Source organism: Acomys russatus, chromosome 13 (assembly GCF_903995435.1).
Source record: "Acomys russatus chromosome 13, mAcoRus1.1, whole genome shotgun sequence".
Lineage (NCBI taxonomy): Eukaryota > Metazoa > Chordata > Mammalia > Rodentia > Muridae > Acomys > Acomys russatus.
The window spans coordinates 31,721,523-31,865,701 of NC_067149.1; the positions used below are offsets into that span (position 1 = coordinate 31,721,523).

General features: G+C 37.4%; 1 protein-coding gene across 3 annotated transcripts; it reads left to right on the plus strand.

The window, feature by feature from the left end:
- The first annotated feature begins 18,944 nt into the window (after positions 1–18,944).
- On the plus strand, positions 18,945–100,291 carry Chl1 (cell adhesion molecule L1 like). Of its 3 annotated transcripts, XM_051155003.1 has the most exons (26): positions 18,945–19,115; positions 25,204–25,309; positions 26,239–26,426; positions 37,656–37,778; positions 38,806–38,976; positions 39,982–40,029; positions 41,802–41,922; positions 47,154–47,338; positions 53,695–53,826; positions 59,628–59,768; positions 60,893–61,004; positions 62,306–62,472; positions 63,623–63,788; positions 68,000–68,124; positions 72,759–72,860; positions 74,024–74,221; positions 76,800–76,870; positions 80,782–81,004; positions 82,973–83,088; positions 83,247–83,451; positions 83,654–83,776; positions 90,013–90,192; positions 93,183–93,344; positions 93,979–94,110; positions 96,607–96,679; positions 99,409–100,291. In XM_051155003.1, the coding sequence occupies exons 1-26, from the start codon at positions 19,028–19,030 to the stop codon at positions 99,623–99,625; spliced, it is 3,675 nt and encodes a 1,224-aa protein (XP_051010960.1). In that variant the 5' UTR covers positions 18,945–19,027; the 3' UTR covers positions 99,626–100,291. The 3 variants fall into 3 exon arrangements, with proteins under 3 accessions (XP_051010960.1, XP_051010962.1, XP_051010961.1); XM_051155005.1 differs by lacking the exon at positions 93,183–93,344; XM_051155004.1 differs by lacking the exon at positions 39,982–40,029.
- Positions 100,292–144,179: the final 43,888 nt, after the last annotated feature.

The following is a 144,179-nucleotide window of genomic DNA, read 5'->3' on the forward strand; positions in this document are numbered from 1 at the left end:
AATTTTAGGACACTTAATACTTCAAATGGTAGGTAACACATCTGTGGGGGGAAAAACTAGATAGCTCTGTCCCCAGTGAAGGGGGAAAATGAATAAAATAGAAAGCACAACAACAACCACACCATTCTTTTCTGCTTAATACAATTCCCTGCCAAAGCCCCAGACAACCCATGGGGATTTGTTTGAGTAGCAGCTCCTATTCAAACAACGTTAGCCTTCACTTAATAAATGAACACTTCAGTGAAAATGACTTTTGGTTGTTGAGAAAATGAAGTCCTTTTACAATTATGTGCACCCTTGCTGAGATTCAACACTGTCCAGCTGGAAGTGTAAGGACAAATGTAGAGTTCTTGCTGTGAGAATCACCTTTCGTCAAAAGGTGCTCTATCGTGGTTTCGTTGTCATTATTGTGCAATTGCTGCATGGAAACAGCCTCCTTGTATATAGCTCCTCCTTCAAAAAAGAAGTTGTTCTTTAAGTGACCAAGAGCTTTTCTTTTGTCAATTACCCCTTAATAAATTATACTGTAGCCTGGTGTGATCATGGATAAAATTTATTCCTTTTTCTGTATTAGCTTCGTTGAATTTAAATTACATGACACACCACAGTCCTCATGAAAACATCAGCTCTCTAGTACTATAATTTATTAGTGCTAATGGCATGTAAGTAGCAAAGAATGATAATTTCAGTCCTTCTATTCAAGGGGAAGGTCCCAATTTCAGGGCCAAAATTGCCTGGGTGAAAGTTATTTTATTTCACCACAGGTCTCATCAAAGATTTCTGGAGCACTTTGGACTCTGTCACTGTAATCTCTGAGGGTATTTTAGTGGCTGCAGTATTCTCTTCCTAGTCACAAAGATAAGAGAAAAATCTACCAACAATGTTGAATGCTCTTTGTTCTTAAACATCAAATGAGTGAATTAATTTTAGCAACTGTAGATAAACTTAAGGGATATCACACTATTTCAGTGACCCCTGCATTAATTATATTATAGTTACAGAAGTTTTATAATGATACAACTAAGATTGTTGACAGTATTTTTCTGACTGATTCTTTTAAAAACATTTAGAATAAGAAATTACTGTTAATTTCCTGAGAGAAATCCCTTAATCATTATTTGCTTGATGTATATTCTACACACTGGATTTTTATCACTTAGTAAAAGACCATAGGTACCTGTAATTTACTATAAAATACACTAGCACACAATATCTATAATATATGCACTATCTAAACAAATACTACTGTTTGTCACTTTTTGCATGTTTCCTGTTAGAAATGTGAAGAACAAAGATGCATTTTATTTCATTTTCTTGCTTTATAATGTTCTTTGACATGATTTGCTTTTACAATATTCTGTTTTAATTATGAAATAAAAATAGATTAAAATGACACATGATACAAAAGCAATATTATTATTGTCAGAATCAAAAGCCAGTGTTCATTAGAGATAAGTAATTTTGGAAACTGTATAGTTCTAGCCCAGAATGTTGTATTATTATCACTCAAATAAAAGAAGGTATTGCGTTTAAAATGGCATATAAGCTGATATTGCTTTCCAGTTCTTATTTGATATTCATGGGAAGAGGGCACGAGATATAGATGGTTTGAGGATCTAGGTCATTGGCCCAGGATTCTGCATTAATTCGTCTCATAAAAGACCTCAGGATGATCAATCAAGTTTGTCAGCTTTAATGTCATCAACTGAGCAGAAGATGAGCCAACGGAAATGATATGGTCTTTATAAATTTCTCATAAGTGCCTGAAAATCATACTTTCTACCATGCGGCTTGAGCAGGATGGCTGCCTTTTACTATTTGTAGAATGACAGGATCAAAACCACTTGAAACATATCTTAGCATTTGGAAAATGAGTAAAGTATTGAAATAAAAAACTTATAGCTTCTGTATGAATTTGCATAAATAAATCCTATTTAGACACCTCTGGCATGCGGCTATGCATAAATATTATTTATATAATGTGCCCTAAATCAATTTAATCCCAGTTGATTTACTGCTCCATGAGTCTCCTGAAGGTTTTGAATTGACCAGAGGGATATATTTATAGATTAAGACTTTTAAATTTTAATTAGCTTATGTTTAAATTGATAAGTAGTAACTGTACATATTTCTGGAGTGGATTGTGGTATGTGGGTAAGTGATCACGTGGCATGATGAGCAACTGATGTTGTTGGTCATCATGTCAAATGTTGATCATTCATTATCTCATTGTAATGCAAAAATTTAAAATCTTCCTTTCTGGTTATTTTTATGTATATGAAACAACATTGCTAATTGCAGTCACCCTTTAATATAACAGAACACTAAAACTTATTCCTGGGCTATTTCTTTTTACTCATAAACACACCTGTCCATACTTCTCTCTGCTCCACCATTTTAAATAAACATCAGTCAGCTCTCTGAACATGGTGTTATTTTAATAAGAGTAAATTGTAACATGTCTGACAACTGAAGATATTCTAAAGAAACTCTTGTATCCTTCAATCTGACTATCAGACTATTGAAACAACTGACCCCAAAGAAATGGAAGTTTTCCCAGGAATCTCATTCTGAAGTAAGGAGAAGACACCGGGGCTAGAGCAAACTATCTCTCCTGGAAAGAGACCTGACATAGTTTTAATAACTTGTCAGATCACTGTATAGGATGAGGCCAAAGCTCAGACAACAATGAATCAGTAGTGAACAAGACCTTGTGGGATTGCTTAGTTGTATGTGGCCTGGCCTCCGAGTTAAACTTTGATTTCACTTTATGCATCTTAAGGCAGACATGAGGCATTTACTGGATCTCTTTGTCCATCTTTGTAATGTGGCCACATCGAGCAAACACCCTGGCCCTGCTTTTCACCTTCGCTTTGACTCCTTTAATTAGTTTATTGAGGATGAGTGGCCAGACATGACTTGGTGCACAGACTGTAATCCCTAAATTTTACAACAAAATCACACAGTATTTATTTTTGTTGTGCCTAATTTGTGACAGCATTTTAAAGACTTATTTACTGAGGAGTAATGGTCCATTGTGAATGCATACCACATATTTTATTCAATTATCTGTTGGTGAGCATTTAAGTTGGTTACATATCAGTCTCCTGTGAATAATACTGTAGTGAACATGAGAGAGCACATGTATTTTTTCTTACTTTTTTTGTCTCATACAACTGAAGCTCATCTTGACCTTCCATTCAGTGTCCCTAGGTAGTCGTGAAATTCTGACTCTTCTGTGTCTACCTCTTGAATACTTTTATGTGCCACCACACCTTATTTGTGAGGTCATCGGTACCAAAGCCAGGGCTCTGTCCATGTTAGGCAAGACCTCTACCAAGTCAGCAAGCCACTGAAGGCATCCTTTGTAACTTCTGACTTCTTATTTTTGAATGTGTACTGAGGAGGCAAATTGCTTGCTTACTGGTTGTAGATGTATTTTTCATTTCTTGTTGCAAACCCAAACTATTTCCCTTAGCTATTACACTACTTGTCATCCCAAAAATAGCATCTAAGAGTGTCCTTTCTGTAAATTTTTATCACAATTTTATTTTTGTTATTGTTTTTGTTGCTTGCAATATTGATTGGTATGGGAAAATATTTCATAAATACTTGGTGTGGTTTTGCTTTCATCTTTCTAGTGATTACTGCTATCAAGTATTTCTCAGTATGTTTGTTAGCCACTTAACATATGACTTGTTGCTTATCTTTCTTACTTTCTTCTTTAAGTTACTTTACAATGGGATTGTTGAACTGATAAACTACAAGATATAGGGAGAAAATAACTCTAAAAGCTTTTATATTTCCCAATGGCCTTCAGATGCTTAAAACATAGATGTCTTTGACTTTCACACAATCTCTGGTGCCCCATATTTGGCCATGTCCTCCTGTTGGGGAGGCCCAATGGACTCGGAGGAAGGATAGCAGACTACCAAGAAGAGACTTGATACCCTAGCATCATATTCAGGGGGAGGAGATTCCCCTCAGTCACAGTCATAGGGAAGGGGAATGGGGTGAAAGTGGGAGGGAGGGAAGAGTGGGAGGATGCATGGGATGGGATAGCAATTGAGATGTAATATGAATGATTTTATTTTTCAATAAAAAAATGTGTTTAAGAAAATAAATCTAGTTACCATGAGAAAAAACAAAAACAACAACAAAAAACATAGATGGCCTCTGAAAGAGTACACTCAGCAAGGAATCAAAGTAGAAGCTGAGTCTCACAGCCAAACTTTGGGCAGAATGCAGGGAGTCCTATGGAAGAGTAGGGAGACAGAAAGACCTGGAGGGGGCAGGAACTCCACAAGACCAATGAAGCCAACAAATCTGATTCTAGAGGGGCCTGCAGACACTGATGCACCAAACAAGGACCATTCATGGAGAGGACATAGGACCCTCACTCAGATGTAGCCAATAGGCAGCTCAGTCTCCATATGGGTCCCTATTATGGAGAGCAGGGTCTGTCTTTGCCACGGGCTCCATTGCCTGGTCTTTGATCACTTCTTGCTAGTAAGGTACTTTATCAGGCCACAGAGGAAGAGGATGCAGGCAGTCCTCGTGAGACTTACTTGGCTGGGGTCAATTGGTAGGAAAGAAGGGCTCCCCGTGTCTGAGAACTAGGGAAGAGGAGTAGAGGGAAAGAGGATAGAAGGGTGGGACCAGGAAAAGATGAAAGAGAACTACAATTGAAATGTAAAGTGAAAAAAATTTAAAATAGGATAAATTGCTATGGGTACTTTTGCTTTGGAGAAAGCAAGAAGTGTGAATTCAAAACAAAAAATGATTGCAACAACACACTGCCTATAAAATATCATAGACATGGGAGAACAGAAGTTAGAGATGCCCACCCATATATTATTATTGTAATGCTGACTTGAACTTACTAACATTACACTGTAGTATTTAATGTTTTCTAGCAGTTGATAGTTGTGTCCATCTGGTTACTGGAAGATCCGTAAATACTTTTCAATTGTTGGAAAAAATATTCAATACTTAGGTTGGAATTCATGTGCTTAAACTCTGTGAACAACCTTAGGTTAAGATTTATGTCTGTGATGGTTTGAATGATAATATTCTCCATAGACTCATGTTTGAATGCCTGATGTGTGATCGGTGCAACTGCTTGAGAAGGATTAGTATATGTCCCTATGCTGGAGAAGGTGTATAATTTAAGGTTTCAAAAACCCACGCCGTTCCTAATTAGTTTCACATTTCTTTCCCCTCCTGCACTGCACCCACCCTCCCTCTCTCTTTCCCTCTCCCTCTTTTTCTACTCCTCCCTCCCTCCTTATCTCTCTCCTTCCTTTCCTCACTCCCTCCTTCCCCCTGCTTCCCCCTCTCCTACACACACACACACACACACACACACACACACACACACACACGAGCTCTCTGCTACTACTCCAGCTCCATTCCTACCTGCTGCCATGCTATACGCCAGGATGTTGATGAACTCACTCACTGAATCTATAAGCCCTAATAAACTCTTTCTTCTTTAAGTTGCATTGTACACTGTGTCTCTTCATTGCAGCAGAGAAGTAACTAAGACAATGTTTATAGCTTTTGCATTTTTGTAAATTTTGCTTTCCATACTGCTTCTTCCACACAGATATTACAGCTAATCATGATTTATTTATGTGTATCTTGACCTAATATGACTTCTTTATTTTTCCTGTTAAGTTCTTTTTGTAGTTGTTAGCCATTCCTATGTCTTAAAAGTGATGCTAATTTATCTTATCGACTGGCTATCAGGTTTTGTGTGGCAAGCCTTAACTTGAGGTTTCCCAGACATTGAAACCTATATTAGAAATGAATGTATATATGTGCCTGTATACACATATATATTTTGGGGGATACAAATACCCATCAAACTACATATCTCATAGCTCAGTGGACATCAGCTATTAAATCTTTGTGTCATTGTGACAGAGCCTTGCACAGCCAGTTCCTTTGATGTAGACAAGATGATGGTTTTAATCAACTATTTTCTAATCAGACTTAGAAAGTAAATTGCTCATTGAAGGATTGAGTAGCATTAGAAGTAGAACTAAACTATCTTCAGTCTGTAGGTTTTTTGTGGTTCTGTAAATATTTAGCATTTTATTTGTGCCCCAAACTCTCTTCTAAAACTTATTATGATAACTAACCAGCCACCTAGGACATTTAAAAATAAGTCAGCTACCTAAACTAAATATAATAGCTGATTTTTCTATAATTGAGATCTTATCAAAGTTTTAACTAACTCCTTTCAGATTTCATATAGTCCTACTTATGAGATAGATTAAAGTGCCGTACCACTCACATAAGTATTGCATCTATGTCCAAATATTTGAAAAGCAAACCTAAGAAAATTCAATGCTTTGAGCTTGTTGGCACTTGTCAGAACCACTAAATTCTATGAATAGAGTTACCTTAACCAAATACTGATAAAATTAATGAGATTCACTAACTCTTCTATTTTCGATGGCCTTTATAAAACTATCTCTGCAAACCAAGCAATGTGTAGCTGAAATGTTTTAAACATTCAAAACTGTATTTACTTTAACAGATATTTTAGGAAACATATTTTTAAAGTTATCTTTGTGTGAGTGCAAAAAAAATATTTAAAATTTAATTGATGTTCTATATGTAGAATATATTTTTGTGAGATATGTATTAAATTTATTCATTTTTTTCCCTGGGAGCGCTATTGAGTGTCACTCTATGTCAGGCACAATAACGATGGATAGAACATGACACCAACCTCAGAAAATGTGCTGTTTTTTTTTAAATGTGTAAATTAATTCAATGAGAATATATCATTGAGATTGTGCTTAAGTTGAATCTTTTCACTTATTATTTTCTAGTGCTTGGAATTGACTCAGAATCTTGCACCTAGTAGGCCAGAATTCTCTCACTGAGCTACACTTTCATCTAAATTTTAGTTTTATGAGTATTGTGTGCTCACTACAAATATTTGACTAACACAGAGACATGGAAAAACATTAAAAATGTTCATAACTTAAATGTATTTTTTTCTAATTACCCTGCTATTATTATATGTGATATTTAGTTACACCCAATCATTGTATATACTTTATCATCTTTTTCAAGTTTAAAAGTTCTTGATTGTGGCTAGTTTTATATTATTAGTTTTTAGAGAATATAAAATATTTTGATATTTATCACTAATGAAAACAATTTCCATCTTATATTTTTAATGTTTTTACATGGTACTTGGCAAAGTTCAAAAGGAAGGAAAGAGGGGGAAATAAAACAGAGAGAGTAGAGAAGAATAGATGGTGACAAAATAAAAGAAATTACTAGACATCAAAGATTTTTGAATTGCCAGATGGGTACCAAGATTCATGTGTGAAGAGGTGACTGTAGTCTTCTGTGATTTTTTTTTTTTTCATTTTTTGGCATGAGCCTAGATAGAGAACACTGTAGAAGAGATTGCAAGGATCCTTTCTTTAATTTAAAATTTTATTTACTGAAGTTGCCTTATATGTGACATGTTAGATATCTGATGTAATTGTTATTATTGCCTTTTCCTATATATTGCGGAGATTTTGATATAGATTTCAGGTTAGAAAACCTTTTGAATTCACAGCAAAATTGAATAAGAGGTATAAAGAGATTTCTCGGCACCCACACATACACAGCACCACATTACTGATGGCCTTACCAGAGTGATACATATATTGTGGTTGAAGAACTTACCTTAACCATCATAATTGTCTCCCATATACAGGCAGGCTGAGATGTGCTCTTGGTGACCTTGATATGTGTTTGCCCCTGTACTTCACACAGTGTTTTCTCTGCTCTTCTTCTCTTTCCTCTTTAACTCCTAATCTCTGCAATCATTGATGACATGACTGTCTTCCACACAATTAAAAGAGTGAAGTTGGTGGACCCCTTCCCTCAAATTGGTTTCTTTAACTAAACAAAACACACTTATGTTTTTTTTTTTCATATTTGGATTTTTTCACAGCTTGATCATTTAATTATTTACAGCAAAAATATTCTACACAACAGATGCACCACAGTGTGTTTATGTATTACCTACTGCACTCATTAGTTTTTGTCAACTTCACACTAACTAGAGTCATCTAGTCATCTTGAATTGAGAAAAAAGAAGTGCTGCAGTCAGATTGGTCTATAGTCGTTTCTGTCGATAGTTTCTTGACAAATGATTGATGTGGGACAACCCACTGTGGAGGTTGTTATCTCTGGCTTGATAGTAGTGTGTCACACCAAAGAAGCAAGCAGAGGGAGCATGAAGAGCAAGCTAGTTAGCAGCACCTGTCCATAGTTCCTGCCTTTGTTCCTGCTTCAGTTCCTGCCCTGATTGGCCTTAGATACCAGCTGTGATTAGGACTTGGATGCTAGGGCTGGAGAGATGGGTCAGCAATTAAGAGCACTGACTGCTTTTCCAGAGGTCCTGAGTTCAATTCCCAGCAACCATATGTTGGTTCACCATCTGTAATGTGACCTAAAGCACTCTTCTGGCCTATAGGGTACAAACAGGTAGAGCACTATATGCATGATAAATAAATAAATCTTTAAAACAAAAAGGGACTTGAATGCTAAATAAACCCTTTCTTCCCCAAAGTGCTTTGGGTCATGGTATTTGTTATAGTAACATAAAACAACTAAGAACACCTACACCCATTCCTTACTAGTGATAAGTTTTATGCATAAGGCTGCAGTAGACATGAACGCCCAGGGCTTTATGTGGGTTTGATGTTTTCTAGCTCCTTTAGTGAAAACTAAGAACTCTAACGTCTAGATTGTGTAGTCAGAGCTGAGTTTTGTAGGAATCCCCAAATGCCTATTTCAATATCAATGCAGTGCAGTACAACATCATTGCTTACTACACAACTATTTACTAAGAAAATTAGAGCCTCAGTGTGTCTAACACTAGGGTGATCATTTACAGGAGCTGTACACTATAAACTTATTAAGCTCCTTAGTTCTTTCCCACTACATAAACAGTAGGACACTCCAGTCATGGTGTGTGATAAAATGGTCCATGCATAAAGCAAATATCAATTGGAGGAGAGACACTACCTTGCTTGTGATGAAGTAGGAAGTAAATCAAGACTGGGGGACACTGTGAGATTTATTCTCTTGTAAAGTGGACCCTGTTATGGGATAAAATCTACCTGGAGTCTGCTACAGAAGAAGCTAATGCTATGCTTTAGCTAGGAGATATGAGAAATTACCTAGATTTGTGCATATGGAAACATTTGCTAGCTATACACTTATGATCTATGCAGTTTTATATGTCTACAAAAATACCCCATAGGTGATAGTCAACACTATATAAAATATTTTGTGAAAAATACACAGAAGATAAGTTTCATATAGGAAAGTAAGATAATTTTCTCTATGTCTGCATGACTTTGGTTTGCAGTAGTTTTCTTGCCAATATCCCATCAAATAAAGTACAATTAGCTTTACAGAATACTGTTTGTTAGATGTGTAGACTAGCAAAGAGAAAAACTAGTGTGTATCAATTTTGCATATTATATTCAACAGTATGGCTATCAATGTTAAACCACATTATTTTGCTATTTAAATATATTAATGGATCTCATATAATTACTAACTGAAACTGACATTTTTTTCAATGAAATCACTTGGTTTGTAATAGAACCCACACTTTTTCATCCATTGTATGAAAATATGCCACCTCTGCAGGAAGGATGAATTAACACTTCAAGCAATTCCTTTGTCTTGTCACTTCAGTGACATGAAACACAGCCTAAATGGAGATGGCTATAACGCATAGTATTTCCTTTGTTTTCAGAGTGAAAAGCCATTAACACTTATTTCCAGATTACTCTGTTTATGGCATGTGTAAATTGATTCATGATATGAGCCAAGAAGGTGATTGGACAAAAGCCTTTTAATTTTCCGTGTGTTTAGCCTTCCTCACTTTCAAGGTGTTGAATGATTCCAATCACACGTCAGGCTTATGGAAATTGCTGGACCTCCTACCCCAACTATGACCTGATTTCAAATAAGGGGAATCTTTTACTACAGACTGACAATTGCATAAAAAGGGATTTCATAAAGGAGCATTTGAGGTCAGAGGGAAGTGAAGGTGACTTCCCTTCCATCATTAAAGTGTCAAATGGTTTTTGTCTAAGACACCTTTCTGGATGCAGCTTGGTGATTTTAAAGTCCTTTTCATGTGCAGAGATGAGAAAATTCACACAATTTCAAGTTATAGCAGCGGTTCCTACTGTTATATAAACCCATCCTGTTCTTTATTTGGATACCAGTGCCATATTATGCTTGTTCCTGTTGGCTTAGAAAAAATGTTGTTGTATTTCAAACATCCTGAGTAGAAAATATTTAATGATTTAGAGTATACAACATTATTTGGAATTCATAGTAGCTGTGATAACTTGGTGCTGCTCCTTGAAGAAAAGGACCATCACATAGTCTTTTTTTTTTTTTTTTTTTTTTTCTTTTAGGTCTTTTTAGTTGCATATATTCTATGCGATAAAGGGCAGATGGAGTGTAATTGACGTTTCTGCTTTGTGTTTCAGCCCTTTTAGCGGTAGCCACACATCTCCTTTTCAAAGACTGATCATAATAGTTTTTTATTTCTTTTGATATGCCATATTCTATTCTCTTTAGAAATTTGTCCTGAATAGGTTTGTGAATAATTGCAAATAGAAAATTCCAAGGAGATAAATAAAGTATCACGGAAGCAACATGTATTGTCCTGGATTTGCTTCTGTTCTAATGCGGCTGGTAATTCTCCATACTGCTCAGATTTCTCCCCTCTTTATGATGAAGCACAGACCTCTGGTCTTTTAAATTCCAGCAACAAATTTCAATAGGGTTTATTTTCTAAACAGAAAATGAATGTATTTACAATTCATGAGGAACATTAGAGAACTCTCAGGTCAAGGGTTCTTAGTAAACATGACACTGTTATTGTTAAGTGAAGAAAAACAGTGATTATTAGGGACTGGTCATTATTCAGAATTGGGCAGCAGCAGCCAGAGACAGAACTAGTCTTGAAAGTCCTTTCCTTATGTTCGATTTATAAGGATGAAATCTGTGTGTTTATACACAATGAAAATTCGGAACTTTTAAAATTCATCTTATATTTTGTTATAGACCTCAAAGCAGTGTCCAATAAAAATTACTGCTGAATGAATAAACAAAATACAAACTAAAGATGAAAATGTATCATGAGTGTATTCAAAGCTGTCAGGATTTAAACGATTACTGTGAATTGGACTTATATTTTTATTTACTCTGGCTTTATAACATCTTAAACCAATAAAAAAAATGCATTGACTCATAGTATTTACCAGGTGCATAGATAATACTGATTTTGTGCCTTTATGTCCAAAGGGATTAAATAAGATGTGGATTGCATGCCAGCCTTAGCAAGTCTGTCTTTCTGTTTTTGATTGTTTTCTTCTTCTTCTTCTTCTTCTTCTTCTTCTTCTTCTTCTTCTTCTTCTTCTTCTTCTTCTTCTTCTTTTTCTTCTTTCAAGTAAGTGTCGCTGGGCCTTAGAATTACAAATTTAGCTATTGGTCTGGCATGGTGGCCCACGCCTTTAATCCCAGCATTCAAGAGGCAGAAGCAAGCAGATCAATGTGAGTTTGAGGCTCGCCTCGGTCTACAAAGTGAGTCTAGGACTGCCAAGGCTACACAGAGAAACCCTTTCTCGAAAACACACACACACACACACACACACACACACACACACACAAAACAAAAACAAAAAAAAAACAAATCAACTACCTTCTGTCTAAGATTATTAACTTACTACTGCTGAAATATTTGGGCTGGTTTTGAATATGCAAGGAATGAGTGAATATTGAGAAATGATTATTATTAACTAAACTCAGAAATGGCAAAAATGACTTTGTAATGGAAACATAAAATGCATGCCCTAAAAGAGACAAAGTAATATATATTTCAGAGCTTTAACATGTATCAATAATACACTAATTATTTTGTGCTTGTCCATCTGGATAACATAATAGCTCTTGCAAGCTAGCCTAAAAAAACAACTGGACTGTCTGCAAGAATAGTATACAATTATTCCATAGTATATTGTTTCTTTGGGACCATCCCCTGTCCTTTGCTAGCTGTAACTGATATACACAGAGTTGCTTCTTAAATGTGTGTTCAGTTGACAAGTGGTTTTGACTTGGCTGCTTTAGGATGACTTTCTTTGCTAGTTGTCTGGGCTTTGCCTAGTGTACTAGTCAACGTTATCTAGAGTAACAAAGTTTATAGATTGATTCTCTCTCCATCTATAAAAAGAGCACTTATTAGACGACTTACAGACTGCAGACTAGCTAGTCTAACAATGGCTGGTGAATGGAAAGACCAAGAATCCAGTAATAGCTCAGTCTACAAGGCTGGTTGTCTCAGCTCCTCTTCAGTATATGCTGGAATCCAAAAAAGTAGGCTCCAATGCCAGGAAGACATGGATGTGCTAATAGACAAAGAACAAAAAGTTCCTCATTCGATGTTTTTATATAGGCTTCCAGGAGAAAGTGAGGCTCAGATGAAAGGTTGACCTTTAATCATCCCTTAAGATCCATATCAAAGGTGTGTGCCTTTATACCTCAAATGTCTGGACCAGAAGTGGATTCATCAACTTTAAACAGAATCTCTCTCACATACACCCCTTCCATTTCTGGATTGTAGGTCATTCCAGAGGCAGTCAAGTTGACAACCAAGAATAGCCCTTACAGCTAGGATTACAATAGGGATGCAAAATGCATCTGTTATTTTTCCATTTATTTATTTATTTATTTATTTATTTTTTATTTAATCACTCTACATCCCACTCTCAGTCCCCTCCCTCAAGTTCTCCCAGTCTCACACCCCACTCCCCTCCTCCCAACTTCCCCCCCTTTTTCCTCCTAGTGAAGGGGAGCCCCCAATTAGTATGAATCTCCCATGGTATCTCAAGTCCCCAAATAGGTGAAAGTGACCCAGTGGTAGGTAGCAGACTCAGAGACAGCCCTACTCCTAGTGTTAGGGGAAAACCCATGATAACCAAGCTGCATACTTGCTACATCTATATAGATGGTCTAGGTTCTGTCCATCCAAGCTCGTTGGTTGGTGCTTTAGTCCCTTTGAGCTCCCATGGGCCCAGGTTAGATTACACTGTAAGATTTTTGTGGTGTCCTTGAACTCTCCCTCTGCCACCTTCTATCCTTCTTTTCATTCTTCTACAGCACTCCCTGTGCTCAGCCCATTGCTTGGCTTTTGGTCTCTGCATCTGTCTCCATCAGCTGATGGACAAAGCCTGTCAGAAAACAGTTTTATTATGCTCCTATCTCCAAGCATAGTAGAGAACCATTAATAAAGGCAGTGGTCTGCCCTCTCCCATGGGGTACGTCTCAACCTGGGCCAGCCTTTGGTTTGCTATTCTCTCAATCTTTGTTCCATATTTGTCCCTGGGCTTCCTGTAGAAAAGACACATTTTGGGTGAAAGGTTTATGTTTGTGTTGGTGTACCCCTTCCTGGGTGTACCATCTGGCTCTAGAAAGTGCTGACTTAATGCTCCTTAACACTTGTTGCCTGGAGTCTCAGCTAGGGTCATCTCACCCCCACAGCCTCCCAGGAGCCTCTCCTGTCTCAGAGATGCACTCCCCTCAGATTTATGTTATCTCTGCTGGTTCTTCTCATCACTAACCTTCCTCTCTCCCCAACCACCTGATCTCCGCTTCCTTTATCCTTGATGCTCCATCTCCTACCTAGTTCCTCCCATCCATCTACTTAGGATGCCTATTTTTATTTCCTGTTTTGAGGAGACTCAAGCATCTTCCCTTGGGCCCTCCTTGGTTTCTTTGGATCAGTGGCTTGTAGTACTGTTACCCCATATTATCTGGCTAAGATCCACTTATAAGTGAGTACATACCAAGTGTGTCTTTCTAGCTCTGGTTTACCTCATTCAGGATGATTGCTATCCTGGTTGCTCAACAGGAATCAGTAATCCATCATTGTCTCAGGAGGCAAAATGGAATCAACAAAAGCTTATCCTCCCCTCTTTTCCTTTCTAAATGCATAAGATCAACTTAAGGGAGTAATTGTTGATAGATGTGTCTCCTTGGAATTCTTAACACATCAGAGAAAATTGAGAATATCGCTCAGTTGTAAGGCATTTGTCTGCCATGCAAGAGACCCTAGATTTAGTCTATAGCATTACAATGAAATAAAACATGTTCAGATGGATCTAGGAATTCTCATTGTAGTTGGCGCATTAAAAGCAGCACTTTGGGAAGTATCTGCTTGTCCCCATCTAAGCTAATGCCTCTAAAGTGACCTATTATTAATTCTTATCCAGCTAGTTGTCCAGAGAAGCTCAGCTAATCAGAAGGGTCAAATGTATGATGTGAGGTCTAGGTGTCTGTTTTCTTCTATTCTGTCATGTAACAAATAAATCTAATTCCAACAATGTGCTAAAACAATAAGAGAGCTTTATCCAATTTTGAGACTCATGAAATTAAATTGATTTCTCTTGCATTATAGTCAATGTCATAAATCTAAGCTATTAGAAATTGTCTCTATGCAACTGAACTTCAAAATAGCTTTTTATATCTTACAATTGTCTTATGTGTCAGCTCTACCCATGTGCTCCAATAATTGCTTTTATCTTGGAGCTCTGGCATGAGTCATGAAATTCAAATTCCTTTAAGGAAGATAAATAGAATTATAATTTTATTGCTGTTTTCTGTTTCAAAATAGAATTACCTAACAATGCATCCTTTATGTTTCTGACAATAAAATTAAGGCTTGCCTTCTTCCTCAGTCTGGGAGCTACTTGGAGCTTCTGACTTTATTATTGAAGCCTTGCTTAAAAGTAGTCTCATATTTTACCTTTTAATGATTTAATTTCAAATCTTATGAGCATGCACATTGCAGGTAAATTGAATGAAGCTTCTATAGAAGTTCAGAAGAATAAGCTGTATTCTGGAATTTGATATGCATCTAAGCATGTAACCTTTATTGTAAGGCTGAGATTCAGTGTAATATCATTTGTTTGTTTGTTTGTTTGTTTTGTGATGGTTTCTATGAAACGTTAGCTGGACTGGAACTTACTATGCATACCAAGTTGACCTATGATTCTCCTGCCTTTTCTTGCAGAGTGCAGGAATTACAAGCATAGAGTACCAGAACTCTACCATGTTCTCTTATGGGATAGTATGTCTTGGTTTACCATGCATTTACTTGGAACTATAACCATTAAACTTCCAAGTCAGATGGATGTTCCTGAGCAACAGGTTTCTGTGAGCTACTTTATTACATCAATTAGAGACCATTTGACTCATTAGTCTAAATCACAGGAAATAATAAATTAGTTCTGACTTAGTTGGTTGACCTTATTTCTGGTTATGATGATATATTAGATACTAACTTGGAAATGCAACCTCTTGACATCATCATGGTCTAAAAAGCTCTGCTCCTGACAAATAGAGAGCAATTCATTAGACACATATGTGAGATGCCATTGAAGCCATCACTATTAACTATTAATGTAATGAATATATTAAATAATATAGGCTAGTAGTGGCATAGGTCACTATAGGTAGTAAAATCAGATAATTATTACCAACTGTCTAAAAAGGAGAGGAAACAAAAATTCAAAGGGAAGATGTTAATATTTTCTTTGGACATTTCATTTGGACATTAACATTTTTTGGAGTGTCATGCAACTTTATGCTAATGTGTAACACTCAGATAAGGATGATGTATTTATGCATTTTTTTTGTTGATTAGAGTAAGTTATTTCCACAAGGAAAATGAGCTGTCAATTATCAAAGTGGTGAAATACATTAAATTAGTTATATTAGTTATCACATTTTAAAATATTCTTCAGCAAACAAGGATAACTTTGGTTTTGAAGTTCCTGTTTTCCAGATGAACAGTTAAGATCTGACAAATTTTTAAAAATGCACAAAATAAAATGTTTTCCTGGTTCATATCTTCTGAGAAGAGTGTAATAGAAAAGAGTCTTGTCCTTCATGGTCATTGCAAAATTTCTCAGAGTCAAAATACAAAAGGAATTGCTGTCAATGAATATTCCCCGAATCATTAAAAAATGTTGTTGTTTGCTGCTGTTTCTTTCTTTCTTTCTTTCTTTCTTTCTTTCTTTCTTTCTTTCTTTCTTTCTTTCTTGTGTGTGTGTGTGTGTGTGTTTACTTTAAATGTGACCTACTGGCACATGTATAGAGAAGCCAATGTAATGTCTATGGTTAATTGTCAAATTCACAGAGTCTAGCATCCTTTAGGAGATTGGTGTGGTGGCATTATCTTGGTTGTGATAGCTGAGGTGGGAGAGCCCATCTGTTGTGGGTGGCATCAATCCCTGGCTCGGTTCTTGGACTTTGTATGTGGCAAAATGGTCACAGGAACGCAGGTTCATGTTAGTTTCTGGATTAGAAAGCAATGTGACCAAGCTCTTTAAGGTCTTGCTGTCTTTATTTCCCCATCATACTACACTGTGCCTTGAAATCTGAGCTAAAATAAACATTTTATCCCTTAACTTGTCAGAATATTTTTACCATTGCAACAGGAAAAGAACCTGAGCCAGTAGGCTCTGCAGCCTCTTTCTTCTAGTTTTGCAGTGCTGACAATTGAATTCAAGGACCTGTAACTGAGCGGTCTGCTCAGCTCCTTTAATCTCTTGAGTTCCCATTTGAGGTGAAATTCAAAACCCTACATACTTGGAAATAAATTTAAATTTAATGATGTGTTCGTTTTTGTAATAATTAATGAGCAAATAAAATAATTTATTTTTATAGGAATAGTATTCTTGAAAACAGTCACGTTCTGCAGCAAATTACCCTCTCAGGATGATATTATGCATGATATGAAGATGATATCATAATATTTCATTGAGAAAAATGAAATAATAGTAGGAAGGAAAGAAACAAAAAAATTAATCCGTGTTTTATTTTCAACTGAAAATCAACTGATTACTTTTCTTCTGCTTGAAACAACAATATATTTGTGAATTATACTTAAAATATTTTGTCTTTCTCCACTTGTCTAGTCTGTGTGTACATGCGTGTGTACATGTGTGTGCACATGTGGAAGTGGAAGTTTGTATATGTCCATGAGTGATTGTACGTGTGTGTGTGTGTGTGTGTGTGTGTGTGTGTGTGTGTGTCTATGTGTGCATACAGAAGCCAAGAGTCAACACTGGATATCTCCCCTCATCACTTTCTCCCTTTAAAATTTTTACTTTTTATGCTTTGAGAGTTGCATACATGAATACATGAATCGTTCACCTATCTGGTGTTCCTAATCATGTCATTGTCACTTTTTGGGACAGGGCTTCTAATAGAAGAGATAGCTAACTAATCAGCCATAGTAGCTAGTCAATGAGCTCCAGGGAGCCTCTGGTGTCTGCTTTCCCAGAACTGGTTTTGTTTTATAGCCAAGCGCAACAACAACGGCCTTTTTATTTTTAACTTTAACTTAAAGAACTTAGAGACATTAGAGTTTTTGTTTTGTTTATATATTTATTTATTTTAGTTATTCTCTCTTTTTAAAAAATTTATTTATTCATGTTACATCCTGGTCACAGCCCCCTTTCTCTTCTCTGAATTCCACCCTTCCCTCCCTTTTCCTCCCTCAGGCCTCCCCTATTCCTCAGAAAAGCAAAGCTCTCTATTCACCCACCACAGCTCTTCAAATTGCATCAGGACTGAGCTTGTCAATCCCCTGCACCCCGGCCCTCCTGCGCTCCCCCCTCCACCCCCCCCCCACCCCGTGGCCTGGCAAGGTAGTCTTGCCAGGAGGAAGTGATCAAAAAGCAGACAACAGAGTCCATGTCAGACAGCTCCTGCTCCCCTTACTAGATGACCCACCTGAAACCTGAGCTGCCCATTGGCTGCATCTGTGCTGGTGGGTGGGGGTGGCGGTGGGGAGGGGGCTGAGGGGTGGGGGGTAGGGGCTAGGGTGGGGATGGGGGGATGGGGGGGTAAGGATTGGGGAGGAGGGGCTTGGTCCAGTCCATGCATGGTCCTTGGTTGGTGCTTCAGTCTCCACAATCCCTCTGGGCCCTGGATAGTTAGCTTTGTTGGTTTCTTGTGGAGTTTCTGTCATCGCCAGATCCTTTTCCCTCCCCACCCGCCACTTTTACACAGGACTCTGTATGTTTTGGCCAGTGTTTGGCAGTGAGTCTCAGCATCAGTTTTAAACCACTGCTGGGTGGAGCCTATCAGAGTTGTCTTCTTTTCCCTCCACTAGGAGTCTTGTCTAGTTAGAGGTGTCCTCCTCAGCTTCCATGGCCCCTCCTGCCAAGAGTCTCAGCTCCAGTCTCCACCACATCCTCCCAGAAACCTACCCTGACTTAGGTCTCCCTGTTGTCACAGAGAGACCCCCACCCAGTTTCTCTTTTTTCAGCAGGTCTTCTGTCCTCTCACCCCTACTCTCCCCTGGTCTTTTTGCTTTGCATTTCTGGATTCAAACTCAGTCCCTTACGCTTGCATGATTAGCGCTTTCCTAACTGATTCTATCTCCCTAAGCCCCTCCACTATTTCCTTACTGTTACCATCTTATGTTGTGAAATTTTGAATACGAGATGTACTTTACAAGGAGACCCCAGGATTTGTCTTTATAATCCTGAATATTAATATAAAGAATTGATTGAGAAATGATTACTTTCTGAATCAAATTAACGAAATCATTATCATAGCCACTGACTCGTTACAATGTAAGGAACAGCTTTCCATGTAAATCTTACTCTGACTTACAAATGGGATTCATTGGATTGGCTCATGGATTACAATATATCAAATATTAACTATCGTTTTTTTCTTGAACATGAAGAGTAAAATTCATGTTTTGTGGTATTATTAGATAATAGATTCATTAGGTTGGTGTTTAGTTTTTGCTGTGTTCACATTTTAAAGTACATTAACTAATATCCTGTTTCTCTGGGCTACTTTTCCAGGTTCCACACATTTTCCTCAGTCGTTAACAGAAAGAACAAGAAACATTTTTTTCAGTCTTTGTGTGTTGCCTCCTTTCCGAAGAGCGATGGGGTTGCCATTGTCTGGGAGAGGACTGTCCCTAAGTCTGATTCTCCTCCTGTTAAAACTGTCAACAGCTGAGATACCACTCTCAGGTAAAAGCACAAAGTCTGATCCCTGCTATGGAAGTTTATGTCTGTGTTTTAAGTAAAAGACATGTGGACTGAGAAGGTAACTTTTCGGTCCTATTTCTGAACTATCATGAAAATTCACGACTGTGCTTTCCAGGCTTGGCTTGGGATATTTAGCTGTTCTCATAACTTTTCAACTTAGTTGTTTTGCTTTTCATATAGTCATAGACTGTTAAAAGAAACATAACTCACACCTCTGGTAATATTTGTCATATGTCTAGGATGGAATATTATAAGAAGCTTTTACTTTTATATGCTTAGGTTAGTTATTTTAATGACAATTATGATTTATAAATTACTAACATTAAAACTATAACAAAAAGGGATTGGATAAATCTTTAAAAAAGGATTTAGTATCTTTTCAAATATTTATATGTGTATTCAGGTGTAAGTATGTGCATGTGAGTGAATGTGCATTCAGAGGCCAGAAGAGGGTGTCAGATCATCCTCAAGCTGGAGTAACTTGTTTGACACTGGAACTGGGAACCATAGCTAGGTCGTTTGCAATAGCAGTGTATTCTCTTAAACAGTTAGCCATATCTGCAGATCCAGAAGGCTCATATTCTTTCCTCAAACAATTTGCACTTAAAATGGAAATAGTGAATAATGAAAATAACCAAAAGTCATGTTAGAGCCCAAAGTCATATGACCCAATATTGTCTCCCAATCTAATATATTCTATAGTACGAATATATATATATATATATATATATATATATATATATATATATATATACATGTATATATAATAGTATACATAGTATACATAATATACTTGTACAATGTCTTTGAGTTGTGATTCAGGCATTTTAATATGTGTTTCCACTAGTATTCTTTATTTCTACTGTGTATTTTGTTGAAGATTGTAAGAAACATTTGTTGTTTATCAGAATCTCAACATTAAAAATTAACATTGCAAGCCTGGCGGTGGCACTGTTCATCTTTAATCACAGCACTTAAGCTGCAGAGGCAGGTGTTCTCTGTGAGTTCAAAGTCAGTCTGGTCTACAAAGCAATTTCCTGGACAGCCAACACTACACAGAAAAACACTATCTATAAAAAAGAGAAAAAAGAGTAAGAAAGAAAGAAAGAAAGAAAGAAAGAATACTATGAATCATGTGATTTTAAAAATTATTTTATTGTTTCTTTTTTAACTTATACATTTATATTATTACACATGAATAAAATAAACTACATACAGCAGGAAGAACCATGAGACACTCATGATTTATATAAATGTTACATTCATAGTGATTTGGCTATTTCTATTGGTCAAACTTGAAGTAAACATCTTTCCTACTTTGTTGGGTCTAAATTTCTGAATGAAAATCAATATCTATCATATCTCATATATGTTAACTTAAATTATTTATCTTGATCTAAAAAGATCTTATCCCCTAACCAACTGAACTTGATTGTAAGACTAAACTATCTGGTCATCAGCCCCCATCAGAGGCTTGAGGAGGAATAAAATTTAAATGCCTGAGTGAAGAGGTAGTGCAGGTTAGCAGCTTCCAAAATGAAAAAATGACTGAGACAATTTACTGCCTGAGCAGTCACCAAACACTCTATAACATTGAAGGATCATGTTTGGCCTTTGAGCCCAATATTTCTGCCAGACATATTTGCAAGGCAGGAAGCATTGAGGACTTGCTTACCCTGTCTTGGCTGAGTTCGGCCATCTACTCAGCCTGCCTCTATGTTTGCCCATTTTTAAGCAGAATTCTGTCTGTGGCAGAAATGAGGACATTTTTCCCAGTGGCTTGTTTGCCACATTGGAAGCCAACTCCATATGGAGGTTCTTTGATGCTTGCCATTTAGAAACTGGACCACAAATGCAACCCCTGGCTTACTTAAGCATTTTCCCCAATTTGGGGGAAGGATGCTTTATAAGGTATTATTCACCCCAAATGAGCCTGCAGAAACTTTAAGAGAACTACGTCCCAGTTCCTCTAAGGTGGGTTGGGTAGGATTCTGTTTGTTTTCTTGGTCTACAGATTTCATTGGGAGGTGGTTATAAGTTATCATTAGTCTTACACAGAGAGAAAACTAGGTTAGATTCAGGGATGTCTCTCTTTTCCTTTAATCTTTCTTTTATAGGTATGGAAATAGGAGCTGAAAAGAAAGAAAGATCATGTGAATTTTAAAGAAAGTCTTTACCCCAGACAATTTAATAAATATTTTAAAAGTATTAATATTAGGGCAAAATTTTCCTTTTGAAGTACTTAGACTTAATATGACTAGCCATCAAGAAAGCCATTTCTAATGTGTTTTAAAATTACCTCTGACTGTCACTCCTAATTACTTTAAAGAAGCTGTTTTACACCACCCAGTGTTCTGGTAGTCCAGTGCTGTCTTTGATTCCTCAAGTGAGAATCCTTCTCTTCTATTCTCACAGATGGTTGAGCCTCAGTTTGTGCATTCTCACCTGCTGAGGAAGTTCACTTCCTGTTCTACATACCTATATGTTTATGTACACATGTACATTTCTTTTCATAGGTAGCTTATATCTTACATCTAAGGCAAGAATATCAAAATTCATCAGCAACCATCTGAGAATATAATATAACCTGATATTTATTAGATTCTCAGTTTTAAAGAAATTATGTGTATTTTTGTGGTTTTAGTGTTTGTTTTATTTTGCCTGCATGTGTGTCTGCCTGTGCAGGCCTGGTGCCAAAGGAAGCCTAAAGATACCCTGGGACTGGAATTACAGATGGTTGTGTACCACCATATGTGTTCTGGGAAGCAAATGTAGGTCCCCTGGAAGGGCAGCAAGTGCTTTTCACTATGGAGCTAACTCTCCGACCCCTTAGACTTTCTTGTGTAAGAATGCAGGGCCAAGTTAGGGGCCATGGGGATGCATGTGCTATTGCCGATTCAAACCTCTGACCTTATTCTCTAATAAATACATTCTTTCTCCATGTTTTTCACTTATTCTTCAGTAATGAAGGATGTGAAATTTTGTACCAGCTCATGTCATTTATTATTATTCTGATAGTCTCATTTACTTATAAACGCTCATGCTGTAATGTCCTCAGACAATTGTTATGAAATATTAATAGCATGTTTTCAGAGCAACTGAATATTGCCCATTTATTTTGGCACTCTAGAGCACTCACTAGTAAATGCAACCAAGGCAGGTATCCAATTTGAATGTCAACGAGTCTGGTGTCTCTGTAATTGGCCTAATTATAGAGGAAAGGATTTGTAATGTGGAATATATATATTCATACAAACACCCAGAGGTGATTAGCTCCTTTCCCTGAATAATTAGCTATGGCAGAGCCTTTACAACCTTAGCAAATTTAAAAAAGAATAATGTTGTAATAAACAAGTTGTTCTCAAGTTATTAGCTGGTGTCTTTGGGACTGATGCTGTTGAGCCTCTCCCTCACCATTTGTAACTGCAATAGACTGAAACAGAGTGAACCTGCAAGAAGCTCAATACCACTCTATTTAGAAATTGCATTAATCATAAGTGAGACCACTGCCAAAGAGGATATGGATGCTTTTAGCAAATACTAAAGTGATGATTCATATCCACTGGATAAAGCCTGATTTTGAGTTATTATGTGCAACATAGTGACTTGTTCCATTCATTAGGCAAAAAAGAAATTGAATTCAATTTTAAAATTGAGAAGATCACTGGTTATTATATAAGCCGGCTATTGATGCTTTAAATAATGGTTCTGTGGATGCCCCAGGATCTCAGGGATACATTTAAATGGTCTATGATATCCAAGTGTTTTGAACATAATTCCCCAGTGAATATCCCTCTCCTAGTGCATGTCTTTCCCCATTTACTGTCATTTTCATCTGTACTGATTTTTTGAAATATGTTTGTAGTAGGAAATTTTCAGTTTCCCTAACACAAATGATGGCATGAGCACTGAGCTGTCCAACAGGCACTTATGTTCATATACATCTAAACCAAAACAATTCTGCCATTGTTAAAATGGTTGAGCCCATAGAACAGTATTAACTTGGGTGACTTTCTGCCTCTTAATACAGGGATACACTGTAATGGGTAGAAGTACTGTAATGTAGACATAAAATAATTCTGCTGCATTAAAGCAAAAGGATTTTCTGATTTCTTGATTATGTTGTTGCTTCTGCCCATACCCTATTTTTACTTGAAATCACAACTGGCAGATAAATTATGGTTTGGTCTAATGTTTATCTGCAGATATTTTTCCTCAAAATGCACCAGGTCAGTCTGACACATCAAGATAACCTGGCAATATAAATGGTAACTGTCAATGACCAAATTTGAGTGTTCAAGAAAAAATTAGACTTGTAGAAGACTTCTGTCTTTCAAACATCAGTGGCTTTCCTGATTAGATCAGTGGTGACATTAAGCCAAGTGAAAATTTGATTGTCTATGGCAAAATGTATGAATATTTGTCAAATCTACATAGCTCAGCAAACCCATAGTTTTTCTAAAGACTACTGTGTGTTGATACAAAACATTACACAGGTCAAAAATTTGGTAAATTTTTACAGTGATAGAATAAGAAGAAACATATTAGCTATGTTTTACATTTCATAGTGTAATATACATTTAAAAAAACAATAATCTGACACATCTGACTGTAAATATTTTCCCATTCTTTTTTTTATATGTTTACAGGAAGCTGACTTTGTACATGTTTAGTCACATCAGCCTATTACAGAAAGAATGCAGAAGCATACATGAAAATACCACTGCCATCTCTTTAGAAATGATAGCTCTGTGGTCATGTAATATAATGCAACTCTTCTGATGTTTAGTGTTTTCCAGAAAAGGATGCTTATTTTAACGTACTATGAAATTAATTTTAAAGACTCTATACGTAAATGCATTCAGTTTAAACTTTTGATGTAGTTAACGGTGTTACTTATAATCCAGTTGATCAGGAACACTTTAGGTACCTTGCAATTTTTAAGAAAGCAAAGAAGTCAAGACCTTGTCCAGTGTCACAAGGTTGATGGTCCTATCTGTACTTTTGCTATAGAAGAGTGGTAGGTAATCAGTCGCTAATCTACAAATTACATTCCTCAAAATATATAGTCCAAAGTCAATTCTCAGTACTTACTGCTTTGTATTTCCATATAAACCAATAATATAAAGTAATGGTTGTCATAATTGTAGTAAAGAGTGTCTCAACTTGGAAGTTATTGAGTGCTCACCTGAAGTATAGCATTATGTACGTCATTATCTGTGACCTGTTTCAGAATTTAATCCAAGAGTCTGTCTTCAGCATCCATACATTTTATGTACTCTTATTTTAAATTGACTTTAAAAGGAAGAGTAACAATTCAAGTGGGAAAGAGAGATAAAAAAAATAAATTCATAAATGAGAAGTATCGATATCAAGGAAGATTGTAGAAAGGATTTATCAAACAACAATAAACAGGCATCAAGAAAATTTTTTTGCAACAAATATGGATTTTTACCAGTTTTTAATGAGCTATTGGTCATTGGTTTCAGGCTATAAATAGTGCTGTAATCATGTATTGTTTTTAAAATGATTTTAGTACTTGTCTCCAGAGTCAGTTTCATGATAACCATATCTGTAAATTTATCATCCATTGATAATCCATTAATAGAAAAGTCTGAAATATCAAGGATATCTAATGAAACACATTATTAAGTGGAAAGACAGATGGAAAGCAAGCATACTCTATAATAGAAGAACTATCAAAAGAGATACAGGATATCAATAGGGTGAAATATGTTAAATACACCCATAGTCTGGAAGCAAAGAAGGATGAATGCTGTTCAGTTGGTTACTCCATCTTCCTCCATCCATATCTTCTGCCCATTGAATGGTGTTGCTCACATTTCATGTTCAGGATGTCTTCTCAATTAAACCTTTTTGGAAACTCCCAGCTAGATGCATGTTGTCATGTGTCTCCTGAGTGATTCCCATGTGCAGGCAAATTGGCAATGAATATAAATCATCAAACCACCAGAGTTATCGATATAGAAAGCACAAGTTGTCCTCTATGATTTAATCTTGTCCCATGTTTGAAAACCTCATTCTTAAACTATATTGCCTTGACATTCAGTTCAACAGGTTCCAACAATAATAAAGCAGTCATATATGCAAGTGGCCTTTCCCTTTGATGAGTATTTTCAAATTGAATGTGAAGCTAAAGGAAACCCAGAACCAAAGTAAGTGCCTATTAGTACTTGGATAGTATTGATTGTATGCTATCTTAATGCAACTATCATAAGGTAGAATACAAGTCTACATATGATTGAAGAATTGAATTTGTAAGTAAATGGTAGTTAAGTCTACAAAATTAAAATTTATTTATTTTATGTATGACACACAAGCCTGTTTACATTATAATTGATGAAATTATTCATACCTGAGTAGAGCTTAACTGTGACTATTTTACTCAAATAAAATTCTAGAATATTTTTCTAAAACTATAGACACCTTTTCCTACTTATCTGCTTTCTGCATTTATAAATAATTGCCCTACAGAAATAGAGGGAAATAAATAAATTTATCAAATGTAAATCTATAGAGATTCTTACCAATGAATTATTTATAAAGGGAAACACATTGAAGTGGGAAAATCTATGACAAACATGACATCATCATAAAATTATTTTTAATGCTATTGTAAAACTGAGAAATTTTAACTGGAAAAATTATATGCTCAACATGGATTTAAATATGCCAAACACTTGAAAATACCAGGTAAAAGGGAATTAATGGAATTTGCTTGTGTGTGTGTGTGCGTGCGCGCATGCACATTTTCTACACAGAAACCTACACATAGAGAAGCACATTCTATATTTGTCTTTACCTAATGTGCTAACGTATAGCAATGATCTGAATCATATCTCTAATGGGAAACATTTTAATATAACTTCAATTTAAAAGAGAATAAAACTTCCTCTCATCTCTTCTCTCACATTTTACTATATTTTCCTTGCTTGTAAGGTTTCTTGAAGTTGTCTTTATACACTGTTAAGCTCTTTTATGTATACCTAAAACTCATTAATTGTCTTTGTTTTACCATTTGTGCATTTCTTATTAAAATACTTTTTTAAAAAGCAAATGTCATCAACTTTACTTTATTTTCTAGATTTTCGTGGACTAAAGATGACAAGCCTTTTGATCTTTCTGACCCTCGGATAATTGTGTCGAACAATTCAGGCACATTCAAGATCCCAAATGAGGGACACATCTCTCATTTTCAAGGAAAATACCGCTGCTTTGCATCTAATAGACTCGGAACTGCCGTATCAGAAGAAATAGAGTTCATAGTACCAGGTAAGTGTTCAGGTAGAGATTTCATGGACAGCTGGTCTAGTAAAGTGTTAAGTAGATGAAGTGTCATCTAAAGAAATAAATCAGTAGGAGTTTAATCATGGAATGAAATGGAATGTATTTTATTCATTAGAAAAATTTTCTTCAGAATCTTGACACTTACAGTTAGATTTTTTTCTTCAGAAAGCAGCACAATCATGCTGTGTTTCAATAACTTACTATCTAACCTGGGGGAAAGTAATTACTTTCCATATGTTATGATGATTAAATTTATTATTAGCTAAATTTAGCTCAGTTTCAGTAACTGATGATCTCAAGATCTCTCCATCAACACAAAGACAGACTTTGGAATTACAATTTAGTCCCGTTCTTCCAGTGTTTCGGGGCCTGTATTCCTCATGTTGCCTTCTTGTGACTCCAGAAGCATGAAATATGCCACTTCAATCACAGAGTTCTAAGACAATAAGCATAAACACTTGTTTATAGGCCTTTAAATGCTTTGAGAAAGAGTGTCTAGGCACTGTCTTAGCCCACTGTCACATGGAGCAAAGCTAGATGGATACTTCAGTTAAACAAAGTCATTTCCCTGCAGAAGGGTACAACCAGCCACTGGCAATGTCATCAATAAGTAAAAATCGTGACAAACTGTCAGCCCTTTGCAGTTAAGACTGTCACTCCCTAAAATTATCACTGATTTTTGATTGTGTAACCATTAAAGTATTTTACCTATGTGTATGAAATAGCCACTCATTTGTTTTCCCTGATCTCAAGTTTCTAACTCCACAAAACAGTCAAAACTCACGTTAATTTTCTAGAAATTAAGTACCTCATTATATATCGTATTGAAGCAATAATGATAGATGACACTGAGGTTTTAACATTCTTCAATTTTTAAAAAGAAAATAAAAAGACCTCATTTTGTGGAGGTAAGAATTCACTATTCTGCGTCTAGTCAAGATCTCTGTTTTCAACTTCATTGCTTTAATAGATATATAGAGTAGGGTAGATTCGTTCCTTCCATCCTCCTTCCATCCTTCCTTCCATCTTTCCTTCCATCCTTCCTTTCATCCTTCCTTCCATCCTTCTCTCCATCCTTCTTTCCTTCTTCTCTTCTTTTCATCATTTAGCTGCAGTTTAGAGTTCTGTGTTCGTGTTAAACACAAGCTTAAAAGTGGAAAAAAAAGACAGTAGTGTAAAAGCCAAAGTAAAGGACACAAGTATCTATTTTAGTGTCTTCTCCTGTTAGGGTTTCATCTTAAGAAAGAAAGGCATATTTTCATCTCTCATATTTGGACGTTTTGTCTCCTCTTCCTTAAAGATAGTGTTCACTTAAGATGTTATGCTCTTCCCTGCCCAGGTGTTTGTGCCTTCCTACCACACACCAAGGATCTGGGGGCACCAACCTTTCTGTGTTTGTTTTATATGTGTTTACTTATTTGCACACATATAAGTGCACATACATGACAGATCTAATAATTCACTTATGGTGGAATATACTGTTGGAAAGACTTTGCTTTCACATCACAGGGAAAGATAATTTGTTCTAGAACCAGTAGCCTGACAACACATATCCAGGTTGCCCCAAATGTAACAGTCTACTCTGGCAAAAGCTCATGCCATTTTTATACTAATGGAACAAAGAAAGTAATAAATCAAAACATTTTAAAAATAGGTTGGTGGGCACATCCAGCAGATAGTTTATGGTGCAGTGAGGAAATCTCTGCTACAGGTAATGCTGTCTGATGACATTTATAGTTTGTTCTGAAGAGTGATAAAGATGTTTTTGTATATCTTATAAGAATTTTTATGAGGGTCATAAAGGTGATTGAGTGGCTATTAAGGAGAATAGATAATTTAGCTCTAGACTTGCAACATTCCACCTCTCCAAAGTCACTTACATTCTAGTTAGTGTGAAGTTCGGCCTCGTAGAATGTTTAACAGTAGTTTAGTTTTTTAGAGGAATATTCAGTGTGTATTATAAATAAATTTTCACATAATCATGCAGAAAATGTTTTCCAGTAGTATAGAAAATCAGGAATACTTGGAGCTATAAAAGCAAATCTTATATAAATACATATGGCATGATTTTACTTCAGTTTAAGGTTTGTAAACCCACATGAAATATGGATTAGAAATATAATTTTAATTGGGAAAATTTTAGTGAAAAACAAGAGAACACTAAACACAATATTGTGGATACTAATTACCACCAATGGAGATGGGAGGAGCTGGGGTCACCACCAGGTGAAAGATAGTAAAGTTCTTGGTAGAGTGGACAGTGTGTAAAAAAATTTCCATCCTACTCCTCTCTTCCTTTGTATCATCTAGTTAGTTTCACTAATAGTCTCTTTATGTATTCAAAACGAACCTGCATGTGACATGCTAATCCCTCTGAAGTGGCTGTCCTGGATTGAGATAATCTTAGTAAAATCTGTGGGCAGAGATGTGATGTGGAGACTTCCAAACCACATTTAAGGTGTTAAAATTTTAAATGGCATTCAGCTAGAAATGTCTATAAATTCTGGATCAAAAAGTAGTATTGCTATGAACATTGTGTCTGAGAGTCATGAACCAGCTAATACATAGTCAGCCCCCTCTAATCTCAGCTTCTGCTCCTATGGATCCAGCAAACCTCAGGGAGAATTTATTGAAATGAAAATTTAGATTTACATTTTTCCAGACATGTACTGATTTTTCTTTGCATGAAGACTGATTTGTGTCTGTGTTTTTATATCTATGTCTTTATTATACATATTTTAACTGAAATGGCATTAGAAATACAGGATGAAAGAGAGATTAAATGTGCATTGTAAAAGACAGGGTATTGTGGTGGTCCTTAACCTGAATTCCATTGGTTGCTATGGAGACAAAGGAAAAGGCAGTAGCTAGACCTGCTACAGGGAAAGAAATGGGGCAGTTACATATAAGATACAGCAATTAACAGGCTTTGAAAACATTTTTTCATTATGTAACTATTAAGAATGAAATGACGATAGTATGAGGATAATTTTGGCCAGATTATGACCTCGTTGCAGTTAAAAGTCGTGGATCAAAGATCAGGGCTTTAATATAGGTAATTGCTCTCTTTCTCTGCTGTTGTAGAAATGAGTAAAATGAATTAGATTTCTTAACATCTTTTCCAGGCTGTTCTGAAAATACTTCGTCATCTGACCCCACTCTAGTCCTTCAGAGTTCATGAATAAGACCATTTTAAGCTTCCTTATTTGACAATGGATTTTATCTTAAGCTGACTGGAATTTTTATTTTCATATTGGTGGGAAGTTGGTGATTCTAGTTTTAGGGTTTTTGATCTCTAGGTTGTCGTGTTGTTATTTAATTTAATGAAGACCTTTCTTCGCAATGTTTAGTTTTCTATTTTTATAGTATCATATTTGAGTTTGGTAGGGAAGGGATAAGAGAAAAAGCCCAACAAATAGATTGATCCCATCAGTTATGCACACATGACAAATCCATTAACTAAATGAAATATCTGTGGCATAGGGTCTTGTTCAGTGACTTAGTCAACAAATCATTTTTAGTCTCCCTTCCTGTGCTAGCTATTGTCCTGGTTGTATTCCTCAGCTTTCTACCACTATGGCAAAACCCCTGAGGTAATCAACTTATAAAGAAATGTAGGTTCATTTGATTTTTTGTTGTTGTTGTTTTTTGTTTTGTTTGGTTGTGGTTTTTTGTTTTTGTTTTGTTGTTGTTGTTGTTGTTGTTTTGTTTTGTTTTGTTGTTGTTTTGTTTTGTTTTGTTTTGTTTGTCTTGTCCAGTACATGACGGGGTTAATATTATTGTTTTGGGCTAGAATTATGGAAGCATGTTATGATGGGAACATGTGCAGGAGTAAAATCTTCCTACAGCATGATCTAGGGAGCAAAGAATATGAGAAAAGGCCACAGTCTCATATTTCCTTTCAAGATTACATTCTGAGTAACCCGAAGATTTACCATTTGGCCTCGTCTGTCAAAAGTCCTAGCATCTCCCAGCAGAGTCCATGAATACATAGCATTGAACACCTGGGCATTTTGGGAATGCTTACTTAAGCCTTAGTGTTAGTGATTTGACATACCATAGCAAAACAAGAACGGCCACATGCTGCAGCTGTGAGTAGAGAGTGTGGAGATGGATGCTCTTTTTCCTTTTTCATCATTGAAGTTTAAACTGATGACATGAATGCTTATATTTTGACTCTCTAATAATAAACATCCTTCAGGTTTCTGAATAACTTTCTCCATGTGCTTTCCTGATCTGTCATAACCTGCACTACATATTCTGCCTTTTTAAAATTTAAGCTATTATTCATAGCTTCAGTTATTATAAATGAAAACAATCATAATTTAATGTTAGAACAATTTCAATATTCCCCAGTTTATCCAAGAGGACCTTCTAGACCAGTGGTCCTCAATCTAATGATGCCACCCAGTTCCTCAGGCTGTGGTGGGCCCCAACCATAACATTTTTGTCACTACTTCATAACCGTAATTTTACTGTTGAGACCCAGTGCTCTAGACAGACAATCATTGTCAAATACTTTCTCTGCTAAGTAAGAAGAGGTGCTTTTTTTCCTGAATATTGAGAAAATTGAAGTGATGAGTTTTCAGACAGCATCTGAAGTTGTAAGGCTCCAACAGAGTTTCTGTTTGCAGTTTGGCTGTATCTTGAATGAAGTGGGTAAGTCAGTTCCAGGTCATCTTGTCTATGGGATAGCTTTTCCATACAAATTGTCTTGGCTTCAAGAAGCCAGCTGTGAATGCAGATATTAAAATGTAACTCACATTCATAAGTGAATACTAGATATGGGTGCACTGTGTTGAACAATGGACGTAAAGAGGGCTTATCGGAGTACCATGAACAACAGGAAGTTGTCGAGTCTTTCACGTGCTGGTACAAGTAAGTCTACAGTATCCTTGTGTAGTCAGGAGGTTGATTTCATTCAGGCTGGGTCATAATGGGATTTCTGAGCAAGTGTGAAGCCCTGCTTAAGTAAAAATGATGAGTAGGTGGATTCTGATCCCTTCGCAGGTAGACCAATCAGGGTCAGGTCTAGTCTGGATGATTATGTTTTTCTGTTTATGGAGTGCTCCCTTGGAATCTAAGAGCAAGCTAAAGGAGTGGAATTGCCTCGTGTGAGCACAGACTGTTGCCTAAGACTAAACATATTGTATCTGTCCTTGATAAACAATGCTATGGGTGTAACTAGTGAATTGCAATCAGTCAGTCACTTTCAGAGTAGTTTTCAAGGGAAGTCATTTCTTTATCTGAGTTAAATTTGTCTCTATGGCGGCCGCTGTGTTGTGTAATTCAATTTCACGTTGTCCTCATTAGTTTTCACAAGAAACTTGACACAACCTGGAATCATCTGGGAAGAAAGAGCCGCACCTGAGCAATTGCCCAGATCATATTGGCCCATGACCATGTCTATGAGGGATTGTTTTGAATGATGACAGTTATAGGGAGGTATAGCCTACTCTGGGCTGATCAAATCCTAGGCAGGTCTAGGCTGTAAAAGAAAGCTGTCTGAGCATGGGCCAGAGGTAAGCACAGCACCAGCATCCTGCCATGATTTTTGCTTCAGTTCCTACTTGGGTTCTTGTCCTCATTTCTCTCAATAATAGATTGTGACCTGCACGTATACGTCCAGTAAACCTCTCCTCCCCAAATTCCTATAGTTCATGATGCTCATTACAGCAACATAAAGCAAAAGAGAGCATTTATTATAAATGTTAAAATGTTCCTGATCTCCAATAGTGAAGACTAGAAGTTTCAAGGTCAGCAAATAATAATGAACCAGTCCAGATTAATTAATTTCTTCACCAATATCTCTTCTGAGACCTTAAAATTAGGCAATATATAATCTTCCCTGTTTTCTGGTACTAATTTTGTCTTTCATTGAAAGCTGTTCTGAAGATTTACAGTGTGTGTTTAAGGGCTTGGTAGACGTATAAATTGTCTTTTCTTTTCCTTTATATTATGGATGGAGTAGATGTCCACTCAACTAACTACATGTTTATAATTTGGGGACTGGAAGTTTCATGATCTAAACTTAATAAATGTAAGGTTTCTAGCACTTCACTGGCTGCATTATCTGTCTGAATTATTGGACTTTTCTGCATGCTGAGGGAGCAGGTAAATAAAATATAAAAATAAGAACAAGCAAGGCTATCGTATTGAAGTTGGCCACAGTAACACGGCAGGAGGAAAGAGCCCATGGAGCAGGCACAAGAGTCAGAGACCCATTTGTTCTCAAAGTCAGAAATTTCACAAAAAAAATAATAAGCTAATAGCACAGACGACCTGGTGAAGACCTGTGGAAGCCCTATTCTTTCTGCTGAAGTCTGTCTGAGCTTATATTAGCATTGATTACCTGATTTGAGGGCCTTGTTCTCCTGGTGTCCTTCATCACCTCTTGGTCCTTAGAATTTTTCTGCCTCCTCTTCCACAGGATTTCATGATATCTGAGGAGAGGGATTTGATGGAGACCTCCCATTAAAACTTTTTCTCCAAATAATGTCTGGCTATAGGTCTCTCTATCTGTTCCCATCTCCTGGTCGAGGAAGCCTTTCTGATAATAACTGGAAAGAGTACTGAACTATGAGTACAGCAGAATATCATTAAAAGTCGTTTTTATTGATATTTTGGGTTTACCCTAGATCTCTAGGATGTCTAGTCACTGGTTCTTGGCTACCCAAGTAATGTTGGCTGTGGGTTCCTTCTTGTGGATGAAGCCTTAAGTAAAATCAGACCGTGTTTGGCTACTCTCTCACAAGTTTTGTGCCACTATTTCCCTAGTGTATTTTTCAGGCAGGACATATTGTAAGTCAAAGGTTTTGTCACTGGGTTGGTGACCATATTTTTCTTTTGAGAGCCTGAAGAGTACCTTCCTGTACCAAAGAGACTAGAACATAGGTGTGAGTTCTCCATAGGGGCACCAGCTCATCATCTCCAAGTGAATTTAACTATGAAAATCTTGTTCTCAGCAATGGGACCTCACTGTCATTTTTCAGAGAGCAACATTATATCCTAACAACAGCCTGGGTTCTTTGGGATTTCCTTGGGAATCATTTGTCCAAGAACTCAATTGAATGCAACCAATCTCACCACTGGAAGCCTTGCCTGCCTATGAGAGATGGTCAGTTGAGAGTCTGTATCTGCCATTACTAAGAGTCCTTATTAGGACTCTAATAGTCCCTATTAGAATATAAGAGTTCTAGGAAGTTTCCACTGCACTATGTTTCCACACCAGCTCCCAAATGTTCCCCCAATTCCAGTTACCTCTCCCTGCACTCTCTCCTTCCACCCCATCTGGCCTTCACCTGATTTCCTATTCCAGTCCCCACACACTCCCAATTTACCCTTAAAATCTATTCTATTTCTCCTCCCAGGGAGATCCCTGCATCTCCCCTAGAGTCCTCCTTTTTTTTTTTTTTCCTTTTTTTTATTAATTAATTTATTCTTGTTACATCTCAATGGTTATCCCATCCCTTGTACCTTCCCATTCTTCCCTCCCTCCCATTTTCCCATTATTCCCCTCCCCTATGACTGTTCCTGAGGGGGATTACCTCCCCCTGTATATGCTCATAGGGTATCAAGTCTCTTCTTGGTAACCTGCTGTCCTTCCTCTGAGTGCCACCAGGTCTCCCCCTCCAGGGGAGATGGTCAAATGTGAGGCACCAGAGTACGTGAGAAAGTCATCTCCCACTCTCCACTCAACTGTGGAGAATGTTCTGACCATTGGCTAGATCTGGGTAGGGGTTTAAAGTTTACCATCTGTATTGTCCTTGGCTGGTGCCTTAGTTTGAGCGGGACTACTCAGCTATTAAAAACAAGGAATTCCCGGAATTTGTGGATAAATGGATTGAGCTAGAAATGATCATAATGAGTGAGTTAACCCAGAAGCAGAAAGACTCAAATGGTATATACTCACTTATATCTGCATACTAGCCCAAGGGCCATGTCCCACGAAAGCCTTCACTTACCAGGAAACTGGGACAGAGGGGAGGACATCCTATTGAGTCCTCCTCTGTAACTAACCTCTCTGGGTCTATGGATTGTATCTTGGTTATCATCAGTTTAACGTCCAAATATTTCCTTATTAATACATATCATATTTATCTTTCTGTGTCTGTTACCTCACTAACATGATTGAATTCTAGTTATTTTGCCTGCAACTTTCATGATGCCGGTTTTTTAATCAGCCGATTAATACTCCTACCTGTAAAGGGGCCACATTTTCCTTAGTCATTCTTCGGTTAAAGAACATCTGGGTTGCTTCCCCTTTCTGGATTATTATGAATAAAGCTGCAATGAATATGGTTGTGCAAGTGTTCCTGTGGTAGGATAGAGTATCTTATGGGTACATGCCCAAGAGTGGTATTGTTGGATCATGAGGTAGATTAATTTCCAATTTTCTGAAGAACTACCATATTGGTTTCCATAGTGGCTATACAAGTTTTCACTTCCACCAGCTATGCAGGAGTGTTCTCCTTGCTCAACGTTGTCACAAGCATGAGCTGTCGCTTGTGGTTTTGATCTTAGCCTTTGGATAGGTATAAGATGGACACTCAAAGTAGTTTTGATTTGAATCCCCTTGGTGGGTAAGGATGTTGAACATTTCTGTAAGCGCCTCTCAATCATTTAAGTTTATGCTATTGTGAATTCTTTGTTTAGATCTCTATGTCATTTTTTATCTGGAGTTTTTTCTTTTTTCTTTTTTTTTTTTTTTGATATCTAGTTTCTACAGTTCTTCAACGTTTTAGATGTTAGTTATCTTTTAGATGTGAAGTTCTGTGATGGTTTGAAAAAGAATGGCCCTCATAGACTCATGTTTTTTAATGTTTGGCCATAGAGAGTGGCACCTTTAAGAGGTGTGATCACTTTGGAGTAGGTATGGCCATGATGGAGAAGGGTGTCACTGTTGAGATGGGCTTTGAGTTCTCCTATGCTCAAGCTATGCCAAGTGTGGCACATAGTCTCCTTCTGCTGCCTGTGGACCAAGTTGTAGAACTCTTGGCTCCTCTAGTACCATGCCTACCTGCACTGTACCATGCTTCCCACCATGATGATAATGGACTAAACCTCTGAAACTCTAAGACAGCCCCAATTAAATGTTTCTTATAAGAGTTTCTGTGGTTATGGTGTTTCTTCACAGCAATGAAACCCTAAGACAAGTTGGTAAATATTCTCTCCCATTCTGTATGCTGCTGATTTATCTGAATGACAGTGTCCTTTATCTTACAGAAACTTTTCAGTTTCATGGGGTCCCATTTACTACTTGTCGATCTTAGTGCCTGTGCTGTTGGTAGTCTGTTCAGTCTCCTCCTGTTCCATTGAGTTTAAGGCTATACAACAATTTGTCTTCTATCAAGTTCAGCGTATCTGGTTTTATATTAAGGTCTTTCATGCACTTGGACATGAGTTTTGTGCACAGTGATGAGCATGGATTTATTTGCATTATTCTACATGCAGACATCCTGTTTGACCAGAACCATTTGTCAAAGATGCTGCCTTTTTTCCAGTGTGTATTTCAGGCATCATTATAAAAAGTCAGGTGTTTTTAGATATGTAAATTTATCTGTGCATCGTCAGTCCAATTTCATTGTTTAATGTGTCTGTTTTTATGTAAATACAATGCAGGTTTTATTACTATAGCTTGACAGGATGACCTCCAGCACTTCTTTTACTGTTCAGGAATGTTTTCACTATCCTGAGTTTTTTTGTTTTTCCATATGAAGTTATAAATTGTCCTTTCAAGGGCTCTGAAGAATTGCATTGAAATTTTGATGGGGTCTGTATTGAATCTGTTGATTGCTTTGGAGTAGGATGGCCATTTTACTATGTTAATCCTACGAAATCATGACCATGGGAGATCTTTCCGTCTTCAAAATCTTCTTCAGCTTCTTTCTTCAAAAAGTTGAAGTCTTTCACCTTCTTGGTTAGAGTTATCTTAAGTTATTTTATATTATTTGAGGCTATTATGAAAGGTATTATTTCCAATTTTCTTTCTGAGTCCATTTCCCATTTAAATAGAGGGCTGGCTACTGATTTTTGTGAATTAATATTGTATCCAGTAACTTTGCTGGAGGTGTTTATCAGCTGTAGAAATTCCCCAGTGGAATATAGGGTCACCTATGTATACTACCTTATCGTCTGTACATACCAATACTTTGACTTCTTTCTTTCTGATTTGTATACTCTTGATCTTCAGTTGTCTTATTGTTCTAGGTAAGACTTCAAGCAGTATGTTGAATAGCTATGTATTTTAGTTAAAATTATTTTTGCAGAATTGTTTTGAGTTTCTCTCCATTTAATCTGAGGTTGTGTATAAACTTGTTGTAAATGGCCTTTATTATGCTTAGGTACTTCCCTTGTATCCCTATTCACCCCCAAACTTTAATCATAAACGGATATTAAGTTTTGTCAAATTGTTTTTCTGCAGTGAATGAAATGATCATATGTTTTTTTCTTTTAGTTTGTCTATATAGTTGATTACATTATTTGATTTTTGTATATTGAATATCTCTGCATCTCTGGGATGAAGCCTATTTGATCATGGTGGACTATCTGTTTGATGTGTTCATGGATTCAGTTTTCTATTATGTTATTGAGAATTTTTGCATAGGACTGACTTCGCAAAGTTGGATTTAAGAGTACTATGTGAGGCTAATTTTTAGACCTTCTTTTATAGGAAAAAAGTATAAACAAAAGACTTTGTAACATAAACATTTTGCAAATGAATTTTATAGAAGCAAATAGCAGGTTTTCTTGGTAGAGCATCTCAAAGTGCCTTGACAGAACACCATATCATCTCAGAATAAAGTACATGTGAGTTAAACTTGAATTTTTTAACAAACAGAAACAATTTATTCTAACCTTATAATAAAAAAAAACAACTAAACAATTCAGTGCCCCATATCCTTTTTCTCACATTTACCCTACAAAGGTAAATATAATTAAGAATCTGGTGTGATGAGGCTTCCTGTAGAGCTTTCCTCTCTCTGTGCCTCTGTTTCAAGCACAGACAAGAGAAGGTCTGCAGGCAGACTCATCACAACAAATTCTTAATTATATTGACCTGTGTAGGGTAGATATGAGAATAAGATATGGGGCACTGAATTTCCTAGTTACTCTTGTTTTCATATAACAAAAGGAATATAATGAGTGATTAATAGCATAGAAAATACTGATGATATATTAAAAGTGAGTAGCTCATGGTGATCATTTTTCCAGGTGTTCCAAAATTCCCAAAAGAAAAAATTGAACCCATGGATGTAGAAGAAGGGGATTCCATTGTCCTACCTTGCAACCCACCCAAAGGCCTCCCACCTTTGCACATCTATTGGATGAATATTGGTAAGTAATGTTTTGTTCATTAACTGAGGTCACTTTAATTCCATGAATTATGTATATAACACAATGAAAGTAATTACTCATGTGTGGTTGGTTACGCTGTAGAAACAAATTAATTTCAAAAGTAGATACATTTGAAATTCCATTATTCCTCCTAAATATAAACTACAATATGAAGGCACTATAAGATCACTATGTCCCTTGATTTTACAGTATTAAAGGGGGTTATTCATATGCTAGGACATGCCAGTGAAAAAGCGTGCCTCCACAGTCCTTCTCTTTGGAATGTAGGCTAGGTCAGAATTGAAGCAACTTGGGTTGTGTTGTTGGTTTAGTTTTACAGTTTTAGCTAGTTCTACCTGCTAAAAACAATGACCTACAAAATTTTCAGTGTCAGCCTTTGTGTTTACTCTTCCAAAACACTTTGGTGATTCCTGACGTGAAACATCTACTTGCAAAGCCCGTTCTGTCACATGCTTCCGCACTGCCCTCTGGGTGTTTCCTCATTGTACTACATAGGCAAATCATATTTGTACTGCATTCAGAGGGGAAGTGAGTAAAGCAGCTCTTATATGCAGCCAAAGCATATAGCTTTCATGCATCCTAGAATTAGACAGCTGCATGCAGTGCAGGGTGATCAATGGTGCAGGCATCAGTTTTGAGGATCACAGTTTCAAAGAAATAGCATCCACAGAAAATAAAGATAGCAACTCTTTGTTATATGAACTGAACAGTTTTCAGCTAAGCCAAAGCAAAAGTAGAGGCCACTTGGTAAGTAGAGATGGAGCACCCAGGCTGGCAGTCTATCTGTGAGACACTTGGCCTTCCACGGATTTCACTGTTGCTTATTTTTTAGCTGTTTGCTTGCTCACTGCTCTTGTATTAAGACCAGACTGTCTAAAAATAGGAAAAGCAAACAAGAAACATCATAATACAAATCACAGGAAAGAAATAAAAATGAGAATGTCTGGTGCAACATTGTGTGGAGTGGCAGCCAATTTCAGTGACAAGGCTTTTCTTTTCCTTGCAGAATTAGAACACATTACTCAAAATGAACGAATGTATATGAGCCAAAAGGGAGATCTGTACTTTGCAAATGTGGAGGAAAAAGACAGTCGGAATGATTACTGTTGCTTCGCCGCATTTCCAAAATTAAGGACAATTGTACAAAAAATGCCAATGAAACTAACTGTGAACAGTTGTAAGTTCAGATAATTTATTCTTCCTTCACTCGTGCTGAATGCAAATATACATAATTTCATTCTTCTTGCCGAAGCCATTTAAAGCTGGTTGGTATTTCCCGCCATTGTTTTGTTTAACTCTAGAGACTTCATACAGATGATCTAGACATCTGCAGCTGCAGATCCACAGTAGCTCTGACTCTGGCAGCCAGAAAATCAAATCTCAATTCACAATACGAATGTGTTTCATTTGGTGTCTGCTGGATCTTCTCATTGTCAGTGAGCACAAAGCACATCTCAGGCACGGGCTCATCGTGACCTTGGATAAATTAGCAGGCTGGGAGGGAAGGAGACCAAAATTGAGTCAAAAGAAAAATCATATATATATATATATATATATATATATATATATATATATATATATATATATATATATATATATTCACATCAAGCTTCTTTTTTTTTTTTTTGTCTTTCCCAAATTGGCAAAGTTATCTGAATTGATTTTCGATTTCCTCCTTGCTTCTGTGAATGCATGTCTGCATTCCCTAAAGGGAAGCAGTAATTAGTGAGAGGCAAAGTGGGAAGATTCAAAGGCAAAGGATAATCGCAGCAGCTTTCTGGCTGAATAATTGGTCCTGGTAAAGCAGAAGGGTGGCATGACCATTTCATTGTCTGATGTGGTCCATGATTGGTCCATTATGTTGTGTGCATACAATGTGTGGGGTCATCCTTATGAAGCCTTTCAGTAGCTTGAAATCATTGTCATAATAGAGTCATCACTTGTCTCTTCATAACTTCAAGTTGAAGCTCCATATTTAATATATATGTACATATAAATCTGTGTATATATACATATATATGTATATAGTGTAAAATTGTATTGCCATAGACAGTACACAAATGGGCATGGCTGTACTTCATTTTGTAATTTTCCTCAAATAAATACATGACTTTATGTACTTTCTTGATGTCAGCATCTACCATTATGTTTGTATTGGTTTCTTCCATCTTTTTTGTTTCAGTAAAGCATGCTAATGGTTCAAGTTCATCCACAGAAAATAGTACCCATGGTAAGTTGGCCATATTGAGACTTTGGGCATCGGTTTTTACCTTTAGTCATTCATTGTCATCTCAGTTTGATTTTTTTCCTTTATGTATTATTCCAAGAGTTTATTAGAAAGAATGCCAATATTTCTTCTGTCAAGTAACCCTTTAACATATAAGGTTCTATTATCACAGTCCTTTAGAATTTATGCAAAGAGATATGTAAACATGTGTATGATCTTAACATGTGATATTTAATTATATCTGAGGAACATATATAATTGTAGTTTTCTAATAGGTCAGAAATGGCACAGAAGGTTGATAGAGGTTCAAGACAACTAGACAAACACTGGGTTTCAGAAAGTTAAGTGACTCATTTTTACTTGGAAGACTTGTCAGAACAGTTGATGAACTTCTATTCAATCTCACTGAAAAAGAAAGCAGTTTTCAAAAGATCTCCAATTTTCTTGCCTATAGAATCTTGGAAATTTTATTTATTTTTCCTATAAAACATCCATCAGAGCTTGCATTTTATCTAAGATGCTTGAATTAATATCTGAATTAAATAATGAAATAAATACCCTTTACATTATGTGGACTGGGGCCTTCATTAGTATTTCTAATATACTGCTGAGGCCATCACAAGTGGATGAGGGCTCCTTTTAGAGTACCATTTCTCATATGCTGACTCATCCCCAGCATCATTTTCTGTAAGATTAGTAATCTATGTATACATCTTCAAGTACTATAAAACAAACAAAACAACATTGCATAAGGTACATATTCAAAAGTCATCTCTACTATATAAATACATTCAAGGAAATGCAAAGCACACTGTACTACACTTCCTGCATCTTACACATTCTCTTTGGATAGAAGGATGTCAGCTATTTACTTTATTTCCACAAAAATTAAAGTCACATTGGCAGTGGATATTAAAACAAATTTAACTTTTGGAAAAGAAATCAAAATATAGTGTGAATGAAGTGTCCTAATTAGTCATCATATTTCAAAATTGCTGAGAAGAAATGGAACTTTCCAGTTTGTATCTAGTGGGGAGACTTATTATGAATCATTTCTTAAAACAGTATGTATCCTTAAGGATCTGAGACTAGAAGGAATTTACTGAAGAGCGAAATAAGTTTATGAATGCCTATTGTCTACTGTAAGTTTCCTCAGTCTGCATTCTCAAAGAAGTACCCCCAGAAGCTGTGTTTTTTGAAGAAATCCTGTCGAATACTTAGATCAATAAATTAAATAGACACATAAAATAAAAAATATCAAGATGTGGTCAAACTGTAGAATACAAAGTCAGACTATCAATTAACTTTTTGTCTGAAAAGGGACAGGTGGTATACCTTGTGACATTTGTAAAAGCTGGAAAAGAAACGGAAAAACACATGCTTCCTCCATTGAGAGAAGTCTATTTAAGAGGAAGTGCACCACAATATATATATATATATATATATATATATATATATATATATATATATATATATATATATATATACATAAAAGATGTGAAATTATGCTTTACAAATGACTTGGTAAGCAGGGTGCAGTGATCCATGCCTGTAATCCCAACACTCGGGGAGGCAGAGGCTGGCAGAGCTCTGTGAGTTCAAGACTGCCCTGGTCTCCAAAGTGAATTCAGGACAACCAAAGCTACATAACAGAGACAAGCTGTCTCAAAAAATCAAACCAAAGCAGCAACAACAACAACATCAAAAAAAATGGTACCATAGACTCTTGCAGTCATTAGAGGAGAGGGAAGTGACTCTTCTTTTTTGTGTTCCAGCAAATTCCATCAAGCAAAGGAAACCCAAACTTCTGTTGCCTCCTGCACAAAGTGGCAGCTCATCCTCAATGACTTTCCTCAAAGGGGATACCCTGTTGCTGGAGTGTTTTGCAGAGGGCCTGTGAGTACCCTGGCTTCTGGCCAGACCTTCCCCCATCTAGTGTTACAAAGACAGAGAAATCAAGACATTGCCACATGCATGCTCTTAAGTTATTACATTACATAGACAAATTCTGTCCATGTATCTCTGGAGAAACACATTTGTGCTTTCTTATATAGAATTAAGGCTGCAACTGAATTGACTTATAGATCAATTATCTTTATCATCTTTATCATGTTATCTATCGGGAATGCAGGAATAAAGGCAAACCTCAGCATGTGCATTAGTATTCACCCATCTTTTGTAAGCCATACTTTCTCTCTATTTTCTTGTCCCACCACATTTTATAAGGTACCAGCGCCAATGTGATTATACTATAGGAAGGCATGGCCTATCCTCCAAGCCAAGTCCAGCCACCTATTTTCAATAAGCTGATTAAAAGAATAAAGTTAATCAAGGAAAACAAACAAAAATATTTAAGCAACATTCCCGTATTGGACAGTGGGATAAAATGATCTGGAGACCCCTCTCAGGTCTGTGTTCTGATACTGAAGTGAGGTAAAGTTTAAATAGAGGTCCAAGGATGTGTACACGGAAGAAAACCCAGGTGTGGTCCAACATGCTGCTGACTCATCAACCATTGTCTAGATTTCAATCTCATCGTATTTGGTGGAATAACAGGTTGTTAGAACTCTAAAATCTCTTTCCAGAGGACACCAGTTCCCCCTCTGAATGGCCTATTTTCTTTCACCCTGCATAAGATTCCCAGGTAAATTTCCATTTCTTTGAGGTTTCTGTGGCCTGGCAGGCTCATGAGATTCTCTTCAGTTTTGCCAGCCCACTACACTACTCTCTTTTTAATTTCCAAGAGCCTTTATTTTTATTGCCCGTCCTTTGTTTTGTGCAAAAGCAGATCTGATCATGAAATTTCCTGGGAAACAGACATCAAAATCTGGTCCCTTGGGTTATCCTTACATATCCAACTGCAATGTCATGTTTTATTTCTTCCACCAAAGGCCCAAGGGTTGACATTTTTGTCATCTCCTAAAATTCTTGCCTTAGCTGAGTGACTATTGTACATTTATGTAACTGTGGCCAAGGTCATATGGGCACCCGTTTCTACAAGTATTCCCACTGACTTGACAGTCTCCTATCACAAATGCTCTGGAGAAAGGCATTCCATCTTCCAGTTTATTAATTTGAGATGCAATCATTTTGCAAATAATGGAAGTCTCTTTAATCAGCTAGGATTTGAAATGCATTAAATTTCATTACATTAAATAGTAATTAAGAGGAGAAATAAATAAAATAAAATTCACCTTTGTTCATAATTCAGGGAAACATTTGAATGATTTGCTTTAAATTAGATTGTGAAGAAAATTAATGGTTTAAAATTATTGTACAACTTCTATACTTTGCACATTTCTCTTTTCAGCCATGTTGCTCACAGCCTTAAATCACCAATGTTCAGTAATACTTTATTACAATATGTTGTCACATGACCTCTATAGAGATAGTTTGGTCTCTGTGTGTTTTTTAAAGACTTGTCTTTTTTATGTGCATGAGTATTTTGACTTATAGTATGTCTGTGCACTAGATGTGTACAGTGCTCACAGAGCCAGGAAGAGGCAATAGAGTCCCAGAGGGTTGTGAGGCACTGCGTGGATGCTGGCAATTACACAGGTCATCTGCCAGAACAGCCAGTGCTCTTACCGACTAAGCCTTCTCTGTAGTCCTGGTCTGTCTTTTCCATGAGAAGATCAAAGTCTTGCCATCTGCTGTTACTCGTGGGTAACCACCTGGTATTGGTGTCTATTTATAGTAGTGGAAATTAAATTCTTTCAGGCTTTGTCATTATTCGGCTTAAACCTTTGAGGGACTTTCCTCCTTCATTTCCTGCCAATGACATCATTTATTTCCTGAGGTGATTGGCATCTTTTCAGAATTGTGTTCCACTTCCAGAAATTCCCTCGTGTGGCCTTGTAGGGACTGGGATGTTGCGAGGCACAGAGGAGAAAGAAAATGGATGTCCATAAGAGTTGTTGCTCTTTGAAGAGGAAGAATCCTGAAGCTCTGTCAGAAGCACTTTCCCCTCATAATTGGTTTGAGTTGAGCTTTCCATTTTGTCTGTCTGGTCTTCCTTTGAATGAAGACAATCGTACCAAAACGAATTGCGAGAGGGCTTACCACCATGGTAGTTATTTGTCCTCTACACCCTTAATTCATGTGGTCTCCCAACATTCCATGGCTTAATTATTCCCACTTGCAGGTTAGACAAATATAGCACACAGTGAATCAATAGTGCTTCTCCAAGCTGAATGGAACCTGAAGCTCATGCAACCCACAAACTCCTCTAAGTATAACTCACACCAATATATTATTTTAACCAAATGAACCCTTTGGGTTGAAACAGGAAAACCAGTAAGAACCATTGCATCTACTCTGAGGTGTTTTCATAAATTACACATTTTAGTAAATAATAATAATTTAAAAATGTCTGGGCTGCTGGTTAAAATGCCTTCTGTGCAACCTTGAGGACCTGAGTTTGAGTTCTCCGCACTCTAAAAGTCAGACATGACCGCAACCTTGTATCCCTGGCAGTGGGGGAAAAGCAACTAAGGTGGCAAGTGAGAGAGCAGAACACCAGAAGTCTTCCTCTGGCCTGTGCTTTTATGCACATGTGTGTACAAACACACACACACCACTCCCCCCACACACACCACTCCCCCACACACATATTGATTATATTTATTAAGTCAGGGAATCTTCTGGAGAGATACGCGGGTTGGAAAGCGTAGAGTTTATAGATTTCCTGAGGATGGAGAAGAGTAAAATAATATTTTGACTCTTAATAGGAAAGAAAGGTGTTTACATCCCTGCCATCTTCCCATCTGTGAGAAGATGCTGTTTTAATAATTCACATTCACACTGTGTGAAATGAAAGCAGACTTATCATGAGTTTAAGGATATATGCTTTCTATGGATCCTGTATTTTTAATCAAGAATCAGAAGAAAAATTACCCACCTAAGAACTGAAGCAAATATTAGAAGTTACAAAGTAATGTGCTTATATGAAAAATAAAAGAAAACAAAACAAAACCAAAAAACTGTTAAACAACACATATTTCTTCAACCTGTCCTTGCTTTCATTCTGTTAGCAAGTGCTCCTTAAAACTAAAGCAAGCAAGCAAACAAAGCAGAACTGTCCAGAATATAATAGAAACTAGCCTAGCTTAATAAACCATGCCTACTTGTGATGCCATGTTAATTTAATGTAAATCATTTAATTTGATTATAAAAAGTGAGGAGAGTTAGAGAAATAATTTCTTTCAAGAACAGATGTAGAAGATGAATTTGAGGAAAGTGAGATGCTTGTGTTGCTAAAGTACAGACCAGTGAAAACCTTGTTGGGAGTGAATATGGTCCAGGGCAGCCTGTTACTTGGCAGATTGCCATTTTGACAGCCGGTATAAAAAGCAGCAGGTAGGAGATTTTTACTCTGAGTACTGTTTGTGGCATGCTCTCTAGAATTCAAACGCTAACGGTTATACTCCCACATGTGTCCATCTGACTGCAGTGACCCTTTCCTGAGGACATGTGCCACAGGATATGTGGTTGGTCAATAAAAAGGGTGTTGTTACAAATCTGTGCTGTTAATTCCTTCGGACTTGAGAGAAAATAGCAAGTATTTGTAAAAAGAACTCCATCTTCCCTTCAAATATAATTGTTTCCTAATAATTGAGCTATTTTTATCCATTTTATGTGTGAGCAAGTTATTTGAAATAACCTTAACAATCAATTTGAGACAGTTGAACTGTTGGAGCTGGACAGATACTCAGTGGATAACATGCACTGACTGCAGTCTTAGGGGATACAAAGCTTTTTCTGGCCACTAGTCATCAGACATGCATGTGGCGCACATATATACATGTAGACAAACCACTCATAAACATAAAATAATAACAAATACATTTTGAAAATGTATTTATTGCTGCCAAATGGAAAGATTGATCACAAGCGTAAGACCATGCAATAAGGATGGATTCTTATTTGTTTGTCTGTTTGTTTATTTATTTCACTTTATATCCCGAAGGCACCCTCTCCCACCTTTTCCCGCTTTCTCGCCTTCCCCTCTCCTCAGAAGAGAGAAGCTCCCCGTTACCAGCCCACCACTGCACATCCAGTTGAATCAGGACTAAGCACATCCAAGCAGAATCAAATAGAAGCCACTAAGAAAAAAATATAAATTTTTAAGTCTGATAAGTGTTATTTAATCATCTTCTTGGTACTTCTGTTATGATGCTGGTAAAATGAGGCCAGTAAGACCTCTCACCTTTAGAGCTTTCTCAGAGTATTAACTAGTAACCAGGAATGTGGTAATTCACTGAACAATGTGTTTTCCTGTCTCGTAGGAGGAAAAAGCCAAGTAGTCCCCAACTTATAGTTATTTACCAGTGACATTACCAAGTAACAGTAGTCATAGGTTGTCACTGCTCCACCCCCAATTTTGAGATGGGATTTTTCTTCAATCTGTTTGAATTGGCCCTCACTCCTAATTTCCCTTCATTGTGAGGCACGTGACAGAGGTTATCCTCACCTTTTGTTTTGCTTTCGATTGTTTTGATCTGGTGAGCCCATCTCCTAATGCTTGAGAATTAGGGAGATTCCAGGCTCTTCTCTCTTTCCCTCTGTTTCACACAGAGGAGGAAAGCAAGGTCTGTGCTGGGTGCTCCAAGCTGCCCCAGAATGAAAGAGCTGCTCCTACATCCAACCCACGCACCTGGCTCCACCCCTGAGCCACTTTAGCCAAAATTGGCTTCATTAGGATTCAACGGGAAATTGTTGCTTGCCTCTGCTGGCCTGTGGAGCCTACTGTGCCAAGTTGTTGAAAGTCACACAGGGAGAAGAGCTGTTGATCCCTGACCACGGGGAGAATTCCACACTTGACAAATATCTTTTAATATTATTTCTTTGGATTTCAATTATTCATCATGCGTAGAGCTTCATTGACTGGGCAGTCACGTGGAGTCAGCCCCTTTAATGTAGGGGACAAGATTCCTAGGGAGTAGACTATTAAAGGGGCTTATGATGGCTGTGCCTGTTCAACTCTGACACTTCCCATGCTGGTGTGTCCATTGGTAAGTCTGGTCAAACTCGGTGAGTATATAAAGTCAACATGGTAGTAGGTGCGCCATGAGAGATTATTTATAGTTGATGTTTATTTATCTATGCATTCATTATATTTCTTGCAGACCAACCCCAAAGGTCAAATGGGCCAAACTTGGTAGTGAACTACCAGCAGGAAATGAAACAGAAGTAACAGAAAAAAACATGATGAAGATAGAAAACATCTCCTACCAGGACGAAGGACATTATCGCTGTACAGCCAACAATTTGTTGGGAAAAGCCAGTCATGATTTCCATGTCATAGTAGAAGGTATATCCTCCATTTGGATTTTAATTTTCTACTTCAGAGAGAAAAATAAGTGCACATAACTCACAGACTTGGTCTCAGCTGTGTTTGTGTGTGTGTATGTGTGTGTGTGTGTGTGTGTGTGTGTGTGTGTGTTTGTGTATCAAAGTTGATCATTGGTTTGTGAGTTTTCTTGTAGTGAGGGCACTGAGTAACACTACATTTAATTAATCAGGCTTGTAATTTATTTCCTCAAACCATATGGAAGGCACAAATGCCAAGAAGAAAGCTCATGTTAGGGGAATGAACGTATACTATTTCCAGGGTCAGTTTAAACAGTCATTAAACCTACCCTCCTGTAAGGTTTTATTGCATGAAATGATTTTTATTATAGTGCACACATGATGCTTATAAATGAGGTCATGATCACAAAATCAAACATTATGCAAGGACCGTAGAAGGTGATTTGGAGTGCTTGATAATCGTGTCACTCAGCTGCTATGTTTATAGTGCTCAGCTTCTTTCTTCTACTCCTTGGGTTCTCTGTGAAAGAAATGAGAGTGTCAGATGATTGTCTTAGCTTTATCCTCATTCCAGCATTTTGTGTTCTGTACCTGGTATTCAATATATCACTTACACTGAAATACAAAGAGACCCATATTATACAAATATTAATTTTCTTATCAAACAGTACCAAAACACATTATGTTCATCTTTTCTCCCTGTAAAAACTGAACATTTCTAATTAACTGAGATTTTTCAATTCTTTTTCTTCTTTTCTTGTAATTGAGAAAGTCTGTGATGGTGACATTACTCTCATAAAGTAGCAGCCACAGAAATTAGATATCTGGGCTGTGGCTGTAGAGCAGAGGTTGGGAGGTTGCCTGATCCTGCTGTGAATTTGATTGGCAAAGACTGCTTCTTGTCGGTTGGGTCACACTTAGGCTTTCTCTCTGTGCTTTACTTAAACTGTATCACTCAGATGAGTGGAGTGGATGCTACCTTGTACCTTTGTGCTTATTTAGGGCTCTGTTGAGTTAGCTATGGAAGATGATCATCTCTTCCAGGCTGTTGGTTGATGAACTAGGGCTGTAGGGTCTCCGTTAATATTCTGATAAAATTCACTTTTAAAGCTTCAGCTTGTACAAGGGCACTTCAGTGATATTCTTTTTTTTTTTTTTTTTTTTTTTTACTTAGTGGGAAAGAAAAGATACCCAGACCAAATTTCATTCACAAGTAAATGTTATAATAATTGACTGAATCATGTCCTTATTGGACTAACAATCATAGCTTTTCTATACTATTTTCTTATTTGAAGAGAGAACAGGAAAACAGAAAAGGGAATTCAATTTTTGGATCAACAAAGCAAAACCTGTATAGGAGAGAACACAATGTTAGACATTAACATCAACATCTGGCAGTAGTAATATATTCCTCTGACAATAAATTATTCAAAAATACATTCGGAAGTTTGAGAGACATGTCTATAATTTTAGACATTATTTAACACTTCTCTATAATTTGACTAAATCTTCTGATGGGGATATTTTTCTTAGCCCTTGTGTTTCTCAAGTACACACACACACACACACACACACACAGACACACACATACACACATGCACACACACACAGACACACACACATACACACATGCACATACACACACATACACAAGCACACACACACACACACACACACACACACACACACACACACACACACACACACTGAACCAGACATGCATAATTATTAGCTGCTTCTCCTCCGAGTTGCTGACTGTTAGAAATCCTTCCAGATGGCTGCTGCTCTGCTACGGTAGCTGAATATTTTAACAATCTGGCCTCGGTTTTCTTGGCTATTAAGACCAAAGCTTTCAAAAGAATTGCAAATGTGGCAAAAAATATTATACAAGTAAAATTAATTATGCAACTTAAAATGTTGACTGTAGGATTCCAAAAGTATATAGGTTTCTTGAATAATTCTCTTCATATTTGTTAAAACAGCTATTAGTGATGCTGAGAAGTAAATATTGTTTTTATGAATATTATTGAATCATTTCGCTTTCGTGAGTAAATACTCAGAAGCATGATTCACCTTCTCCTCACACATGCATGCTTTCAAGAAATGTTTTCCTAACTAAAAGGAAAAAAACAGAACTTGAAAGGTCAATAGTCATCAGGAGACAGGAGTTGGTCTTGGTTACATTTTTTGTATCCTTGTATAGTCCTTTTTCTTTTCATCCTTTTATTTAGAAACCTGAATTAAATCAGAACTGTCGTGTGGGGAGAAAGCAGTTCTATCATGTATTCTGAGATCCTAGTCCATTGTGAAAATAACCTGTGCAGCTACGTTCAAGCCTAGTTTGCATCCTAATCTGTCTGTCATTTTTTCTTTTCTATTCTGAAGTTCAAATTCCAAGAACTTGTACTTTAAACTATAGCAGCCTAAATACGTAATCAGATTGCAAGTCAAATACCATGTTTTGCATGAGAAAAACAGTGGTGGTGTCTTCAATAGACAGAATCATACTTTCTGGATACCTACAATGTGGATTATTACGTATACTATAACAAGAGGTGTAGTGAGGATTTAGGGAAAGCTCGGTGGGGGAAAGAAGCTTTCTGCAACACTGAATTGTAGCTCTAGAGTCTACATGAAGATAAAAGAAGAAAACTGATTCTCTAAAGTTGCCTGCCACAGGTGCACTGTGGTGGCACACACTCAGATGATAATAATAAAGACAAAAGATACGTAAAAATATCACATGAAACATAATTCCTGACATCAGAATATCAGCTACACTTAAATTGATAATATAAAAAGAAAATCCCCCGCCAACAGTTTTTATGTTTCCCACTTTAGAATCATATCAATCTGTTGAATTTTAAAAACATAATATGAATTATTTTTGCACACACAGGCAACCCGGCATGCCCTGCAGTGCCAAAAGGCCATAAGCTGAAACTCAGTCCAATCACTGACATCATGAACAATAGCTTATTTTGAGTTAATAAATGTATTCCTAAGAAGTTGTAGAATGCTTACTTAATGTTCACTAAGGCTTCGTTCAACCCCAGCACACATAAACTGGGTCTGATGGTACACTCCTGTATTCCAGCACTTGGGAGGTAGAGGCAGGAGAATCAGCCGTCTATTGGTTATCCTTAGCCACATAGCAAACAGAGACCGGACTGACATACATGAGCTCTTGTCCCACAAAAATCAACAATATAATGATTAAGTAGACATCTGTTATTTTTTCAAAAATTACTAAAAATGTCCACGGTGTTACATGTTTCATAGATATCAAATTTTCTCTGCTGTTTTGTTTTGGGTCTCGTAGTAAACACTGTTCACTTGCTTATAATGTCAGGATTCGTGTATTGGCATCTCCATTTTGGACACCATAAATTGAATTTATTATCTTTCATTTTGTTTATAATTATGACTAATTGGGTCAAGTTTTAGCCTTAGTTACTTTTATCAGCCATCACATATGTTAGGCATGTGGAGAAAAAAGTGGGGCATCATGGTTTCTTTACCTGCATTTCAGGCTTCCCCATCCTTTTCTGGAACCCATTGACTAGCTCTTACCCATCATGCAGGTGTGTGATGTGAACTTTGGTAAACTTCTGCCAGTTCTTTGACCCTGCATGGTAGCTTCCCTGAGTTTCCTGTCAAGCTACCATCCTCAGGCTAACAACAATGTCTTTTGTGATGCAAGTAACAGTTGAATAATATGTTCATTAAATTTATGTCATGTGAAAGTAAATGACCAGACAGTGAGAACTATTTCCCATCCAAGGTGCTTTAGGTTTTTTATTTCATATGTCTTCTTAAGTCTTTAGATATTTATTAAATGGTACTTAAAAAGCTACCCAATGCATACATCTGTTCTGAGCCCGACACTGTGCAAAACCAGGAAGAACCAAGACAGTGAGCCTCATCCTTGGCTCCCTAGAGATAACTAGTCTAAGGACTCTCAGTGCTGACTGCTAAATTGAACTATTGACTATTCAGCCAGTGATGTCAACAGGGAGAATCTCAGCCTTGGCTGCACTTAACACAGTCATAGCCAGGTTTGAAGTTTCTCTGTAGTTTCATGACAGTGTCTACATCAGCTCAGGACCCAGTGGCTTAAGGACAAAAGGGAGAGAAACACCCACATGAGTGCAGAAGTGTTTTTAAAACTTATGAAGAAGGTCCAAGCTAATGTATAGTAATTATTTCTATCAACTACCCAATGTGTGAAACTTCCTGAGTCAGTTGATAGACGGGGATGGGGGTGGAAGTTCAAAGACTCAATTGTACAGCTGCACTGACCTCGACTTCTAGCCTTCATGCATCAGACGTCAGTGAATGAGGAACTGCCTCCATAGCTATGCATCTCCAAGCTGTTTCCCCCATAGGGTCTGTAGTGAGGCACACGGAGTGGCAAGAGTAGGAAATGAGGATGATTTCTCCAAAGCTCAGTATTATTTTGAAAAGGTCAAAGGTTAGATGAGGCGATATCTCACCTCTTCACCTGATCCTATCAGTGATGTATCTTCAACATGTGTGTTCAAAGATATATTCATAACAAACGTCAATTAAATTCTTGGACTGAGAATAGTGATTAGACAATTGATTTTATACAGAGGGAATGAAGGAATATTTTCATTACAGGATCTTTATTGTTGCACAGTTGGAAAGGAACAGGCATAGTTTCCACTACGAACACAATGGTTTGCATCATAATGGAGCCTCCCGCTCTAACTTGCACATATTGAATTTTGCTGTGGTTATATAAAAAGTGGGAAAAAAAATTAAAAGGAGAAGGCATAGAGAGATGTTTTAGTGTTTAGGAGCATGTGATGCTCTTTCAGAGGACCTGAATTTGGTTCCCAACACATATGTTGCCCATCAGTACATATAAGACCGCCTACATATATAAAAAATAAACCTTTAAAAACCAGTGCCATATAGGCACCCTTCCCTTCAGAAATTTAGGCCATTGAACTTTATGATAAATGCCTCAATGTTTTTAGATTAATCTATTACAAACATAGGTATTTAACATGGAAATTAACACTGTGGAGAGATTCTAAAGATATGCCTCGTACTCACACATAGACTGCCAGAATTACTTGATTTTCCAGTGTAATTTCCTTTACTAAAATCATTTAAAAAGCTATTTTTACTTTATACATGTACATATATTTCAATTTTTTCCTTTTGAATCAAGACAGAAATTCGTAGCTCTAAGGGGAAAATGACCATGCTAAAGTTGATGAGAATTATTATTTAAAATCTTATTAAGCTAATTCTGAGATTATCAACCATGTACATGGGTGTGGAGAGGTGGCTCAGTGGTTGAAAGCACTGGCTGTTCTTTCTGAAGGCCCTGGTTTAGTTCTCAGCATCTATAGTGTTAGCTCACAACTGTCTGTAAGTCCTGCCAAGGGATCTGATGCCTTCTTCTGGTCTCTGTGGGCACCAGGCATCCAAGTAAATGGTACATAGCCATGCATGCAGGCAAAATAGCAATGATGATGATGATGATGATGATGATGATGATGATGATGGTAATAATAATAATAATAATAATAATAATAATAATAATAATAATAAATACACTTGCACAGTTCTAGTCTTATACTGATTGTTAACCTATATGACAGTACTATTTGAACTGAAGACAATTGTCTCCTTTTGTTCTGAGCCCCAAATTACAGTTACATACTTAAAAACTTATATGCATCAAAAGATGAAGAACACTTATTTCTGTATTTGCCACTTTGTTTCAAAAGCAAAAATGAAGTGCTCTCAGGTTCTCCTCTTGACTCTTTGGAAGAAGAAGATCTCTAGCAAATTATGTTTTCCAAGTTGATAAGTTATGCAGTGCAAATTGGTATAGACATGATATGTAAATCCTATAGCCAATAATCAAGGAACAAGGTTTTGCAAATTTTATTGTGATTTAAACGGCTCTTTGAGTCTGTATCTTGCGCACCCACATTTCAGCTACTTTGTTGCAGCTTGAGTAGAAACAGTAGCCAGTCCTAAATGAGTAACCATCCGCTTAGTCTTCCCTCATGTTTCTGCTAGCGGAATATATACTAAAGCAGCTATGTATTTTTAGTATGTTGATTTATATACAGATTCAGAGTGTAATTTAAGTATACACACACACACACACACACACACACACACACACACACACACACACACACAGTACACCCACCTTCCTTTATAGAACCTAACCAAAGGAGTGGCTGCTATGGAATACTTTGTAGTGTCTGCCCTCTGCTGGTTTGTGGTAGAAATGCAGGCCTGTTACAGCAATTGGATCTTTTGCTAAGGGTATACTTTCTGAAATTCTCTTTGTTTTGTCTTCAGAGCCTCCGAGCTGGAAAAAGAAACCTCAGAGTGCTGTGTACAGCACGGGGAGCAATGGCATCTTATTGTGTGAAGCAGAAGGGTCACCTCAACCCACGATCAAATGGAGAGTCAATGGCTTGCCAATTGAAAGTGAGTCAAAAACAAATGAACAAACAAACAAACAAAAACCTGGTGAGGAGGACAGTAATTGAATGGGATAGTATATGATCAGACAGTTTGGTGATGTCTGAAGCAAACTGGATGGGCTGAATTAGCATAATACATTGCCAGGAAATCAACAAGTACTTCTTTATAGGCAATTTGATTGTTGACAACAAATACAATGGAAGATGCAATTGGAAGTTTTTGCACATACTATTATATATATTATATTGCACATACTTAATTATATAATATAGTAAATAATAACAATTAGCAAAATGATTAATACAAACCAACACTTGCTCCTGCCTATGAGAAGGAATGATGAAAGTAACCTAGTATATGAAAGCATAAGTTGGATAGTAAAATTTCTTCCATCCATGCAACATCCCTGATCCTGGACTCTGCCCCTGCCATGAATATCCATTAGTTACACATTAACTCTATGTTGTGGCCAGGAAAAAATGTGCAGCTCAAAACTTTACATAACACAATAGCTCCCCAGTTGCAGTTGACAAAACTAGAAAAATCCCCTTGAGTCTTGTCCACATTGAGTGGTCATGGAAAGACAGAAATGGCCGAGGACAGAGGGCCCAGATTCCTCACTGTGCTCATCTCCAGGTTCCTACGCTTTTATTTGAATGCAGAGCTGAGGCTATTCTGAATGTATTTGTTCAGGCAGGAGGACAGAATCTACTGTGTTATGTTCTGGGTAAGTAGTTCCATGGAGGAAATAAATATCAAGTCCAGGTATTTGCTTCCCATTTACTTATTTGTCCTGGTTCCCAATATTAGTGTGGCTTCCTTGTGGTTCTAAAAGCAAAGTCCTCTCTGAGCCATGAGTCTTCTCGGTGCTATGGCCTTCAGCTGGTCACCGAATCCCCTACGCTTCAGTTTCTCAAGCTACCGAATGGAAGCAGTGGTAGTTGGTAGTTGAAGGAGATAAATTAGTCGGCTACCCAAGGCCATGATATATCTGTAGAGATCTCTGATGGTTTATGAACTCTGGAGCCACACTGCCTGTGTTTGCATAGTCATGCTAACATTTAATAGCAGTGTGCTAGAAAATGCGACTGACTCTCTTAAAACCCGTATCTTCATAAGCAAAACAGAGATGAAAATAGCAGTGACTTGTGGGTTCGTTCTTTGGCCTGACGAAAACACCATTCTGGAGAATGTTTTGCTCATGATATGACACAGAATAACAACCCTGGGAGATGGATACAGGAGGGTAAAGAGTTCAGGCTTCTCTGCTTGGATGCCTGTGCTGATGCTGAATAGCCCAGGCAGGCAGTTTATGAAACCTGCATATTAGGGCTGATCTCCGGCTTGGTTACAGAGCTTCTGCTTGTAGGGGATAGTGGTTAACATAGAGCCCTAGAGCTGGACAAAGTACTAGGATTAATTGACAGTGAGTCCCCAGCCCTAAATGGGACATCTATATCCCCCTCCGAGATTCAGGGAATATTAGAGGGTGCTGAAGCAATATAATGGCTGGAGAATGGAGAAGAGTGCTACGAAACGCCATCTTCTGGACGTGACGTGGCTATTGCACCCATGAACTCACAGCACTTATTTTAACTGCCTAGGATTTATCCATCACAACTCCAGCATTCGTGGGTGTGCGGATTTATGAGACATTACCCCTAGTGAAGGAGTTATTGGTATTTGATGGATGCTGAAGGAGAAAGGATATTTTTCATTTGGTGTATAGCCAGTGGAAGGTTGTCCATGATCCAGTAGATATGGCCCACCCAGGTACTTACAGACAGCACTGACTCTCCAAGGGATGCCGTTCACCTGTGTACAAACAGACAGTACTAATTAGATTCAACGGTTTATAAGAAAACAAGAACACATAAAGTTGGAAGGGATCAATTTGAGAAATTTGTGTCTAGGACGTGCTTAGGTTAAGTTCAGGATGGAATGTAAGTTTATGATTATGAAAGTACATACTCTGAGAGATGAAGAAGGATGAAGAAGGTAAGGAAATCAGCTGTCATTGGTTGTCTGTGAGTGCTTTTGGAGTGGAGAGGTGAGTAAATGAAAAGACTGCCAAGGTATGTGCATCTGGAGAAGGAGAAGAAAACAGTCTATTCTGGCTTAAGCTCAAGGCATGAGGAAGGGGCAGGTAGCTGGTAAAGGCAATCAGTAGATGAAGGCATCATAGCATAGAAACTGACAAGGCCTGATTAAGGTCTTGAAATTTATTCATGACATATGGCCAGTCATAGATGGTCTTGATAGGGGAATGTGAGTTACAAATGTTATGGTTTGTTTGTTTGTTTGTGAGGTACTAGAGTTTGAACTGAGGTTGCTCCCACATGCCAGGCAAGTGCTATCCCACTGGGGTATATTCATAGCCCTTGAAATGTATGTGATAAAGGAAATTTCTGGTGTTTGAATGCAGCCTTTAACTGTATGGCTGCAAAAAGGAGATTGAAAGACACTGAGGCCTCAGGATAGACATTTTGTTATAGTGATCAGGTAGTAGATACTTCTAAAGTAGATTCCAAGATTCCTTGGTGGATGAGACAGGTATAGCTACGCTCCCAGGAACCATAGACAGGACAGAACTAACCAGGCTGGAGGAGAGCAAGCTGTTCTGTTTGCACAGTTCTTCAGCACAGGTTTCTTCAGACACTTGCAATAGGACCAAAGTGTGATGACAGTTTGGATTTGACAGAAGGATTTGAAAACTCCTTGGACTTATAATTTTAGAAAATGCTATTTTTTTATGAATCTTATTTCAAAATTAAGGCCAAGTGAGTCCAGTGGTTGATTACCCATAGATCCATTCCCACAGAGATGGCATCCAGTATTTCTGAGAGGTCCTTGGGAATACAGATCTCCTTATTCTCCACTGTTCAGATGCAGTGACAGAGGCGCTCCTGAATTACAGTATGTACTTAAGGACAAAACACACGTAAATTCAGGGCTACCATGAAATTTGGAGAAGAGCGAATTTGAGTAGAGGCTTTTCTGACCATATTGTCTTATTCTCACCGACCTTATGAAAGAGAAACATCTAGAAATAATTTTGACATCATGTCAGGACTAGTATATTTTGGTATATACTATTTAACGTTGTGTTTTCTTGAGACATTAAGAAAATTGATGCCTGGCAGTATGTAGGATATTGAGCAAATTCCATGTCTCTTCCAAGAAGGAGATCTGAGTAAAGGTTAATTGTTTTTCATCTAATCATTAGGATGTGGTCTTAGTTCTTCTTCTTTTGCAATGCCGTTTTTAGTCAAAGCTACTCTTGGGGCCCAGGATACAAGGATTGAGCACAGGGATGACAAGGCTAGCTCTGCCAGCCTTAAGAGTCTGTGCAGTAGTAGAAGAATGAAGGATGAGATCGGCGATTGAATCCCTCATGGTGCACTTTACATTTTTTTCTCCTAAAGAACTTAGAAGGGCTATCCATCCTGTTAGTCCTGAAGAGGTAGATGATAAATTATCTCCAAGATTTATATTAGCTTTCTGATGTTGCTATAGCAGAAATTTGGTGGCTTGAACCTTGGAAAATTTTGCTGTTGAATAATTCTGTAAGGCAGAAGGTCAGTGCAAGTCTAAGAGGAAGAAAACCAAAGTATCTCTTTCACTTTCCCTCTCCTTCTTTACCTGTCTCCTTTATTTCTCTAGTCATTACAGCTCTCCACCCATGCCTCTCTTCTTCCATATCTACAGCTGACATCATTGTAAGCATGGCCGTTTTCTTATAGTCACCCTTTTCTGTTTTTATAGCCAGACAAGAGTTTTTGATTTTCAAGAAAAATATGTAATTACAGGGAACCAACCTAGTTAACAACATAGCTTCTCTATCTCAAAGTCCTCCAGCTTATACTCATCTGGATAGTTTCTTTTTTAGATGAGGCATATAGTTCATAGTTCTATGGGAGACAAGACCTGCTTTTCTGCCTGCTGACAGGGAACATTCATGAATAAAATATCATCCCTTGTACTTTTTCAGATAGTTCCACAAAATTTCACTCATTGTTTGGTGATGCCTGCTCTTTAGAAGCTGACAACGTACTGTAATCTGTACAGACAGAGCTACCACAGCTAGGTGAAGGAATACACACATTATGGCTCCAGTGAGAGAGAAAAAAAGAATGTATAAAAAAGTCTGCCAATGTGTAGTAGTCTTTATTTTCCAAAATATAAAGTTTAGAGTAATAATTATTTTGTATGATAAAAATACAAGGAGATGTAAAATATTTATTAATGTCATATAAACTAGAATTTCTTGAAACATTGTCCTTCAGTCAACAACTCTAGCCAAAGTTGATTTTCTTCCTACTGCCTTTCTGTTGTGTCTTAGCAAAATTTGGACCTTAGGTTCAGATGCTGTAGGATATTTATTTTCTAGAACAGTAATATTTATAAAGCCATGCAAATGCTGATCTGCAGGCCATGAGCCAAGACAATGTTACAATTCATGGGCCATACCCACTAGAATTCGTGGTCCCCTAATAAGTGCACAAAAAATTTAGGTTCTACAATTTCCAAAAGTTATTTCCAGAATTAGTAGTAGTGTTTTTTAATGTGTTTTTAAATTTTATTTAAATATAATTGAATCATTTCCTCTAATTTTTTTGGACCCTCCCTCCTAAACTCATAGCTGCTTTAGTCATTATTGGTCTTTTGTCATTAGTATTACACACACACACACACACACACACATACACACGACATATAAATACCAGCTGTTGAATCTATTCAGTGTTCCCTGCATGAAAATGTTTCCAGGATTACTCTATTCACAAATACATGGGAAATGGACACAAGCTAAATGTAGTTCAACTGATAAATGGAGGTTATAAATGTGGTGCATACATGCCATGGAATACTATTCATCTATAAATAAAATGAAATATGAAATTTGTGGGTAACTTGTGGGTAAATGGATTTAACTAGAAAATACAATATTTAGTTGAGGAACCCTGGCCCAGAAAGACAAATTTCACATGTTCTCTCTCATTTGTAGTAGTTGCTAGTTCCAAATTTTTAGATGTGTGTAAGAATACCCTGGAGTAATGGAGTAAAATCATCATAGAAAGGAGGTAGATTTATGTTAAAATGTTGTATACTTGACAACTATGAAGAGGAGGAAGAGGAAGAGGAGGAGGAGGAGGAGGAAGAAGAAGAAGGAGAAGAAGAAGAAGAAGAGGAAGAAGAAGAAGAAAAGGAGGAAGATAGGGGAGGGGAGGAGAGAAGGAACGAAGAGAGAGAGACAGAGACAGAGAGAGAGACAGAGACAGAGACAGAGAGACAGACAGAGAGAATATTAAGTCTTGTGAGCTTCATACTTGAAATGCTAAACGCTAATATAAAGCGCACAAAATAATGTCCCAGATTCAAAAATAGTAGAAAAGGAGGAAAGTGGGCTAGGAAAAATGTTGCCAAAAGAGAGACTAAGGTCAGTTAGGGTCTCTTGTGCTGTTCTGTACTGGTTAACATCTAGATGCAGATGGTGAAGTGTAAGTCAGCTCACAGAAGGACTCAGATATCAGACAAGTCACCTCCAATCTTATTATGACAGAGGATAGAGAGAGGCAGTGAGCAGTAGGGCAACATGAATTTTTTGGAAGCATAATTTGAAAAGATGTTGCAAACGAAAAACTGTCTGAAAAGGCACCTGTGCAAAAACTTTTCATCAGTGAACTATCTTTCACCCTAAATTGGTCTTAAAATATAGATACTGTGTGACAGATTTAATAAATGGTTCATCAATATTTTATATTCTGTTCTTTATCACACTGACATTATCTCTTCTCTTTCAGACCATCCATTTCCTGGTGACGTTCTGTTCCCCAGGGAAATCAGTTTTACAAACCTACAACCAAATCATACTGCTGTATATCAGTGCGAAGCCTCAAATATTCATGGAACCATACTTGCCAATGCCAATATTGATGTCATAGGTAAGCATCCCGAGTCTGAGATTCTCCTGCTGTTTGCTGAAGAAAAGTGTTCAAAATTATTATCACAAGGACCTGATTTTTTGGGGAGAGGGAGCAAGGGGGTGTTAGACCTAGTGTGGGAATGCATGTGTTTTTGTTCATGAGGGGCCGGAGGGCAACCTTGGGTATCATTCCTCAGGCATCATTTCCCTTTATTTTTAAGATAGCATCTCTCACAGGTCTGGACGTTATTTTTTTTTCTGAATATTTTTTTTTTATTAATTTATTCTTGTTACATCTCAATGTTTATCCCATCTCTTGTATCCTCCCATTCCTCCCCCCCCCCCATTTTCCCATTATTCCCCTCCCCTATGACTGTTCCTGAGGGGGTTTACCTCCCCCTATATATTCTCATAGGGTATCAAGTCTCTTCTTGGCTACCTGCTGTCCTTCCTCTGAGTGCCACCAGGTCTCCCCCTCCAGGGGACATGGTCAAGTGTGAGGCACCACAGTACGTGAGAAAGTCATATCCCACTCTCCACTCAACTGTGGAGAATATTCTGACCATTGGCTAGATCTGGGAAGGGGTTTAAAGTTTACCTCCTGTATTGTCCTTGCCTGGTGCCTTAGTTTGAGCGGGACCCCTGGGCCCAAATCTGCCTATCATATTGTTCTACTTGTAGATTTCTAGGACCCTCTGTATCCTTTTATTTTGCTATTCTCCCATGCGTCTCTCATTTAGTTTGCCAGTGAGCCTCAGGGAATCACATGCTTCTTGATGCTCACTGGCAGGATTACAAACTTGTGCCATTTTTTCCCCGTAGGTTTTGGGGAATAACTTATGCTTGTATATCGAATTCTTCACTGACTGAGCTATCCCTCCAGTCTAAAGTCCCAATGAATTTTGAAACATAAAGCATGGGGAAGAAAATCAAAGTGGCTCACTTTATGTATAGAAATTGGACTTCATAATGAAATAATGCTTTCAAAATGTGCTGATTTGTGGTAATATTCTAATTCAGGAGTATGTGCTGAAATGTTCAGCAGTCTTCCATTCTTCTGAGTATGCCAAGGATATTGAAAATGTCCTCTGTACCTAATATTGCAAAAAGTTTTAAAACTTACTTTTTATTATTTTTGACTAGATGTTGTCCCACTGATAAAAACTAAGAATGAAGAAAATTATGCAACAGTGGTTGGATACAGTGCTTTCTTACATTGTGAATACTTTGCTTCACCCAAGGCCACAGTGATCTGGTAGGATGCTTGTTGTTTTCTTAAGGGAATGACTTGAGGGTTTCTTATGCCATCATTTGGCAGGCTATACTATGTCTGTGTTATTATAGAGAGCGAATATCTCTGAGAAATAAGGAATGAAATTTAATTACTCTTTTCTCCTGAAAATATTGGCCAGAATTCTAGGATTTTTTTTTTCACATGAAGAAATTTGCAGAGCCATTTGTGTTCATAAAGAAAAGAAGGAATTAAAATGATTTACTAAGACAGTTTTAAAGATTGCTTTCTTTTGTCTGTGACGGGTCTGTCTAAGGGTTCTTATTGCTTCTGAACTCTTTATCTTAATCTACTCTCATTTACAAACACACTTAAGATGTTACCATGATTAATTTTGGTTTTAATAATGCTATTGTTGCTTAAATCTAAACATATTACTGTAAGCATCTGCTGTGTTAGTTGCTTTACTGATAGAGCTTGGATACTTTCCTGTGAAATCTTTGTATTATTGCTCTATGGGGCTTGGAGCAGGGCAAAATAGTGAGGGCAGGCCATGGAAGTTCAAAGTTATAACTTCTCTAATTAAATTGTAATGTTTTGCCCATTGTGGAGTTTTGATTTTGACTTTTAAAGTATTTTACTAAACTGTTGTTTATCTTGATTTCTGAAATGCTTTCAAATTTTGCATCTGAGGCAAGTCTCATGGCCTTCTCAGCCTAGTCCCCACTTCGTAAAAGCCTGTGCCAGTGGCTCATTTTTCCTCTTGAATTGTGAGCATGAGCAATCACTTACTACAAAATGTACAGGGTTAATCAGGCTGTGACAAGAAATGCTTGGAGAACGGATGAATGTGGGAGAAAATGAGCCTGAGGTTGATAGGGTAAGTGTAATGCATGTGCACAGGAGAGGCAAGACTCCCCGGCTTATAATATTTCTGAATGACCAATGTTCTCCTAGGACAGCAGGAGGCTGGGAAGGCTGGTTATCTGTTTCAATTACTACATTTCCCATTTGCTAGCCTAGAGCGATCATTAACTAAAGAGTTCACCATAAATAAGCCAGAAACTATTTATTAAGCTCTTTGGTGCTAGCAGCTATGAGACAGACAGTGGCAACTGTATGAGGAGGGAATTGGGTTCCCTTTAGCTACAGTCTGTTGCTCAGGTCTGATATGCATCCTGGGCAGTTCTAAGCGAGAAATAAATCTCCACCAGAATTTTCAAAAGGTCTGCCAAGCACCCAAAGAATAATATCAATAAACAATATCTGAATAATAGCAAAATTGTATCCCAAACGAAAACTGACTCATAACTCCATCTCCATAGGGAGGTGGCTGATGAAGCACATCCCCTAGAAGGGACCCGGTACCACACACATGAAAATGGCACACTGGAGATCCACAGGACTACTGAGGAAGATGCAGGGTCGTACTCTTGTTGGGTGGACAACGCGATGGGAAAAGCCGTCATCACAGCCAACTTGGATATTAGAAGTATTGTTATTTTGCTTTTTCTTTCTCTTCCATGACTTCTCATGGGAGGTTCAGTTGCTACTTGTTTTCTCAGATGAAACACTGTTATTTAACTTTGAGCACCTGATGAAATTACTTTGTTCATTTCGCAAAAGCCCTCCATTGCATTTCCTCTGAAAGACTAGTGCTAGTAAGGCAAGGTGTGATGTTTATGGATTTACGTCATCTTAGCAGATGGCTGTATATCCCCAGTGGCAGATGTCCATATATATGTTAAGAAATATCTATCTAGATGTGGTTTTGGATCTGGTTTATTCCAATAGAAAACTTGAAGTATCACCAAGTATCAGTTTCTGTCTGATCATTTAACAAGATCATAGAAATTTGATCTCCGGGATAAAAAAAAAAAAGCAGCTTGACAGCTTGGGCAAGCTTTTTTGCTCTCCTTAAACCATGATCACCCATGTCAATTAGCCGTTCCTCTTCTGTGAAGTCCTAGAAAGCTGCTGATTGACCCAGCTTCACAGACACTTATTTTGATATGCATTAGCCTTTGGGCTTCGTAGTTTTGATAGTAGCAATTGATTTCATACTAAAGTGGTATGCTCTGTCTCATTCAGCAAGACACTCTACAAGTGAACATTAAACATTTACAGTGCCATCCCTTCTAGGCTCTGGGAACACCTTTGAGTAAGGAAAGAGATGTAAGGATGCAGGCTTCCCTTTTGTAGGGCTTGTTGTCTAGTTCTCCGTGTTTGCGTGAATAGTCCACTTATTCCAGGGCGTTACCATTTCAGTTCAGATTTCTCAATTAGTAAGTGTGTGAATATAAAATAAACTAACTTGCCAACTTACCTTATAACATGAGCATATATCTGGGCACTAGAGAATGAGAAGTTATAGTACTTTCAACCTCTAGAGACATGTAGTAGCTCATGCTTTGGTTATTTACTTTAGCAAAGAACAGTATGAAAATTTGCTAACTTATTAATTGGTGCTTGCACCTAAATTTCCTCAGGCTCAAGGTTAGAAAATTGCAGTAGGGCGCATTGCATGTGGACGTGGCAGCACCATGGCAATTTTGGTTGCCTAGGTTGTAGACGTCTAATAACAAAGTGAGCTGTGCACTGTAGTTCTAACTAATACCTTTGTTTGACTGAAAAACATACAGATGCTACAAAGCTCAGAATTTCTCCTAAGAACCCTCGCATCCATAAATCACATGTTCTTGAGCTACACTGTGAAAGCCAATGTGACTCACATTTGCAGCCCAGTTTAAAACTGTCCTGGAGTAAAGATGGAGAGGTTTTTGAAATTAATGGCACAGAAGATAGCAGGTAAGTGCAATGCTATGAAAGGAGTGTGTGTGTGTGTGTGTGTGTGTGTGTGTGTGTGTGTAATACTACACATTAGAAAAATAGTGCTAAAATCATTCAAACTTCATTAAAGTACAAGAAAAAACTCAGATGTTTAATTCTTCAAGTCAATACACAGAAGGTTTTAAATTACTAGTTCTGTTTCTTTTATAGGTTTTCCTTCTTAGTTTTGTCATTTATTTTTTGTAAAGCATAGTTTCTCCTTTCAAAGCGAGAAACAGAAGCCAGACATGAGATACATATTAACTGCATAGGTTTAGGAGCATGCCAATCTATTGGGAAAACAGGAAGAACAAGATGTCAAGGTTGTTTCTAACTGTTGTTTGGGGCTCTGGCTCATGGGTAGTAAGTATGTGATCCAGGAGTCTGAAAACTACTGATTTGTCCTCAGATTCCCTGCTCCCATGATGCTATAGGAGAGGTCCACTGTGGTACCCTATTGTTTGTCAAAACAACAGTTCATACTGCTTCCAAAAAGGTGGTGTCCATTACCTTCTTCTACCTGCCAGTGTCAAACAAGTCCTTCCTGCCCATAACCCCAATTATATATGCTAATCATCCTGTTAAAAGTATTTCCAACATTGGCTGGCCCTTCTTTCTACAGGAGTGGCTTGCAAAACCCTCAACAGACACCAAAATCTGTGTAGTCAAGTGTCCAAGTGTAGTCAAGTCAAGAACATTCTGTATAAGGATGGTCTATTTAAATCTCATGCTTTTATTTATTATATTTTGCAGTAATATTTATATTATTTATTCATAATTAATTTAAATATAAAGTTATTTTATATTTAATTTTATCTTATGTATTATTTATTTTATATATTATATACTGCATAATCATAGAGTTTATGTTTTATATATTATTTTATATATTTATATACTTTATGTATGTATATATTAATTTATATATTTAATTATTTTCTATTTTTATGTGTATAATGTATTTATATATAATATATAATTATATTTATATAAGTAATTATATATTTAATTTATTTTATATATTTAGTTATTTTTAAATACAATATACATATAAACTATATATTTATTATTTTTATATGCTTATAATTATATAGATAATAAAATTGTGATTATTATTTTATTTATTATTTATTATTTACTTTCTTTTAAATACCTAATGCAATGTGAATGCTCACCAACTAGGCATAATACAATGTAATTTAGAGAAAAATGAGAAGAAAAAAATGTACCTGTTCAGTAAAGACACAATTTTAAAAGATATTCTTCATCCATAATCGGTTGAATCTGTGAATATGAAACTCACGTAGGCAAAGGCTGGGGATGCATTTCTGAGTATTCTGAACAGGAGGGACACATAAGATAGAAGAAATAAAGAAGTTTCAGCAAGTGTTGAGAATCACTGGAGTTTATGTGCATCAAAAACAAAAAGAGATCAATAGAATTCAATAGAGTTGAATCAGACATCTGTTTTGTCTTTTAAAATCACACAAAGGTCAGTTCTGTTTCTTCTTGTATTGTCTTTGATTGAGAGCTAAGTTATCATTTTGAAGTCAAATCTCATATGAATTTACATAATAATACCAAAGGTCTGGAGATGCCACAAGCTCTCCTTAGATGAGACCACACCAGGGTCTTGTTTAAAAGAATGAACTCAAACTCAGTGACCCTCAAATCCTAATGTTGCCTCTTAATATACTGATACTCTCACACAATCTGCTTGATGTCTTTCTGCCTCCACTCTTTTAAAACATGACTTGATAAAAAGGAATAAACAGCTGAAGGATAATGTTATTGTGAATTAAGATCTGATGGTTTGGGGAAAATATAATTAACATCATTGACCACTAATATTTTTTGAACCGTTCACTCATCATTTCTCTACTTGGTTCCTTGCACAACTGTTATCTTGTGGGCCTCATTGTTAAAATCTGTGTGTGTATACATAAGGCACTTCTCAATACAAAGGTCTCAGCTGTGGCCCCTAGGTTATTATAGTGTAAAAGTACTGGTTGACAAATTTTCATTATACAAACCGATGAGGGGCACTAGCTTCAGTGAACAGGCATGTATGATTGAGATTTGTTTTCTGATCCTCAAAACTTTCAGTTTATTAATTTAGCGTCAACATTTTCAGTTATGTAGGACTGTCACCCTTTCCACAAAAAGGGCTTTGCTTACAGGATTTTTTTTTTCAGTTAAATAGCTACTATTGTGAACATATTTTAAATCTAATGGAAATTTATGTGAAATAATTGGGATTCATGTTTATAATATGTACATAAATACAGTATGGAAGATAAAATTGATAAAAGAGTGAGTTTTGTGTGAAAAACTTGTAAAAAAAATAAAAACAAAAAACCAGGGTTTCCATCTACGCAGTCCAGGAGTGGCTGAGGTGGGACAGTTGCATTGTACATGAGAAAGAGGGATCAAAGGCTTTTGCTCCAGGCCTATGGGGCAAGGAGCTGGTTGTTTCTGCCATTTCTCTCTGCACTTTAACTGTCAAGCTTTTAGGCTAGTAGCCTTGCTATTTGTGGCTGCTGATTGCAGTGGAAAACTCGATACTTTACCTCTTAAACTTTCAGGCAGGTGACCTTGCTATTTGGTGCCTCTGTTCACAGTGAAAAGAAAGAGAAAACCACATATTCACAGAAACACAAGGAGCTCCCACAGATCATTGATAAACATACAGAAAGACATAGGCAATCAGACAGACAGACACATATTTGGTGGGTGGTGAATGGAGGAAAACTTTAACCAACAACAAATTTATTTTTGTCCTGGGTTTTTATATCATCTGAAAAAGTTACCTCATTCAAAAATAGATATATAATTGTTACATGAAAGGGAGTTTCAGTAGGACTACCGATTCCAAGTTCTTTCATTAGAACTATATCTAAATAGATATTTTTGTTTATTATAAGTTTAAAGTTTTATATATATTCTCAGTATTAGTTCAAAGCAGAAGTTTTATCTTTTTCTTATTTCAAACGTATGTTATGTGTTCAAAGCAATAATATTTTTATGTCAAGTTTTTTCTCAGAAACAGATATCTGTCTTGTCTTGTACAGATAACCATATATTCTTTGTTTTCATATCCATATGGTCTTTCTTATCATGGTGTACACCTGGGTCTTCTTGAAATAAACCTAGGATGAATATATTTCCTTAATTAGTAATTTGTTTGAATCTTGTTTTCCTTCTTGGTGGAATTCACATGGAGGTTCACAGAGCAGGAGGGTTTTTAATTTACTTTAATCAATTCAAGAAACATTATCAGGAATTACAAAATCATCTGTGGAAACTCACCCAACAGAGAGAGTAGCACCTATGGAGGAATATTATTATCCTTATAGACACTAAGGGTCTCTGCCATGCCAGATACATGAGACAAGCAGGGAAAGGCAGTTTAGCAATAAAAAGCCGTGTTGAGGCAAAATTTCTTGGGGCTTTGCTTAAACCAGGGATACATCCATTTGTCAGTCGTACAAAAATACTTCCTGTGCTGCCTCCAGGAAGCTTGCTTGCTTGCTTTGCCATCCCAGTATGCAATTGCTCCCAGCACAAACTATTGTAGCTTGGCAAAATATATAGAACTGAATTTTAAAAAGCTAAGTGAAGTAATTTGCAGAAAGAAGGACAGGACTGCCACCTAGTGTGCAAACACATTAAATGCTTTAATTATTATAGTTGGGAAACAAACTCTTAGAGGAAAGGGAAATAGCAAAATGAGGTAGTATCTGACTCCATTATAATATTATGGTCCTGTGGAATTGGGTGGGGTTCTTTCAGGTACATCCTCCTGGATTCTGCATAAGGTCTCCTGCTTATACCATAAGAATTCCGTAAAGGCATGCTAGCTCAGTCAGTGGGAGTGTGCTTCCTAGTTATGGCAGCCAGCCCAGAGCCCTGTCACAACCCATGGGTCACAGATGGTTAGATTTTGTAATTTGTGAAAATGTGATTCCATTTAATACTGTGTAGTCATGTGTGTATACTATAATACTTTACTCCCGGCGTTCATCTGTGGCCATCTTGGTACCATTTGCATTGATGAACTGGTTTCATCACTCCCTTTAATCATTTTCAATAAAGGAGTAGGAGTCATTGTGTATAGATTGTATTCCTGCTTTGGCAGCTGTTCTTACCCTCATCACTTACTTTGTGTTTGCCTCCCATCCCCCCAACAGAATAGTGATTGATGGAGCGAATCTGACCATATATAACATCTCAGCGGAGGATCAGGGCATTTACTCCTGTTCTGCCCAAACCACACTTGATAGCACTTCTGAGGAAACTCAAGTCACAGTCCTGGGTAAGGGCCAATAAACAAAGAAAAACTCTGCTTCTTCTGAGCACTTGACTCCCGTTGGTTCTACGTGTTCTAGTCAGTGATTATGTGAGCCTCTGCTCATACAGTGAAATTTGATGGTTTGTTTGTTGTTGTTGTTTTATTGGAACACCATTTTCAAATTATTTCTACTCTTCTCACATAAAAGAATTTAATTAATGCTTAATTGATTTTCCCTACATGAGAAGTTTGCCAGTAGCAGCAGGAGATAAGCAATGCTGGCAGTGGATAAAAAAATAAAAATCAAAGGTCTCAATCCACCCATTCTTATGGTTCAGAGAAGTGGTGCTGAGAATAAAAGTGATATCTGTGGAAGACTGGGGAATGGGTGTGTCCAGTGGTGGATGCTTGGCATTTATGTTCAACACAATAAACTTGTCTGGGATCCGAGGGCCCCAGGAAGTTGAGAGTGTACATCGAGTATTCTATAAATAAACATATTTGATTTTTTAAAAGCACTAATTGTAAAACAGTGTGTACACTTCACTAGGCCAATAATAGCAATTAGCCCCCTGAAACCACCAGTGTTTATAGCTCTCAGACCTTCAGGCCATCTGCTGGCTGTTTCCCAATTGCCTTTCTTCCTTGCCTCACTGCCAACCCTTTAACCCGTAAATCTGCCCCAGGTGGAAAAAGTCAGCAAACTGCTTAAGCTGTAGGGTATTTTCTTAATTATTTATTTATTCACTTTACATCCCAATCGTAGCCCCTGCCTTCTCTCCTCCTGGTCCCAGCTTCCTTCCCTCTTCCCCATATCCCCCTCCCCTACCCCTTAGGAAAGGAGAGATCCCCTCCTAACCCACATCAGCACTTCAAATTGCAACAGGGCTGAGTGCACCCTCTTTCCTGGGAAGGCAGCCTCACTAGGAGAAAGTGATTTAAAAAAAAAAAAAAGCAAACAAAAGAGTCCATGTCAGACATAGCCCTGCTCCCCTTACTAGGGGACCCACATGAAGACCAAGATGCCCATCAGGTATATCTTTGTAAGGGACCTAGATCCAGTCCATGCATAGTCCTTGGTTGGTGTTTCATTCTCTGTAAGCATACCCTGGGTTCAAGTTAGTTGACTCTGTTGGTTTTCTTGTGGACCTCCTGCCCCCTCCAGGTCCTTCTATCCTTCCCTCCACTCTTCCACAAGGCTTCCTGTGCTCCAGCCGAAGTTTGTCTGTGAATCTCAGCATCTGTTTCAATCTGCTTCTGGTTGTAGCATTTCAGAGGACAGCCATTGTAAGACAATTCTGATAGGCTCCTATCTGCAAGTATAGCAGAGTATCATTAATAGTGTCAGGGACTGGCTCTCTCCCATGAGATGAGTCTCAGGTTGGGCCAAGTATTGGTTGGACATTCCCTCCACCTTTGCTCTGTCTTTATCGCTGCACATCTTGTTGGAAGGATAAATTTTGGATCGAAGTTTCTGGGATTGGGTTGGTGTTCCCCTCCCTCCACTAGGAATTCCGTCTAGTTAGAAATACCAGAAAATCAAACAGGTGAAGGAATTGCATAGATCCCTTAAAGAAATACAGGAAAATACAATCAAATGAGAAAAGAAAGTGAATAAAACTGTTTAAGGCCTGAAGTTGGAACTAGAAGAAATAAGCTGTAGTTTTCATTTGATGCTGCATGCACAGCATGCTGAGAAGTGTGGAGGGTGCTCATGCCCCTTCCCTTCCTGTATGTAGGCCTGCTGAACCCCACTGCCAAAGTCATAGTTCCTCCAGGAAGGTTTTTCCTTCACAATTCCTTTTGAAGGTATTCTCTCACCACTTGTATTTCAAGTCAACCTCAGAAACAGGCTCCAGTCATTCATCCCACATGCCTTTAAACAGAACTTTCTCCTAATATCTATTGGCATTTCCTAATGTAATAAACTAACTATTGTCTGATACCTCTCCCTCTCCAGATACATTAACAATTTCCATCTATGGAAAGCCAGTAAGCTGTGTTGGAACCCTTCTTATGAAGCCACTAGCTACTAAGTTGAGTTCCACCAAGTACACCCTACATTGCAGAAGGCATAGACATGATTCAAAGGGTGAGATGTTTAGCTCTAGGAAAGAAAGCTTCTTCAGTTCTCTACAAATGTAACTACTTAATCATCTAGTAACTATTCCAGCAGTATTTACCACACACAGAAGCTGAACATTTGGTAAGCTAGGCTGCATGCCTCCCAGATACCATGAATATAGAACATTAGGACACATGAGCTTTCTTCCCCAGTATTTTGAGTGATGGCAGCAACAAAAGATTGACTTTCTGATGCTTGGTACCACCTTCTGTATTTCCCTAAAACCTTCCAATTCACCCTTCAGATTAATCTTTTGTTTTCTAGCACCATGAAATACTGGGAATTTTTAAATAAACAGTGGCTATGATCATACATATAATTTCTGCACATGTTAATCTGCCAACATCTAAGTAATGTTTGAAGAATTTTAGATAAGATAGGATTAATTTTTAAAACTGCTTCCTTGGTTTTAAAGTATGTATTTTTTTATTTTTATTTTTAGTGTCTGATTAAAACACCAATAATCGGCAGTAAATTGATTTTGAACACAGGTGTAGTTTCTAAAATATTTTATCCTAGGAAACAATATTTTAAAAGCCTAGATGTAAACTAACTTGCTCAGAATTTATTTCCATAAAATACTTAGAGAATCAGCTTCTATATCCTCTGTGCTCTGCTGATTCCATGTGATGATGTTCCAAGGAGTCAGACTCTCCTCTCAAGTGAAGCACATTGACTGTGATGGGCTAGGGAACCTCACCGTGTACTGAGTTCTTAGTGAGCCCTCAAGAGTAAAGTAAACTACCTCAGCTTGCAAGTACAGAATGCTACTGAAGAAATGCATTTTGGGGGGAGGAAGGACTGCACTCGGTTTTGTGCACACCTGGCCAGCAGTCTGGTCATGAAGCCCTACCCCAGCCCTGGGGAAATACTTTCTAATTTAAGTCCCTGAAATTTGAACACAGACATGTGCCAAACTTTAAAAGTAAGTATGTTACATTTTAAGCTATAAAAACTGCTTTTTCCAATGAACACTTAGAAGAATTTGGTAAATCTTAGAGGCCAGTGTGGACAGTAGCTTTAATGTCTCCTCCAAGCTAAAGCAAATGTACTTGAATACTTGGAAAGTAAAGCTTATTTGAGACAACATTTTCTCTTTATAATCTCTCTCTCTCTCTCCCTCTCTCTCTCTCTCTCTCTCTCTCTCTCTCTCTTTCTCTCTCTCTCTCTCTCTCTCTCCTTTCTACTCTTCCCTCCTTCCCTTCATCCTTCTCTCCTTCTCCCCTCATTCTGGTAAATATTATAAGTATGACTCATTGCCTTTGATTTCCCAGTTTCTGTTACAGTTACCAGTGTCTAATATGCATCTTCTAATATAAAATTATCTCCTCCCACATTTTGCATACACCAGGAAAGCATACTACAAAAGCTGTGAAAATATATGTAGAACTGACTGTCATTAGTTACAATAAAAATTAATATCAATTGCAGAAAGCTAACCAAAGCTCACAGCCCCTATCTTGTTTATCCACAACCACAGAACATATTTTTTATTGATTTAATAGAACACGTATACACATGGTTGAAGTGACTATGTTTTTACATCCTCATTTAGTCATAAAACACTTACATGCAAGGCACCAAGAACAATACTAAGATTAATAAGGCATCCTTTCTCTTATAATGCTTAAGTTCCACAGCGGAGAAGGACCTGGCACATAGAGCACGGTGATCTAGAGAAATGAGTGATTTATCAGAGACCTGTGTCTCCTAAACTTGCTCATGTGTAATCATCACACAGGCAATAAGTCTGCGAGTGCCCGTTCTGGATGACTCTCTTTCAGTAAACCAGAGATAAGAAACAAGTGACATTTATTGTTAAACGTTGTTCTCTAATGCCCTGTCAGGCAAGCATGGTCTTTTGAGAACTGCCATGGTCAGTAGGGAAATAGTATGGAGAAGACAGCATTTGAAATAGTAGCTCTCGGGCTGCTGAAATGTGAACAGCTCAGAGTGGTCTGAGAGAGGAAGGGAACCTGCAGATGTCTCAGAGTTTGGCAATCAGGGCAACCAATCAACAGTCTATACTTTCTTTACAAATGTCTTTTGTTTCCACCCCAAATATTAAAATTATGTTTATTTACAAAGGAGCATAGTGGCAATAGGACATGCAGAGCTGAGCTTAGACAATTTTTCAGGTAGTTTCGTGGTATTTTATTTTATTTTATTGTTATTTTCATCAATCACTGTCAAAAGTCAAATATTTCTAAGGCTTGGTACCTCTTTGAATCAGTGCCCAAGAGAGACAAACACTCTCACCAAATAAAATAACACAGATAAAAGTGCTTTGTGTACTTTAAAGAGCCATAAGTGTATAAAATGACTATTATTACCATCAGCCTGCTTCCTCCTCAGAGCAGAGTTTTATACATACACTGGAAGCTTTGAGAGTTAGTTCATCTAAGGAATCTGAAGTTGGCTGATCATCAATGACCTTGAAATACCTTGAAAAACATTGTCTCTGCTCCGACATCCTTATTCCTCCTGTAAGCTGTTCAGTGTCATGTTACAGCAATCTTTTTTTACTGACTAGGTGTTCCAGATCCTCCAGGAAACCTTCTCTTGTCAGAAAGACAAAATAGGAGTGTCCGGCTGTCCTGGGAAGCTGGAAATGACCACAACAGCAATATCAGGGGTAGGAAGGCTTGAAATGACCTTTGTCTTTATCCAGCACAGTCAAATTAATAATATAGCTATTTTAATTTCCATTGGTAGATTACATAATAAATTAGGTTCATGTATGTATGTATTATTTTATGTATGTGTGCTTATCTTCTCATATATCTGTGCAAAAGATGGATATCATATCTGTAGAAGTCAGAAGAGGATATTGTATGTCCCGGAACTAGGCCTACAGATGGCCATAGGCTGCTGTGTGAGTGCTGGAAACTGAACCTGGGTCTTCTGTAAAAATAGCAAGATCTAAAATGTTGAGCCATATCTTCTCTCCAGCTCGTTGATTAACTACCTTAAAATACTCTTATAAAGTGCATTTAATTGGTCACATATTTCTGAGTCTTTTCACAAATATGTACTGTGCTTTGATCTACTCCCCCCATACTTTCCTACCCTCACTCCTACTGCCCATCCCCTGCTCATATGTTTTGTCCTGTTCAGCTTGAAAGATTTAACTCTACTTTTACATCATATATATGTATAGGGCTATATATGTTGATATAACACCTAACAACCATGACTGAAAAATGGCAGATAATTTGGTATTCCTGAATTTGGCTTAATATACTCAAGATAATTCTTTCCAGTTTTACTCTTTTCCTAGAAATGACATTGCTTCTTTGTTCAATTCTGTTGCTGGTGTGTGTTTTAGTGTGTACAAGTTCCTGTGTGTACAGATGTGTCTGTACATGTGAACACGTGTGTGTATACATGCACACACACACGTGTATATGTGGGTGTGTGTAGATCAGAAATCAACGTAAACCTTGGGTAAACTTCCTTAAGCCCTAGCTACTTTCGGTTTGTTTGATTCTTTGTTTTTGAGACAGGCTGTCTCACTGGCCTGTGAGTTGTAAAGTAGACTAGGCCAGCTGCTTGGAACCTTAGGGATTCTCTGGTTTGCACCATTTGGTCCTAGGATTACAGATACGTACTACCAACTTTTTATGTAGGTTCTGGGAAATGAACATGTCATATTTTTAAGAAAAACACTTCACTCTCTGTCAGCCCCAGTGGCATTTCCTTTTCGTTTTTCCTGTCTTAAGCTTTTAATATTGCAAAGAAACCTTGATAGACCTTCAACAGATTTAATATGCTATAATGTTCACTTTCTGACCACAGAGTACATTGTAGAATTTGAAGGGAACAGAGAGGAACCTGGAAAGTGGGAGGAGCTAACTAGAGTCCAAGGAGACGAGACAGAGGTTGTGTTACCTTTGGCTCCATATGTGAACTATCAGTTCCGGGTCATAGCTGTGAATGAAGTCGGGCGGAGTCACGCAAGCCAGCCATCTGACCATCATGAAACCCCACCAGCAGGTACGGGAGGTCCAACCTCAGGGATCTAACAAAATAATTTTATTTACATTGGCCCAATGGTTGTTTTTGAACACATTAAAGAAAAGATCAAGCATGTAATGTATGATTTTATATTCCTCCAAATAATTTGAAAAGTGCTACAAATTAGCAATGTACAATGTTAGAAGTGTATTTTTTAGATATGAGGATTTTTTAATTTTTAACTTTTAATTTGTTCACTTTATATCCCAATTGTAGCCCCCTCCTTCTTTGCTTTCCGATCCCACCCCTCTCCCTCATCTCCTTTCCTTCCCTCCCGTAGTCCTCAGAAAGAGGAGCGCTCCTCCCCTAACCTTTTAGCTCAGCCTATAAAGTCTCATCTATACTGCAGTATCCTCTTCCTTTGTGGTCCCACCAGGAGGATGTGATCAACGTAGGGGTTGGGGCCGGGCAGAGTTCATGTCAGAAATAGTCCCTATCCTCCTATTGTGCACCCACAAGAAAACGGTGCTGCCTATCTGAACAGAGGGTCTAAGTTCAGAAGTGTATTTTTCTTAATTTTTAGAGTTGTGTAGTTATTAGATAGTGCACAGGAGATTGGAATTAGAACATGATATGTAAGAAAATAAAACTCTGATTAATTTTCAACAGCTCAATATCATGTTTGAAGCAGATTTCATCATTTAAATTCTAAATGGAGTTTCAATAGATAGAGGAAGCTATGGAAATGTTTTTGGTTCATAAAGAATCATTTTATTCAGGAAGTTGTCTCCTGTGCCAATATGTTCCAGGCTCTTTCCCACTTTTTCTTCTAAGTGGCTTAGTGTCTCTGGTTTTATGTTGAGGTCTTTAATCCACTTGGATTTGAGTTTTGTGCAAGGTGACAAATATGGGTCCAGTTTCATTTTTTTACACATAGACCTCCAGTTAGACCAGCACCATTTGTTGAAGATGCTATCCTTTTTCCATTGAATGGATTTGGCTTCTTTGTCAAAAATCAAGTGACCATATGTGTGTGGATTCATATCTGGGTCTTCGATTCGATTCCACTGATCAACCAGCCTGTTGCTGTGCCAGTACCATGCTGTTTTAAGTACTATTGCTTTATAGTACAGTTTGAGATCAGGTATGGAGCTAGAAATGATCATAATGAGTGAGTTAACCCAGAAGCAGAAAGAATCAAATGGTATATACTCACTTATATCTGCATACTAGCCCAAGGGGCATGTCCCACAAAAGCCTTCACTTACCAGGAAACTGGGACAGAGGGGAAGGCATCCTATTGGGACTCTAAATGAGAGACGCATGGGAGAACAGCAAAATAAAAGGATACAGAGGGTCCTAGAAATCTACAAGTAGAACAATATGATAGGCAGATTTGGGCCCAGGGGTCCCGCTCAAACTAAGGCACCAGCCAAGGACAATACAGGAGGTAAACTTTAAACCCCTTCCCAGATCTAGCCAATGGTCAGAATATTCTCCACAGTTGAGTGGAGAGTGTGATACGACTTTCTCACGTACTCTGGTGCCTCACATTTGACCATGTCCCCTGGAGGGGGAGACCTGGTGGCACTCAGAGGAAGGACAGCAAGTAGCCAAGAAGAGACTTGATACCCTATGAGAATATATAGGGGGACGTAATCCCCCTCAAGAACAGTCATAGGGGAGGGGAATAATGGGAAAATGGGGGGGGAGGAATGGGAGGATACAAGGGATGGGATAAACATTGAGATGTAACAAGAATAAATTAATAAAAAAAAAGAATCATTTTAAAATATGAAACTATGTATTAGTGTCAATATGTTATACATTTAACATTTTTGTATTTCTTATTATACTTATTATAATAATAAATTATCAGAATAATTTTATGAGTCATCAACACAGATATTGTAGAAAAAAATATATATAATTGAGTTAGCATTGGGTAGTATTGTGGTCATAATATGGTGTTTGCCTTTCCTTGAGTAAAATAAGCATGTGGGATATAATCTACTTTTTTTTTTTTTTTTTTTTTTTTTTTTGACTAAGGAAAAATCAAGGGAAATCAAAATTTGAATCTGGTGCTTGTATGACTTTAGTTTATACTAGACTCAGTGTTAAAATCCTCATTCGGATGTTCCTATTAAAAGACATCTGCCAGCATGAATTTCAGTGGGTATTACATACTGTTTTCATTCGATATCGAAGAAAAGTTGCCTGTTGATACATGAAGTTAAGTTTCATTCTCCTAGAGGCATGTATGCACAGCATATACTTCTCTTAATAATTCTGAAAGAATGTACATTTTAAAAACGAAAACATTTTTAATGCAAGCTTAGTACTTTAAGTAGCAGGCTTAAATTTAAGATACCTTTCTTACATCATGTAGTATGCAGTATATAGCCATTGTAGGTCTCTGAAAATGCTATCTTACTCCTTTTCATAAAATATATTCTACAAAGGTGTCTTAAATCCTCTTAGAAACTAGAATTATTGAAATTAATCAAATATAATAAAATATTTAATTATTTGGTTTTTGAATGATTAAGTAGAGTTATACGAACCAACTGGTTACTATAAAATGAAAAAACAACTTTTACTGCTTGTTGTTTCTCAGCTCCAGACAAAAATCCACAGAACATCAGGGTTCAAGCCTCTCAGCCCAAGGAGATGATTATAAAATGGGAGGTGTGTATTCATTCCCTATGGTGTTAGTTAATCTGATTCTTTTTGCTATTTGTTTATTTATTTTAAGTTGCCTTGATAATTATAATGACACACAGTATTTTTAAGAACAATGAAATAAAATGGGGAAATAAATCAAAATTGTGAGTTATTGCCAGTGTTTTACGACCACAGTGATTGGCTTGCTGTAAATGGGGTTAGACATTTATATCTATGGTAGAGTGTTTGCATAGAGAGAATAAGACCTTGGACTCAATTCCAAGACCTGAAGAACAGATGAAAAGAATGAGTGTAAAATCAAGTCTAATCCTGGATATTGATTTAATGACAGGTAAACAATTTGATCTAGAGGAAATCTGATGTGAAGAATTTCAATTTTCTGATATTTTACTTCAAGTATTTTAGAAGCTTTCACAATTAAAATACAGTAGGAGAAACTTTCACAATAAGTCATCATATGCAATAAATATCGTGCAAACACCACCACCACCCTAGTAAAAAATGATTCATGGGTCTTATGGACACTTAAGTCTGATTCTGATGACAACCTCGTCATTTTCTGCTTTAGACTCAGACACTGAGAATCTTCCATTCCTCACACTATAGAAATATATCCCCAGCAAATGTCACTAAATCAAACCACTCTTTCAATTTGGAAAAAAAATTTACATTAGCTGAGATAACATCCATTATTCTATTATTTCACTATATAATTTCTAAGTTTCTTCTGGAACCAGGAATTGTACTTTAGATATATCCTCTGGGCCTGGACACCCCATGGTCATTTTCTTAAAATTTTTCCTTCTATTGCAAAGAGAAGTTTCTTTGATGAAGGGTGAAAGACATACTTAGCTGCAGCTGTGCGTGTAGGTATTAAGGATGCAGTTAGAAAATATTCTTGCTTAGTACATTGGTGGTGGTAGGTTCTCCACTAAGATCCATGACCTCACTAGCCTCAAGTTACTGTCTAGGTTTTCAGTCCCAGTCATGATTTACCCTAGTGGGCCTTAGGCTCCACCTGTAGACAAGTAAGTATAGGCAACTAAGGAATGCTGAGAGAGGAAGGATTAGTCTTCCCCATGGATAAAAACCCTATATTACCAAGTGGTCAGTCCTGAAATCATACACATACAAGTAAATCTAAATGTAGTGAACAGGTTATATTTATATATTTAGGTGTGTGTGTGTGTGTGTGTGTGTGTGTGTGTGTGTGTGTGTGTGTGTGTGTAACAATACCAAGTTTAAAAAAATGGCTGTGATGTTGAGAGGGAGCAAGGCAGGAGTCCATGGAAGAGGTTGGAGAGAAGAAAGGTAAGATGATGTCATTCTATTTTACTTAAAAATGTGTCATATTAAAGTATGGATTTAGATCTTCTAATTTACATTTAATCTAAGGACTTTTTAGAATGCTTCTTCCTTGATAGTTTCTGTCCATTGTTGCTAAGCCCGGTTAAATAAATAAATAACATAACTAATTTTGAAGAAAATGCATGAATAATACCTACACAACAAACAAGTGAATAAATTCACCCAGACACCAAGGTAAAGTACAGATATGGAAAGTTCTTCAATTATCGTTTTAAATGGCCATAGACCGGGCATTTAACTCCAAGCACTAAAGGTTTAATTATATGCATTGAATGTTTTACAAGAAAAAGAATCCACCTACATTTAAAATGAAACTAAGAAGGATTAAATGGAAAATTAAGGAAACAGCACAGTGAATACTGTTTAGAAAATGTGTTATATTCTTAGAAATTTGTAGAAGGGTGAATTTTAATTATTCTCTCTGCAGAAAGATACATATGCATGGTGCAGTACATACTTACATGATTTTAAACTTTTATATTCTTTACAATGTAAACATATTCGAAATAACATGTGGTCTACAATAATCCCATACAATTTCTGTCATTAAAATTAATAAATAATCTCAAGTAGTTCTTAAAAATATAATTAAGACACAGTGGCAGTCTCACTAGTGTCTAAATTGATACGCATAACCTTGCCTCATTTGTGGCTTTCTCTGAATACATGTTAGATGCATAGACTCTTTTTCCAGAATATTATGCATAAGTCTTGTTAACAATAGCACAGACTTCTCAGGTCCTTCAAAGGACATCTCCAGATTCTTAGATCTCTAACTTAATAACATCTTTCTGATGATCCCTACCTTGTGGACAGGGCTGTGAGCAAAATGGAAGGCTGGTGGCCTTTCCACCTGATTCATCTTTCCCTTCTGAGACTGACCTCTTGTTATATTAGTTGAGAATTATTGAAATCTAGTTGACTATTGCCTCAAAGCAAAGTACAAAATTCCTTCAGGAGCTAAGAGACTAAAGAGTTGGCAAAATAGCTAACCAATTTTTCTTAACACTGGACAGTTTCTAATTATAATTATAATTGAGTCAGAACATTAAATTTGTCTTTTTCCTTGGGAAAAAATATGATCAAATTGAATAGTCTGAATTTTACATATTTATTGTCAGTAATGATTAAAATACATAATTCTTATGGTAGTCTGCATCTAAAATCTTGTGTCATAGACTAGAGCATTGGTGTGGTGTTTAAGAACACATACTGTCTTATAGAAGATTGATTTTTTTTTCCTAGCACCCATGATGGGTGCCTCAGGACCTTCTGTAACCTCAGCCCTAGGGGATCTCATGCCATCTTTGGATTCCATGACCACCTGCACTCACTTGCACATACCTACACACAGACATACTGCATACATGTAGTTCAAAATAAAAATAAATCCTGAAAAATACCATAATCTTACTTATTTAGATAATATTTTGGCCCTTAATGGATATAATGATTTAAACCAGGCCCCATACAATACCCACATTATACTGAAATATTTTAAGCAATAATTTCTAATACCTAGAAATATAAAAAAAGAGTTCTGGGAATTAGAGTCATGTTATACCTTGAATTTTTTTCTCCTAAGTAATGTAAGTAGTTACTCTGGAATAAATATAAAACTAAAATTATTTGTTGATAAAGCATGCTGCTTTCAATGTAATTACAACCAATGCTTGTAATAAGTATTTTAGCCAGTTTTACTGAATAAAGAAGCATAGCAAGAACATTTTATATAAAATTTAATCACCCACATACACAGACAGAATTACTTTTAATATAAATGAACTTCTAGGATGAAAAGTACATTTTAAGCGATTTTTACATAGCTGAATCATTTAAATAAAGTAGCCATTACGAAAATTAAATTGGTGCTTCGAACCACATTGTTTTTCTTTAAAATTTTTCTTAATTAAACACTAATACGGAATTAACTAATTCCAATTTCAAAAAAGTCAGAAACTCTTCCACAAAGCCTTCCTATACAGTAAAATAAAGTAAGCAAAATTGCCATTTTGTGTCAAGGAGCCATGAGAGTATTTGTTAGAAAGAGGAATTACTGCTTCTGCGTAGTCTCTATAAACTTGTTCATTTTCCAGAATTAAATGTGGCCCCATCTCTCTCTTTCCACGGGAGATGGGACAGGACCTTGTGGAGGAAACTAGTCTGCCTGAGGAGCCATGAACCAAGAGTTCATGGCCACGTAGTTTCCCTTTCTTTGGTTGTGAAAATGTAGAATATAGGAGATGCTTGAGAAAACCTGAAAAAACTATTTGCAGTTTATTTATTTTACATATGAGCATTTATATTTTTCATGTGTGTGTAATTTGAGCTCCTAAAGTATGGATATCCTATGTCTTGGGATGGTGGAAGACTGACCTGTAAATTTAAACTAATAAAGTGACAAAAGTGCTTCTGACTCAAAGGAGCATAGTTAAGATCTCTAACTTTATTTTTCAATTACTCTTACACTCTTTACTGTGATTCCCTGCTGTCTTTAGGTCAGTGTATCTACAAGTACATCAAATGAACCATGATTTCTGTTTTAGCCTTTGAAATCCATGGAGCAGAATGGGCCAGGACTGGAGTACAGAGTGAGCTGGAAGCCCCAGGGAGCCCCTGAAGAATGGGAAGAAGAAACAGTTACAAACCACACACTGCGCGTGATGACACCTTCTGTCTATGCTCCTTATGATGTTCAAGTCCAAGCCATCAATCAGCTTGGCTCTGGGCCTGAGCCTCAGTCAGTGACGCTCTATTCAGGGGAAGACTGTAAGTGGCTTGTCCTTAAATCCTAAACCTAACCCTAACTCTAACCCTAACCCTAGCCTTAGCCCTAACCCTAACCCTAACCCTAGTACTAACCCTAACCCTAACCCTAACACCTAACACTAAACCTAACCCTAACGTTTTCAAGTTCCCACATTTGTGTCAACATTTTTAAGTACCTACTGCTTGCAAAGAGTCTATATTACCTGGGAGACAGAAAAAAAAAACAAAACACATGCCTGGGAAGGTTTATCTTGGGCAGGATAGAGTGATAGAGAAGTGCTTCGGCTTGCTGATAGTGTGTCGGTCCAGAATGCACAAAGCTCTGTGTTGAATTGTGAGCATGGCATAGCACTAGATGTGAGGGCAAATGGCTATAATTCTACTACTTAGAAGGTAGGGACTGGGAGAACAGAAGTTTAAGGGCATCCTTTGCTACACAACATATTTGAGGCTCTGGGACATATGATTCAGTGTCAAAAATAAATAAATAAATAGAGCTTTAAAAACAAATAAAAAAAAACCCAATCATAACAGCAAAAGAAGTACTTTGAAAGTTTCAGCCTTATTCAGGAACCTGTTTGTATTTTGAAAAATCAAAGGCCTGGAACTATCATCACAAGACTCAGCGAAGGAACATAATGATTCTGGGTGTTCAAGGTTTTGTTAGATTTACCTTTTTTTCTCAAGGACTTACAGAAACAGTCTACATAATTCCCTGGGCCATACTTACATGCCTGGAGACTTCCTAACACAGAAGAGATCCTTACTCATATTTGAATATGATTTCTACCCATATACACAATTTGAAGTAGCTGTCATGAGGTTATATTATTAAATGTTAAAAGCATAATAACTACTGCAATTATAATTCCAGAATTAAAAAACAGCATTGGACAACTTTGCACATTAGGAAATATTCTTATTTTCTTCAAAGACCTGGAATCAGGCTTTGAATCTAAAGCTAAAAGTCAAAAATAATAAGTGCTCTATTATTCTACCAGTCTTCAAATTATTGTACTCAAATATAAAGACACAAAGAACATCATGTATGAGCAATTTGGCTTTTTAGAAATCTGAGTTCTGTAGACTAGAATGATAATGCTGGTATCATAAGGATCTACAAAAGTGTATATGAATCAATATTGGGAGAATATCTAAATATCTGAAGCCTATTACATGCTCAATTGATGTTGACTGTTTTCTTAGGTGTATTTCTTTTGCTGGATAAAGAACCATGACCAAGAGCAGTGTTGGTAGGAAAAGTATATTTCAGCTTACAACTCTTAGGTCACATTCCATCACTGAAGAAAGTCAAGGCAGGAATTCAAGACAGAACCTGGAAGCAGGAATTCATGCAGGCACCACGGAGGATTGTTGCTACTGGCTTGATGTCTTGGCTTATCCAGACTGCTTTATTGTACAACCCAGGACCACCAACATATGTGAAGGTGGCACCCACAGTGGGTGAGGCCCTCCCAAATCAGTCAATGAATCAAGCAATTGCTCCATAGACTTGACTAAAAGCAATGGCTAAAAGAGAATGGATGCATTTTCTCAGTTTGAAGTTCCCTTTACCCTGAAGACCCTTCCTTGTGCCAAGTTGACTGATTAATTAATAATCTAAAACCTCATCAGAACAACTGTTGTTATTAATATTAAGCTAATCCTGAAATGGCTACTTTATGTTACTGGAGCTTTTTTTTTTCCCCCAAAGAACATTCCAGAGTACGTGGATTAAAATTTCCATGCATTTGTCCTCATCACTGCCATCATTTCTTAATGGAATACAGTAACTCCTGTTACTGGCTGAGAAAGTCCTCTGTAACAAGAAACTGCTGGTAGTGTTTGAAACCAACAGTACACAAGTGCTTTTCCCAGACTAAATATTCTGAAGATCAGTCTTGGAAAGATATTGTGTCATCAAGTATGCAGATCATTGGAAACTAATCAAACTTAAATGCTTTACAGATCCTAGTACAGCTCCTGTGATCCATCGTGTGGATATTATGAACAGTACATTAGTCAAAGTTACCTGGTCATCAATTCCAAAGGAAACAGTACACGGACTCCTGAGAGGGTACCAGGTTGGTACCAGGTTGATTTTTTAAAATAAAATTTTGTTTTGTTTTTACTTCCTAGTTGATACTATTGAATTTGTTTCTTGCCTGGGATTTTAAGCTGATTTCAAGAGGTCAACTGTTAGTACAGTTGCTGTGTTAAATGATTTGCATTTTCATTGCAGATAAATTGGTGGAAAACAAAAAGTCTGTTGGATGGAAGGACACATCCCAAAGAAGTGAACATTCTTAGATTTTCAGGACAGCGCAATTCTGGAATGGTTCCTTCCCTAGATGCCTTTAGTGAATTTCACTTAACAGTCTTAGCCTATAATTCCAAAGGAGCTGGTCCAGAGAGTGAGCCTTATATATTTCAGACACCAGAAGGAGGTGAGACAATAAATATGGAGTGTGCCATCTATGCAAATTCCCTAATGGCTATGCTAAACATCCCCTTCATTTTTAATAGTTAGTGTGCAGCTCATAGGAACTCACATCTCAGTGTCTACAAATGTATGATCTCATGGTGCTCTTTGTTTTTCTAGAAATCTATTAGTTTATGAGCATCCTTTTATGATCTTATGTTTTCTAGTGCCTGAACAGCCAAGTTTTCTCAAGGTCATCAAAATTGATAAAGACACAGCCACTTTATCCTGGGGCCTTCCTAAGAAACTAAATGGAAATTTAACTGGTTATCTCTTACAGTACCAGATAAGTAAGTACAGATTTGAACTGGAATTAACTTACCAATGATTATTTTTTAATTTATTTTTTATTTTTTTTTGGTTTGAGGAATTAGCTTGCTCCATATTGAAGACTATTCCCTAAAGCACAAGGCTCAGAAAATGTCTTACAGATAAACTGCAGCCTCTGGGAGTTCTAATAGTAAACTTTTATTTTACTAAAACGAGGCTATGTTCACCCATTTATGTATGACACATATCTGTTTTCTCACAAGAATGGTAAATGTGAATTAGGTGGGTAGCAGAAACCACAAGTTCTCACAGTTCATAATTATAATAGGTCTGTGGGGCTTCTATTTTCTAACTAAGACAGTAGACACTACGGAAAGTGCATTTACCATCCATCTGTAAGCAGCTTCCAGAGTGAGGGAACAAACATGCCAGAGAGCAGAGGTAGCAATTAACGTGATGGTGATTCAAAGCACAAGTAGCTACATAAGAAGGCAGACTTTCCCATGGTGTGTGAATGGCTCCAATACCAAGCCGCTGCATATTTACCTGTGAATAACCCTCAATTAGTAGCTTGCTTGTCAGGCAAGTCATGTAGAGAGACTTAGAATAATCCACTCTCGATAGTTGTGTCATTAGATTGAAAATGCTGAGCCAAATTTAGAACATTTTAGAGTCATTACACCCTCTACCTCAGTATATAAGCATCGCATCAAAATGAAAAGTATAGCTTTAGTCATAGCTCAAAAATAAGACTTTATAGACATGAAATTTTAAGTAGCTCACATATTAGTACTATAGGCCTTCAGTCTACCATGCTCAAAAAACCCAACCTCATCATGGCCTGGGTATATTACTCTGCTGTCTCTTGAGCTGTCTTGTCTGGGTCATATATGAACCCTAGGTTCCATTGATCCCTGCTAAGCACAGTACATCTGTTTAAGGAAATACAAATGAAATCCAGGAGCAGTAGTCTTTCAGTGTTCTGCTGCATGTTCACTTGGTAGTGTTCTTTCTTGTTGTTACATGCAATCCGTAAAATACATAATATAGAGTATATCCATGCTGATTTATGGACGAAGGAATTGATACACATAGACTCTCTCATTTAGGGTCATATACAACAATGTTAAGTTCTGGTTTAGGATGCAAACATAAGGCTGACATGTCTACATTCTGAGTCCTTAAGTCACACTCTTCCAAGAACCAGTTTTTAAAACAGTGCGCAGAACTGAAATAATTTAAGAGTTTTAATTCCTCACTTGGTTTAGTGAAGCTGTGTCATATCTTTGAATTTCTTTAAATTGAAGTATTTTGGGTTTTTTTTCAAGCGTCAAAAATATTTAAGTTAAGTCTTTTCAGAGATTGTATTAAATCTGAGGCAATGCAAGAAAAACAAGAGTAATTAAAATACTTAAACTATATTACATAGTTTTTCTTTCCATATGAGGAACAGGTATATCCTTGGCAAAGCAATATATAACTGGGTTTATGGCTAGTAATTTGGTCATAGAAATCAGATTTAAGATATATTAACCTAATTTCCCAAGTCAAAGCACACACTGAAGAGGTCCTGTTAGAAGTAATTAAAGAGGGAAAAAGGAGAGTATAAAGCTAACAAATAATCTATGTGCAAAATCAGGTGTGGCTGTCACATCAGCCTGAATTTTCTTTCCATTGCCAAAGTATATTCCAGGAAACTCAAGAAAACACACACACAATAAAAGAGATAAAATACAATTATTACTATACCAGCAGGACAGAATTATTTTGCCATGGAATCTTTCAGATATATGTATGTTTTGATGGATGTGGTCCAGAAAGCAAACACATGGCTCATGGGAATAGGGTAGTCTCTTTCCTATCCAAGGGAACCTCATGGGCTTTCAGCTCTTTAACTCACATCTGATGTGAGAGCAACTTGGAGTCGAACTGGCAGTGGGCGTCCCTTCTCCCACTTCCTACCTGGTTGCCTGTCTGTCTTCTTGGGAAATCTCAGAGTTTGTTTGCATTTCTTTATTAATTATTATTGTTGTTGTTGTTGTTGTTGTTATTTTGTTTAAATAATTTATTCAGATTACACCTCAATTTTATACCCTCACATGAGTCTTCCTGTTCCCCTCTTCCTCCTTTCCTTCTTTCACCCTATTCCCCTCCCCCACATATGATTACAGCCTGTCAGGGCTCATCCAGGTATCCTGCTTACCTTTCCTCTGAGTGCTACCAGGCATCCCCACCAAGAGGAAGTGGTCATTTCAGAGTTCATGTCAGAGTTACTCCGTGCTCTCCACACAACTGTGGAGAACGCACTGTCCATTGGCTAGATCTAATTAGGGATCTACATTTACTGCACTCACTGTCATTGGTTGGTACAGTAGTTTATGCAGGCCTCCCTGGGTCCAGATCGGCCAGCCTTAATGCTCTTCTTGTAGGGATCCAGGACCCTCTGGGTCCTACTTCTCCATTCTACAATATCTCTCTCACCTGGAGTCACAGTAGGAAGTCTAGGTATCTGTTCCCATCCCCCACTGAGTGAAGACTCTGAGAGGACATCCATGTTGGGCTAGTGAGTATATACTATGTGTATCTTTCTGGGTCTTGGTTAACTCACTTGGGATGATCATTTCTAGTTCCTTCTATTTGCCTGCAAATTTCAAGATTTCGCTGTTTTTGAAAGCTGAGTAGTATTCCACAGTATAAATATACCACAGTTTCTTTATCCGTTCTTAGACTTAGGAACATCTAGGTTGTTTCCAGATTCTGGCTATTAAGAATAAGTCTGCTATGAATATAGTTGAGCAAATGTCCTTGTGTGGTGGAACATTTTTTGGGTATATTCCAAGGAGAGGAATAGCTAGCTAGACCATGAGTTAGCCCTATTCTCAATTTTCTGAGAAAGCACCAGATTGATTTCCAAAGTGGTTATATGAGTTTGCACTCCCACCAGCAATGAAGGAGTGTTCCCCTTTCTCTACAACCTCGCCAGCATGTGCTGTCACTTGAGATCTTGATCTTAGCTATTATGATGGGTGTAAGATGGAATCTCAGAGTAATTTTGATTTGCATTTTTCAGATGACTAAAGACTTTGAGCATTTCTTTAAGTGTTTCTTATCCATTCAATATTCCTCTGTTGAGAATACTCTGTTTAGTTGTGAACCTCATTTTGTAATTGGGTTATTTGGTTTGGTGGTGTTTAATTTCTTGAGTTTTTTTTCCTTTTTTATTATTAATTCATTCAAATTACATCTCAGTTGTTAGCCCATCCCTTGTACCCTCCCATTCCTCCCCCCTCCCGCTTACCCCCCTATTCCCCTCCCCTATGTCTGTGACTGAGGGGGACCTCCTCCTCCTGTATATGCTCATAGGGTATTGAGTGTCTTCTTGGTGACCTATTATCCTTCCTCTGAGTGCTACCAGGTGTCCCCATCCAAGGGACATGGTCAAATATGGGGCACCAGAGTTTGTGTGAAAGTCAGATTTCCTTCTCTACTTAACGGTAGAGAATGTCCTGTCCATCGGCTAGTCTGGGTAGGGGTTCGAAGTTTACTGCCTATATTTTCCTTGGCTGGTGCCATAGTTTGAGGAGGAGAGTTCTTTATATATTTTGGATATTAGCCCTTTGTCAGATGTAGGGTTGGTGAAGATCTTTTTCCAGTCTGTAGGCTGTCTCTTTGATATGTTGAAAGTGTCTTCTGCCTTACAGAAGCTTCTCAGCCTCATGAGGTCCAATTTTTTAGTTGTTGCCCTTAGAGTCTGTGCTATTGGTGTTCTGATCAGGAAGTTGTCTCCTGTGCCAATGAGTTCAAATCTGTTCCCCACTTTTTTTTCTAACAGATTTGGTATCTTTGGTCTTATGTTGAGGTCTTTAATCCACTTGGACTTGAGTTTTGTGCATGGTGGTAAACATGGATCTACTTGCATCTTTCTACATGTAGACATCCAGTTAGACCAGCACCATTTGTTGAAGATGCTACCCATTTTCCATTGAATTGATTTGGCTTCTTTTTAAAAAAAAGTGTCAATAGGTGTGTGCACTTATTTCTGGGTCTTCAATTTTATTCCATTGATCAACCATCCTATTGCTATGCTGTTTTAATTACTGTTGCTCTATAGTGCAGCTTGAGATCAGGGGTGGAGATTGAACCAGAGGATCACTTATTATACAGGATTGTTTTAGCTATTCTGGGCTCTTTTTTCCATATGAAGTTGAGAATTGATCTTTCAAGGTCTTTTTTAAAAAAATGTTTAGGTGTTTTGAAAGGGATTTCATTGAATCTGTAAATTACTTATAGTAAGACATCCATTTTCACTATGCTAATTCTCCTGATACACAAACAAGGGAGATCTTTTCATCTTGTGGTGTCATCTTCCATTTCCTTCTTCAGAGACTTGAAGTTTTTTGTTTTTTTTTTTTTTCATAAAAGTCTTTCACTTGCTTGGTTAAAGTAACAACTAGATCCTTTATATTATTTGTGGCTTTCATGAAGGGTGTAGTTTCCCTAATTTCTTTCTCAGTACAATTGTCATTTGTGTACAGGAGAGCTACTGACTTTTTTTAGTTGATTTTGTATCCAACCACTTTGCTGAAGATGTTTATGAGCAGTAGAAGTTCTCTGGTTGAATTTTGGGGGTGACTTATGTACATTATCATATCATCTGCAAATAGGGGTAATTTGACTCCCTCCTTTCCCGTTTGGATCTCCTTGTTCTCCTTCAGTTATCTTATTGCTCTAGCTAGAGCTTCATTGACAAAAACCAACACCCATTCATGTTTAAAATCTTGGAGAGATCAGGGATATAGGCACATACCGAAGCATAATAAAGGCCATATACCACAAGCTAATAGCCAACATCAAATTAAATGAAGAGATACTAAAGGAAATTTCACTAAAATCGGGCACTAGACAAGGCTGTCCACTCTCTCCATACCTCTTCAATATAGTACTTGAAATTCTCCCTAGAGCAATGAGACAACAAAACAAAATCAAGGGGATCCAAATGTTTGCATTTTTTGTTATAAACATAGAGAAAGAGTTGAGTGGGGAGCAGTGGCACACATCTGTAATCCCAGCACTTGGACAGGCAGAGGCAGGTGGATCTTTGCAAGTTTGAGGCCAACCTGGTTTACAAAGTAAGTCCAGGACAGCCTAGGCTACAGAGAAACCCTGTCTGGACACACACACACACATACACACACTAATACCAACACCACCAACAACAACAATAACAAAAACAACAACAAAAGAAAAACAAAGTTGATTATCCCATAATATTCTGACCATTACTGCAACAATGGTATATATCACCAGATAGATCATTACTATAATTTGCAGAGTTTACAACGTTGTAAGAATGCTGGTGGATTTTCTCCTCAAGCATCTACTATAGTACCTTCTGGTAGTATGAAACCTAACTATCAGCGAGAAAGCTTATGAGTCAGCTTGATTTTTTTTCCATGCATTGTGTCAAAGTTTGTGGTGTCTTAAATAATAGAATCTTACCAACAACTCCTGATGTTCATCTAAGAACTTATGTTGGTGATAGGACCCCATGATTTTTATACTTTGACCTTTTCTTGGGATACTTACATGCAGTACTATACTCTCTGGTTGGGATTGGCGTAACACATTACAGCATCTAGTCAATCAAATAATAATGAGAGTTAGCGACCAAAACTCCATAACATATCTCAGTGCTAAGTTATGTTCAGGATGCTGCAAATATTGAATGTACTGTTTATTTATTACACCTGAAACCACTAAGTATGAGGAATAATTTTGTCACCAATTCAGGAACATATATGCTCACTTGAAGCCACATTTTAAACAAGAAACCCTATAAAACATAAAACAACCATTCTGCATTATTTTTTGTTATCTCAAACAAGAATAAAAATTGAAAGTATTCATACCAAAGATCCAGTTAACATTCAGTAATGGAAAAGTGTTTAACATATATCAACAATTGTGAAAGTGATTGTCTCCACTGTCACATGGTGACTCAGAGTCAAATGGCTATTGTTTAGATATGCCCTAGCATACCAGTCACTGAGTCTCATCCTGGAAAGAGTTTTACTACTAGCATAACCCAGTATTCTCTAAGATGACATAGTGATAATAATCCTTTGTACCTTAAAAGAGTTGCTAGTGATGAATAATGATGGCAATTTTTTTCAATAAGTAGAAATTAAAAATTCAAGACAATGTAACTTCAACTATGAGGAACTCTGAAGCACTAATATTCTTGCTTTTTCTTCAGTAAATGACACCTACGAGATTGGAGAATTAAATGAAGTCAATGTTACTACTCCATCTAAATCCAGCTGGCATCTCTCGAACCTCAATGCAACAACCAAATACAAATTCTACTTGAGGGCGTGCACCTCAAAAGGCTGCGGAAAGCCAATAAGTGAGGAAAGCGCCACACTGGGAGAAGGGAGTAAGTACATGATGCTGCCTATGCTTCTGCAAGTTCACACAGTTGTACTAATGTGAAGGAACCAAGTTTCTGTGAATTAGAAGTGACTGACTCAAACTAACCAACCCTCTATGTACCACTGACGTAGATACAGACTTTACTGATCTTGTCTGTAAAGTTGACATTGGTTCAGTTTATGGGTTTCTGAACAACTGGTTCATAGCTTAGTGTATAAAAAGTCAGAGCCATACTTCTACTTAAGTAAAATAAGTGGACATGAGATTATTAAGGTTGTCTTTTATTTTGGTATATATTTTTCAGTAAAGAATCTAATGTATACCACTTCTATGACTTGACTAATAATACATTAATTCATTTGTCAAGTTTAATTTTACTGTCGTGGTTCAAGCTAAGTAACAATTAAAAATGACTTATCAGTCTGTGATCTCACATGTAGTACAGTTATAATTAGATTATATGATTCTATATTTTCCCTATATTGTAACCATATCCCTTGTAAAATTACTTCTGCAATGACAATTTTAGGATTTTTCTTGTTAATCTATATATAATATCCATTGTGCATCAAGACTGAAATAAAAAAAATGTCATAAAGCAAAATGTACTGAATAACTTATAGTCACATAAACAACTAAGAAAGAAGGACTTGTGTGGGGTTCAGAGTGTTCAGGAGTAGGAGGATTCGAGGGAAGAGAAAAGAGTAATAAGGGGACCATAAGAAGAGGACAATAAGGAAAACTCATTTATTCACAAATAATATATGACAAATATAATTATGTTCTGGGAGGTCTTATGAGCTATAGATTGGTATTACAAACAAATCAGTAGGAGAAATACTGGCAATAGAAGGGTAGTGAAGAAGAAAACAAAATCGTGCATCATTTATTAATGTCACAGTTATGATTCATTAAAACAAATGAATCACTATCACTCATTGTGTTCCTGCTAGGAATAGTTAAATCTGAACTTTACTGTCAGTTTCTCCCTGTTATTGTTCCCATCCTATTTACAAAACTTTGTATCTATATTTTCTTCTCTAACCTTAAAGTTGCTAATATATGAAGAGTATTTTCAAATAAGATCTCTCTCAAACCTGTGAGTTAAGGATGAATCAAACATCAAATGAAATAAATAGCTCATTCATTTCATAAAATTGTTAGACATTAAGATGATGACAATGGTCTAGTCACTAAAGAAGATTATTTCTCAAGGGTTCAAACTAACATCAAATGTTCAGTTTACAGCAGGACAAAGAGTAGTGGTCTAAATACTCACCTTCCATATTGTTCATCTAAGATGTCAAGCCGTAGAGATGCTTGCTGTGTTGGTAGAAGCAACAGCTCACCAGTCAGGAGAAATGTTAGCCCTATTCTGGACAATAGGGAGCATAGAAAAAACAACAACAGAATTGCCTTAGCCATGCTCTGTATTCTACTTTATACATTGGAAATCTGGAGCTGGTTGCAATCCTGCTTGGCAAACATTATTTTTTTGGAGTGTGTAAATCTTTCTGGGTGTTTTCATAACGGATGCCACATCTTTGTTAGATAGTGAAGTTAAAGATGACATGCTTACGTATGTAGAGGCTTATTTCCTCACTATCCTGTGTTGGTTGCTTAAAAACAACATACCATACTAAGATATTTGTGTTCTTTTCCAGGGATGTGCATTTTCAGTATTCCAGATACTGCCCTTTCCCCTGTTGACACTGATTTCTCTTCTGTAGACATATATTGCCATCTTTTAAATTATAACTGCTTTTCCACTAAACTTCATCATAATCTTTGAATGTTATACATACAGTTCTACAGAAGATATATATGTCAGCTGCACTAAGAACTCTAAAAAGCATAACTCTTAAAATTAGAATTTATCGCTGTAAATATTTCCTCTCCTTCCTTTGATTGCGATTTTATACTTATGCTTTGGCTTTCTGGTTATTACTCCAGTTTGAAGGTAGCTCACTACCTAACATCAGAAGAATGGAGTCAGAATATGCTTATAAGTCATTTCTGGTTTGAATAAACCACTTATGTTTCTCTTCTTCAAGGACTTACGTTAAGCGATATACTAATATTTCTGGGTTTTGAAGAAATAATTAATTCCATTCTATTATAGTAATTCATTCTAAAGACTTTGCTTCTCTTTGCAACTGGCTTTATTTCTTCTATGGCACCATTTGTAATGAAAGGCTTTGTTGTTCAGTATCATATAACCAAGTTTTATTCTGTGATAAAAAGTTATAACCAAATGTTGTTGTGTCCTATGCCCACTTAACATAGTTTCATCGTCCATCATCCATTATACTCTCACTAAGGACATTATTTCATTTCATGTGTAAATTGTTAACATTTACCAATTTATATTTTTATGTTGAGTTAATTTCTAGAAAAATTATGTGTTCAATGCCCAAAGTATTTTACACATTTAATTGCAATATCATAAATTAATGTATATTAATTAAACTGGGCTCATTTTCATCTCTCTGAGGTTTGATGATTAAGTTACTGACATATTATTGATAATTCTTTTTGAAAAATATTCATTTTCACACGTCTCAAGTCTCAGTGAAGCAATTCCATCTCAATGTACCTATAAACCTGCACTTAAAATCAAAAGAAGCTATATTCCACTTTTCATTAACTGTGAAAAATAAAATAGCACAAGACTTTATTGGAGCTGTTTTTGTTATTCTTTGAGTCTGTGTTTGGTATTGAGCCATTCACATGACTAGGCAGATTTATAGCATCATTTTATAAGTCAAAAGCCATGAGATGACACCATTGCATTTATTCATTTTCAACATTTTAAGAGAAAATTCTTGAAATGTTATTTTCTGGATCCATTGATAACTCAAGAGCCATTTAAAATAAAAATGTAAAAATGACTTTTTTCTTCATCTCAAAAAAAATGATTTTTTTTTTTTTTGCATTTCTCTCCTGCTTTTCAGCAATTGAGATTCTCATGATTTAACTGTGTACCTTTCTTAGGTAAAGGTATAAGGAAGATAACAGAAGGAGTAAATCTTACCCAAAAGATTCACCCTGTAGAGGTACTTGTGCCGGGAGCGGAACACATTGTTCACCTCATGACTAAGAATTGGGGTGATAACGATAGCATTTTCCAAGATGTAATAGAGACAAGAGGGAGAGGTGAGAAATGAGATTGTACGGGCAGTAGTATTAGACAATTCACTATGTCCTATGGTTTAATTTTACATATATATTATATCATATTATATTATGTTATGATAAAAGTATAGAGTACACTAGATAAAAAGGTCATGATTTCAATTTCATTGGCATACATAGCCTTTCAAAATGACCAAAGTGAAATTACATCACAATAATCCCATGTTTCCCTTACTGGCTATACCAGAGAAGTCACCTGAAAGCATTTCCTGCTAATTAACACCTGTTCATAACAGAAACTAAAAGAAAAACTGAAGCAAACCAAAGCTCGCAGAGGTGCCATGGTGATTTTCTTGTAACCCAGGCAACCTGTGTTGTGGTTTGCTTGCTGCTGCTTTTGCCTTTAACTTCACTATCCTTTCAGATTCCCAGCCTCAGAGCTAAATGCAACAGGACAATGTCTCTTCCTTAGGAAGGAAGGAATGCTTTTCTAGTGTCTCTCAACAAAATGTCCTTCAGATGACTTTATTTCCCATGGGCTGAAATGAAAGGTTATTTATGTATTATTTTAACACTATAGTTGATTGTTCCCCAGTGTTACATGATATCAAGGGCTGATTCCAGAGGTCACCGTTGTGCCTTCTCTGTACAACAGAGTATGCTGGCTTGTATGATGACATCTCCACCCAAGGCTGGTTTATTGGACTGATGTGTGCAATCGCTCTTCTCACACTGGTATTGTTAACTGTTTGCTTTGTGAAGAGGAACAGAGGTGGAAAGTATTCAGGTAAAACCATGGATTAATATGATTTTTCACTTTTAAATCTCATTACTAGGCACCATTCTATGGAAAATATTTTTTAATTACATAGATAAAAACTTTATAGTACATTAGTTATGAAATATACGAAAGAGAAACATTTTAGCTAACTAAACAAAGAAAATATGCATAGTCTATAATGTTATTTTAAGTAATTACTCATTTGAGAGAATGTTTCACTATTAAAGCTGGCGGGCACCAGACCTGCTGGTCCACACCTTTAATCTCAACTCTCAGGAGGCAGAAGCAAGTGGATCTTTGTTAGTTCAAGGCCAGCCTGGTCTACAAAGAGAGTTGCAGGACAGGCAGGGCTACACAGAGAATCCATGTCTCAAAAGCAAACAACCAAAAAAAGTGGCTTCACACTCACTAGTTAGGTTAGGGTGGCTTCGAACTCTCAGAGATGCATCTATACCCCTACCTTCCAAGTACTGAGATTGATGGTCTGCACCACTGTGCCTGGCTGCTTTTAGCATGTCAAAGAGACCATAGGGGCTAGGGTTATGGCTCAATGATTTAGAGTGATAGTTGAGGTCTTGAATTTGGTTTCCAGCAACCATTTTGAGCAGTTTACAATAGTCTGTAACTCCAGCTTCAGGAGGATCTGATGCCTCTGGTCTTCTCTGGCACCTGGATTCACACAAACACACACATTCAAATGAAATACATCTTAAATAGAAAACAATTAAAATAGGTTTTAAAGGGTGATGATGCTTATACACTTAAGACTTTTGGTCATAGATATACAGACGGTATATTACTGAGTCACATGTATGTTTTAATGTCCTAAAAGGAGCTCATTTACATGTAGCATATCTCTGATTCTATGCTCCTATATATGGCTCTGATGTTCTGTGCTGTTACATTTTGATAACTGGCTTCACTACCTAGATTAGAATACAAAATTGCTGATGGTTCATTTCCCACTACTGTACTGCATGACTTCTATTCAATCCACTACCTCTTGAATAAAAATAAAATAATCCTACTTATTAATTTGTTTATTTTTATTTTAATTCAACTTGTTATTTTTAATGCACATTTTAACTGCTTTCATTTCCTGTTCATTGTGTTTTTACAAAGAAAGAAATATTTAACTCCTGCATCTCTTTTTTTATAATATTTACATTTAGGAAATATTCTTTATTGGCTCATGGTTCATCAACCAAATATTTACTGGGACTCTAATACATAGAACCATGAAGAACATGGATTAAAATTTTTCGTAAAACAGTATGACACAGTTGTACATTTCAATTTTCCTCTGAAATCTTAACTGTCATTACCTATGTTCACAATGACTAATAGATATTCCAAGTCATCCATTAGGAACTTTAAAGAGAGGTAGCATTCCTCTTTGATTATCCTTCAAAAAATCCATTTACAAAGTGTGAGGCCCATACATGTCCTGAAGCCCTCCTTCAAGTCAGGCTCTTTAAAACAAAACAGCCTTTGGTATTGAAGGACAGCTGAAAGTAAGCATATGTGGACTTGTTTGCCTGAGTTTTTACAAGAGAATCAAGAACTCATCTCATGTCCCAGATTTTCTAATAAATTTACACTGCTTTTAATGTGGAGGCATGTGCACATTTTCTGGTGTGTTCATGCATGCGGAGGCCAGAGGTTAGCATCCAATATCCTCCCCAATCATCCTCACCTTAGTTTTTTTTATTTTTAACACAGAAATTCTCCCTGAAACTTACAAATTTAGCTAGACAGCCCAGCCAGCAAGCTTTGGAGATTCTTTTATCTCCACCTCCCCAGAGATGGGATTATGGCTGGTTTTCATCAAGTATGGCTTTTTCATGTGGGTGCTTGGATAGAATATAGGTCCTTATTCTTGTTTGACAGGTACTTTTCCAAATGAGCCAACCTCACAGTCCCTCAAATAACTACACATTTATAATGCTGTCTTAGCCTTGATTGTTTTGATTATAGAGGTAGTTGAATTAAAATATTAATGCAAAACATTTGGAAGGGTAAACTGTTTTCATGACATAGGTCGGTTAGGAGCCAAGTACATCTTCAATAGTTTGGATAAAAAATGAATATTGAGTATTTATGTTCATGGACAGAACTCTCTAAGTTGGTCTCTTTCAGTAAGGCAAGTACTCATTTGATATTGAGGAATTACATGAAAGTCTGCCATGGCAGAAAACCGGAACCCAGAAAAATCCTTAAAAGTAACTGAATATATATATATTCAGTAACTGAATATATATATATATATATATATATATATATATATATATATATATATATATATATGCACCTGTGTGTGTGGTGTGGTGTGTGTGTGTGTGTGTGTGTGTGTGTGTATCACATCACTCAGGAAACTAGTATCACTGGTCTAAAATTTTTTTTTGCCAGTGTGTTTTGACTGTGCACCTTTCAGCAGCCATGCTGACAGGTCTTTGCAATATCTTTGAGTTATGTTACACTACTCTAAAATTTTTGTTTCAGTAAAAGAAAAGGAAGACTTACACCCAGATCCAGAAGTTCAGTCAGCAAAAGATGAAACATTTGGTGAATATAGGTAAGTATAAATTTATGTTTTGTGATCAGGTGGAATACTTTTATCAGGGTTGTCAAGTAGAGAAAGTACTTTATCTATACTTGAAGTAATGGAACTACATCACGATGACTTTATAAAGTAGAACTAACCAAAGGATCTCTTAATACTTCTCTGTCCCCATTTCCTTCCTTCCTTCCTTCTTTCTTCTTTCCTTGCTTGCTTGCTTTTTTACTTTCAATCTAATAGTATCTATTTTTGTAAGAACCAAATTATTATGTACAGGGCTAGAGGTGTGTTAAAACTACAGTATGGATAGCAACTAGTATCAATATTCTTTGTTGAAGCTCTGTGCAAAACAGATGTCACATATGACGTCCCCTTAAACTAGTTAGTCAAAGCATCTTAAATCCATTCTTAGTAGTACCATTATGGGAATGATTATTTAAACTTGCATCCACAAACAGAAATTGCAACTCTGCCATGTGCATTTATAAAAAGCGAAGAGGTTCCAAACCAAATTCTACACATGAACCCAGACTTCAAAAAACAAAACAAAACAAATCAGAAAAACAAAATAACTTCCCTCTATGTTCAAATAACATTTATTAAAAATAACTGACTAAAACTATTTTTCATGGCAAGGATTCAGGGGATAGAACAACATAAAAGATAAGTAAAGACTTAAAGTATAGAGTCACTGATAACTGCTTGGGAGATGGTGTGATATTATTTATTTTCTGTGTTTTCTTGGGTATAGTTACCCTTGTTCTGTTGTAGTTCTCATTCTAGTATCCTCTGTAAGGCAGAGTTAATGGAAAGACATTGTCTAAATTTTTGTTTTGTCATGGAATATATTGTCTTCTCCATCTATGGTGACTGAAAGTTTTGCTGAGTGAAGTAGTTTAGAATGGCATCTGTGGTCTCTTAGGGTCTGCAAGATATCTGCACAGGTCCTTCTGGCTTTTAAGATCTCTGTTGGGAAGTCTTGTGTAATTCTAGTATGTTACTAGGCCCATATTTTTTTCTGCTTTCAATATACTTTCTTTGTTCTGTACATTTAGTGTTTTAATTATTATATTGTGGGAGGAATTCTTTTTTGGTCCAATCTATTTGGTGTTCTGTAGGCTTCTTGTAAATTTGTAGGTATCTCTCTCTTTAGGTTATGGAAATTTTCTTCTGTGATTTTGTTGAAGATATTTTCTGGGGCTTTGATCTGGGAATCTTCTTCTTCTATTTCTATTATATTTAGGTTTGGTCTCTTCCTGATGTCCCAGTTTTCCTGGATGTTTTGTGTTCGAGCCTTTTTATAGTTAGCATTTTCTTTGACTGATTTGTTGATTTCTTCTATCCCATTTCCTATTCCTGAGATTCTCCCATCTCTTATTGTATGTTGGTGATGCTTACATCTTTGGTTCCCGTTCTCTTTCCTAGCTTTCCTATCTCCAGGATTGTCTCAGTTTGTGTTTTCCTTATTGTTTCTATTTCCCTTTTCAGGTCTTGAACAGTTAATATTTTTTTTCTCCTATTAGCTTATATTTTTCTTCTTTCCTTAAGAGATTTATTCATTTCCTTAACCTGTTTGTTTGTATGTTTCTATATATCTTTGAGGAATTCATTCATTTTCTCTATTATTAAAGGTATTGTTCATACCTCCTCATTATATATTTTATCTTATCTTCTCCTTTGAGATAAAGCCCTTAGTCTTCCTAACAAATGCTTCTTCTACTTAGAGGTGGTGTGTGTGTGTGTGTGTGTGTGTGTGTGTGTGTGTGTGTGTGTGTGTGTGTCGGGGGGGTGCTTGTGACATGCTGTATTTAATGAGAATGCTTTAACAATTTTAATCAAAGAAAAATTATTAATTTTGTTGGGTACACTAAACAAAACAGAATAAATGTGGAAGAATATGGAAGTTTATATAATCAAAAGGAGAAAGAACAGATCAAAACACGAGGCCAGAAGCAACAGGATAGCACAAAATAATGAAAAGAACATTTGTCTTCTTTCTTTGACCACTGAGTAACAGTTGTAAATGCCATAACTAAATGTCTTATAAACAACAACAAAACATTTCTCACAGTTCTGGAGATGCAGCCGTGAGATCCAGGTAAGGAAGGAATGCATGCTGAGATTGAATGTCTCATGTGTGTGCCCTTTACTTTGGTTCTCCCACATAAACAGCAAGGTGGCTCTCTGGAGCCTCTTTCAATAGAGCAAATCTCTTTCACATGCACTCTGTTTTATAACTAGTAGTATCCAATGACCCCCACCTCCATTGCTATAATTCTGGGGTTTAGCAGTTCAGCTTGTGAGTTTAGTAGCACACAAGTACCCAGACCACAGCCTCAATATAAATCAACATGCTACACCTCTGCACCCCAAGGGAATGCTTCCCTTAAAAAGAAATCAAAAGTGTAAATAATAATAATAATAATAATAATAATAATAATAATAATAATAATAACAACAACAACAACAACAACAATAATAATAATAGAAAAGTGTTCTTCAATTAGTTATGCCTTTCTAGATACTTACATGTAGATATTTATTTTCAGCTGTATGTCTCTGTAATTTGTGTTAATATGATTAACCTGAAAATTATAGAACCTATTAGACCTTGTGAAGTCTTGTTATATGTGGTTGTGAATCTGACCTCCCAGGGAATGACTTTTTTGTTTTTTGTTTTTTGTTTTTTTGTTTTTTTGTTTTTTGTTTTTTTTGTTTTTGTTCTGTTTTGTTTTGTTTTCTAGTGACAGTGATGAAAAGCCTCTTAAGGGAAGCCTTCGGTCCCTGAATAGGAACATGCAGCCCACAGAGAGTGCTGACAGTTTAGTGGCATACGGAGAGGGAGACCACTCAATATTCAATGAAGATGGATCATTTATTGGGGCCTACACTGGAGCTAAGGAGAAAGGATCTGTTGAAAGCAATGGAAGTTCAACTGCCACATTCCCACTCCGGGCATAAGCCCAGCACATTCATGCACCAAGGCTGGCTAGCCCAGACCTCCCTAGTCTCTTCAGGGGAGCAAAGCCTTTTACACAGGAGTGGCAACACATGTCTAGAGGTTGATATTCTGCAAATTTGCTGAGAAAAATAGCACTGCCTCCAAAAAGAAAAAAAAAATCAGATGCCAAGCACTTCAGGTCTGTGTTTCATTTTTGGTTTTGTTTTCAGGTGCTCGAAATGAGGAACACAAAACGAATTCTGTACTTAGATTCACTTTGACTTAATCCAAAGTTCCTGTTTCACATAGTTCACATCTGCCCTGGTTCTCCTGTTCAGTGTGTGCACATTGATGTTGCTAGCTGTGTGGGTTTCTCTCTGGATGCACAATTGTACTCAGTTTTTAAAAAGTGTTTTAGTGACTTCAATTCACTACAGGTTAAAAGATTGTAAGCAAGCAAGCTGGTTATTTAAAATGTAAAAAGGAAATAGAATGTCTTATTATTAAACAATCCATGGAATCTATACAGTCTGAAGTTTTTATTTAAATTTTTAGTAGTAGAAGTCTTAGCTGACCATACAACTCGTATTTATTGAGCTCCTGTTTGCACAGAGACTGCCATCTCCACACAGGTTTAATGCTTTCAATTTCTAGATGATTGTTTTTAATTTCTGTGAATCAACTTTGCATCTGTTTCCTCTTCTCTTCTTCTTCTCTCTCTCTCTCTCTCTCTTTCTCTCTTTCCCTTTCTTACTTTTTTTTAACATGGACTAACTGGAGCTGCAAAGGGAGTGGTGGTCAAAGGTTATCTTAAGAGCAGAAAGATGTTGAGGATTCTATCCAGTATCTTCACTTATATGTTCAGGGCTTTTAGCCCTTCTGTTTATATACTGATACCTTTGGATATATTTCATGGATGCATTGTACAAATTATGTTAATACTTACACAGTTTAAAACATAGTGTTTTATTTTGAAGTGAGAAAGAAAACATGAATAGCCTGTTTGTACAGCTAGAGTATATATAGTAAGATACTGTTTTTATTCTTCTGGGGATAGACACCATAACATGGGATTCCAAATTCAAGGCCACATGAAGAATTGGATTCTGTTCTTCTATAATGTTGTCTCAAAATAAACCATTATATAACCATGAAGGAAATGAACTAATATTTTTCAAAATGAGTTTTGGAGTGGATTCCTACCCCAGCAACCCCAAAAGAAAGTTATTTACAGTAAAACTTCTTACACACCTGTTAGTTTATGTCACATTGTAGATGTATTTGTAGTGCTATGGTCAATTTTAAAATATTTTCCTTCTGTTAAAGTTAGTACAGATTCAGGGAATTTAGTTTCTGGAATGTGGGCTACCAGTCCATCTAAAATGACTGTTTTAGAAATGCTTTGAAGAACTCTGCATACATATAAGTAAATATTAGTATTTGCTTTCACATTTAATGTAAACTTTTAACCTCATATGAAATTAGTATGTTAAATGGTATTGGTTCACAAACTTTAGTTTGTGTAATTACTGGCATATGCTATTCATTTTTCATATTTTATTGATATGATGGATTATGTTGCTTGGGGATTAAAATTGTGGACATATAAAATTGCCCATGGAGTAATGAATATAAAACATATTTTTAAATCTCATGTATCCTCCAGAATGTGTAGGCAGAAAAAGCTTTGGGTTTTTGTTGTTGTTTGTTTTATTTTGGTTTTAATCATAAATCTCAATATTCGGCTACTTTCCTGGAAGTACCAAATGAAAAGAGGCAAGCATCTTTGTCCCTATGCTGTGTAAGGTAAGGATCTATGAGTCCATCTGTGCAAAGTGATCCTCAGCAGCTTCTGATGACCAGGACATGGGTTTCTGGAAGAGCCATTACCATATGGTATTCTGTGGGAGGACCTGTAGTATTCCTGTATCTATAGCACTGAGCTCCAGAGAAAATAAAAGATGCAGCTGACAGTAATTACACTATTATTCTGCCTCTTCTTCTTTGCCATCAGTCAAAATGTGATTTTGAAAGGGTCACATAGATTGAAAATAACATCCAAAAATTAAAATTGATTCATTAGGAATTAAATAGCCTTTAATTCAGAAGGTAACACAAATACTTATGTTTTGTTCTAAATGGACTTCATCATTCTTTCATTAGCTATTGGAAAGTGAGATCGGATTTTAACACCTTTTACTAGCCTCTGTAAACTTTTAAATACTACTTGGTTTTGGTCTGTTGTAAATCTTCAGCAAAGCAGGACAAGGTCTATGGACTCCTATGATGTTAATTATAGAATTATATTAGTTAATATGTTCAAGTGAATACAAACCCAATAGGTTGAAACAGATTTTATTCTTTTTCTGCCTCAGACAATAGGTGGCAGACTCTGTGATGTGCAATACTGATTACAAGTGGGCAGCAATTATTTGGAAAATGTCCACTGAGTCACAAGGCAGCTGCTAATATGTATGACTTTGTTTTTAGTTGGTTTTGTGGTAACGTTCTGTAGTCTACTGACAATATGACTTTAATGTAAGTGATTGTATATAATCTCAATGATTGTCGATGGAGAGAGCCTCAGAGAGAGATGGTCAAGGGTCAGGAAAATTCACGTTCTCTTCCAGGTTCCAGCGCTGATTTTTATAGAGAAACCTTAGCCACATTTCTGTACTATTCACTTCAAACTGTGCTACAAAGTGCTAATGATCGCTATCACAGGGTGTTCTTTTGTACGAGAAAAATTTACAAGTGACAAAATCTAAGATGCCTTTTAACTTCATCATCCAACCTGTAATCAAATTATGTATGGAAAAGTCACCCCCCGCATATACCAACTCAACTTCTTTCCCCTCTAAGCACATAAATATATTTTTATAGAAAACAGATCTACAGAAAATAAACTAAATCTACTGTTAGGTGAGGAGTACAATTTGCACATGCCATTGAAAATTGTTAATCAGAAAAAAAAATGAAGCAGGGTCTTTGCTATACACAAGCGTTTTCCACTAATTCTGCATGCATATTTATAAGATGTTAAGTCGGTGGATATATTCTCTTGGTATAAAGGCATCTGATATTTTAGATGTACCCATGTTTGTAAAAAAAAAAAAATGTAGAGCACAATGGACTTACGCTATTTTATACTCATGGAAGAGATAGAGGACAATAAGGAGAGATGTCGGCTGCTTTTCTAAGTATTTAAAACATATTTGCCAATTGAAACCCTAAAAATGTTTACATGCCATGAAGGCGTAATTCTTGCAACAACTTTAAATTGGTTATAATAGGACTGGTTTGTGGTCTGTGGTAGTACATGTATCTTAGTGTTCCTGTAGTGAGATAAGCAGGGTTGAGCCAAAGCTTACTTTGTTTTGTATCTTAAACTGATTGCATCATCAAAGAGACAAAAGGTATGGAGAGCGGGTTCACCCAATTAGCTTTTCCGTTTTCACTTAGATTAATGTTCACAGTAGATCCTTATTGAGATGTGTTTGTGTGGTAGACGGTATTTGTATTATGCTTATGGCTATGTATGGTTCAAAACTATTTTCATTACACATGGAACTCAGCTTTCAAATAAAAGTTTGACTTCATGTACTCAAAAGATGTTTGTGTCTCTTTCTATTCAGTTAAAAGCAGAATTTATATGTTAGGCTTCATCTTGGTTTCTGCTGACTCTGAAACTATAAATGAAGCATAAATTAATTAAATTTAAAGCAGTAAAAGTAAAATATTTTACTTGTATCCCTGTGTTTACAGACAGACTACTTGATGTCATCAGGGCCTAGAAAACACACCAATCAGGCTCACAGTCACAGTGAATACAAATGCAATGTGTATGTTTTCAGTTGGCTTACTTTCAGAAAAAAAGCAATGTGTCTTTTTAACAACATATACAAGGTCCCATACATTCAAAATGGTTAGAAGATAATTTTGACATGCGCTTTTATTTATGGCATGCCTGGTTTACTGAGTAATTTGGTATTTAAGATATTTTGCTAAAACACCTTAGATACTTTATCACATTTGACCTGGAAATGCCCTTCTTTAGTTTACATAATTATAATCAGATAACCGGAAGTTCAGCAAATCAGGTAATGTTACAGAGTCAGCCAGGGCAAGAAATTACACATGGAGTGATTTGAGTTGTGAACCTGTAGTTCTTATCCACTGGCCTGTTTTTATTGCATGCTCTGCTTTATGTTCAGTTGGAAATTCTGAAGAAAGGTGTGCTGAGCTGAATGTGGACCTACTGAATGTGGTGGCAAATGATAGTGGTTTTTAAATGTTTTGTGAAGACTTGGAAAGGAAGGAAAACCCAATATTTAACTGTGTCAAATCAGAAAAATCAGTTGCTTACACTAGAACCAGAAATACCACATTCCACTGACATTTCTGAGGCACTGAAAAAGACCAGAAGCTCTTCCCTGGACTGACTTTCACAGTAGCCTTTTGGAATGTTTTAAAGTAATATTTGTGTTGCCCTATTAGCGACAATATCTATAAGCGAGGCTCTTCTCATTCACTTTCCTGTAAAATATCACACGGAGATTTGTAAACCATATGATTTTGGATTCATGGTGTCCCACTTATGGAGATCCCTTATGGCAAAGACAAATTTGATTTAAGTCAGATAAGTATGATGTCTTACAGACACTTAGTGTGCTGTGTGGCTGAGCATTTGGTAATAAAATCATGTACGAATCCTTCTTTCAAGACATACATAAGCTGAGAAAACCTAAATGTGTTTCCTGAAAGAAATATTTTAAAACAAAATAATATACTATATTGCAAGTATGTAGGAACTTCAATTTACAGGGAGTATAAGGTTTACTGGCTAGTCTGTTTGTAATAGAACACAAAATGTAAAGTCTGCCATGATATATATATATATGTGTGTGTGTGTATGTGTGTGTGTGTGTGTGTATAAGTACATATATATCAAATCATATTAATTCTGTAGAAAATAATAATTTTATCAGAAATACTTTGGAAATGCTAATAACAAAATAATGAAATTGATGAATTTTTGGCATTGCTAATTGTTGGAAGAATGGGAGCCAAGATTTATTTTGCAGACTCAATCATAGGTTCTTTTTTTAAATTTTTTTTCAATGTGAAAGATTATTTTTACTAATTAATTTATTTATTTACTTTACATCCTAGATGTAACCCCCTCCATCCTTTCCTCCCATTGCCACCCTCCCTCCCCCATCTCTCTACCAACCCACCCCAGCTCATTGAATCAAATCAGGACTGAGCACATTCTCATTTCCTATGGCCTTGCAAGGCAGTCCCACCAGAGGAAATGATCGAAAAGCAGACAACAGAGTACATGTCAGGGACAGTCCCCATTCCCCTTATTAGTGGACCCACATAAAGCCTAAGCTGCTCATAGGTTATATCCATGTAGAGGACCTAGGTCCAGTCCATGCATGGTCCTTGATTGCAGACTCCACAGGCTCCTCTGGACCCTGATTTGTTGACTCTGTTGATCTTCTTACAGAGCTCTTGTCACCTGTGGGTCCTTTTATCCTTCCACTCACTTTTCCACTAGACTCCATATGCTTTGCCCAGTGTTTGGCTGTGAGTCTCAGCATCTGTTTGGAAGTGCTGCTGGGTGAAGCTTCTCAGAGGACAACTCTGTCTGCAAGCATAGCAGAGTATCATTAATATTGTCAGAGGTTGGCTCTCTTCCATGGGGTGGATCTTTGGTTAGGCCAGGTATTGGTTGGACATTCCCTCAACCTCTGCTCTATCTGTTTTATCTTTATGCCTGCAGGTTTTTCTCATTCTATTGTCTGCCAAAATTACTTTTGTCCATCCATGAGTTTGATTGCCGTGTACAGACAAATGACGTTAACTTACTTTTTAGTCTAGTGCTCTTTTGGATTGTGAGGTTCTTTGCTCTGATTTTTTTTTCCCTATGAAAGAAACTTCAAACTCAAAAATGAAGACTTCATTTTCCTCTTCCAAACCTGTTTCCCTACACTGTACAATTTGGTGATTGGTGTTCCAGTTCATCCAAGCTTAAACCTCTGACATCATTACCCAGAGAAATCTGTTCTTCAATATGTGCATTACCAGGCTCTGCTGCTGTTTTCTTCACTCTTGCATCCTCCCCCTTCTCCATGCCTTGAGCACCTTACCTAGACCACTCTTGGCTAATGCATTTTAGTCTGCTCTGGTTCCTCTTATCTATTGTCCACCATCTACAGAATGAAATTTTTGTTTAAAGACATTTTTATGTTTATATTCATATTGGTGTCTGTGTGAGTGTGTGGTAGATGTGTACAGGTGCCCACAGAAGCCATAAGAGGATGCCTGACCCCCTGGAGCTGGAGCTAAAGACACTTAGAAACTACTTTCATGGGTTCAAGGAACCAAACAGTCTTCCATAAGAACAGAGAGTGCTTTTAGCCACTGAGCCATTTCTCCAGTTCAGAAGGTGGAAAGTGGGTATATTAATATTATTATTATTATTATTATTATTATTATTATTATTTATTAATTATGTTTTTATTGATTTTTCAAGATGAGGTTTCTCTTGGTACCCTGGTTGGCCTGGAACTTACTCTGTAGACCAGTCTGTCTTCAAACCCAGAGATCCACCTGCCTTTGCCTCCTGAGTGCTGAGATTAAAGGCATGTGCCACCATCACCTGGCAGAAGGTGATTATTTTTAAAGGTGTTAAATATACTCACAAAATTTCTCTTCTATGAACATGGGGGAAATAGAATGGCTTTCTACTCCTTTATTTAAAAAGGCAGAAATCTTCTATTAACTTTCAAAGTCTGATGTAATTTTCAGGTTCTTTCTTTTCCATCTTCTTCTCTGTCTTCATGCTAGTTTTGAGAATTAAATCAACATTTCTACTTCTCTGCTGCTTTGGAATTTCTAAGCCTCCATTAACCTTGTACCAGTCTCTATTGAAGCAAGTAACTGTGAATAGACTGAGTGCACAGAGCTTAGGACCTACCTCACCTGGGACTTCTCTGAGGTGTGATGGCAGAAGATGCTGTGAGGCTGCCTAAAGGCCACTGATGATTAGCCCAGAGGATGAAGGTGTTAATACCTCACAGGACATACATGTCCCTACTGTGGAAAGGGACAGTGTAAATCAAGTCCTTAACTAAGTTATCTCCTACTCTGCCTCTTTGTTCTGTCTGTCCTGTGGCGTGTTCTCAGGGAAATAGCAACCACAATCCTCAATGCTGGCCAACTCAGCCATGACGTTTTTATGAGGCGGGGAGGTAGTGATCCATACTTTTCCTGCCCCTCTTTCCCCTCATGCTGGCTGCATAGGCACACACTCCCTAGTGAATGAGTGTGTCATGGGGTGGTGGCTGCATGTTCTGCTGTTAGGATCCCAGGCTATACCTTCACTCCTTTATCAGCCCACCAAATCCCTTCCTGTCCCAAGAGCATGAAATGTCTCATTTCCCTCAATAGATGCACAAACTTGTGTTTAAGGTTAATGTAATCTCTTTAGATCTTTGTGAGACTTTCAAAACGAGCCCAGCCTTCTTATTCTAGGACATGCATTCCTCCATTATTCAGCATTCCTCACTCTGTGGTTTGAACTTTATTTTATTAGCATTTGCTTACCATCTTTGATATTTTTTCATCTGTAAGCTAAGATGCTCCACAAAGCCAGGAGACCCATCTACCATTTCATTGGAGACAGCATTTAGCACAACACTCCTATTTTGATGGTCAGTCATTAAATATCTGCTAAATAAAATGAGTCTGAGCCAGACAGCAGTGGTACACATCTTTAATCTCAGCACTCAGAGGCAAAGGCAGTTGTATCTCTGTAATTTTGAGGCCACCCTGGGAGAGAAGGACAGAGAGAGAGAGAGAGAGAGAGAGAGAGAGAGAGAGAGAGAGAGAGAGAGAGAGAGAGAGAGAGAGAGTTTCCAGAACAGCCAGGGCTACATGAAGAAACCCTGTCTCAAAAAACCAAATAAATTAATAAATAACTAATAAATAAGTTATTAATTTATTAATCAACAGGATCTGAAAATACAGGGGTGATATTTACAAACTGTGGATGCCTTTGAGAGAATTTCAAATATTTGCATAGATTCAAGCTGTGTGAAATCCCGACTACTATTACCCCAGGTGTTCTAAATGAAAGTGAATATTCCCATCTCCCACCCAGGAACTCAAGTCAGGTAACTGAAGCATGAATGAAAGAATGTCAGGGTCCAAAGAGGGGAAGGAGTACTGTTTGAGAAGCTGACTTCTGGACATGACATGGCTATTGCACATGTGACCCCGAACAGCTTTTCAGAGACCTATATATGACCAAGCTAGTTAAAAGTTTCAGCAGCCAGGGCAGGATGGGGGGTGGCAGGAGCATGGTGGCACATGCCTTTAATCCCAAGACTCAGGAGGCAAAGGCAGGTGGATCTCTGTGAGCTCAAGGCCAGCCTGGTCTACAGAGCAAGTTCCCGGACAGCCAGGGCTACACAGAGGAACCCTGTCTTGAAGAACAAAACCAACCAAACAAAAAAATTCCTGAAAGGATGAGGATGAGCTCTCAAGGCCCCACCCCTAGCTGAGGAGCTGTTGGCAGTTTATGGCTGCTGGTGAACAGTGAGTCACCTTTCCTTAGGAATGTAGCTACAATTAAGTTCCCTATGCTTCTGTTGATGACCTCACTTCCATGCATATATAGGCATACTAGTTAGAATCACTGGGTCACAAAATAGTAAGCAAGTGAACAAATGTATAAATAAGAAGAAGACATGCATTTGAGATGAAGAAATGATTCTAGGGGAGTTGAAAGAGGGCAGTGAGGGTGGTATATGCCTAAGCCACAGGTGTGCATGTATAAAAATTCAATAAGTAAGTTAAAAAATTAAAAACAAACCATTTGCTTCTTTCTTTCACACTCTCATTTTCTCTCCTAGATCTAATCAACCCAAGCCATCACTTTGCACAGCGCCACCTCCAAACCATACTTTAAATCAATTCTCTTTCTGCACTCCTGTCACTATTGCCCTCCTCATGTCAAGGCAGTCACTTCTTTCCTGACACTTGTGTGTCTGCATTTTTCTTAACACTTTCTGCAATGTATAAAGCTATGTCAGTGAGCAGCATACAGTCAGGGTACAGGTAATGGTTTATGAATAATTTTAGTTGGGTTTGTTTTTTTGTTTGTTTGTTTGTTTGTCTGTTTTTTGCTCCAAACCTAAATTCTAACCTCAGGATCATAAACAAATTGGCACTTGGCAACCTTATGATGGTCTGCACAGATTCAAAGTTCTGCCCTTCTGCTGTTTGTATAACTCACCATAATTAATTTGTTCTGGCCATTTGCAATCACTGTTCTTAATGCTTAAAGTACTTTCAAACCTTGTGTTAACTAAACTATTGTCACTTATTTCTGTGTTTTAAGGTCACTTTTCATAAAATAGGGTTTTGATTGTCAGACAGACCCTATAATAAGATAGTCACCTTCTCATTATCATCGTCCTCATCATAATCATCTCATTTCCTGATAGCGATCATAACTGTAGCATTTTATTTCTTATATGGTTTTATAATTCTTGTTTTCACTACAGACTAAATTCTCTTAAAGTAACCCCCTCTTAACCCCTAAACAACTAAGCTTCATTGTAAAACTAAACTATCTGGTCTTGAACCCCATCAGAGGCTTGAGAAAGAATATAATTAATTACCCGAGTACACAGGGGGTGCAGTTTAGCAGCTTCCCAAGTGAGAAGAAGACAGAGACAGTTTGCTGACTGAGCAGTTACATAGTGTCTCCAATCAAAAACCATCTACAGCTCACAAATACACCAAAGTACACTCACTGTAAGCAGGGCTGATTATGATAGAAGGATAGCATTTCTGTATATGTTATTTTGTCTTTTCAAAAAACAAATTTAAGGGTGGGAGATGGTCGCTCAATGGTTTAGAGCTCTGGCATCTCCTCCAGAGGACAAGGGTTCAATCCTCAGAACCCACATGGCATCTCACAGCCATCTGTCATCCAGTTCCAGATGATTTGATGCCTTCTGGACTGTACGAGCAGCAGGTACAGATGTGGTGCAGTCATGCATGCATGCAAAAACATTCATACACATAAAAGAGAAACATAAAATATAATATCAATAAAATTTAACAGAATGACTTCATCATAGCTTGAGTAGCTACATTAATATTGCCGTGTGATGTTTTATTTCTGAGTTCATGACAATGAAGTGATCTCATAGCATTTATTTTGTCTTTTAAATATCCTTTGTGGAGAAGAAAATTGAACATTTTCTGAGATGATCAAGTAACATACAACTTAGTCACTACAGCTGTCAGTACCCTGTGGATTTCTAGTAACCATCAGTAAGTTTTACATAGTAAGGTTAACTCCAGTACAAGCTGAACTGTTGGGTGATTGTTGCAGATTAAATAGTGTAATATAGGATGTGATTATATGGGGAAAGTGTTTGTGATATAAGACAGTTTTTGACTGGATATGGGAATCAATTGCTTTAATTGAAATTTAGAATTTACAGTTTATGCCTTCCCTCCACCCCAGTAGAAGTCTCAAGGTAAAATAAAAAATATTTTAATAAAGGATGTAGTTATAATATGTAGCCACTAGGTGGGAGTGTTTCTAAAGTATAAAAAACTTATGAAAGTATGTTCTCGTCAGTTTCTGTCTCTCTGTGTGTCTGTGTGTGTGTGTGTGTGTGTGTGCTTGTGTGTGTTATCACCACTGTTTTTTATTTTTCCTTTGTATATGGTGGAATTTGTTTACTCTTTTTTCATTTCTAAACTATTGTCTCACTGTAATTATAATTGACCTTTTTAATGCAAATATGGAATTTTAACTCCATTTCTAATGTTGAAGGGTGTTTTCTAAATGTTAACAAAGTATGATAAAACAAAATTTTCCTAATATCAATGACATGAATGAAAAGCCCCACAATTTACCTTTCTAAGTTCCCATAGAAATAAATAGAAGTATTTGTGAATCGTTAAAATTATTATAATTTTCTAACACACTGAAATGTCCTGGGTTCTTTTAAACATGCATGAATAACCCAGACATAATAACACAATTTTCAATGCATAGATATACACATAAAAATAACCATATTCTTATACGGTTTGCATCATTGAAAAAAGGTATTTTATGTGTATGGGTGTTTTGCCTCCACATATGTCTCTGTGCCACATTCATGCTGCTTGTCCACGGAGGCCTGAAGATGATATTGGATCCTTTGTTACTAGAGTTATAGATGGTTGAAATCTGGGAACTGAATCCACACATTCAGCCAGAACAATAAGTGCTCTGAACCACTTTCAGCCCCTATTGTTTGAATTGTAAGTGTCCCTCCTATACTAAAAACTTGGCTGTAGTCTCAAGGTGACCAATGTCTGCCTTAGTGAGAGTCTTAACACTACCTCACTGAGAGGTTGTGAAAAATAAATAGAGTAGATTATAGGAAATGTGGCTAAAAGGGGATCATGAGTCCACTTCTCCTATGGTACAAGTAGCTTAGCCCCACTGCAAACCCCTCCCCCATCACCAGGTTCTACCTTTTCACAGGTCCAAAAGCAAGGATCTGGGTTGCCATGGATTGAAGCTTCTGAAATGGTGAATTAAAGTTAGCCTCTTCTTCTTTTTGGTTTATCTCAAATATTTCCCTCGGCTCTGGAAAGGTGATGAAAGACTTACCAACAACATATACCTCCTATAAATATAAAGGAAAATTCAGATATGTCAATACCTTGGAAAGTTTTCATAAAGGTACAAACTGAGCATATATATGGTCATCATGATAATTCCACACTGAAGAACAGGGCATTGATGTAAGTTTTATATATTATTAAGAATCATGGCTAGGTGAAATCTGACTTGAAATGTGTGCTGCTGACTAGTTTCATTGACTTATGTGGCAAGGACCAGCCCAACCCTGAGTAGCCCCCTACTAAGAAAGAAACTTGCTCTGCCCTCGTTCCCCTGGTCTTCCCTCTGGTAGCTGAGTGGATAGCCCTATTGTAGCTGTCGTTGCCGGTATCTTGCCTGACAGGGGAACCAATGTTCCCAAGCTCCCATCATGCAATTGGGACCAGAGGCTCACCAGGAACTTCTGGGCTCCTGGCACTAGACTGGGGCTCCTGGGGTACTCTTCCTTGTGGGTTGAGTTATTAGGTGTCATCAGCCCCTAATGAATGACAATTATTCTGGGATAATCCAATTGTTGAGACATCTAACCTTGGGGACTTAGTAACTACCAAGTTCTCAGCATCCTGGGTTTGACTTGGCTATTTTTACTATTTTAAAGCTCACTTAATAAATTCTCATATGTGTCTTGGGAGTGGTGGTTCATTCTCTCAGTTCTGTTCCTCTAGAGAAGCCAGTGCAAAACAGAGTTACAGATAAAGCATTGAGTTTAAAAGTGAATGGAACTGTCACTTCCATACCTAACCATGAAACACTTTATGTGAATGCTTCCACCCAGCTTAGCATTCTGAAACAGCATCAGGCAACCTTATCTTCTAACAACTGTGTTAAGATACATTATGGGTCCCATCCCCTGTGAAGAACCAAGGGTTAGCAAGAGAAGTTGCATTCTTAATAAGCTTCCAGTTGCTGCAGCTGACCATAAAAATACACCTGGTGACTCAATGACCTGTGAAAATGCATCTGTGTAAAAACAGCTAAAGCTGGGGGAAGATTGAGAGTAAATATGTATAGTCTTTCATTGACTCCTTGATAATTCTCTTTTGAAAAAGAAGTGCCAAGATGACCATCAGAATAAAAACGCTTACCATGGTTTTATAATTTTACAATTTCTGGGGGTAAACTTCTTATCATGGTAAGCAAATTTTCATCTTTTCCCCTGCTTACCTAAAGTTGCCTCAGAACTTTCAGCAACCGTTCCCAAGTCCTGGGATCACACATGTGTATTAGATGCCACAGTAACAGAAATTATCAATATTTGCTAGCTATTTATTTTTACATTTTTTTCCTCCCCAAAATGCTGGGTAAGAAAATTTTAAACTATGGCATTGGCTGACTGTTTTAAATTTTTGCCAATACCCAAGAGATAACATCAGGGTGACTGAGGAGCTTTGAAAATTGGTTTGAAAAAACCACTCAGAATCTTTTTTGGCTTAGAATCAGAGTAAGCCACCCTTGGCCTTTGGTTCCCTCCAAAGCCCAGCAGAGAGCCCCTTTGTACCAGAATAAACAACACAGAACTTTCCTAAATCCTTCAATACCCTGAATTGGTCCCTAAGTCACCCCTGTCTGCTATTTCCTATCTCCCTTGCAGCTTTTAAAGTACATGCCCATAACAGATTACTGTAAATCCCTTATAAATTATTTTCCCCCAGGATCTTCCACAGTTTCCCTTGCATGAAAACCTAAGAAGTGTAGAGCTATGGGGACACCTAGTGTACAAGATGAAATGAGCAACCACTTGTCAGGAAGAGTGTACCAGGGCAGAGCTCTGCACAAGACAGTATAGTTCATGAGACAAAAGTAGCAGCATTAAACTTGCTCCTGAAAACAAAGTTCACCTGAAGCAAAGAAGTCCTTCTTATTTCTCAGGGTCTGTCATATCATCTGTAAAAATTACAGTCTTAGTTGTAAATGTGGTAAATTCAAACTCAAGATGTGTAAGCACAGTAGTCACAGAGTGTAAATACAATCACAATAGAATTAGAGGTAAAAAGCAGTACACAATTTGGTCCTTCTGAACTAGGAAATATTTTTAAAGCCTTGATAATACTTAAGATTAGCAAAGTAAGTGGTCATCTGATAGCCCACATCTCCTGCTTGCAATGCTAACTGGAGTAACTAAGGGAAGCCACTTGTCCATAGCAATCCCAGTGTATGAGAACTTTCAAGATAAACTCGGGAAGAAATTTAAAACTATGCACTTCCTACATTTCCTATAAGTTAAACTGTAAGCATGAGAACACATTACAATGATGTCACTTTGCAGTTATCTTAAAGGAAAGCCTATTGTGGAGATGGCATTTCTATAGTGATAAACTGTCAGAGAAAAAATACCATGGATTTGTGTTAGCACAGAAATCAATACTGTGGTATTATATATAAGCCTTCCATTCTTGTGCATATGTGTGTTTTCTAGTGAAAATCCATAACAGCCTTTATGAGATTCTCAAAGGTGCCCTTTTGACCACTGTTGCATCAAATAGCCAAGTCTTGAAAATTTACCGAAGCCCACTTTACTTGCCATACAAATAAATGCCTTATCTATTCAATTCTGCATTCAATCTAAGAAACTAAGGCCTAAAATTATTTTGTTTCCCAAGGCACTCTGCTGTTTCATCACTGTGTATCATAACTGCAAATCCTAGAGTATCTCTCTACTGTTTAGAAACATGAAATATCATTGTTTGCATTTGTTCTTTTATACTTATTATTATTGAGGAATAAGAATCCTTACTAGAACAATAGGATAAAAACTTTTATAGTATTGTTATTTTATTTTATAGAATGAACCAGCAAAGGGGACTTGAACATATCACATCACTTTTATATAGTGATGAAAGAAAAAAGGAATTCTCTATTTTTTTTTCTTCGTTGTATGTTGGCAGTTTAATGCTGAACTTTTCTCAACTGGGACTCCTCCTAGCTTCCTATCTTTTTTTTTTTTTTTTTTCTCCTTTAATCCACCAACCTTAATCAAGGCTTCTTGAATGAGCCTGGATAGGGAGATGCTATCTGAGGCATAAGAAATGTACCAGTGACTTCATCACTAAAGAAAATGATATCTTTGACAGCAACCATTAATGGCCAATAGCTCTTTATGGAGTAGCGAATTTTCCTGAGAACCCTCTTCATCCATGATGGAATGCTGAAGGGCTCAGTCTTGTGCAGATTTACATAGTTTCCATGTCTTCATGATTGCAATAGTCAAGCCAAGTTTCATAACATTTTCTACATCCTCTGTCTTTTATATTCACTATTCTCACTCTTCCATTAGTTCCCTGGGCATTATGGGTGATAATGTAGATGATCTGATGATACATTTGATATTTCAGATTTAAATCTCTGACTCTCCCTGTTACCAACCGCCAAATGAACTACTAAAGGTTTAAAATACAGTGTTATTTTCTGCAATAATATCTAGCTTTCAGGCTTGTGAGGAGAAATTAGTGATAAAATTATAATTAAAATAACAGGGGATAAAATAGGCTTTAACAAAAAATGTGATTTAACATTGTAAAACAAAGGAAAGACGTGGAAGATATAATCACTATTGTATTAATCTTCATTCTCTAGATAAAACAGAGGCATTGGGATGCACCTGCACAAAGGCACGTTATACACATATATGTGCACAATTGTCATAGTTCTTCATGATATCTTCATCTAGATTTAATTTGAATGTATCAATTTTCTAATGTAATTACAGAGGACAAAAGTTTACTAACTTCAGTAAGCAAGATAAGACTCAGGAGTAACAATGGTTTAGTGATAAAATGTGTCTAAATCTGTGAAAAACAGGGCAGCCAACTGTGGAAGACACAGTGTGAGTCTCACACTGATGCAGGTCCAGCTAGCCAGTCTGACAAATAATCCTTCCATACTTGACCATATACTCTATTGATGCCTTCATTCAACACATTGGAGAAAAACCACCTACATGGCAGAGGAAATTTTAATTTAGTAAACTTTCTGTCTACCATTTAAAAGATGATGCTCACCTAGAAACACCCTCTTTGGGCAGTGGACAGGATTCTTAACAGATCTTCGGCATTCTACCCAGTCAAGACAAAGTTAAGCATGGTGATAATCATGAGCAAAGAACACTGTGATTATCAAAATGAAAGCACTTAGAAAGCACTTAGAAATAAAAAGAAAAGGCAATTTACACTATAGAGGTTTGGGTTTTTTCCTTTTTTATTATTAATTTATTCATATTACATCTCAGTTGTTAGCCCATCCCTTGTATCCTCCCATTCCTCCCTCCCTCCTGCTTCCCCCCCTATTCCCCTCCCCTATGTCTGTGACTGAGGGGGACCTCCTCCCCCCCGTATATGTTCACAGGGTATCGAGTGTCTTCTTGGTGACCTATTATTCTTCCTCTGAGTGCCACCAGGCGTCCCCATCCAAGGGACATGGTCAAATATGGGGCACCAAAGTTTGTGTGAAAGTCAGATCCCCTTCTCCACTTAATGGTGGAGAATGTCCTATCCATCGGCTAGTCTGAGTAGGGGTTTGAAGTTTACTGCCTATATTTTCCTTGGCTGGTGCCATAGTTTGAGGAGGACCCCAGGGCCCAGACCTGCCTGTAGTTTTCCAGGACCCTCTGGATCCTTCTATTTCCTCATTCTTCCAGGCTTCTCACACCTAAAGTCTCAATAGGATGTCCTCCCCTCTGACCCACTTTCCTGGTAGGTAAAGTTTTTCATGGCCACGTACCCCTTGGACTAGTGTCTCAATATAAGTGAGTATATACCATTTAACGCTTTTTGCTTCTGGGTGAACTCAACATTATGATAATTTCTAGTTCAATTCATTTGTCCACAAATTTCAGAAATTCCTTGTTTTTAATAGCTGAGTAGTATTCCATAGTGTAAATGCACCACAGTTTCTTTATCCATTCTTCTACTGCGGGACACATAGGCTGTTTCCATGTTCTGGCTATTATGAATAAAGCAGCTATGAACATGGTTGAGCATATGTCCCTGTTGTGTGGTAGGGCATTTTCTGGTTATATTCCAAGGAGTGGAATAGCTGGATCTTGGGAGATCCCTATTCCCATTTTTCTGAGAAAGCGCCAGATAGATTTCCAAAGTGGTTGTACTAGTTTGCATTCCCACCAGCAATGAAGGAGTATTCCTCTTTCTCCACATCCTCGCCAGCATATGGCGTCAGTTGAGTTATTCATCTTAGCCATTCTGATGGGTGTAAGATAGAATCTCAGTGTCATTTTTATTTGCATTTCTCTGATGACTAAGGAGGTCAAGCAGTTCTTTCAGTGTTTCTCAGCCAGTTGATATTCCTCTGTTGAGAATTCTCTGTTTAGTTCTGAGCCCCATTTCTCAATTGGGTTATTTGGTTTGGTGGTGTTTAATTTCTTGAGTTCTTTATATATTTTGGATATTAGACCTTTGTCAGATGAAGGGTTGGTGAAGATCTTTTCCCAGTCTGTAGGCTGTCGCTTTGTTCACTCGGCAGTGTCACCTGCCTTACAGAAGCTTCTCAGCCTCATGAGGTCCCATTTATTAATTGTTGACGTTAAGGCCTGGGCTGTTGGTGTTCTGTTCAGGAAGTTGTCTCCTGTGCCTATGTGTTCCAGACTCTTCCCCACTTTTTCTTCTAACTGGATTAATGTCTCTGGTTTTAGGTTGAGGTCTTTAATCCACTTGGACTTGAGTTTTGTGCATGGTGACAAATAGGGGCCTAATTGCATTTTTCTACATGTAGACATCCAGTTAGACCAGCACCATTTGTTGAAGATGCTGTCGTTTTTCCATGGAATGGATTTGGCTTCTTTGTCAAAAATCAAGTGACCAAATGTGTGTGGATTCATCTGTGGGTCTTCAGTTTGATTCCATTGATCCACTAGCCTATTGCTGTGCCAGTACCATGCTGTTTTAATTACTGTTGCTCTATAGTACAGCTTGAGATCAGGTATGGAGATTCCTCCAGAGGTCTTTTATTGTATAGGATTGTTTTTGCTGTTCTGGGCTTTTTGTTTCTCCATATAAAGTTGAGAATTATTCTTTCAATATCTTCAAAATATTTTGCAGGTGTTCTGATAGAGATTGCATTCAATCTATAAATTGCTTTTGGTAAGATGGCCATTTTTACTATGTTAATTCTCCCGATCCACGAACAAGGTAGATCCCACCATCTTCTGATGTCATTTTCAATCTCTTTTTCAGAGATTTAAAGTTTTTTTCAAATAGATCCTTCACTTGCTTGGTTAAGGTTATTCCTAGATATTTTATATTGCTTGTGGCTATCGTGAAGGGAGTCATTTTCCTAATTTATTCCTCTGCCTGTTTGTCATTTGTATATAGGAAAGCTACTGACTTTTTTGAGTTTATTTTGTGTACAGCCAATTTGCTGAAGGTGTTTATCAGTTGTAGGAGTTCTCTGGTGGAATTTTGGGGGTCACTTATATACACTATCATATCATCTGCAAATAGGGATAATTTGACTTCTTCCTTTCCCATTTGGATCCCCTTGATCTCCTTTTGATGTCTTATTGCTCTGGCTAGGACTTCAAGAACTATATTGAAGAGATATGGGGAAAGTAGGCAGCCTTGTCTGGTCCCCGATTTTAGAGAGATTTCCTTGAGTATCTCTCCATTTAATTTAATGTTGGCTATTGGTTTGCTATATATAGCCTTTATTATGTTTAGATAAGTGCCTTGTATTCCTGATCTCTCCAGAACTTTAAACATAAATGGATGTTGGATTTTGTCAAATGCTTTTTCTGCATCTAAAGAGATGATCATGTAGTTTTTCTCTTTCAGTTTGTTTATATGGTGGATTACATTGATGGATTTCATTATGTTAAACCATCCCTGCATGCCTGGAATGAAGCCTACCTGGTCATGGTTAATGATGTCTTTAATATGCTGTTGTATTCGCTTTGCGAGTATTTTGTTGAGTATTTTTGCATCAATGTTCAGAAGAGAAATTGGTCTGAAATTCTCTTTTTTTGTTGGGTCTTTGTGGGGTTTAGGAATCAATGTGACTGTGGCCTCATAGAAGGAATTTGGTAATATTCCATCCATTTCTATCTTTTGATATAGCTTGAAGAGTATCGGTATTAGCTCCTCTTTGAAGGACTGGTAGAATTCTGCACTGAAACCATCTAGCCCTGGGCTTTTTTTGGTTAAGAGACTATCAATGGTTGCTTCTATTTCTATAGGTGAAATAGGGCTATTTAATTTGTTTGTCTGGTCTTGATTCAATTATGGCAAATGGAATTGGTTGAGGAAATTGTCCATTTCCCTTAGATTTTCAAGTTTTGTGGCATAAATGCCTTTAAAGTAGGTTGTTATGATTCTTTGTATTTCTTCGGTGTCTGTTGTTATGTCTCCCTTTTCATTTCTGATTTTGTTAATTTGGATAGTGTTTCTCTGTCTTTTACTTAGATTGGCTAACCGTTTATCTATCTTGTTAATTTGCTCAAAGAACCAGCTCTTGGTTTTGTTGATTCTTTGGATTATTCTCCTTGTTTCTAATTTATTGATTTCAGCCCTGAGTTTGATTATTTCTAGGTGTCTACTCCTCTTGGGTGTTTCTGCTTCTTTTTTTTTTTTCTAAAGCTTCCAGATGTGTTGTTGTTTATGTGGGATGTTTCCATTTTCTTTTTAAAGTCACTTAGTGCTATGAATTTTCCTCTTAGCCCTGCTTTCAATGTGTCCCACAACTTTGGGTATGTAGTTCCATCATTTTCATTGAATTTCAGGAAGTCTTTTATTTCTTCCCTTATTTCTTCCATGACCCATGTGTCATTAAGTAGAAAGTTGTTTAGTTTCCACATGTTAGTATGTTTTTTGTTATTTCTGTTGTTGTTGAAGTCCAGCCTTAGACCATGATGATCTGATAAGATACAGATACAGATATTTCAATCTTCTTGTATCTGTTGAGGTTTGCTTCGTGACCAACTATGTGATCAATTTTAGAGAACGTTCCATGGGGTGCTGAGAAAAAGGTATAATCCTTTGAGTTTGGGTGGAAAGTTCTGTAGATGTCTGTTAGATCCATATGATTCATGACATTGGTTACTGAAGTTATTTCCCAGCTTAGTTTTTGATTCAAAGACCTATCCTTGAGTCAAAGTGGGGTGTTGAAGTCTCCCACTATTAATGTGTGGGTATCGATGAGTGGTTCAAGTTTTGTTAATATCTTTTACAAATGTGGGAGCCCTTGTATTGGAAGCATAGATGTTCAAAATCATGATGTTTTCTTGATTGACTTTACCTTTGATGAGTATGAAGTGTCCATCCTCATTCCTTTTGATTAATTTTGGTTGAAAGTCTATTTTATTAGATATTAGAATGGCTACCCCAGCTTGTTTCTTGTGACCATTTGCTTGGAATATTTTTCCCCAGCCTTTTACTCTGAGGCAATGTCTGTCCTTGTGGTTGAGATGTGTTTCTTGAATGCAGAAGAATGTTGGGTCATGTTTATGCATCCAATCAGTTAGTCTGTGTCTTTTTATTGGAGAATTGAAACCATTGACATTAAGAGATATTAATGACCAGTGATTGCTAAGTCCCTTCATTTTTGGTATTTGTAATAGTCAAGATTTTGTGGGGTTGTGATTTTGCGATGGTATAGTTACCTGTTTCCTATGTAGGTTTGGTTGTAGTTTGACCCTTTGGGGTGGAGTTTTCCTTCTAGTAACTTCTGTAAAGCCGGATTTGTGGCTAGGTACTGTTTGAATTTGTTTTCGTCATGGAATATCTTGTTTTCTCCGTGAATGGTTATTGATAATTTCGCTGGGTATAGTAATCTTGCCTGGTATCTGTGTTCTCTTAGGGTTTGCAGAACCTCTGTCCAGGTCCTTCTGGCTTTCGTGGTCTCTGCTGAGAAGTCAAGAGTAATTCTGATAGGTTTGCCTTCATATGTTACTTGGCCTTTTTCTCTTGCCGATTTTAATATTTTTTCTTTGTTCTGTATATTTTGTGTTGTTATAATTATGTGGCAGAAAGATTTTCTTTTCAGGTCTATTCTATTTGGTGTTCTGTATGCCTCTTGTATGCTCATATACATCTCCTTCTTCAAATTGGGGAAATTTTCTTCTATTGTTTTATTAAAGATATTTTCTGGGCTCTGGAGTCGGTTGCCTTCTCTTTCCTCTATCCCTATTATTCTCAAGTTTCGTCTTTTCATGGTGTCCTTGGTTTCTTGAATGCTCTGTGTCAGGCACTTTTCAGATTTAGAATTTCCCTTTATGGATGTTTCCAGTTCTGCAATTGTATCTTTAAGTCCTGATATTCGTTCTTCCATTTCTTGCAATCTGTTAGATAAGGCCACCTCTGAGATGCTTGCTTTCTTTTCTGATGCTTCTCGATCATGTTTTTATTCCGTGTGTTCCTTTATGATAGCTTCCATTTTTATCTTCAGGTCTTGAGCTGTTTTAATGATTTCCTTCATCTGGTTATTTGTATTTTTCTGAAATTCTTCAAATGCCTCTTTATATGACTCTTTTAAATCCTCAGCCCTCTTGTTTGCCTCCTCCTGCATTTGTTTACAGATTTTATTTGTTTCTTCCATTATCATCTTACTTATTAAAGACTTGAGGTCATTTTCTTGTGTATCAATTATTGTTGGGTTCTCCAGGTTGTTTTCATTGGGTTTGCTGGGATCTGGAGATGCCAACCTGTTTTGGTTTTTGTTAGCATTCTTTCGCTGTCCTCTTGTCATTTTGGTGACTCTGATGTTGGGAGGTGGTTTGTAGTGACCTTCCCTGTTTGAGAGTGGATAGTTGATGCCTGATTATAGGTAGAGTGCCCTTGCCTGTGGGGATCAGGGAGTATTTCCCTGGACCAGGCAGGTGATTCAGATTCTACTACTGGAGATTTTTCTCAACACCTTAGGCTCCAGGCTGAGTCATGCAAAGTAGGTTTCTGTTTGGACCTTTTCATCTTACTGCTGTAATTCAGATCAGCAGTTTTGGGATCTAGAGTAAGGTCAGCACACAAGCTCTCTGGTTGTGTAGGCTGTTCCCAGCTGCCTGTCCTTCCTGTTACTTTGTAGCCAAGACCCCAGGTGGATCAGATCTTCTGGGCTTCAGCTGTCTTTTAGCTCTGCTTCTATACTCTGTAGGAGCTTCCAGCCTCTCCCATGAATTTGGGAGTTCTTGCTGAGTCTTCAGGAGCTGACCCAGCTAGGATCTGCCTGTTGGAGATTACAGGACCAGTGCCTGGTGGGCCTGAGACAATATGGTTTCAGGCCACTGGCAGTATCCAAGGAGGCAGCAATTTCCATGCCCCTGTAAGCCAGGACGCTCCCAGATTGCTTTAGATCAGCAGTTAGACCCTGCAAGCATGACCCACAGCTCCCTGTATCATGGGAGGTCCTTTTGCGCCCGCAAGAATGGACCCAGCTGTTCTTTGGGGTGTGCCAGGTCAGTGCCTGCAGCCCAGGTGGGCGGCTGGCGACAATGGCGATTCAGACTGCTGGCAGGAATCCCCTGTCTCTTCTCTTTCCACCAGTGAAAGCCAGGATACTCCCATATTGCTTTAGATCAGCAGTTAGGCCCTGCAAGTATGACCCACAGCTCCCTATATCGTGGGAGGTCCTGTCGTGCCTGCAAGAATGGACCCAGCTAGGTTCTGTTGTTTGGGGAGTGCCAGGTCAGTGCTGGCAGCCCAGGCGGGCGGCTGGCAACAGGCGACAATGGCGATTCATACACTATAGAGGTTTGTAAGGCATCCTAGTGTCAGCAATTTCTGTACTACACTTTATAAGAAGTATTTTGAAGATGAAGCGGTTGCATGTGTGTGTGTTGACATGTTTGTCTTTAATTCTTTCTCCTTTATAGAATTTCTACTTTCTCTGTGAGAACTAGTAAAATCACAGGACATAAACATTATGTGCTTTCTCAGCCCCCACTGTGAACCCACAATTAAGCACACATTATCCTGTGCATCATTTTGCTGTATACAAGAATGACAGAATGCTAATGAATCATAAGTTATGTTAGATATTTCTCTTTCTACAAAGTATATCTTGATTTTTTTAAATAATAACAAAATTTAAAGTCAGTATTGTGGAAAATCTAAGGTCATTGATTTTGTATGTAAACTCCATTATCCATTCACCATGGCTCTTTGGAGAGCTCTTTTAAGGGAAAGTCACATCCAGATAGGACCATAAGACAGAAAGAGTCCCAGAATTGATCATGGATGCCTGGCATGTACACAAAGATGCTGTGTTCTATCTTTTCTGTATTTGATGTGATGAATTGTAGCTTTTAAATGTCAGACGATCCTGAATTAATTTCTGGTATTCCCTTTCACTAGTTAAGTGAATAAATGACCTTAAATGTGTGATGTAGATTTTTGTTTTTGAAATAAAAGTAAATAGTACATTTTATTTTTATTGTGCAAATGTAAATATTCACTTCACAGACTGATTGCAGCACTCCTCTTTCCTCTCCTCCCAGTCCCACTCTCACCCCCATCCCATCCCTCCCTCTTATTATCCTCAGAGAAGATGAGGCCCCCATAGGTACCAACCCACCCTTGTACATTACGTTGCAGCAGAAATAATCACTTTCTCTTTCACTGAGGCCAGACAAAGAATCCCAGCTACATGAAAGGGACCTCTGTTTCATCTTTATCCCTGCACTAATTGTAGGCAGGAGCATTTTAGGCTGAAGGTGTTGAGGGTAGGCTGATGTCCCCTTCCCTCCACTAAAAGTCTTACCTGGCTACAGGAAGTGGCCACATCAAGTTCCATATCCCCCTGCTGATAGAATTCTCTGCTAAGGTCATCCCCATAAACTCCCAGAAGCCTCTTCTGTTCTGAAGATGGACTCCCTGCACTGATTTTCAGTCTCTCTCACAACCTTCCCCTCTTTTCACTCCTGATCACCACCGCTGTCCCTTACCTCTCACTTTCTGTCCCAGTTGCCTCTCTCCATTTACTTCAGATGTCTATTGAAAATTTTCCATTCTGAGTGATATTCAAGCATCCTCCCTTGGGATTTTTTTTTGTTACCTTCTTTGGGGCTATGGATTTGTAGCATGGTTATACTGTACTTTAGGGCTAATATCCACTTATAAATGAGTACATACCATGTATGGCTTTCTGTGTCTGAGTTATCTCATCAAGATGAACTTTTTGCTGCAAATTTCGTGATGTCCTTTTTCTTAATAGAAGATTTGTAATCCATTGTGTAAATGTACCACATTTCCTTTATCTACTCTTCAGCTGAGGGACATCTAGGCTGTTTCCAGTTTCTGAGTAATAAGAATAAAACTGATGAATGCAAACTCATACAGCCCCTTTGGAAATCTACCTAGCACTATCTTAGAAAACTTGGAATAAGGCTTCCTCAAGACCCAGCTATTCCACTCCTTGGAATATAACCAGAAGATATTCCAGCACACAGCAAGAATATTTGCTCAACCATATTCATAGCAGCCTTATTTTTAATAGCCAGAACATGGAAACAGCCTAAGTGTCCCTACGTAGAAGAATGGATAAAGAAACAGTGGTACATTTACACTATGGAATACTAATCAGCTATTAAAAACAACAAATTCCCAAAATTTGTGGGCAAATGGATTGAACTAGAAATGATCAAAATGAGTGAGTTAACCCAGAAGCAGAAAGAATCAAATGGTATATACTCACTTATATCTGGACCCTAGCCCAAGGAGCATGTCCCATAAAAGTCTTCACTTACCAGGAAAGTGAGAGAGAGGAGGACATAGTATTGGTACTCTGTGTGAGAGAAGCATGGGAGAATGGGTAAATAGGAGGACCCAGAGGGTCCTAGAAATCTACAAGAAGAACATTATGATGAGCAGATCTGGGCCCAGGGGTCCTGCTCAAACTAAGGCACCAGCCAAGGACAATACATGCAGTAAACTTCAACCTCTACCCAGATCTAGCCAATGGACAGGACCTTCTCCACAGTTGATTGGAGAATGGGGTCTGACTCTCACACAAACTCTGGTGCCACATATTTGACCATGTCCCCTGGATGGGGATGCCTGGTGGCACTCAGAAGAAGGATAGCAGGCTACTAAGAAGAGACTTGATACCCTATGAGCATACACAGGAGGAGGAAGTCCCCCTAAGTCACAGTCATAGGGGAGAGGAGTAAGGGGGAAATGAGAGGGAGGGAGGAATGGGAGGATAGCAATTGAGATGGAATATGAATAAATTAATAAAATATATTTTAAAAAAGAAAAAACTAAAAAAAAAAAAGAATAAAACTGATACGAATATAGCTCAGTTGTCCTTGTGGTATGGTGGAGCATCTTTTGGGTATATGCCCAGGAATGGTATAGCTTGGTCTTGAGGTAGAACTACTCTCAATTTTCTGAGAAATATCCAGATTAATTTCTACAGTTGTATAAGTTTTCACTCCCACCAGCAATGGAGGAGTGATTCCCTTGCTCGCACATCCTCACCAGTATGTGCTGTCACTTAAGTTTTTCATCTTAGACATTCTGATAGATGTAAATGGAAATCTCAAAGCCATCTTATATTTGCATTTACCTGATGATGAAGGTGTTAGACATTTCTTTAAGTGCTTCTCAGTTTTTAGAGATTCCTCTGTTGCAAAATCTCTGTTTAGTTCTATGCCCCATCTTTTAATTGATTTATTTGGTTTCTTGGTGTCTAATTTCTTTTTTTTTTTTTTTTTTCCTTTTTCTTTTTCTTCCTAGTATTTGCAAAATGTACATAGCACTAGGTTTCTGTAAAGCTAACATTTCTCATTTGATGATATTGCTATTTGGTATTTTAATTTTCATTTATAAAAATTCAATGTTCCTTTTGATCACGTTAATGTAGTATGTATACAGTGATTATTTAGATCACTTTTTAAAAAATTAGCATATACTCACTTATAAAATTGTTTCTTAGGAAATATGCTTGTCTTATGTATTGATACTTTCCCATGCTCATTAAAGGACTGTTTTCTTTTAAAAATATTAAATATGCTCATCTACTCACTTTCTTTCTTTCTTTCTTTCTTTCTTTCTTTCTTTCTTTCTTTCTTTCTTTCCCTTTGGTTTTTCAAGACAAGGTCTCTCTGTGAAGCCTTGGCTGTACAGGACTCACTTTGTAGACCAGGCTGGCCTCAAACTCACAGCGTTCAGACTGCCTCTGCCTCCCGAGTGTTGGGTTTAACAGTGTGTGCAACCATGCCCAACGCTCATCTACTCTTTCGATTTCTCGAGTTCTTTAATATATTTTGGATATTAGCTCTATGTCAGATATAGACTTGGTAAAGATTTTTCCAATTCTGTAGGTTGTTGTTTTCTCCTACTGACAACGTTTTTTGTGTTACAGAAACCTTTCAGTTTTATGAAGTACCATTTAATAATTGTTGATCTTAGTGCCTGAGTTATTAGCATTCTGTTCAGAAAGTTGTCTCTTCTACCAACAAGCTCAAGGCTATTCCCCCATTTTCTCTTCTATTAGGTTTAATGATCTGGTTTTATGCTGAGGCCTTTGATCCACTTGTACATGAGTTTTTGTGGAAGGTGATGATGAATCTATTTGCTCTTCTACATGCAGACATTCACTTAGAAGAGCACCATTTCTTGAAGATGCTTTCTTTCTTTTTTTCATGGTGTGGTTTTGGCTTCTTTGTCAAAAATCAAGTGTCCCTAGGTGTATGCATTTTTTTTCTGGGTCTTTGATTCAATTGCATGATCTACCCATCTGTCTTTATGCAGTACCACGCAGTTTTAATTACTATTTCTCTGTAGTAAGGCTTGAAATTGGGATTGGTGATATTTCCAGAATTTCTTTATTGTACAGGAGATTTAGATATCCTGGGTTTTTTGTTTTTCCATATGAAGTTGAGTAATGTTCTTTCAAGATGTGTAAAGAATTGTGTTACAATATTAGTGGGAATTGCATTGAATCTGTAGATTGCTTTTGGTAAGATCCCACAGACCAGCTTCAGGAACCAGTGAAGAAGAGAGAAGATAAAGTCTTGGTGGATCTGTGGTAGGGAGAATGGAGCAGGTGGTATACAGCTGGTTAAGGTAACCAACCATTAGTTAAACAACTAGCTATAGGAACTAGTTGTTGAGGAGACATTTAGTACTAGAGGAGAAAGGAAATACTGATACCCAGGCATATGTGATCCAAAAACTGAATGATCTTGTGGCCCAGAACTTTATTTTTCTTCTGCTTATCTTTTGTTGCTTGCTCTCTGTTACTCCTTGGGCAACCCCAGTACTTTATTTAAAGTGAAGTTCAATATTTTTCATTACAGATTACATCATGATTTTCTCATCTTTTACAATCAATAGAGCATTTAAAAATTAACATAGCAAAATAACCATCTAACAGAAATACTCACAGTTCTGTGTAACCTACAATAAAGCATATATCAAAATTCAATCAATTTCCAAGCGATGGTCAGCATGACCTGATTACTATTTCTTAAACACTACTTGGAAAAGTTTAATCAGAAATTTCCCCAGGCTAAAGCCATTGTGTTTACAGATTGTCATAGCAACATAGCTAGAGCTAAATGTTCTCTAATAAAGAAAAAACTTGACTTACCCGCAGTCCCTAACCAACAGGTGTGCTATCCAAGCCTAAGCTAATTGCTGAAGGTTTCTTTATTGTAAAGAATCGGTAAATCATGATGTTCCAAGTTCACCTTCTATTGCTCTCAAAGCAGATTCTAAGAAACTTCCCTCACCTAACAGTATTCAGCCAGGTACTGTTATGTTAAGGTCCTAACTTTCTTCAAGCCATTTCTGCTTGAGTGCTCACAGTCAGAGTCAAGATAAAACTCTTTCATTGTCTTGAGCCTTTGGCCAGATCCCTTCTTTCAACATTCTCTGTGGGGAAAAAATTTTCAGTGTAAATTTCATTAGATCTGAGAAATAGAGAGAAAGGCAGTTTTAGGATAAAAAGTAGATTTCAAAGTAGTTTTATGCAAAATTATACTTAGATTATACATAATATTTAAGGACAGGATGATCAGCTGGAGATCTTTGGAATTTGGTGAATCAAAGCCTCAACAGCCCTTCTGGATGTTTGGAGATCATGCTGGACAGTTGGAGGTCTCTGGAATTTGGTCAAGCAAAGCCTCTATGACTTGTTCTTATGTCTCCAACAGAAAGACAGCCATTTTTATAATGTTATTGATCTATGAGCATGGAAGATCTTTCTATCTTTTGATATCTTATTCAATTTCTTTCTTCAGAGACTTAAAATTTTTGTCATACAGGTCTTTCAATTTTTTGGTTAGAGTTATACAAAGATACTTTATAAAATTTGTGGCTACTATTTCCCTAATTTCTTCCTTACCCCATTATTTGCTTATATAAAGGAGGGCTACTGATTTTTTTTTTAGTTAATTTTGTACCCAGTGACTTTGCTTAATGTGTTTTATCAGTTGTAGGAATTCTCTGGTAGAGATCTGGGGTCACTTATGTATACTATCATATCGTCTTCAAATAGTGATAGTTTGACTTCTTCCTCTCCAGTTTACATGCCTTGATATCCTTTAGTTGTCTTATTGCTCTGTCTAGAACTTCAACTTCTATACTGAATAGATACAGGGGCAGTTGGCAGCCTTCTCTCATCCCTGATTTTAGTGGAATTGCTTTAAGTTTCTTTCCATTTAGTTTGATATTGGCTATTGGTTTACTGTATATTGCCTTTATTGTGTTTAGGTAAGAGCCTTGTATTTCTGATCTCTTCAAGACTTTTAACATGAAGGGATACTGGATTTTGTCAAAGGCATTTTCAACATCCAATGAGGTGATTGTGCAGTTTTTTTTCCTCTTTCAGTTTGTTCACATGGTGGATGACTTGGATTTTCATATATTGAACCAACGTTACATCACTTGGATGAAGCCTACTTGATCATGAGCAAAGATAATTTTATGTGTTCTTGGATTCAGTTTCTGACTATTTTATTGAGTATTTTTGCATCAATTCTCATAAGGGAAATTGGTCTGAAATTCCCTTTCTTTGTTGAATGTTTGTGTGGCTTTGGTATCAGTCTGACTCTGACCTCCTAAGATGTCACTGTTTCTACTTTTTGGAAGAGTTTGAGGAGTATTGGTGTTAGGTCTTATTTGAAAATCTGGTAGAATTCTGTGCTACAACCATCTGGCCCTTTCCTTTTTTATTTATTTTTTATTTTTTGGTTGTTGTTGTTGTTGTTATTGGTGGTGGTGATTTTCTAGGTTTGTTGTTTTGTTTTGTTTTTTTTGTTGTTGGTGGTGGTGCTGTGCGAGCTTCTTGTATGTTTATAGGCATTTCTTTCTTTAGGTTGGGGAAATGTTCTTCTATGATTTGTTAAAAATATTTTCTGAATTTTGGACCTAGGATTCATTACTTCCTTCTAATCCTATTATCATAGGTTAGGTCTTTTAATAGTCTACCATATTTCCTAGATGTTTTGTGTTAGGAATTTTTTAGATTTAACATTTTCTTTGAGTAATGTATCTATTTCTTCTATCAAATCGTCTATAGCTAAGATTCTTTCTTCTGTCTCTTGAATTCTGTTGGTGTTGTTTGCTTCTGTTGCTCCTATTCTTTTCCCTAAGTTTTCCATCTTTATTGATTCTATTTCCATTTTCAGGTCTTGAATAGGTTTATCCATTTCCTTCACCTGTTTAATTGTATTTTTCGATATTTCTTTAAGGGATTTATTTGTTTCCTCTTTAAAGGCCTCTACCTGTTGACTATCATTTCCTGTATTTCTTTAAGGAACTTATTAATTTTCTCCTTAATGGCCTCTATCATCTTTCTGATATTGGATTTAAGGTAATTTTCTTGTGTTTCAGTTATGTTAGGATAGCTGTTGTTGTGTAGTAGAATAGCTGTTCTCTGAAGCTGTCATATTATTTCCCTGGCTCCTGTTGATTGTGTTCATAAGCTGGTCTTTAGCCATCTGATTGTCCTTAGCTGTTCCTGGTGAAGTCACTACTAAAACCTGGCAGGCAGGACTAACATGGATGTTCCTAGTGCAGCAGACCTAGTGGGGGCCAGCACAGCAGTGACCCAAAAATGGAGCTAGAGGTGAGGGTGGGGGACAGCACACAGCTCAGGGCAGCTGAATGTGCTGTGCTGGTCTCAGCAGACTGGGGGATAGAGGAGAGGGATCTAACCTGCATATTCCTAGTGCTGAAGGCCTGGAGAAGTCTGGTGGAGAGGTGGGCAGGCTGTGGAGCTGGGGTTGCAGGATGTTGTAGGGTATTCTGTGTGCTGTTCATGTTAAACATGAAGGTGAATAATTTAATAAAGAACAGAAATTTACCTCTTACAGTTTAGGAGCCTGTGAAGATCCATATCAAAAAATCAGCATCTGTTGTCTGGTAAGGGCTCAGTACTCACTTCCAAGGTGGCACCTCATTGCTGAGTCCTCAACTGGAGGAAGGAATAGAATGGGATGAACTCACTATCTTGGCAATTTTGTAAGTAACAGACTCATTCAGGAGTGTGGCTTTCTTTAGGTCTACTCATCCTCTGAATGCTGTACCTCTTCTACAATCACAACAGGAATTAAAATTTAACATGATCTTTTGGGAAAGATCTTTCTCTCCTCCCCCCTCTCTGTATGTTGTCTCTTTGTAGGATTCTGATCATTAAAAATATGTAACATGGCAAAAGCCAAATATGGGGGCAAGGGGCATTTTGTTGTATTACTACTCCATCTATTAGAATTTTAGATAGATTGATATTTTTCCAGGTTCATCTCATATGGAAGAAATTTCTTATTGATAAAAACATTAACAATTTATAACAAGCCAGGTGTGGTGGTGCCTGTCTTTAATCCTAACACTCAGGGAAGCAGAGGCAGGTGAATCTCGGTGAGTTTGCATCTAACCTGGTCTACAAAGTGAGTCCATGAAAGCCAAGGCTACATAGAGAAACCCCTTCTCATAAGAACAAACAAACAACAACTTACAGCAGGGATTCAATAAATGAGTCAGCAGTTAAGAACACTGGCTGCTCTTCCAGAGGACACATGGCAGCTGAGAGCTGTCTGTAATTCCTCTTCCAGGGGATCTGGCACCCTCATGCAAACATGTGTGCAGTCAAAAGAACAATGCACATAAAATAGAAGTAAATAAATTATAAAATAGGAATTCATAACTGTCTCTTGTACATTCTCCTCACCCCTGTTCCCCATATCTCTTCTTTCCAGCAGATCTAACGATCAATGCCTACAAGCATAACTTGAAGCAGGTCGCTTTGGCATTAAGCAATGAATACTGAACTTTGAAACATCCTGACATCAAGAGGCTTACCTGCTACTCCATTTCAGCTAAGCAGTCTTGAACAAAGCACATTGCTGGACTTCATTAATTATGTCATCGTTCACTAGTTTGTCACAATGTCAAAGGTATGATATGGCAAAAGCAACTTCTGTGTTCGAAGGTATAATTTTACACATGTAAGACCATGGATGATTTAATGTTAATACTTCAGAAACCTTAGAGCATAATTCTCTATTAACCAAATATCTGAAATAGTCACTGTTAATTCCTTTTTCTGTGTCAGATTACATAATATATTTTGTAAACAGAACACCTTGACCATGTGTTTCTAGTCTTTTGGATTTGGAAGTAAAGAATCCACGCTGTTAAGACATTCTGGGAACCACTTTTATCTAGAATTAAGAGCTGTTTCCAAAGATGCTGATTATAGCAGAGACGGTGAGGCCATCCAAGAAGCCCAGGAGGGGTCAGATGAGTTCAGAGTGAGTTTATAAGGTGTATAGCACAGGGGCATTCAGCCTCTGAGCTGTCAACCTGAGCCTGACCTCGGCAGCAGTTTTGCTGCTCTTAGCCATGTGACAGGAGGGTATATGAGCAAAGTCAGTCTTGGCATCCTGGGAAGTCAGCTTCCATGAAAGAGATCTTAATTGGACTCTTTTGAATGGCAGCCTGAGGAGCTTGCTTCTCTCAGGAGAGCTTATGTGAAATTCCTTTAATGCAAAGTGAAACTGATAGGACTCCGATAACACTTTGGCATGTAAAATAATAAATAAATTAGAAGGAACTGGAGCACTCCTCTTGCAAACAGCTGTTCTTAGCTGGTTTTTATTAAGCGGTGCAGCATATTGTAGCCGTCATGCACCCCTACCGCGCGTGCTCTGCTCGCAGATGGCGGAGGAAGTTGTCTGTAGTACACATTCTGTGCCTATCATGATGATGAGCTATTTCAGCTGAAATTCGCTATTGAAAAAAAAAAAACCACACACTACTGTGACTTTCAGTGCCCAAAATAAGCATTTATCATTTAAATTTTTCAAAAAGAAGCCAAAGCCTTACCACCAGTCTCTAGCTACACACATCAGATCCGGGGTTGAATGTGCAACCTCATTATGCAGCAATCCCGCTGATCAAACATCTGACTTGGCCGCTTTGCCTGTCTCCAGACACACTCTTTGACTGGTCTTTGTGGATGAGAAGACCCCACAGCCCTTACTCTATTTCCCTTCCAACAAACAAACTTAAAATAGATTTATGAGCACAGTAGCGTCTGCCCTGTGGCCATTTCTCAAAGATGCTTCCCCCAGACAATGGCATTCCACTTTGGAAACTTGGTCCCTTGGCCCAGAGAGTAGATAAAGGAACAAAAGACTTCTGTGATGAAAGCAGTGCGGAGCTGAACTGAAACTGCCTTTCTTTAGAACGCCAATTGTACAAGGAAGACTTCAAAGAAAGAGGATGGAAGCCTAGTTAATCTGTTGTTCCAAATCTATTTGGTCGTAGAATTGCTGGTTTCTTCCTTGCAGGAGTCTGTGGGACCAGCGCTTGTACACATTTTGGTAAAGAGTGATCATCACCACATCTCTATCTCCTAAATGGGATGTTTGTTCTTTCTCTCTCTGCCAATCAATGGTGAACCTTAGTTTGGGTATCTAGGCCTCAGGGGAAGAGGATAAACTCAGTGGAGAGAGGGAGGGCAGAGGGAGGGTAGTATTGGGAGAGGAGGAGGGAGGGGATAAGACCTAGTATTTAAAGTAATTAAATAAATACATTTTTAAACATTTAAAATCACTTATAGAGCAATCTTTAACCATCGAGTTAAGGGTGAGTCTTTGTTTTTCCACAACGATGGAAACAAACAAAAACATCTTGCTTTTAATTTGTGTTACCAAAATAAACTTTGAAATCCATTATCGATTTAGTGAGTATGCATCTGTATCTTTGATGAACTGTGTGGGAAACTTTAACTTTACTTCTTAAGACAAATTGAAGAACACATTTTATGTATTTGTATTTCACACCAATTAGCTACTCCCTCCCATTCTGTACAGTTTACAGAATGAGCTATGACATCTACCTATTCAATTTTGAATGAGTGAGTTTATTGAGCGTACAGCAAACCAGGTAGAAGAGGATTTAGCAAGAGACAGACAGATAGATAACAAAACATTATCAACTCAGGCACTCAAAACATCAAGTAGAAACTGACTGGAGAAGATTGGTCATTCATCTATCTTGCCTAGTAGAACTTCATCTTCATTGATGGGCTTCCAGCTGTTTTCCACTGCAGGTCCCGTTATATTAAAGATAAGTGATAGTATTTTCTGATGGAAGTAAATGTCTTCTTGCTGTTCTGAAGGACACTATGCCTTTAGTTCTTACCCTGTGTTCTTGTTCTTTTACTTCCCTGTCACTGAGTTGGGGGACAATTCCATCTGTTCCCCAACTCAAGAGACTTTGGATGACACTGTGAGACAATCACATGCTAAGGTCTGAAATGGAAGAGGGTCAACCATTTTTTGCAGTGTCAACTTCTCAGTAAGCACAAAAAACTTATGTCAGGTTATCAATGCAGTATGCATTCCATCATGACATATGTAAAATACTAACATTGGCCAATGCCCTAGTGTTATGCTTTGTCTCAGATATTTAGTCAAATGAACAAAAGTCTCACGAACCAGAAGTTGGCCAGTGAAGTGGGCATATTGATGTGGTTCCCTCTGCATTAATAGTCTTTGGAATGGGCCCATATGAAAAACAGTTCTAAAATGCTATAATCAGAGATTAGTGTGCAGCTCTGGTGTGACAGAACATCAGTATAAATGCATACAGTACAAAGGGTTCAGATAAGCAGAAAGTATTTATTGAAAATTGAACAAGAGATCATTCAGGTTCCATTCTGGAAAGACTGTGGCTATAATTTATTAACATCTTGAGATTTTATGAGAGGCTGACTTTAAATGTGACAGCCTAGTCAAAATAGTGAGAACAATTTCAGAGCAGGCCATCATTCTGGCTGTGATATGGTTAGTATTAACTACTTTAGACAAGGTTACAATTAGAAGTAAAAGCAGAGGGCAGAGTAGAAATATGTTTTAAAAATATACCTCTTGGTCAGTGTAGAAACTATTTCAAACTTTTACAAAGGAGGAAAATGTTTTGAAAGAAATTAATTCATTAAAAATGAGCCCACATGTTTTGCATCAGGACAAGATATCTCAAGGGCTTTCCAATCACTAATCAGAGTCTAACCATCCTAGGATCATATATTTGAAAGGTAAGACTGATTTCAAATGTTATCCTAGGAGAATAGAGTATCCTTGCACTCAGTAGACCTGCCCATGAATTTGTTTCACTGTTCTTAGATACTCAGGCACCCAGAATATAATCTGGACATGGTTCAAGGAAAGCCCAGCTACTGCTCAGGTTGGCTGCACACTTTGGCTTTGTCCCCATGATGCCAATTTTTCAGGCGTGCACAATGCAGGAGATATAGGATCAGAGAGACTTCCAAGCAGTTTTCAAAAGAAAATCCAGGAGACCAGGCAATGTGTGTTACAGTTACAGTTCCTGAAAGGGCATTTTAGTTCAGAATATTATGGCTTGAGTGAAACATCTCTGACATTTGGAGTGTTTGATCTTTACCTGGTGACACAAATTGTTATGGCTGTGGAAACTGTAGAGTTGTGTTTTGTACCTTGGAGGGTGTCATTTCTCTGTGATTCTAGCTGTTCAGCCTAACATGAACTTCTGTGATAAACCTTCTTCCATGAAGAACTATGTCCTGCAAGTGAGATCATGAATACTGAAGTGTTCATGACAGTGCCTGTTATAAAGAACACCAAGGTATAACACTTTTATTTTTGTTGTTGTTTACTTGCTTTTTATTCACGTAGTGGAAATACTATCTGAGAAGAAAGTTGAAATTTCCATTGTAACTGACACAAGTCACTTCATCTGAGCACACAATTCTGAAATTTGTGCTGAGCACAAATACATATCCTTTTCTTTCTATATGTTTCCTTCCATTATATGCCTTTTGTATACCTTTAGGCCACCTGAAGCAAGGCTTTACATTGGTTAGTTAGTGCCAACTGTGATGATAACATTGATTACTATTACTTAATTTTTTGTTGATTGATGATAATAATAATAATAATAATAATAATAATAATAATAATAATATAATTTGTAGTTCAGTAGGGCGTTAAAAAGAAATTACCAGCTCATAAATAAATAGAAATATGATTTTTAAAAAGCATATGCCTACCAGACAGAACTTGGAGATTTAGAGTAGCCAGAATCCCAATATAAGGTCTCAGAAGGAGCTAAACCCACACTGGGTTAAAAACTGGGGAAAGTTTTGACATAAGCTTATGAGAGCAAATTTTGGAATATAGAAAGAAGTGACTAGCAGAAATGGAAACTTATTAGTCATAGACAGAGAAACTGCAGGAGTCTCTCAACAATTTTTGTTACTTTCCAAGACTGAAAAATTTGTCCAACATGTAAAAATCGTAACAAATATGTGCCAGGCATTAGGGTGAGTAAAGGAGAGCGAAGCACCCACTCTTACCTTATTCCCACATGCCAGGTAGTTTCTAAATCACAGATGTAGACACTTTAAATTTGAGAACAGAGACTGTCTTTGGAAACATGAAGTAACTTCAAGTTTTGAAGTTTGATGCGGGTGAATTTATCATAATATGAGAGTGTATTCCAGAAATCTGACAACATTGTCATGTTTATACTTGGCAAGAAATTACTGTACCCTTAAGAACTCATTAAGAGTCTAGCTCAAGTAGAGGACACCCAGCATGTATACCTACATGCACACACAACAAAAACAAAATAAAAACAAAGGGGCACAAGCCACTGTGAATGTATTCTGTTGTATGAGCTATGATTTTTAGAACTAGCAAAACAAAAATGTGTATGTATGTATTAACTAAATTATATGAATCAATTATATGTAGTTTTATATGCTATTTGTATTTTAACAAAGTTGGGTGATAAAAGAACACTGAACTTGGAAAATAATATTTTGTTTTTTATTTCTTTTTGTTTTTTGAGACAGGACTTCTCTGTGTAGCCTTGGATGTCCTGGACTCACTTTGTAAACCAGGCTGGCTTTGAACTCACAGAGATCCATTTGACTCTGCCTCCTGAGTGCTAGGATTAAAGGTCTGTGCCCCTAAGCCTGACAAACCTCGAAAGTCTTAAAAACTAAAGAGTAAAGTATTGCAATGGCCCAGAGACAAGTGGACCTTCCTCTCAGTAATGACTTGGACAGAGGATGAATGTTATCAATAATGCCATCTGTTCGCTCTACTCTAGGCCCTTGTTCAGTTCTTACAATCAAGGCAAGTCCAGAGTTTCAGTTATATCACCCAGCTGATATAATATAGAAGAGCAAAACTGGACTCCTCCACTACAGATTTCTCCAGGATATCCAAACTAGTACCTAACTTCTAAGCACAAAATCTCACTCTGCTGAGAATCCTCATCATCTTAATATGAGAACCTTTTGACTAGACAACTCTAAGACTATGCAGACGTATCCCTGACTCCCTAGAGTAAAGATGATTAAACATCTATGATATACCTCCTAATATCACCCTAAAACCAATTTGGCAAAATAGTTCAGTTTCCAGCTGTACAAAAGGTTCTGAATATCAAGCAATTTTATTAGAATGCTTCAAATTGGATTAGGCAGAAAATACCCTTGAGAAAAATCTTCCTGCAAAGCAGTAACATGTCTCTAGTTTGATTCTGTATTATTTTATTTTGCCCATCAATTTTCAATTACAGTAGGAAAATCTGACACAGTGGCAGTCATGGGGAAAAGAGGTGAACAATCCTAGGAGCCAATTAATCTAAGACTCCCAGAGGCTTGTGACAAATATTTCTTTCAGGTTTCTTTTGTAGGCTTAAAAATGAATCTAGACTTGGGTAGAAAAATATTACTCAAAATTATTGAAAGAGGATGGAGGAGATGAACACAAGGGCAACAAGGGCTTCAATTGCTGTCCTCAAAATCCTGCAAAGTCTCGTGTGTTGCAGCTGTGGTCTGTAGATTGGAGCAATCAGAGATAGTGGTACCATTGGGATGTGGGGATTAACGAAGAGCTTCAGGCTTAACAGTTTGCCCTCAAGGAGGATAGTGACAATGGCTTCCCCTTTCTCCTTTCCACTTTGAGGCCAGGAAGTGAACAGATTTTCTCTGACAAGATTTCAGGCATGAGGAATTGACCCTACCACAGGCACAAGGCAGGGAGATGTAATGCTCACAAAAACAGTAAGGCAAATAAGCCCTTTATTAAATTAACCATCTCATGTCTTTGTTGTATGATCCAGAGCTGGCTGACACAGAACTTTCTGAAAAGATGAGATACAGTTTTTTGAAGGAAACAAATATATATAGATACGTTCAAGAGTGACGAGTCGGGGTTCGGTGGTTGCAGAGAGTAGAGAGAACATGTTTTTCTCTGTTGTCACTCAGAACCCTAGAAGTGCTGGTGAAGAGCGGACATGTGTCCACTTGTGTCCACTGGGGCAGTGGATTGCACTCACAAGAATATGACCCTAGTTTGACAAATAATTGTTTTGTTTCATAGTAACATGGCCAGGACAGCTCAGCCTGCTACTCAGAGGGCAGAGAATGGAAATGCAAAGGTCTGTGTTGTAGATAAGCAAGGACAGGCCATGTGTCTTGGTTCTTTTCTCCTGTGGAAATGTGTTTTTTTTCCAGTAAGTTGGTCCCTCTCCCAGGATATGAAGGATCATATAGGAAGTGTGAATTTGAGTAAGTGCTAATCTATATTATTTACCAAATGTGGTCCCAACGTCCCAAAGTCTTTAAGTCATCCATTTTATTTAATTCTACAATTCAGTAATATTGATGAATGGCCCTCATCTCCTTTGGATAGTAACAGATACTTTCAAAAGAATAATTTCTATCTACTGAGTTGTTTGTGCACACCATCATCAGTGCTTCTCATCTTTACTCTCTAATCTTCAGAGCCTCTTACAATTTCAGTTGCTGTAATCAGGACAATTTTCAGATACAAAAAACTTAAATCTAAAGAGGCTAAAATTCTCACAGATGGTTTTGTAGCACAGACCCTTTGGTGTCAATAATATAGCACTGGCTTCCTTCTATGTCTATGCACAGAAGGTGGGTAATCTTTATCTTATGATCTTTTTGTACTATAAAACTGTCTTTATTGGCTAGGGTTTCTACAACCTAGAATGCCATAGGTTGGGTAGCTTAAACAAGAGAGGTGTATTTCCTTTGTTTCTGGAGTTTGGTTAGTCTGAGATAAAAGGACCTTATGATTAGTGGCTGTTGAGCTTATTTCATGCCTTTTAGTAAACTCCCTTCTTTTTCAGATCCACACGTATCAGAGGCAGGGTGAAAGCAAACATTCCAGACAATTTTGTGTATCTTTGGACTTCAGCAATAATTCTGCTTCATATCTATGCCTGGAGCAGAGTTCCATTTCTGTGTGATGAGAGGTAATGGGGGATAAATATCCAGCATGCTCTGAAACAACTCATTTCAAATAGTCTCCCTATGGTGTGAGAGATACTAGTTAGCTGGGCATGGTGGCTCACACTTGTAAACCAAGCACTTATGATTCCAAGGCAGGATGATGGCATGGACTACAGTTTGAGACCCTATTAAAGAAAAGAAGAGACAGGAAGAGGAGGGGGTAAGAAGGGAGGGATGAAGGGAAAGAAAAATTATTCTAAATGGAAAGTCAAGTTATGAAAAGTAAACTAGCAGATGAAATCCAAGTACTCGCAAATTAATCGTGGTACATGATCAAACTGAGGAGCTAGATGGAAACCATATCTGTCTGCAGAAAGAAACGGAGATGGAAATAGTTGGCCAACTGATTCCCAATTACAAAGGTAAAGAACAGAACTGATGGTCAAAGCAACGTCCAAACATCTCAGTTGAGAATGATGGGAAAAGAAAAATGAGACTTACTCCAGATAAAACAGGTGAAGCAACAAAAATATGAGCTGACTATACACTTGTGAACCAGACAAGGAAGTCTCTCTCTGAGCTATGCATGACTTCCATTTTCACATCATGGAAAATTCGACAGGACCAGATGTCTCTTTGTTCTCATCATGAAGATCTGGTGCTTTCTCAGAAAATTAGGAATAGTATTACCTCAAGGCCCAGCTATTCTAATACTTGGCATATACCCAAAAGATGTTCCACCATACAACAAGGATATTTGCTCTACTATGTTCATAGCAGCTTTATTTGTAATAGCCAGAATCTGGAAACAACCTAGATGTTCCTCAGTCGAAGACTGAATAAAGATGGTAGATTTACACAATGGAATACTATTCCGCTATTAAAAACAATTAAATCTTGAAACTTGCAGGCAAATGGATGGAACTAGAAATGATCATCTTGAGATAACCCAGATCCAGAAAGACAAACATGGTATGTACTCCCTTATAACTGGATATTAGCCCAACATGGATGTCCTCTGAGAGTCTTCACTCAGTAGTGGGATCAGGAAAGATGCTGGGACTTGCTATTGGACTCCAAGTTAGAGTGGTATAGAAGAATGGGGAGATAAAAGCACCCAGAAGATCCAGGAGACCCACAAGGAGAGCATCAAGGCTGGTGGATGTGGACTCAGGAGGGCATGCACAAACTGCTGTACCTGCTAAAGACAGTGCATGCAATAAACCTAGACCCACTATTCTGATCCAGCCAATGGATAGCTTATTCTTTACAGTGGTGGGGAAGTGGAGGACTTCCCTTGACAGGAACTCTGGTGCCTCCTATTTGATCACTTCCCCCTTGGTGGGGAGGGCTGGTGGAACTAAGAGGAAGGGGAAGCAGGCTACCAGGATGAGACTTGATAGGCTGTGGTCATATGGTAGGGGAGGAGGTTCCCATCTGTCAGATGTCTAGGGGAGGGGAATAGGGACAAAGAGAGAGGGAGGGAGGAATGGGAAGATACAAGTGAGGGGATAGCAATCAGGATTTAATCTGCATAAATTATTTTTTAAGATAACAAAATAAAAACTAATTGTTATATATGTCTATGACAGGAAATGGATTAATGTTGGCCATAATCAGATCTCTTTAACCTATCACTATTCACCATTACTTTCTGCCTTCTCCTCACTGCAATTTGGTGAGCTGTAGATGATCCCATACAAAGGTTGAAGTTTGCTTCAATTACCAAGGGAGCAGAATGATTCTCTTCTGTGACATTTTATTTTATCCTGGTATTTAGGGAGGATCCGGAAGATTGGTCATTGCTCTAGATCTTCTGTCTATTATTACCCAAGTCCCTTTGGGCTAAGAAGTTTTTATGTAGCTAATAGTTTTCCTTCCTCTTGAGATTTCACAATTGTCTTTAGCTGCACAAAGCAACTGTAATGAAGACTGCTTCTCAAGGTTCTCAACTCTATGCCAGATGTGTGTCCTTTAAAGGCCTTTCATAATTCAGAACTCACATCATTGGAGGCTTGTCCTGATGGATTAGCCTTGGCAGCTATCAGCTGGAGAAAATGATGACCCTTACAAATGTACTTAATATGTCTTTCTATGCAGTTGAGTTAATAATTGAATTTAATTTGAGGAGAAGGGAAAGATGGTGCAGTTAGAATCATGTATTGTTCATTATTCCCTCCCTAAAACAAGCAATTATAAAATTTCCACATTTATGCTGTCACAGGCAATGTAGTAACATAATATAATACAAGGTATATTACATTGACGCAATGTGCACTTAAAGTAAGCTGACAAATATTACTGCAAATTTATTCTTTGTAATATGTTGTGACAATAATGTAGGCAGGGCTAGGTACTTAAGCCTTCCAACATGTAATAACTACAGACTTTTATAAGCGGTATGCTGTTTTCATAAAGTACTGTGAAACAAAGCTACAACAGCTTAGATATTGTCTTTGATCATTTTCATATTTTCACACTAGCTGAAAGGAGATGTGAAAGACAGTGTGAGCAGCAAACTTTAAAATATTTACTGTCGAGCACTTTGCAGGAAAAGTTTTCTGACCTTAGTTCTGTATGATCAACCTCAATAAAACAGCATCAGCTTTTTGTGGTTCTGAAATCCTAAATGACTCCCAAGGGGAAATAAAAATTAGTCTACAGTGAAAGAAAAATGTTCACAGTGTTAAGCCACAATCATCTCCCTGATGGCAATTAAAGACACTGATTGCAGGGCAAATTGTAAATACGGAAGTTTATTCAAAACAATAAACTGACTGTGTCTGCAACTGCTAAGGGTGCGACATGGTAAATGCGAGGGAGAGTTTCCTTGTGTGAAGCATTCTAATGTGTATCTGTGACTTGACCAGAGAGATAGAAGACTTTGCATCTGTGTCTCTGTGTGTGTGTGTGTGTGTGTGTCTACACACACACACACACACACACATACCAATGTATATGCGGTGATTATATTTCTGTAATGAAGGAAATACAAGTTAATATTTAGCTTAGATAGCTTTTTCCATAAATCCATTATGTTACATTTATCCTTAAAGATGAAAAATGTTTTCACAGTAATAAAATTTTTAAAACTGGTGTTAGTTAAGCTACATTATCGAGTGACTGTGTGAAGTTCTCTGTCCTTGGGCTAGGGAATCTTGAAGATAAAGTCGATTTTATTCAATGTGCCTCACCTTTTCTTGTTTGCAATGTGAGGCACGGGTTAGGGGTAGTCTTTTAAATGACAAGATGTCTTTGAGGATGCCATTGGTGGGTTAAGGCCCCATGTGTTAGTTCAGTTCAGGGATGTACTCAGTGGAGAGAGCTGATTGAGTAATTGTAGTTCTCCTGAGGACAGAATCAAAATGCTTCTTCCGAGATACTAAAGCAGCAGGAATAAGATTCCTTTCTTCCTGGCTCCCAGATCTTTCACTCTGATGAATCTCTGTCTCAAGACTTGTCTTCCCTCTGTGGTTTGAAGGGATGGAAAATAAAACTGAACAACTAGACGCCACTGTGTCCCTGTAGTCTGCCTTCCTTTTCATGATTTCTCTTTAAAGTATCTCTCTCTCTCCTTTTTCTTTTTCTTCTGTTCTGATGTTTGGAATTTCATTTCTATGAGTATTTAAGAACAAAAGTGATCTTGTTTAAGTATACATATTTATATTATTTTTGTACTTTTATTTTCATTACAAGCATGATGATAGCAGTTTGAATGGGTTCCAGAAGATTTGTGAGAGATTCCACAATGATCTGGATAGTAGGAGGGATTTTCCTGCTATATGCTTTTATCGTTCTTTCTGAATCTTTTAGTGTTTGTGTGATGTGTGTGTACGTGTGTGTGCGTGTGTGTGTATGTGTGTGTGTGTGTGTGCGTGTTATCATTCCAATAGAAAAGTAATTAAGACAGCATGGCAGGCAGCCTGTAATAACCAAACCAAACCAAACAAACAAAACAAAGAAACAAAACAAAACAACTCACCTCTTGCTGTATTGATGCCCTAGTATACCTTCTTCTCTTGAGTACAGCCTAAAATTTGAGATTTGCAGTAGTTTCCCAGAAAGAGAGAAGACCTCACTTCTGACATTAGGTTATAGTGTCTGTGACTTCAATTTTGGGAGACTTTTCAAGTCCTCCTCAGATCATGCTGTTTGGTGAACCTCATGGCCCTGGTGATTAGGTCTTGAGGGAATGGGATCTGGAGGCCACCCCTGGCTAACTTCCAGCAAGTCATCAAAACTGTCAGCTCAACAACATTCCAACAGGTAGGGTTGGCTAATATTATTCTGATCCCCCAAGTGAGTTCTTTCCCAGTTGAGCCATGAGATGGTATGGCATTTGGCTCAATCACCATAGTTTGTCATAGACCATGAAACATGGGTCTAAGAAAAACCATGTCTGTAGTTCTTATCCACAGAAACTTTGACATATTATCTGGTTATTTAACATCATGATAAGGTAGTAGTAACATATTGCTCAGCTTCGATAGCTAGGATAGATAGGTTTTTCTTAAGGATGTACTAACATACACATCACATAGCTAGAAATGCTCACCCTGAAACCCCACTCTGAATTTGCTGCAAAACTAATGTATCTGTCAATTTTCATTCTTTATAATTTACTGCTTTATTATGGCAAAATTGCCAGCTGTGACTTTTATTTCTTCTCTCTTCCTTTCCCACTTACAATATTGCTGAATATATGACTGCTCAGAAGAAAGTGTTGCTGTAATTTCTAGCTTCCTGAGTAGTTTGTCTTTGTTCTTCCTGTGCATTTTTAGGTAACAGGTTTAAGTGAACATTATACGTTTGACTTCTGAGACCTACGACACTATATTTCCCATGTAATGAGGATATAACAGGGATACAGCTCTATGTTGGTCTCTGCTGATGAGGCTTTCATGTGAGAACAGTAGATCAGAGAATGGCATGTGACTGGGCTTCACGAATCTGAGTAAACAAACCATCTGTGAAGCAACTACCTAGAATCAGACAGAAAAAAGAAACTGTCTTTACTTAACACACTATGATTATGCATTTCTGGTGTGTGAATTCAAGCCTGCATACATTTAACTAAGTTTATATTTACTAGAATCTGCTTGCTTCCTATTCAGTTATCCCTTTTCCTGCTTTGATCGCTCCATCAATGTAAGTACATAGTACTGAGCACTTTGTCCTCTCTAGTTTTACGAATCCATCTCCTATAAATACAAGTCCTTGGCATATTATAGGTACTCCATAAATGCTTATAAAATAAGTGTGTATATATTTTTATTGATCTTGATATTTTTCTAATTCAAAGTCTATGAACATACTATTACATGCACATGCTCATGCTGTGATCCATGCATGCTCCAAGATGATAACCAGAGACAAATTTGTTGCATAGAGTAATGCATACAATAAAATCCTTTAAATTCCTTTCCAAAAGTTTTCAGCAGCTTTCATCAACAGTTTGTCTAAGGGATCATTTGCACTAGTTATATGCTTAATGGATATTTTAAATCATTTTAGGTTTCACTAATGTGCTATATGACAAGTCTCCTCAGGATTCCTGTTTCTACATAACAAGGTGACCACATTTGGACATGGGGACATGGCTTGAAGTAACTTGCTACATGAGGATGAGATTCTGAATCCATATACCCCACACTCAGTAAAAACTGCGTGTGTCAGCCCGCACTGTCCTATCGGTCCCCTGTCTAGGAGAACCAGCAAGCTTTAGGTTCAATGAAAGAGCCTAAGTGGCTGAGGAAGACAGTCAAAGTCAACCTCTGGTCTTTACAAGTACATACACAGATGAATACATGTTATATATACATCTTTCATGTATATGTGGGCGACACAGGCATAAACTATCACACATATAAACAGTGATTAATCTCTGTAAGGAATACATAATATGAAGTATGTTCAAAGCTAATTCCACTGCCCCCCCCCATTCCTGTTTCTTATGAAAACTTCTTAAAACAAAATTTCAGGGTACCACTGTATAGGAATTGTCAGCCTCGGCTAAGGTTTGATCAGAAAGACTTTAAGCTGCAGTGCTCTCCCAAGGAAGAATTGAAAAGACAGGAAGTGATCTGTAAGAAGATGATTCTGTTCTTTAGAAATGGATGTTACTGTCATCATCACTGCTATCAGTCCTTTAACAGGGG

Coding starts and splice junctions, on each gene's coding strand:
- Chl1 (XM_051155003.1), top strand. CDS start 19,028: ATGGGGTTGCCATTGTCTGGGAGAGGACTGTCCCTAAGTCTGATTCTC. Junction 76,871..80,781: donor AGATGATTATAAAATGGGAG/GTGTGTATTCAT, acceptor TTTCTGTTTTAG/CCTTTGAAATCCATGGAGCA. Junction 81,005..82,972: donor GCTCTATTCAGGGGAAGACT/GTAAGTGGCTTG, acceptor AATGCTTTACAG/ATCCTAGTACAGCTCCTGTG.